Raw genomic sequence first — 144,179 nt, forward strand, 5'->3', positions numbered from 1 at the left:
GCACCAGACTTGAATTCAGGAGGACCTGAGTTCAAATCTGGTTTCAGACACTTAACACTTCCTAGCTGTGTGACCCTGGGCAAGTCACTTAACTCCAGCCTCAGGGAAAAAAAAAAGAAAAAAAGTAAAATTTCCCCTCAATTTTCTGATTTCCTTTTAATCTTGGATACATTAGCTTCATTTGTACAGGAACCTTTTCATTTAATATAATTGAAATCATTCATTTTACACCTCACAGTGCTTTCTTTCTTTTGTTTATTCATAAATTGTTGTCATATTCACGAGTCTAACGGGTAATATGTTCCATGAGCTTTTAATTTTGTTGTGATATTTACCTTTATGTCTAGCTCATGTGTCCATTTTAACTTTATAAATGTAGTTTATAATATTAGTCTATGACTAATCTCTGCCAGACTACAGATGTAATTTCTATTTCTTACCCAGTACCAGATAGTTTTGATATTTACCATCTTATACTTTGAAGTCTGGTCCTGTTGAATCTCCTTTCTTTACTTTTTTTCATTAGTTTCTTTGAAATTTTTGACCTTTTCTCCTTACAGACTGTATATTGATATTGAATAAATAGATTAGTTAGGTAAAATTGTTATTTTTATCATATTGACTTTGCTTACTCATGAACATCTAATATTTCTTTAATTATTTAAAGAAATGTTACTTTATTTGTATAAAGCATGTTTAATAATTATATATAGTCTTTTAAAATGGAATTTCTCTTTCTATCTCTTCCTGATGGAGTTTCTTGAATTTTTTTTGGGGGGTGGGAATGAGATATAGAAATGCTGATGATTTATGTGAGTTATATCCTGCAACTTTGCCAAAGTCATTAATTATTTCAATTAGTTTTTAGTTGATGTTCTAGGCTTTTCTAAGTAGGTAGGAAACATTTTGATACTTTTCCTCCTGACTCCAATTTGTATTCTCAGACCTAGTTTTCCAGCTCCCACCAAGGGCTTTTGATTAATGAGAGTTCTCCCTTTCAAGTTCAGACTAAAACCAACAACTATGGTTCAATTTTTCCATCACTTTCATGCCATTCCAATGGTAGATCTTTACTTCTGGTCCTCCCTCCATCCTCCCCCCATCCACGTATGTCATCTACCATTACCAATTACCATATCATTTCTTGAAAGGACAAGTCAATTAATTTTCCTGTTGTTCTTAACATTGATCCTATGACTTTTGTTGTCTTTCCATTTTTTTTTTAAAACAAGCTCTTTGAAGGCAAGGAATGTCTTGCTTTTTGTGTTTGTACCCTCAGTGATGAATACCTTTCCAAGTACATTTTGTTGAGTTATCGATGACTTTTTGTGGTCCTAATTGGGACTCTCTTGGTAAATATGTTGAAGTAGTCTGCTATTTCCTTCTGTAGCTAATTTTACAGATGAGAAAACTGAAGCAAACAGGGTTAAGTGACTTGCCCAGAGTCACACAGCTAGTAAGTGGCTACATTTAAATCCAGGTCTTCTGAACTCCAAGCATAGAGCTCTATCCACTAAGTCATCTAGTTGCCCTTCATAGCATATAGCAATTACTGAGTAATTTTTTTCTTTCATTAATTCATATCTAAAACATAAACACCCCTTCCCTTCAAGGAGTAAATTCTTTTAGGGGAAACTAAGGATACTTAAAGTAGTAAATACAAAAAGAGTGTTAAGTAATTTTGGGATGGAGGATATTAATAATAACTGGAGAAAATCTGGAGATATCTATACAGGAAATAACATTGAGCTTAGCTTTGAAAAAAAGTAGTGACTCTTAAGAGACTGAGGTAAAAAGGGAGAATATTATAATAATGGGAGAAAGTGCCAAAGGAATAGGGCTAGACAATGGATTGTGGTATCTGAGGAACAGCAAGCAATCCCATTTGGTTAGGAGAGAGTGTGAAGAAAAGGAATGTTTATAAACCTGGAAGGCCAGACTGGAGACAGATGGTCTCCATTTTTAAAAATCCAAACCATAGTTTTTGTTAACTTATTGAGCTGCAAATATAGCAATTTTCTCTGATAAAATTGACCAGCAACTCTTGACTTAGGGTCTTCAAGAATAGTCTCTGGGCCACTGAGTGGTTAGATTTGCTCACAGTCATATAATTATAAGTCAGTGGGTAAATCAGTAGGTGAATTAGAACCCTTGCTGACTTCTAGATCAGTTTTTCATCCATGGTGCCATTTTGTATATCACTTTGGATGATATTAGTCTTATTTTAGAGATGAAGAAACTGAGGCTCAGGGAGTAAAATGTTTTGCCTGAAGTAGACTCAAACAAGTATAAAAGAAGATAGGGAGTGAAGAGTGGAAAAGGAGAACCAAGAAAACAATCTAGACATGTCTTTTTTTCATTCTCATATATCACATTTCATTTAATCACATATCAAAATATGTATGAGTCAAAGATCTTTGCAGAGAAACTTTAAGCTCTGGACCAAAGCTTTTTTTAAACTCCTCTATGGAATTGCATAACTAAATGTGAAGGTCATGAAATTATGGTTTATTTTTAGTAGATATTTTGTTTGTGTGTGTGTGTATATATATATATATATATATATATATATATATATATATATATATATATATATATATATATATATATATACATATAATATACCTGGGTCACTTAAAAAGGAGTTGCCAGTGGAAAAAGTTTAAGAAGCCCTGCTATAGACCTATTTACTAAACCTGCTTAATTATTTCTGGGAGGAAGGACTCAGATAAAGGAGGGAAAATGTTTTCTGATTTTTTTTGCCTGAAAGTTTCACATATTCCTAAGCCTAGACTAAGAAAAGGGATCAATTGTCTAGTGTAGTTGAGGCAGAGATAACTGGACCTATTATTGAATGCATGCCTACTCTAGAAGGAGCTGGCACAGAAAGGCCAGTTCTGCTTGCCTTCTTTCCTTCATATTATCTTTCAGCCTTGAGCTGATCTTCCATTGGCTTGCAGCCAAATTTTACTTTTCTCTTTCATTGCAGTTATTTATGCTAAAACTCTCTCCCAATAGGGATAATGGAAGAAAGGTTATATATAGATATATTATACATGTGTTCATGGATATGGAGAGGAAGCTCAATAAAGATACACACACATATCCTTTGCATGTCTGTATTTATTAACTTTAAATTTATGCTGTATATATCTATATATCTCTGTGGTATCTCCCAGAGCATATTGGAGCCAGCTCAAGTAAGCTTAAAAGATGATTGTTAAGTTTTCAATGTGAGCATTTATAACTCAGAAATCAACAAATGCTAAAAATCATAGCTTGATTTATTGTTTTGAATATTTTCTAGACTTAAGAAAGTCAAGATAAAATATTAATAATGAAGATTAAATTTAAAAGGTCATGAGTATTTATTTAAACTTTTTTTTGAGAACCATTTAAACATTTGACAGCATAACCCATTATAATGTAAGCTTAGTGGGAGTAAGAATTATTTAATTCTTTGTACTCTTATCTACAATATCTGGCACATAGCAGGGACTTCATAAATGCTCCTTGGTGTACTAATTGATTAATTTAGCTATATTACAGATGCATATTATGTATATATACATATATAGAAATATATATAATGCTTATATAACTGCTACTGCCCTCCTTATATCTCCAATCCCATTGTATATATTTGATAAGTACTTTTATATGTAAATATTCAATCTGGTAGAATATAAACTTCTTGAGAGCACAGACTGTTTTGTTTGTATGTTTCTAGCACTTAGCTCAGTGCCTGGCCTGTTGTAAGCATCCAATAAATGCTTGTTGATTGATTCATTGATATGTGTCAAGGAAATAAAGTGCTGAAATATAGCATAAAAGATGTCTGCTATTTCCAATATGATTGGACAGAGAGCCAAATCAGTTGGAAACCACCAGAGGGACAGGAGGTGCCAAGAATGTGTTGAGTTAGGTAGAAGAGAAGCTGAATAATTCAGATCAATTCCAGGTGCTCAGACCCAGCTCCTGATGCTGGTGGTCATTGGGAGAAAAGTTGCAAAATGGAGAAAGAGGAATTACAAAGAGATTTAGACATCTTAAAGAAGTTAGAATAGTAATAATTGGGAGATTGGTTAACAGATTAGATATTGCTACAAAAAACAGCATAAGGAATGGTTACTCACAATGAAAAGAAATGGATAGGGAATGGAATAGGAAACAGACATTGGCATATTCGGCTGTGTATCCCTTCTTCTGCCATTTTCTGATTATCTCACTTTAGCTTGATGACTTTACCTCCTGTAGATTTAGAGCCAGAAGTTTCCTTAAAGGTCATGTAGCATCTCTTCTAATTGCATACTCTCAGCTCTTACTCCCATAGACTATGTTCCCAGAGAGTAGCTGATTTCTTCCATTAGGATTGTAGGTATCACCAAGGATGAGGAATTCTTGCTTCTAATGCTACTGTTCAGTAGTCTCAATTTAATGGCTTACCTATAGTGACCAACCAGCTGATACTAATTAGCTTTTACAAGAGATTATTTCCTGAGAACATTTAGCAGGAACAGAATTTCCAAAATATCCTCCAAACCAGAGATGCACTCTTCTCTAGGTATATATATATATATGTGTGTGTGTGTGTGTGTGTGTGTGTGTGTGTGTGTGTGTATGCATATATATATATATATGTATGATCCTTAGGTAAGTACTTCTATACTTCTAGAACATAAGTAGTCAGACATACATGTAGGGAACATGTGGGGTCCAGAAGTACTTAGCTATCCTTGGGAGCTCTTTTCTTCCTTTATGAAATCCCATCCAAATTCAATTCTGTGAGAGACCTGACTGAAGTCTTTCCTCAGTGAGGCTGGCTTCTTGTAAGTCATAGTATCTCATCTAAAGAGACAGTTCATTTCTGAGATATGAGAAAGAGAGAAGTCAGACTTAAATTTTGAAAAAATTAAGGACATTTTTTTAAAAACATAGAAATATCTTTATAAAAGTGTATGGGAACTCTTTCAGTCTTTGAGTGTCTTTTATTTATTTATTTAATTTTTTTGCAAAAGTGAGTCAGAAAGGTAGCTAAATTGAATGTAGAGTGAATGCCCTTCACCTTTGGGTTTTCCCTGCCTTTGAGATCATACCTTGCCATATTTGTTTATTCTTTTGCAAGTTTTTCTTCTATATTAGCTCTAGTAGAGAAAGTAAATCATCTCCCTCTTTTACTGTTGTCTCCTTTTATCCTTTCTTTCATTTACCCCTCGTTCATTTCTTTGGACACTGACCAAAGTGTGATCCTGTGTAGTGTTCAGGAGAAAGGCTCCTTCTCTCCTCACCCTTATTGACTAGTGCCTCAAGTGCAACTCTCTGAAATTCTTTCCTTTACTTTTAGGACTAATCCCTGCGCATATAAAAATCTGACAGCTAAGTGGCACAGTGGATAGAATACTGGGTCTGGAGTCAGGAAGATGCCTCTTACTAGCCGTGTGACCCTAAACAAGTCATTTAAACTTGTTTGCCTCAGTCTCCTCAAATGATCTGGAAAAGAAAATGGCAAACCATTCCAGCATCTTTGCTACAAATACCCCAAATAAATTGATGAAGAGTTGGACAAAACTGAAACTATACAACAATAGCAAAAGCATGAATACCCTTGACTGGGGACTCACTGATTCATTTATCTTTCCTTCAGGAAATTGGTTGAATTCTGATACTCAGAATTGATCAAATTTGATTAGGTTATTACAGATAGATAGATAGATAGATAGATATAGATAGATAGAGATAAACAGATAGATGATAGATAGATAGATGGATGGATAGATGATAGATAGAAAGATAGATATGGATGTAGGTAGGTAGATATAGGTTCTGACCAATTAAAGAGTATACACATATCTGTAAAGAAACAAATATTGAATATTTTCACCATTTTTATTTTTGTTTGCTGGCTTGTTTTTTTCTTTCTTGTTTTTTCCCCATTTTGATCTGATTTTCTTGCACAGCATGACAAAAATGGAAATATGGTTCGAAGAACTGCACATGCTTAATGTATACTGAACTGCTTTCTGTCTAGGAGAGGGAAAAGGAATGGAGAAAGGAAAGGAGAAAAATTTAAAACAAGATTTTTCCATGATGAATGTTGAAAATTATCTTTGCATGTATTTGGGAAAATAAAAAGCTATTAAAATAAAAAAGATACACATTTGGAAAGATATGATCATGTGCTCTCCCTTACAAACTACCTTGAATGATAACCATAATCATAAATATTCATTCACTTTATATTTTTGCTGTATGTGTAGTATGTAAGCTAAAGCATGTGTAGTGTCCATATCTTAATAAGGTGACTTGGCAGGGGGTCTGAACCAGGTGGAAGGTAACTGACAGACCTCAAACCTGTTGAGTTAGAGGTATGTTTACCCCAGCTGTGAAAACTTTCCCCAGTGGAATGTGCAGATGAGAACAATTTATTCCACTGGTCATAAAGGCAGATGAAACAGGTGCTATGGGGCATTTAGAGCTTGATCAGTCATCAAAAATGCCAAGCTCATCCACTGCATCTGGAGCCTTCACCAGTCATCTTGATTTGACTTTTGTCTTGCCACTGGACTCAGGAAGAGAGAATAAAATGTTGTGCAACTTTGTCTCATTTAAATCTAATTCATACACACAAGTCAAGACATCACCGGTGTTACACATTGGTCCTTTTAAAAATGTTCAAACAAAATTGTATATATGTATAAACACACACATTTATATGTGTGTACAGACACATTTATGCAAATGCAAATTGGAGATAATCTCAGAAGGAAAACATCAACATTAAATGCTACTGGGAGAGGCATCTTTCAAAAGAAGGGGTTTTGGCTAAAACTTGAAGAAAGTCAGAGGGGCTAAGGGTTGGAGATAAGGAAGTATACAATTTCAGGCATGAGGAATAGCCAATAAAAATGTCCAGAGTTGGGAGACGGACCAGCAAGGAAGAGAGTATTTATGGATTGCCAAGTATTTGGATGGAGGGAAAAATAAGGTATGAGATTAGAAAGGTAGAAGGGCCTAATTTGTGAAGAGATTTGAATGCCAAATAGAAGAATTTAGATTTGTTCCTTAGAGGTGAAAAGAAGTCAGTGACGGAGGGGATGCCATAGTCAGACATGCACTTTAGAAAGATTAATTTGACAGCTGAGAAAATAAAATATTGGAGTGAGTAGCAACCTGAAAAAAAGATGAGGAAATAGCAGGTTTTTGCAATAGTTTTGCATGAAATGATGAGGGCCTGGACCAAGTTAAGAGCAGTGTCAGAGGACACTAAGGGACATATGAGAGATATTGTGAAGGTATGATAAACAGGACTTGGAAAGGAATGGTAACCAGGGAGGTCAAAGTACAGAATTAAGATTGATACTAGATTGAGAACCTGGGTAATTGATAAGGTGGTGGTACCAATAAATAGCTCTAGAGAACTTAGAAAGAAGGGCAGGTTTGGGAGGGAAGTATATTTGGACTCAATGAAGACTGTGAACATGCATTAGCCAATCACAGATGCAATTTTGTAAGAGGGTAACCTGAGTTGCTATTGTGCATATTGCTGTCTTGTCTGTTGAGATTGGAGGAGGCAGAGCAATTTGTGTTTTCTAAGAAAGATGTTCCATTGATTAAGCCCCAGCTATACCTGCTTGGCTGATTGATATATTCACTCACAGTCATTACTCTAGTTTAAGGACTGATCACCTCCTATCTGCATAGGGAGGATTCAAATGGGTGGTAAGAAGAGTAGGAAAGGGTGTTGAAGAAATCTTAAATATCTGCTCTCACATTCTTTCTCTCTCTCTTTCCATCCTTCTCCCCCCTTATTTCTCACATGCATATTCAGGGTATTCTGGGGGGCCACATATATTTTCCTCCAAAATCCTCCCTTCTTTCTAACTTCTTTCTTAATGATAGCACCACCATCCTTCCAATCACCAAGGTTTCCAACTTAGATATCAACCTTTATTCTATACTTTGACCCACCCAGTTACTGTCCTTGCCAAGGCCTGTTTATTCTACTTTTATGGTATCTCTCATAGGTTCTTTAGTCTCCTCTGACAGTAATCTCAATTTGTTCCAGGCCCTCATTACCTCATACCTATCAGACATCTATAGGACCTAAAGCATTGCTAAATTCTCTACATATGGTTCAAATGAGAAAACAGTGTTGTAGATCAAGACATTGTTGGAACTGGAGTAGTCTGGGCTAACTCCTTTTACTCTCACATTACCAGCTGACTATTTTGAGCTAGAAAGGTGAGGTGCAGGCCTAGAGCAGCTGGGTTAACTTTGTCCTCAGGTTCATAGATGTGGGATTTAACTGTGGTCTTTTGAACAAGATTATAAAAGTGCCAAGGAGTCTCCATTATGATTAATCTACTTGCCCATAGCTTTCATATATTCATCTTCCTGAACTGCTTTTAATTACACTGGGAATTGCTTTTACCTGGGAATGTTGGAATGAGTTCTTGGTAAAAGGAAGGTCAGTTTGCTCCTTAGATTCTGTGGGATCTAGGACACAGGGTTTTTCAGTTGTGTCTAACTCTTTGTGATGACTTTTGGGGTTTTCTTGGCAAAGATACTGAAGTAGTGTACCATTCCCTTCTCCATCTTATTTCATAGCTGAGGAACTAAGGCAAACAAGATTACTGTATCAATAAGAGTCAGAAGTTGGATTTGAATTTAAGATTTTCTGACTCCAGGCCTAGTACTCTATCCACTGTGCCACCTAACTGCCCATGGAATATAAACTTGGATATAATCCCAAGGGGATGAATGACTTGCTCAGACAAACATTTTAAATAGGAAAAAGAAACATTGGAACCCAGGTATCCTGATCCCAAGTTTTATGTACTTTCTATTATGCTACCTATCTTTATGTAGCAAAGTTGTTACTGTTAGAGATTATATGACTCTGATGGGGCTGACATTTTATGAAAGTATGTTCATAGAATCACAGAATATAGGACATGGAATGTCATCTTATATAATTCCCTTCATTTTCCATCTGAGGCAATTGAGTTAACCAAGAGCCATAAACATCAAACAATTCTCACAATGCTCCAGTGTTTCTGTATGTTTCTATCTGTGTCCTGACACTTTCTAATTACCGATTGTTTTAAGTTTTAGGCCCAGTGACTGGAAGTGGATGTAAGATGTAAGTTGGTAAAAGTCAACAGCTCATTATTGGCCAGTAATCTCCTCTTTAAAATGAATTTGGTTGAGTGTAAACTGTTATTTTTACCTTCTGAATCCAATTCTTCCTGTGCAACAAGAAATTCGGTTCTACACACATATATTGTATCTAGAATACATTATAATATACTTAACATGTATAAGACTGCCTGCCATCTGGGGGAGGGGGTTAGGGGAGAAAGGGAAAAAATCTGAACAGAAGTAAGTGCAAGGGATAATGTTGTAAAAAAATTACCCATGCATATGTACTGTCAAAAAAAAGTTATAATTATAAAATAAAATAAAATAAATAAAATAAAATGAATTTGGGATAGTTAGCTCCCAGGACTTTTCTGATGGTTGAATACAGTGCTCTCTTTAAATTTGTTTTGGTTCAACATGAAAACCAAAAATCTATTATAAATTGATCAATCAATTAGCATTTATTAAGTATCTACTATGTGTCAGGCTTTATACTAAGTAATGAGGATACAAAAAAAGGCAAAAGGCAGTCTCTGCCTTTAAAGAACTCACACCTTAATAGAGGAAATAACATACAAATATTCACAAAGCAAGATACAAATACAGGATAAATAAAAATAATTAGCAGAAGAAAGACTACCAGCAAAGAGGTAAAATTTGAACGGAGGCTGGAATATTCTGACTGGGACCTGACTGCATCTGAGGGCACTGCTGCCTCGACAGGATATCTGATATTCTTGTAAACATTCTTTCCCCCCATATATCAGGTTCCTAACAAAAACATGTTTCCATATTCCCCAATTGTCCTTGTGTGTTTCCCTTTTCCATCCTAATGATGACTTCCTTTCTCTATGTCTCTTAATAGTTCTTCCAAATGGAAATGGGAGGGGAAATGGGGGAAAATCCTGAACTCAGTCTCAAGTGGTTGGAAGAACCATTCCCTGAGCTTGAACTGGTTGATTCAACATGTAATGTGTAAAATAGCTTAGAAATATCTGGCACATGAGAAACTGGAAACTGAATGGATGCTCATCAATTGGAAAATGGCTGAATAAATTATGATATATGAATGTTATGGAATATTATTGTTCTGTAAGAAATGATCAGCAAGATGATTTCAGAGAGGTTCAGAGAGACTTACATGAACTGATGCTAAATGAATGAGCAGAATCAGATCATTATACATGGCAAAAGTAAGACTATACAATGATCAGTTCTAATAGACATAGCTCTCTTCAACGATGAGATGATTCAAACCAGTTCCACTTGTTCAGTGATGAAGCGAACCCTCTATACCCAGAAAGAGGACCATGGGAACTGAGTATGGACTACAACATAGCATTCTCACTCTCTCTGTTGTTGTTTGTTTGCCTTTTGTTTTCTTTCTTAGTTTTTTTCTTCCTTCTTGATCTGATTTTTCTTGTGCAGCCTTAAATATGTATCAATATATTGGATTTAACATATATTTTAACATATTTAACATATTGGACTACCTGCCAGCTAGAAGGGGAAGGATGGGGAGAAGAAGGGGAAAATTTGGAACAAAAGTTTTGCAAGGGTCAATGTTGAAAAATTTCCCATTCATCTATTTTGTAAATAAAAAGCTTTAATTAATAATAATAAAAAAAGAAATATCCAGCACATGAACATTTGGAAAATACAAACAAGATTTTTCTTGTGCAGCCTTAAATATGTATTAATATATTGGATTTAACATATATTTTAACATATTTAATAACATATATTGGACTACCTGCCAGCTAGAAGGGGAAGGATGGGAAGAAGAAGGGGAATTTTAGAACAAAAGTTTTGCAAGGGTCAATGTTGAAAAGTTACCCATTCATCTATTTTGTAAATAAAAAGCTTTAATTAATAAAAAAAGAAATATCCAGCACATGAACATTTGGAAAATACAAACATTTCCAAATCCAGTATCCATGCCATCTGACATGCATAAAACCAATTTATCTAGGGGAAGAGCCCCACCAATCATTCCTAGGAAGTACAAAAACAAAACAAAACAAAAACCAAACTCCAAACACTCTTGCATTTCTTCCAGGATGTACAACACAAACATGATGAAAGCCAGGGCCCTTGCCACAAACCTTGGAAAGGAGAATGAACTGTGAATTACTATCAAGATCTTGTAAGTCATTCATCTACCTGACAGGGCCACCTGCTAATCAACAGCCACATGGCCCTGTTTTAGCCAGCAATGAATCACACTTCATGGAAAAAATAGTTTATGGCCAAAAACTCCAAAGATTCCTATCATTGTCATCATCATTATTTACCAGCAAATATGCCAGAAAAAGGCACAAAAAAGCTGTTGTGTTTCCTTAAAGGGATGATCATGTTCATATGCCTTTGGGGAACATTGATTTTTTTCAGTTTGGAGATTCTTTGGTAATCACCATGTCACAGAGTCAGCCCTCTGGAGTGATTTATTCTGATCCCTGTTATCATAGCCATCATGGGCAAAGTCCAGTTTTTCCTGGAATCTTGGAAAGTCAATGCTATGTACCATCTTTTGCAGTAATCAGTTTGATCTTACTGATGACTCAATCATCAAGAATTTATTGAGCATCTACAAAGCAGACGAAGGAGTTATTGAAGTTGATAATGGTAAGACCTGATTATAATTGGCCTTTTAAATATCAGCCTCACAAGCATCTGAGGAGAAGGTCTCATGGTATAGCCTGATGCAAAATTTCATATCCCAGGACTCTGGTCACTAGAGAAAAGAATTGACTTCATTTAAGATTTTTTAAACTTGAAAGGCCCACTCTTTCCACATGGAAAAAACTAGTTCTCAAGACATGAAATGATTAGCTGTGGATCACATAGGTAATACGTACCAGAACCGAGATTACAAAAGCAGGTCTTCTAAACCTTAATCCAAGACTCTGGGAATTCAACCTGGATTCGGATACAAATATATCACTTTGATACTTGTATGATTTTGCCTAAGTCATTTCCTTTCTCTGCACATCAGTTTTCTTAATTGTAAAATCAGATTGTACTAGATCATCTCTAACCTATCTTCCAGTTTGCAATCTCTCATCACAGAAGATTTTTCTGGTTCACAGAACAGATTTCTGTCCTTTATCCTATTTTTGTAGGACTTTGTTCTGTGAAAGTCAGGCCTCATATTCTCCTCCTTGGATGGAGGATGACTGTCTATTGCTGTGACTAGTAACAAGCAGATTGCTTTGAACCAAGGCCTCTTTGGGCACCCAACAATTCTGAGCCTTGGAGAGGAATTGGGTGGAGTAAAACATTTGATTTCCAAAAATCTTTTAAAAATCCTTAATCCCATCATGGATTTGTCATCTCTGAATTTATCTAAAGCCATCTTGAACCTGTTTATATATTTTTGGCTTTTACTACCAGGAGAGGTAACTAGTTCCATATGTTTTTTCCCCTATTGTATAAAGAAGCCCTGGCTTTCACTTTTAAATTTTATTTGTCCTCAAACTAATGGCAGCCCTTCCTGAGGGATACCCTGGGTGTGATTGGCCCAAAGAACTCTCTGCTAGGTAGCCTTGGGGGGGGGTGCAGTTCTGAGGTGGAGAAAGTCTCCAGACTACCACACAAATACTTATAGCATTCCTTTACCCCATATTATCCCCTCTCTTCAGTCCATTATGCAGATTACTTTAGTGAGCATGAGACTGCCTAACACAAATGCCCTTCTCTCTGTGTCTCTGTGTCTCTGTGTCTCTGTTTCTCGGTCTCTCTATCTCTCACCTCTATCTCTTTCACTCCCCTTTTTTTCTCCTCCCTCTCATTCCCCTCCCCCCTTCTCTCCTCCTCTAATTTTCCTTCCAGGAATACAAGAAGTCTCATCTTGGTGAGAACCCTGGGAATATTAAGTGTGATGAACACCAAGGACAATTTATCTGAACCGTGTAGGGCATGAAGGAGAGTAGGTCTGTAAAGTTATAATGGAGCCAGGTTGTAAAAAAAACTTTAAATGCCAAACAGAAGAGTTTATATTTTATCCTAGAGGGAGATGGCAGTCACTGGAGTTTGTTGAATAGTGAAATGATATAATCAGACCTGTGTGTTAGGGATATTCCTAGTCACATAGGTAATGGACTGGAGGGAGAGATTTGGAAAGAGATTGGAGAAGGGAGAGATTTAGACAATGAGATCGATTGGAGATTTCTGTAATCATTCAAGTGAGATGCTGTGAGGGCTTAAACATAGTAAGTGCTTAATAAACACTTGATGACTAAACTAAACATGTTGCTATGTGAATAAAGAGAACAGAGATAGATGTTAGAGATATTGCAGAGAAGGTATCACTAAGACTTGGCAACTGATTCTATATGAGAGATGAAAGAAAAAGAATTAAAGATGCCTCTCATCTTACAAACCTGGATTATTAGAGAGATGAACTAGCCTCCAAAGAACTGGCTTTGGAGTTTAGAACATGTCTAATGTGGGGAAAGGGGAGGTGTTGGGTTTTGTTTTGGACATGTTCAATCAGAACTCCAGGGATCAACTAGTCCAACACATGCCTGAAGGAATCTCCACTATTACATGAATAAGTATGTTTGAGTTTGAGAAGAAGCACAGTTAGAAACATTTAATAAGCAGCTGCTTATGTGGGACTAATTAGAGCCTGGGATTGGATATTTTGATCTAATAGTCACAATTATTTGAAAAGATCATTGAACCTATAAGAGTAGATGTCATACAAAGAAAGAATGTATTAGAATTAAGTTTTTTTTTGGACTCCTCATAATTTATATCATTTGTATCTTTCTATTTACTCTGAACTGATTTTACCCACAAAACTTGAATCTAGGAAATCTCCTCATCCTTTCATCAAAAACCTTTAACTACTCTCCTAAAATGTAGCTTTCATTCAGGATAGACTTTTCTGTCTTTATTTAGCCTGAATTCTAAGATGGAATAATTTTAGCTTCAGCAAGGAGTTTAACCTGTTCAGAAATGGGAAATGAAATGGCATAGATTAGAAATAGCACATCAGGGAAGAGGAAAGGAACAAGCATTTTAAAATACCTGCCATATGTATTAGAAGGGCTAGTAGGTGATACAGTGAGTTTGGAGTCATGAAGACTCACACACTTATTAGCTCTGTGACCTCAGAAAGTTACTTAACCCCATTTGCCTCAGTTTCCTCATCTATGAAATGAGATGGAGAATGAAAAAATAAACCACTCCAGTATCTCTGCTGAGAAAACCCCAAATGGGGTCACAAAGAGGTTTACACAAGTGAAACAACTGAACAATTACAATGTGTACTATATACCAGACACTGTGCCAAGTGTTTTACAGATATGGTCATTTAATCTTCCCAACAACTGTAAACTAGTTGATATCATTATCCCCATTTTGCAGTTGAAGAAACTAGGGTTGATTTGATTGGATGTAGCATCCAGGATCAGGAGAAATGTGTTCTAAATCTGGAAAGACACATTAGAGCCTGATTGCAAAGGATTTTAAATGTCACCCTTGTCTTTCTTTTTGATGCTAGAGGCAAATTATTTCAGTTTTTCAACCATGGTTCACAAATCTAAATCCTGTTCATAAAGAGGGTTACTTTCTCAATACTTCTTGTCTGAAGCCCTTATTTTAAAATTGGCAGCAATGAGGGTGCCCCCACCTATGGTTCCAGTTGTGATTTTTTTTTAAGTTCCAGACAATAGTAATGCTTTCTCTGTTTCTTCCTGAAAGATCCTTTGTGTCTACATGGATTGGAAAAAGTGAATAGCTGTTATCCAGATTGACAAGGCTTGAGAGGTCCTTTGTCGTGTCCAGGACGCAAACCTTGGAAAAGCTCTCTTATTAAAAAGGGATGATTGCCCTCTTGTTGTTAGATCTATAGATTATTGCTTCAATATCTCTTGAAAAAAAAATCACCAACCTTTACCACTCAGCTCTTCTTTCTTTGACTTATCACCTGAAAACATCAGAAAAATTAGATTCTTTTATGCAAAATCCATGTGAACAGTAGTGAGAAACTCATCTTGCCTTATAATGAAATCCAAGGATAGAAGAAAAATGTTGGCCTCCTGAAATTTTTGCCTCAAGAATGTTACCTGAAAAGTTGCTTTTTGTGCTCATTGAGGATAGCAGTGATCTCTTGACCTCACTCATTCATTGATGGGGTCCTGCCTACCTCTGGTTGTTAGAGAATATTAATTGAGTGCAACTCCATAGAACAGAGCACTGAGGGGCCCCAGATTTGTTTGCTTTCAACAACAGGACTCTGGCCAGAGAGCTTAATGAGCAATTTCTGGTAAGATATGCCATGTAAACTTTTTGTCAGTCTTAGGCTTTGATGTCATTCTCCAGTCAGAATAGAGTTACTACAAAAGGTGAGCAGTAAGATTAATTCAGATTCATCATGAAACAGTATATCAAAAGAGCCTTTCCTTGCTACCCAAATAATAACTTTCAAGGCAATTAACAAAAATTTCCTCATTTATTTTCTTAAAATTTCACAGACTACAGTAAAATGACAGCATTAAGGATTGCTTATCTCTTTTTTCCTTCTTCCAACAATTCTGTACTTTGCCAAAAATATGCTAGATTAACAATGTGAACTCTTCCCCTTTAACAGGGACAGGAGAAGGGAAATTCCAATGTGAAAGAGATATTCTGCCTTTTCCTGTCTGAGCGAAGAGAATTGTACAAAGCTTTCCTGCATATTCTGGGGGATGAGGGTGAAGCTAAGGGGAAAGGTTGGGGAGCCAGAGCCTTCTTATTTTCTAGATTTTAGAGAATTTATGGCAATATTTTTGTGATACTATCATGCTTCTGCCTTTAGTAGTGCAGGGTTCACTTTAAACAGCCTTTGACTGTATATCAGCAGCTGTGAGTAGCAGAACTAGTTTATTTTATGGTTATGTCTCTCTCTTCACCAGAAGTAACACTAGTCTTTTCATTCTGTTGTTGTCCAGTACATAAAACTCCAGGTTTCTAACCACTTTTTCCTCCTCTAAATCTTTCCTTCCTTGAGATGTGATATATCTCCTTAGGAAGAGGTTATTCTAAGAGCCAGGAGATCTGGATTCTAATCCTATTTCATACACATACTGATTGTGTGACTTAGGATAATATATATAACCTTTCTGAGCCTCAGCAGTCTCAGCTGCAATTTGAAGATGATAATGCTTGAACTTTGTAAGTCTGTTGGAAGGAAATGTCTTACAAACATAGAAACATTATTTAAATACAGCTTGTTATTTTGTTCTTATTTCAATGTTCAATGAGCAATGGAGCTCACATGGTCTGGAGAAGTTACTATCCTACTATTCAATCAATCAATACAATTTAATAAGAATCTGTTACAGTTTGCTTTGGACTGGAAATACTATGGATGGGGGAGAGAAATGAATTGTACCTATTCTCAAGAGCTTGAATTCTAACAGAGGGGAAAAGGAAAGGGAAAGGAGAGAAATGGACAGAGAGAGGGATGTGTGTATGTGTGCATGTGCAAGAAAGAGGGAAAAGAGAGACACTGAGACATAGGGAGATAGAAAAAGGGAGACAAGGAGATGCAGAAATGGAGAATTTACTGGTATAAATAATTGATATCATTTAATATTTTAGTAATATAAGAACAATCTATGAATATGGAACTGAGTCAAAAACTTTGTGATACCCAGTGAAAGAACTCTGGGAGTTGACTATGAACCATTACATAGAATTCCCAATCCCTATATTTTTGTCTGCCTACATTTTTGACTTCCTTCACAGGCTAATTGTACACTGTTTCAAAGTCTGTTTCTTTTTGTACAGCAAAATAACTGTTTGGGCATGTATACATATATTGTATTTAACTTATTCTTTCACATATTTAACATGTATTGGTTAACCTGCCATCTGGGGGAAGAGGTGGGGGGAAGGAGGGGAAAAGTTGAAACAGAAGGTTTTGCAATTGTCAATGTTGGAAAATTACCTATGCATAAATTTTTTTGTAAAAAGAAAAAAAAAGGAAAAGCTTTGTGATAATCACTAAATATGGTACAAACACTTTGGGTTGATTTAGTCAATGGGTAAATGAATTGATAATTAATTGGTCTTTATGATGTCAAGCCTTCCTGACACTTACATCAACTGATGCTGAATGAAAGGAGCAGAACTAGGAGATCATTATACACTTCAACAATGATACTGTACGAGGATGTATTCTGATGGAAGTGGATATCTTCACCATAGAGAAGAGCTAATCCAATTCCAATTGATCAATGATGGACAGAATCAGCTACACCCAGAAAAGGGACACTGGCAAAAGAGTATAAACTGTGAGCATTTTTTTTCTTCCCAGATTATTTTTACCTTCTGAATACAATTCTTCCTTTGCAACAATAACAACAACAAAATTCAGTTCTGCACATATATATTGTACCTAGGATATACTATAAGATATTTAATATGCATGGGAATGCCTGCCATCTAGGTGAGGGGGTGGAGGGAAGGAGGGGAAAAATTTGGAACAGAAGGGAGTACAAGGGATAATGTTGTTTAAAAAAAATTACCTATGCATATGTACTGTCAAAAAAAGTTATAATTATAAAATTAATTAAAAAAAGACTTCCTGACACAATATTAGATAGTGTAGCAGGGAAACTGGGCACACATCTCTCTTCCCTCCATGAGCAATGGAACCCTATTGCAGAACCTCATGGCTACAGGAGACATGTACTTGCACACAGAAAGGAATATAAGGTTATTGTTCCCTCAATTTCAAACTTTTGTGTAGAGTTGGTTGAGAGAGAACTTGAGTATTGGAAGGAAAGCATTTCTGAGACTCCAAGGCAACAGAATAATATCAACAATATGGTAAAAAATTTTTATTGATGTTAAACTTTATTTTGATCATTATGTTACTTTGATTCCTTGCTTTCGATTATGGTAAATTCTTCTTACAAGCTTCCTTCCGTGTACTTTTTTGTTGCCATAAATGAATGATCTGGTGTATGAAGTGTTCAAGCTTCCAAATGTTAGTTATAACCTGATATTTATATGTTTTCTAATGTCTTCCAAATGATTTCAGACAAATTCTTTAGGAATATTCCTTGAAAACTTCACCTTTTCTCCTATGGTGCTTACCATGACACCAGAGACAGCATATATTGTGTATAAATTCTGAATTGTTTTGCATCTTCTGCCAAGTATAGAAGAATACATTTGTTCATAATAGCTACAATCAATAACAGCATCAAAAAACTTCATGTGTGTGCATGCATGCTTGTGTTTATGTATGTGTGTGTGTGTGTATGTGTATTCTGTAACTTTAAAAATTCCAGTCTTCAATTGGAGAATGGCTGAATAAATTGTGGTATATGAATGTTATGGAATATTATTGTTCTGTAAGAAATGACCAGCAGGATGATTTCAGAAATGCCTGGAGAGACTTACATGAACTGATGCTAAGCAAAATGAGCAGAACCAGGAGATCATGGTACACTTCAACAACAATACTATATGAGAATCAATTCTGATGGACTTGGCTCTCTTCAACAATGAGAGGATCCAAACCAGTTCTAATTGTTCAATAACGAAGAGAATCAGCTATACCCAAAGAGAGAACTTTAGGAAATAAGTGTGGACCACAACATAGCATTTCTACTTTCTCTTATTGTTTGCTTGCATTTTGTTTTCCTTCTCAGTTTTTTTTCTTTCTAGATCCAATTTTTCTTGTCCAACAAGATAACTATATAAATATGTATACAATATATTGGATTTAACATATACTTTAACATATTTAACACATATTGGACTACCTGCCATCTAGGGGAGGGGGTGGGGAGAAGGAAGTGAAAATTGGAACAGAAGGTTTTGCAAGGGTCAATGTTGAAAAACTGCCCATGCATATGTTTTAAATAAAAAAGCTATAATTAAAAAATTTCAATCTAAGTGTGCCCACTTGTTGGAACCATTGACATATCAGCATTATTTTTTTTGCCATATATATTGTTATTTGAGTAAATGTTTTCAATTTAGATTCTTCAGCTTTTCATCTTAAGATTTAAATAATAATTTAGTTTCTACTTCTATTTTTATAATCTTAATTAGAAGATAAAATTATTTCTTACCAGTGTCCTGCATTGATTTGTAATGTGTTGATATATTATTTGGTGCTAAAGGTATTATTGGTAAGAAGTGATATGAGACCATCGCCTAAGCTAGAAAGAGCTATTTTCCAATTTATTGAGTAATAATTGTACTGTGGTTATTTAGTCATTTTCAGTTATGATTAATTTTTCATGACCTTTTGGGAACCTTTTGGAGGTTTTCTTGGCAAAGATACTATAACAGCTTGCCATTTCCTTCTCTCACTCATTTTACAGATGAGGAAATTGAGGCAATCAGATTAGGCGACTTGTCCAAGGTTACATAGCTGGTAAATATCTGAGGCCATATTTGAATTCAGGAAGATGAATCAAACTATTAATTTAGCACTCCATCCACTGAGCCACCTACATGCAATAAGAAATAACACTGATACAGACAAACTGACATTCCTATATTCATTCCATTTCATGGATAATTATGGTTTGTCTACTTTCAGTGTTTTCTATGCCAAAGTGTTTCTAGCATTAGGTTTTTGGTGTTTCTAATTTGTTTGGGGTTTTATCTTAACTTTGAGTTACTGCAACATGGAAACCATTCATGCTGCTGTCTTCTCTGTCCAGAGTTGGAACTGCACACATCTGTAGATTATTTAGTTGATTCTTTCTAGCAATTACATTATACTGATTTATGATGCTATGCTTTTTCAGCTTTCTCAGAGCATAGCTTGCCAAGATTTCAGAGCTTCAGTCAGGTCTTCACACCTTCTGCAGTGACTGTAGGTCACATGGAAACTCCCTCTATATTGTTCTAACCAGCAATTCCTGGTTTTTCCATTACTTCCAATTGCTTCATAATAGGGATGATATCTTGGGTTTTCATGAGGTCAATGATATTATTAAGTTGTTGTTGATGTTGTTATTTCACTCATATCTGACTCTTTGTCATCCCATTTGGGATTTTCTTGGCAGAGATACTAGAGTGGTTTGCTATTTTCTTCTCCAGTTCATTTTACAGACGAGGAAACTGAGGCAACAGGGTTGTGACTTGACTGGGGGTCACACAGCTAATAAGTACATGAAACCAGATTTGAATTGAGAAAGATGAGTTTTCCAGATTCCAAAATTAATGTTGTATGCATTCTACCATTTACTGCCTATTATTATTTTTTAGTTCATCCTCTTCATTTCTGATAAGAGTTCTTATAGACATAGTGAAAGGACAAGTTACTTTCCTGGTATAATTTCATTCTCTTCTATTTAATGTTCTGCAAACTGTGATTAAGTAGATAGCATGAATGCATTCTCTCTTTTGAATTTAAGTATTGGGATATAAGCTGATCTTCTGCTTAAAGATGCTTCTGTATAACTTAAAGATGCTTCTGTATACAAAAAAGAAGAAAAAGAGTCTTTGCCTTCCAAGAATTTACTATGTAGAAAAATATATTCAAAGCAAATTACAAATAGGATAAAAATAAGAAATAACATGCAAAGCAGTAGATGGATGATGAATATATATGTGCCTTTACTTATTTTTTTTTTACATGATCTTAATGTCATCTCCCAAGTGTCGATAGAGTGAATGCTCTTCATTCCATACAGGTTGGATTTGTGACTGTCTGATATTGCTGACATGCAGGAGTGCAATGGAACTCCTGGGACTGGCCTTTAAGAGGCTATTGTTAAATTTCCAATGTGAGCATTTAAACCTTAGAAGTCTGCGAATGTTACAAATCAGGGCTTCATTTATTGTTTTGTTGATTGTCCAGATTTATAAAAGAAATGGAGAAAATGTTACTGATGCAGCTATCATTTTAAAATGTGTTGTGTGTACATTTCACACATCCCCTCTCACTGATCTGGTTGTTAAACATTTACCACATAGGTCCAGTGACATATATTAAAATGTTTTTCTTGAATTTTTATGGTTTAATGTTGTTTCAGGTAGTTTTCTGTGTGATGTTATGTTTTTTCCAGTATAAGTTTATTTGTTGACTTGTCAGGACTATTTGGGAACTTCTATTTTAAATTGGGTTCTGTTATCTATTAGTTTACAAAAACTAGTAAAATTGTGATGTATAATTCTAGCCACCTGAGCCTGTCTTTCAAGGCATCTGGTAGGAGCAAATTTTTCCAAACTGCCACGAGATATTGGACAGATTGTAGAATTTTATTATATAACCATGGTTTAGTAACAAATTTGAGACTCCTTATGTAAAACTTTTCTACATCAACTCCCTCCCAAACTTTATTACTATTATTTGTTTTTCTTTTCTTTTTAAGTTGAGTTCAGATAGAATTGGTCCTGGGACAAATGATTGTGCTATTCATTCATTCATATTCAAGGTTCTGCACACCACTACAAAAATGAACAAAGGAAATTAATTTTTTAACTGAATGGGAATGTTGGGGTATAAATCCATATTCCATAGGATCTTGTTGTTCAGTCATTTCAGATTTTTCAATGACCCCCATTTGGGGTTTTATTGGCAAAGATGTTGGAGTGATTTGCCTTTTCCTTCTCCAACTCATTTTGCAAGTGAGGAAACTGAAGCAAACCTGGTTACATGACTTTTTCAGGTTTGCACAGCTAGGACGTATCTGAGGTCAGATTTAAATGTGAGAAGATGAGTTATTCTGATTGCAATGCCAGCATTCTATCTACTGTACTATCTAGCTGCCCCAGTGATCTGTAGGATCACTAATCCTACAGTGATTAAAATCACTAATTTTTTAGTGGAGATTTTCTTGGCAAAATAAAATATATTTGGGATTATATATATATACATATATATACGTATGTATATATTTAGTCCAATAGTCCAACTCAATAGCAGACAGGATAATGGTTATAGCATATATGTCACACTGTAACAACATGATTTTGAATTCTTTCAATTACAATTTTGAAAGTTTTTCATTCCACGTATTATAGAGGTTATGAGTAAAGAATAAGGTCCTTTTATTAAAATATTGTTCTTAAATTTTTGTAGTTCAGTGTTGTTTTCATGTAACTGTGGGTACCATTATTATTTATAATAATGTGTTATTTCTGATATAGTTTATTTATTGAATTTTTTCCTGAGGTCTGTATTTTCAGTTCAGGGATTTATCATCTGTCAGCCTATGAAAGGTGGTGATCTTCTCATGTATAATTCAGACACCAGGTCATGCATTGCTAGGTGTTTAGTAGGTGCTAAGTTTTTTTCAACCTGCTGTGATATTTTGCAGTTTCTGTCATTTCTTTGTAAAATTTTCATTGATCAATAAAAATGGGTCCCTTAAGGATAATTCTGCAATTTCTGGTGGAAATTACCTGGTCCCAAATGGCCACAACAAACCTCACCATTTCTACAAATTCATCTATTAAATAGGCCATTTGGTCGATATATTATTAGTTAACTTCACAGGATATATTGCTCTTCCTTTTTGATAAGTATCTTTCTATTGCTGCTTTCTGGTGATTGTCCCTATGTTTCTTTAATTTTCTGCAGGATTTTGTTAGACTGTTTACCAAATCTGATAGGTTTATTTCATAGTTTCACAAGTGTATATATCAAAGATTGATATTACATCTTAAGTGCTTTAGACTTATTCTTTCCATCCATCTATGATTTCAGGATGGCAGCAAGTCTTTTAGCAAACTTACTCTCAGCTTTCTTCTTAATAGTTTTTTGTTTGATGTAATTTGCCTGAATGAAACAAAGTATCTATTAGTTTAAAAAAATTTAAGACACACTTATATCTGAAGTGAAGTACCTTTCTAGTACTTCTTGCATCTCTGTAAACATTTAAGCCAATAATTCTGTATCTTATCTAGCCTCACCTTTTCCAAGTTTTGCAAAGAATTTAGTTTAATTAATTTCCTGTGAATGTAATTATTCCTTTGTTATAATTATATTAATGGCATACATGCTTCCTTGAGACTATGTACATGTTCACAAATTTTCTACATTCTCCTTTGTTAATTCTAACATTTAACTTATTGAATTTTAAATCTTTGTAGGAAAGTTCAATTTGTGTTAAATGATTTATATTGTTGCTAGAATTCTGGGAAGATAGCAGAGTTGTTTGGTAAATTCCAAGCTCTCCAGATTTCCCCCATAAATAAAACAAATTTGTCCCTTAGGGTGACCATAGATTGGGGAAAAATCAAGAACAAGAGTCCTCCTGGTACAACTCAAGAAGATCTGAAGAAAGACCCATACCTCTGGGCAAGCTCTGCAGAAACAACAAGTAGAGAGCCTTGGGTGAGCTGGATGTGGCTGAAGCCTTAGCAAAAACTACAGAACTCTCACATCCTGGACAGTTTGAGGAGTTGGCGGGTTTGAGTCCAGGAAGACTAACTGAATCTCAGCTGATTAGGAATGCCAGACTCAGCAGTGCTGCTGAGACACAGCTCTGGCTGAGAAGGAACCAGCTCCTTGTGAGTCCAGAATCAGTGGGGCAGGGGCACTGCTTTCTGTGGGTATTTGCAGGAGGATGGAGTCTTGGTTTGGGGTTCTTGGTCAGAGTTAAAAGCTGAAGTGAAGCTAGAGGCACTATCTCTCCACTTCATGGTTAGAGGTATTTACCTCTTATATTAAAAAATGAACTGGCAAAGAACTCAATGGAACAGGGAAGACTGAGGTTCATCTTCAGAGGAAGACACTGAAGCAAAAAAAAAGCTTCTACTTTAAAGAGTAACATGAAATGGCTCCCTGCCCAGAACTCAAAAAAGAATTTAAAAATCAAATGAGAGATGTTGAAGAAAAACTAAAAAAAAACAAAAAAAAACAAAAAAAAACCTATCCAAAAAAACAAGATTATGAAAAAAAGATAACCAACTAAAAAAAAGAAATACAGAGTCTCAAAGACGAAATTAATCCTTTGAAAATCAGCATTGAGGAATGGAAAGCCAGTGAAGCTAAAAAAGACCAAGACATAATAAAACAGAATATAAAGAATGAAAAAAATAGAACTGAATGTGAAACATCTTATAAAACAACAGATCTAGAGAACAAATCAAGAAGAGAATATAGAATAATAATTGGACTACCTGAAAGCTGTGACCATAAAAAGAAGCTTCATATAATAAAGCAAGACATAATCCAAGAAAACTGTCCTGGAGTGATAGAACATGGTGGCAGTGGTGGTGGTACTGGCAGGGTGAAGAAGACAGCAGAACAACAAGAAACTCCATCACAATCTAAACTGTTATCCATTAAATGTAATGAGGTCCTGGGGCCCAGCATTGGTGAAATATTGGAATAGCAAGCAGAGTGATATGCAATAGGATCTTTGCATGCTTTATAACTCCCATTCCCAAAATGTTTTGAGGTTTACAAGGTCATTTCCTTATGTTTTACAGAAGACATTTATCATGTCCATGGGAATGACAAAATGAGAATGGTAATGATAGAATCAGAAAAAAAATCAGGAAAAGTGAACAGAACCAGGAAAAGATTGTACATAGTAACAACTAAGAATGAATTAGCTATTTTGATCAATATATAATGATCCAAGACAACTCCAAAGGACTTTGATGAAAAATGTTATCTACCGCCAGAAAAAGAACTAATGGAATCTGAGTACAAATTGAAGCATACAATTTTTTTTTTTACTTTCTTTACTTTTCTTGCTTTTTTTTTTTTTTTTTTTTTTTTTTTTGCACCATGGTTAATATAGAAATATGTTTTACATTATATCACATATATAACAAATATCACATTTCTTGCCTTTACAATGAATGGGGAAGGAGGAGGAAGAAGGGAGAAAATTTAAAACTGAAAAAATTTTAAAATTAATGTTAAAAATAAATAATGCATTTTCTTAAGAAAGAGAAAATCATATTATGTAAAGATTATTGATGAGATTCTGTGATAAACACCAAGGTAGGACTCCATTTCAAAGAGTTTACAATTTCACAGGGGAAAAAATGACATATATCTTGGGAAGGGGGTGGATCTATGATTTCATTACTATAAGAACTCCTAGGTAAGAAAAATTCCTCTATCAATACAGATGAACATCTTATTGTCAACTTACAATCTTAGAGCATTATCTAGACAGTTATGTCTCAAAATATGGCCCTTAGGTTCATGGGGATCTTCAAGATTCCCCAACATCAATATTTTCATACTAACACCAGGACTTTATTTTTCCATTAAAATATTCTTTCCTTTTTTCCAAGTACTATCTATATGAGGCCAGATTTTCTTCATATATGTTAACTAAAAGAATCTATCACAACAGATACAGAAGCTTATATAACATATATGAAGATCCAGTTACCTTTTCTTAAGTCAGACTTTGAAAAGATGAGAAAAAATATGTAAAACAATACCACTCTTCTTACTGTTTTTATTTCTGAAAATATCGTTATATTTCATAAAATATATGATTTATGTTAACATGCAATAAGCTGATTATTGTCACTTTAAAATGAGTTAATATATTTAAAATATTACACAAAAATTAAAATTAATTTCAAAATCCCCATTCTTATCATTATTACTTATGTAATGATGCAAGCTGTTTACTCTATCTAGGTCTCAGTTTCCTCATCTGTAAAAGGAAGGTAGGCACTTAAGTGGCACCATGGATATTACACTGGTCTTGGAGTCAAGAAAACTGATCTTCCTGAGTCCAAAGATGATTTCAGACACTTACTAACTTATATAACCTTGGACAAATCACTTAACCCTGGTTGCCTCAATTTCCTTATTTATAAAATGAATTGGAGAAGAAAATAAAAAATTACTCCAGTATTATTGCCAAGAAAACCCCAAATGGGGTCCCAAAGAATTAATCATGACTCAACATCACCACCATCACCACCACCAAAAACAACAAAAAAGATATGATTTTCATGTTCCCTTCTAATTCTAAATCTATGACCCCAGAGTAACTGCATCTGGCATTGCCAGCTACAGCCACAAAGATGAAAACAAAAGTATTTTAATATGAAACCTTTATGTATGAATTATTATGCTACTTAATAGTTTATATGAATGAAAAAATTGTTAAGCACTGGCTATGTGCTAAACACTGTACTAAACACTAGAAATACAAATGCAAAATAAAGATATTTCCTACTTTCAAAGATCTTATATTCTAGCAAAGGAAAAAAATCCAAAGGGGAATGGTGATTAGATAATATCACTTTGGTCTTGAAAGTTATTGAGCTATAAACCAGCAGACTGACACAATCTATTCAGGACACAGTTAATTTGATGATAGTTTTTGGTTCCGGCATTGATTGGAGGGAAGTAAAAGGTGGTGAGGTAGAGACAATCAAAACTTAGAGAATGAAATGAGACATGATGACTGAGTCTTTCCTGAAATAGGAGTTGGGGAGAAGCAATAATCCTAGTACATGTAAGTAAAATCATTAAAGAAGATTTAATTCTTTAATAATTATTATTTCAGATGAAAATAATAATCATCCCATCAGTGTTGAATATTAATGATGATGGAGAAGGGAAGGTGTCATTTTATAAAAATGAAGTCACCAGAATAAAAGAAGACCCATAGATTATGAATGATTTTTTTTTTGATGGGGAGATAGGTAGTCAGCAGGTCCAGATCTGTAATTTCTTTTTTTCCACAGAACAAAATTTATGTTGGCTTGTGGCTCATTCTCTCCCTCCCTCCCTCCCTCTCTCTCCCTCCTTCCCTCCCCCCTCTCTTTTCCCTCCCTCCCTCCCTCTTTCCTTCCCTCCCTTCCTCCCTCCTTGCTCTCCCCCCTCTCTCTCTCACAAAAAGAGGGGTGTAGGGAAAAACAGAGAAAATTGACTGCCAGCTTTTTTTTTTTTTTTTTTTTTTTTTTCTAGGAGCTCAAGCCAATTCTTATGAACACCATTCCCAGGGTGGGAAGCTGCCATAGGCTATGTGTATACACAGTTTTAGCTTTATTGGATAGAGAAAGAAACGATACATGCATGAGATGTAGCAGGAGAGCTGATACTTATGAAAAGCTTCAGCTTTCAGCTTCCTTACTCTGGTATTCCTCCAAGCTTTTCTATGGGGGAAATCACCTCCTCCAGTGAATATCCACTTTTCTAAAGTGGGAGATGACAGTGAAATAAATTTGAGCTCTGGAGGAAGCTGGGGAATGGGAAAAGGCAGTTAGTGTGCATGGGTTTTTTGGGGTTGCAGGGTCTAAAAGAGCTGAGCTGGCCAGACCTTGAAGAAAGCTGCCCTGGAGGATATGAAAATATGAAGTCCATTGCAACCTTTTTGGACAGAGTTGTAATTTCATTGCTGTTAGGAACTTCTATAATCAATATATGTTGTTAAGTTTGTAATATGTTCTTAAAGAGTTGCCTGGGGGCACTGTCAGGTTCAGCAATTTCTCCTACATTACATTTCCTTCAATTTTCCTTTCTCTCTAAGCATACACATGTGTATACATACATATAGACACAAATACATATATGGACACACACACAATTTAACATTCATTTATTTATTTATTAGATTCTTTCTTTTAAAATTGAGTTCTAAATTCTTTTTTTCCTTCCATCTTTACCCACTCATTGAGAAGGCAAGAGATGCTACATCAAATATACACGTGAAATCATATAAACATATTTCCATAATAGCCATGTTGCAAAAAATGTCAGAAAAATAAAGAACATGAAAAATTATGTTTCAATCTGCACAATCTCCAACAGTTTTTTCTCTGAAGGCGAATAGTATTTTTCATCATAAGTCCTTCAGAATTGTGTTGGATCATTATATTGATCAGAATTGCTAAGTCATTCACAATTACAGTATTGTTGTTATTGTGTACAATCTTCTCTTGGCTATGCTTACTTTATTTTGCATCAGTTAATAAGACTTCTCATGTTTTTATGAAACTATCCTGCTCATAAATTCATATAGCATTGTATACCATCACAATCATATACTACAAGTTGTTCAACCATTCCCCAGTTGATGACCATCTTCTTTTCTTTGTCCCTGCAAAAAGAGCCGCTATAAATATTTCCTATGCTTCTTTACATATAAGATATATTTCCTAAATAGACTTGAATCTTTTATATTTTCAGCAACTAACAGAGTATCTCACACATATAAAGTATTTGTTGAATGATATTTTTGAAGAACAGATTTTTAAAATCATGTTTTCTTTCGTTAACTTTATTTTTAGGTGATCAGGCTAGATGAGGACTAAAAGGGAGGGGATTTTTCTGAAGAAATGGTGAGGTCTCTCACAAGCAGACTAAGAGTCATTAATGGCTTGGGGCAACATTTTGCACTAGACCAAAAGAATACTAGGACTATATTCCCATTTTAGACTTTTAAAAAATTACATTCTTATTTATTTTTTTCTTGCCTTTTCTCTCAATGGTAGGATCACACACACTACATGTGAAAATAATTTTATGAGACTTCAAATGAATGTCAGCAGTATTACTTGGGAAAGGGTAATGAATTTAATACTTACTTGATCTTTGCTTCTCTTAACTTTCTCAAAGCTTCTCTCAAAAAAACCCAACAAATCAATAAACATTAAGTTGTTAGTTGGGGAGAACTAGGGAGCTGTAAATGAAAACAAAACCAAAACAATCTTTACCTTCTAGGAACTTACATCCTTTATTGTGGTTTGTAATCTCTTCCCAGGTAGGAAATGCTGCTGCAATCCTGTTTCATTGGGTTCCTCCATTTTCAGATGTGACATCTCATGTTATATTCTCTCTAGTTCCACCCAATAAGGCTTTAAAGAAATAATAACTATAACAACAACAATTATGACAATGAGTTTCTCAAAGTTTTTGGCTATCAAATGGATCATTTAGAAACAATATTTTTAAAGACTTAAAATGTAAATGAATCAAAAACATGTGGATTAAATTTCCTTAGGAATACCCTTGGGCTTCAAGCTTGAGGAGGAAAGTGCTTGCAAAATGAGTTAAATCAAGTTTTGCCAAAAATGAAACATTTGAAAAATTATTTGAAATGTTTTGCTGATCCCCAGGTGCTTATGGGGTCTCCTCTCTTTATGTGAAAAGTACTTAAGGCTGGAAATTCAACTTAGGTTATTTTTAAAGTACATTCATTCGAAGTCCAATTGTCTCATTCAATCTACTAGACCAAATGAATACCAGGAATGAATTCCCTTTTTAAGCTTTAAAAAATGACATCCTTCCTTCCTTTTTCTTGCCTTTTTTTCTATGGTAGAGATCACACATGATATGTGAGGAGAAAATTTCATGAAACCTCAAGACTATCCTGGACAAAGCCTCAATAATTTAGCTTTTTGGACAAGTGAGTAAAAACTTACTAGTAATTCCAATTTGCTCCCCATATCAAGTCAAGTTGACAAGCACTGATTGAACACCAACCCATCCCTGCAATTTTACTAATCACTAGCAGGAAGTAAAAGGAAACTCTGCCCTCAAGGAATTCACAATATAATGGGAGGGATGGCATGTAAAAAGCTATGTCCAAACAAGATTCAGATAGGATAAATCAGGAATGATTACAAGGGGAAGGCTCTAGTGTTAAGGGAGATCAGGAAAGGATTTTAGTAGAAAGTGAGATTTATTTAAAATAAAGGAAGCTAGAGAAGTCAGGTAATGAAGATGAGGAGGAAAAAATTCAAAGCATGGTGGATAGCCAATGAAAATGCACAGGGTTGGAGATGAAGTATCCAGCAAGGAGACCAGTATCACCTCTCTCATGTGGTCCTAGGCAAATCACTTAACTTACATTTGCCTCAGTTTCCCCATGTAGAAAATGGGTTAATAACACCTGCCTCCCGGGCTATTATGAGGATCAAATAAGAGAATATTTTTAAAAGTACTTAACAAACTTTAGGATGCTATATAAATACTATTATAATTATTATTTTCATAGAGATAATAACTGAATTCATGGAAGATGATGAGATCACCAAAAGAAAAGAAAACATGGAGGAAGAAGAGAAAGAGTATAGATTTTTGAAGTAATTCATGGTTAACAGAAATGTTACCAAGATTCAGTAAGGAGACTAAAAAGGAATGATCAGAAGGTAAAACAAATACCAGAAGAGACCAGTGTCACACAACAAGAAGAAGGTAAGCAGTAGCAAAAGAGATTGAAGAAAAAGCAAGAGGATGTGGTTTGTCAATTAATAGATTATCATTAACTTTGGAGAAATGAGTGTCAATTGAAAGAAAGCTAGCTAACAAGCATTTGTATAGTGGTTTAAGGTTTTCTAACCACTTTAGAAATATTGTGTCATTCCACTAATACATTGTTGGTGGAACTGTGAATGGATATAACCATTCTGGAGAGCAATTTGGAACTGTGCTCAAAAAATTATCAAACTGTGCATACCCTTTGATCTAGCAGTGTTTCTACTAGGCTTATATCCCAAAAAGATCTTAAAGGAAGGAAAGGGAGCCACATGTGCAAAAATGTTTGTGGTAGTCCTTTTTGTAGTGGCAAGAAACTGGAGATTGAATCAATTGGAGAATGGCTGAATAAGTTATGGTATATGAATGTTATGGAATATTATTGTTCTGTTAGAAATGATCAGCAGGATGATTTCAGAGAGGCTTGGGGAAACTTACATGAACTGATGCTAAGTGAAATGAGCAGAACCAGGAGAGCATTATATATGGCCACAACAAGATTCTATGATGATCAATTCTGATAGATGTGGCTTTCTTCAACAATGAGATGATTCAATCCAGTTCCAATTGTTTAGTTATAAGAGAGCCATCTATCCCCAGAGAGAGGACTGTGGGAACTGAGTGTTGTTCAAAACATAGCTTTTTCACTTTTTTTTATTGTTGTTTGCTTGCATTTTATTTTGTTCTCTTTTTTCTGGTTTGATTTTTTTAATGTGGCAAGATATTTGTATAAATATGTATGCACATATTGTTTTTAACATATATTTCTACCATGCTTAAAACTTTACCAAGTTTTGGACTACTCGCCATCTAGGGGAGGACATGGGGGAAGAAAAGGAAAATTAGAACACAAGGTTTTGCAAGGGCTAATGTTGAAGAATTATCTATTCTATGTTTTGAAAAATAAAAAAGTTTTAATAAAGGGAAAATTTTAAAAAACTAAAATTAATTTTTTAAAAAAAGAAATATTATGTCATTTTATCTTCACAACAACCTTGGAAGTAGATACAATTATTATCGTCATTCTACAGATGAGGAAACTGAGGCATATGGAGGTTAACTGATTTGACCAGGGTCATATAGCTAGTAGGTATCTGAGATAAGATTTGAACTCAGGTCTTGCTGATTTCAAGTCCTACCCTTCTTTTCTTTCAGTCCCCAATTATTTCATTCCATTTTTATTTATGTATGTTCAGCTATTCAACAACTGAGAAAACTTCACTTAGCTTGTACCTCTAAAACAGTTGCTATAAATACTGTTAATATATTCTTACTTCTCCTCTTTTGGTCCTAGGTCTAGTAGAAGTAATGTTGGGGGAAAGGGAATAGTAATTTTGAGGATATCGTTTCAAATCACTTTCTAGAATGTCTGGACCAATTCAGAGTTCCACTGATGGTGTTTCTGAGTTTAGTCCTAGACTTGATACTGATGATTTTTGGATTGGACTTTTGCCCATTTTTATGTGATTGATTCAATCCAGCAGTGACCCAAAATTTTTGACTCCTCATTCTCCTTAGTCCTTCAGATCCACTTAGTAAGTAACCAGATTTAATCAAGTATTCTTCTAATTTGTTCTGCGAATTTGTTCCATTGCACCATGCTCATTATTAAAGTTTGACATAGATTTAAAATGAGAAAGGGTAGGGAATAAATATTTATATAGAACCTAATATGTATCTAGCATTGTGCTTTACAAATATTATCTCATTCGATCCTCATAACAACCTTGACAGGCAAATGCTGTTTCCTCATTTTACAATTGAGGAAAATGAAGTTAAGGAACCTGCCTAGGGTTACACAGTTAGAAATTATGTGAAAACAGATTTGAATGGTCTTTCTGACTCCAAGGTCTATTGGACCTTGGACTCCAAGTATTATTGAACGGCCTCATAGACAGCTCTTAGGGTTCTTAGTTTTCAAATCTTCAGAGACTCATTGATCTATAACTGGATAAGCCCTCTAAGACCATCTAGGCCACCCTCCTCATATTTTAGTTGAGAGAACTGAGGTGGTGAGAGATGAATCACAAACAAGGAGTAAGTAGTAAGCAGCAGAGCTAGTAATCAAGCTCAAGAATGACTGGGTTGATTGACTCCAGAGCCATTTACTCCACCATGCTTCCAAGGTGTTGATCCTGGCACTCATCACCTAGGCTTGGATTTCTGGGGGAGACTCTAACTAAAATGATGACTCCCAGGCTCATCCCCTGTGACCAACCAATCCAGAAGCTTTCATTAGATGTCTATAATGTACTAAGCATTGAAGAGTCACAGCTAGCAATGATATAATCTTGCTCCCAAGGAGCTCTCCTTCCAAAAGCCTAACTTCGATTTCATCAGTCCGATGATGACAAGTTGACATGGTCCCTTTCCTATGTCCAAACACCTCAGGCATTAACATGCCATCATCTGGCTCCTCTGGGTCAACTTAACATTCCTGAATGCCAACATCAAAACCTCTACTTAGTCAGACTGTTCTCTTTACTGTTTTGAGACACTCAAGTTGCTCTTTCCTACTTGTTTTTACTTATATTATTTCCTTCCTACGCTTACATTTAAATCTAAAGCCTTTAAGGTCTTGTTTTGGCCATGAACCCTTTACTGAGTAACAACAATAGGAAGTCACTGTCTATGATACTATTTTTGTAACCATGGACAAGTCAAATAATCCCATCAGTTTCAGTTTATTGGTGAGCAAAAAAGAAGAAATTCATACCTATATGAACTCAACAGGGTTGTTATGAAACTCAAATGAGATAATGTATTTAAGTGGTCAGGGAAAAATACAAGGATTTTTAAAGTGTCTACTATGTGCCAAGTGAGAAGTGCTTTATAAATATTAACTTATTTGAGTCTCACAACAACCCAAGGAAATAGATGTTATTATTATATTTGTTTTATAGTTGAGGAAACTGAGATAAGTTCAATATCAACAACTAGTTAAATGCCTGAGGCCACATTTGAACTCACTTCTTCTTGCCTCTGTATCTAGTACTTTATCTACTATGCCATCAACTACCATAAAGGACTTTGATTATTTTAAAATGCTATATAAATGTAAGTTATTCACTTTAAAAAAATTTCTGTAGTTCCTTAATTAGTAACATTTGATCTAACACTCTTTTTTTCTATATTCTAGATTTTGCTACTTTTATATTCATTTCTTACTCAATTTGGTTCTTCTGTAAAAAGTAAAGACAATGTTTATGGGAGTTATTAAATAATTTTTGGACTTCTTCAATTGATCCTTGATAACCCACATTTTACATGCAAACAGAACTTTGTGAGTATGGACAAAGCCTTTTACTTCTGGCATCTCTATTTGGTTTTCAGACTCATAAAATGCTTGACCAGAAAGAGAGCTGAAAAATCATCACATTCAATGCTACCCAATGCTATCAGCTGGTTCTTAGAAGACTAAAATTGTCTGAATGATTAGTATAGGGTCATCTTACTATACAAAGAGGGAAGAATCAAGCTTTTATCAAATGTTTATTATATGCCAGCAACTGTGCTAAGTTCTGGGGATGCAAATATAAGCAAAAAGAAAGATAATGTTTATCTTCAAGGAGCTTGCCTTCTGTTAGGGGAAGAAAACACATAAAAGGGAGTTAGAAGTGGGCTGGTGGAGAGGAAGTTATCTAACATAGGATCATGGTTCCAGAGACTGGGAAGGGATTAAAAGCTTCCCTTGGTACCTGTGCAAGATGGAAGCTCTAGGAAAAACTGACCAATGGAAGAAAGAGGTGGTCATTAGAGAAAATTATTCACAATCGAGAAGGCCACAAGGATAGTTGGATGTACAAGGTAAGAAAGTCCCAGATGCCCAGGGAAGTTCCAGGATAAGACAGTTGCAGGACATGATTTTGAAGACAAGAGACCAAGAATAGGGGCAAGTACATAGAAGGTACTTAAATTATTGTTGACTGAGTATGTTAAGTAAATTATTCCTTTTTTACTGAAAGTATGAAATAATAAAAATTTTAAATTCGGTAAAATTCAATTCATCTAAATTCTAGGCAAAAACTCTGGAAGTTTTAATTTAAAGATAGAGAAAATTCTGAAGTTTCAATTGTTCTTGTTAGATAGCATTTGCAAATATATAGATTTAATTTTTATCTGATAAAGCATTTATTAAATGCTTAGCATGTGCAAGGAATGTGCTAATCACTGGGAGACAAATAGAAGCAAAAAAAAAAAAAAAATCCTCTTCCCCCAGAGCTTATTTTCTACTACGGGAAGCAACACATAAAAAAGAGCCAATGGCAGCGACACAGCCAAAATCATATCTTGAACAAACATTTCCATAATATAATCCCCCACATATTCTTTTAATCCTTTCTCTTCCCTGGCCTCATACATTATCAATCAACTCTTGTTGGTTCTATCTTTTGGAAATCTGTCACATCTATGAATTCCTTGCCTTTTGGTATTTCTACCAAGATACTAGTTCATGCTCTACTTACCTCTTGTCTAGATTTTTAATTCCTATCTGACTTCTATGCTTTCAATTTCTCTCCCTATCCACATTTCTTCTACTTCTGCCAGAAAATCTTCCTAATGCACAAGTCTGACTTTATCTTTAATTTTTTTATTCTATTTTTATTTCATGGAATAACATAAGCATTTCCATTTTTAAAAAAAGATTTAAAAAGATGATTACACATGTAACTCCAAGTCTATTATGTATAACTTATCATTGCTTTTAAATATATAATATTGTTATCACACAATTCTTTTCCTTTTTGAAAAAATCCTCCACATTCCCTAGCCAATAAATTGTAGGCTTCATTGCTTGGAATTCAATGTCCTTTATAAGCTGACTCCAAAGGATATGGACTCCAACTTTTATTTCACACTAGTCTCTTCCCTATTTCTATGGATTCAATATAATCTGTTCTGAATTATATAACTTGCTCTTCCCCACACATGTCCCACACTTTGCCTAAACGCTTTAGCTCACATTATTTCCTATCTCTAGAATTCCCACCTTAAGTTTATAAAAGCTGAAACCCCATCACCCTTCAAGAACCAACCCAAATGGCATCTTCTTTATGAAATCTTCCTAATCCCCACAGTGATGAATAGTATTGCTTTCTACCTTCTGAACTCTTCTGTACTTATCAAAATAACATGCATGTTATTTGTGTGGATGTCATTTCTTACTAGATTCTAAGGTCCTTGTGGGTAAAATCTGCATATTATTAGTCTTTAAATCCCCTGCTCTGAATGCTCTGCAAATATTAGGCACTTTACATTGATTACATTATTTGTACATATGACAGACATTTTACAGAGTAAGCTTCTGGAGGGCAGAGATAGTTTTCATTTTACCTTTAAATTCAATAAGTATTTATTAAATCAGGTATTGTGCCATCAGTTGGACTACAAATATAGCATCATCCTTGTCTTCAAGAAATTTACATTCTAAAAGGGAGCTGAAAAAGAGATAGAGAAATAGCCAATAGGGGATATAGTAGAGACAGTTCTGGCATATTGTAGATGCCAATTGATGTTTCTTCTTATTATTCCATTAATTAGAATTCAACACACATTTATTAAGCGAATACTTTGTATTAGCAGTTTCTTCCCTAGTGGTGATATGAAGACAAAACAAAACAATCCTTGCCCTTGAGCTGCTTAAATTCATCTAGGAAGGGCCAGAAAGGATGAAGTAACCTCTCCACCCCCACCCCACCCCCTGCGCAAAAAAAAAAAAAAAAAAAAAAAAAAAAAAGCCTAAATATTAAGTAGTTTCAGAATCAGGAGAGGAACAAAAAATTGTAATAATATTCTTCAAGAACTGATAAAGGAAAACATAAGCCACAAATTCCTCAGGAACGGATAAAGGAAAACGTAAGTCCAATGATGATGGGTTGTTCTCATATAATAAGTCTATCAACTAGAATTTATTAAGGGCCTATTAGAGCCTAGAGAATGGTACTATGGAAACAATGAGCATGAACTTAGACTTCCAGTGTTGGTGGAGGATAGAAGTTACTGGTCTATTGTGTTCCACAGGCTCATGAAGCATCAGATGCAATATAACAATAAAAAAGATCTGGAGAAGAACCTAATATAAAATTGAGCAAGATCACCAAAGGATCAAAATTGAAAGCTTAGACAGTGTGTGGGCTTCTGATCATTTTACATTTATATATATTAAGCAACTTTATTTCTTTAGGAGAATAAGATGTAAAGCAGATTCAGAGCCCCTAGAAAGGGCTTTTAGAAAAGGATACATCCTAGTGCCTCAGTGGCCTTGGTCTCTGGTCTCAAGAAGACACAATTTCCCAAAGAACTCCTGTATAATATAGGAGATCTAGCTCTTCCTGCCTTTTAATGCTTTTTATTACACTACACAGTAGAAAGACATGGGAATTAGAATTGGCAAGCTTCCTAGAAAGGTCAAAGAGGCAAACTAAAAAATTACAGCCCACTGTTCAAATGGAAGTGTTTGAGGAAGGTGTCTTAGAAAACACTCCAATAGTTTATGAAGAGAGAACAGAAATGAACCTACTCAGATAGTCCAAAGAGTAAATCTAATTTTTAGCATGAAGTCAGGAAATTCCCACTTTTTTTCTGGCTTTATTTTCAGTTCTTCAGAGGCTGCTGAATTCTATGTTTTGACATTATACAACAACATGGACAGAATATTGATATTTCAAGAGAGGGCTTTTTTTCCCAAGGGAAAACTGATAATTATTGAAGGATTTTTTAAAAAATGGCACGATTTGAGACTTAGAAGAAACCTCTTTGTCTGTTTAGACTACAGATTCTTAACTGGCATGTGTGAAACTTCTTTTAAAAAACTTTTGATAACTGTATTTCAACATAATTTATTCCCTTTATAATGCTATCCTTTTAAAAAACATGATTTTGAGAAGTGCTCCCCAGGCTTCACATTGGTACATCCATGACACAAGAAAGCTTAAGAAACCTTCATTTAAGTGAACCCACCTATAATTGGAATCCCCACTTTAACATATCCTACAACAGGTAATCTAACCTCTGCTTGATGTCCTCCAAGAAAGGGGAGTTCACTGCCTCATGAGGCAGCCCATTCCATTTTGTGATAGTTCATGTTGTTAATTTTTTCCCTGACATCAGCCATAAGTCAGTCTCTTTGAAACTATATCCCCATTGCTACTGGTTCTGCCCTCTGAACCCAAACAGAACAAATCTAATTGGTCTTCTATATCATGGCCTTGAACACTTGAAGACAATTCTCATGTCTACCCTGAGTCTTCTTTTCTCTAGAATAACCATCCCCAGTTCCTTTGATCAATTTTGATAAATCATAGATTCAAGGTCCTTCTGAGTATCCTTCTCCCGCTATGGATACATTCCAGTTTGTCAACTTTCTTTAATAATGGTACCTATAGTTAGCCATGAAATTCTGATTTAAGGTCTAACAAGAGCAGAGCACAGAGGGCCCCTCTCTTCTCTGCTGGAAGCTTATTTTTATTGTTTGGTCATTCAGTTGTGTTTGATTCTTTATAACCCTGTGTCAATACTACTATCCATGGTACTTTATTGGCAAAGATATTGGAGTGATGTGCTATTTTCTTTGCTAATTTCTTGCAGAAATTACATGATTTGCTCTGGGTCACAGAATCAGTAAATAACTGGGTGCTCAATCCACTCAGCCAGCTCACTACTTCTCTTCTTTTGGATGTTGCATCACATTGACTCATATGTTGACTCATATTGAGCTAGCATTACTCTAAATAATCACTTAGTCAATAAACATTTCTTAATCACTTAGTCAATAAACATTTCTTAAACACATACTGTGTTCCTAGATTTTTAAAAAGAATAACTGCCATTTGGGGCAACTAGATGGATAGAAGCTTGGAGCCAGGAGGATCTGAAATAAATTCCGGCCTTGACACTTAACACTTCCTAACTGTATGTCTCTGGGTAAGTCATTTAACCCTGATGATCAGAATAGCTGTCATTTAAGCATACCTCTCCTATATTATAAATGCAAAACTGATTTTTTTTGGTGCCCAAGAGACAGATTTTACATTTGTTCATAATGAATTTTATCTTATTATGTTCAGACCAATGATCTATGCTTTTAAGATCTTTTGTATTCTGCTGTCACCCAATGTGTTAGTTATTCCTTCCAACTTCAAGTCATCTACAAATTTCCTAAACATACCACCTATGACTTTATCTAAGGGCATGGGGTCAAGAATAAAGTAAACTCCAAGCATTCTTGAAGTGTTGGACTGGAATTGTCCTACTATATCAACATTGAAGCATTAACAAATACTCTTTAAATCCATTCCAATAGCTCTGAATCTATACATGTACGAATATACACATATGTATATTTAGACATATATACACACCTTTGTAAGAAACAAAGAATATGATGAATACAGGGAAACATGAGAACATTTACATGAATGCTTATAAAGTGAAACAATCTCAACCAGGAAAATAATATACAGAATAACAATGTAAAAACAACAATAACAGAGTAATAATAAAGGAAAGGAACAATAACAAAAGCAACAATAATGTGAATGAAAAGAACAACAAAAATAAACTGAACATTCTGTAATGATAATAAACTTTGCTGTAAGGGAGGTAATAGAGTACCTCAAAAGGTGGAGGGCTCTTTGTATGGAGTATTACATGTATAACATGTATCTCATGACTTACTTTCTCAGAGCTGGGCTAGGCAACTTTGCTCCTCATGATTCTCCTCTGGATATTGTCTGAGATTGATTTGAAAAGATCATTCCAAAAGTTACTTCTTCATTTTTGTAGCATCGATACTGCCTTGTCTACACATTCAAACCCTGAGCTCTGGAATGCTCAGGCACTCTCCAGAACTTTCAAACTCACTAGTTAGAAGATTCAATCATCTCAACTACAATTGAAAAGACCAAACACAAAAACCAATAACTAAGACCCTTCTCAAATACATGTGATCTTATTGGAAAGGTCAAAAGTTCCCTCCTCTTACTACAACATCAGCTCCCACCAGATGTCATGCTAATAAAATATCCATTCTAATTGAGGCAAAAGGAACCTAGAGGAAGCTAATTAAAGCACCTGAATTCCTCTTCAGCCCATTAAAAAGTCCCACATTTCTCTTGTCTCATTGTGGTTAACAAACTGGAAGCAATTATATAATGTGTCTTTACTACGTTATCTGGAGTAGCAGTAGCTGGCCTCTGACTTGGGAAATGCCAGTATTTTTCTCCTTCTACTTCCTCATTCTTCCTCCTCCTTTTCCTTTTTCTGTCCCCCAAACTGGGATAATTCACTTTTGCCCTACAACCCTTAGGGCAATATACTGTTATTGTTGTTTTTACATTGTTATTCTGTATATTATTTTCCTGGTTGATTTCTTGAAATACAGCTCTGAAATACTGGCTTTAAAGAAAAGTCCATTGTGTTTTAAATGGAGCTACTATGCCTTTAAACCCCAATCATTCTGCCTTTTATTGAATGACCAGTAATAAACCTAGCCCCAAGCTCCTATGGCTCATTGTTAAGGTCTAACAGTGGTCCTCAAACTTTTTAAATAGGGGGCCAGTTCACTGTCCCAGACTGTGGGAAGGCCGGACCATAGTAAAAACAAAAGCTCACACTCTGTGTCCACCACTTAGCCCATTTGCCATAACCTGGCAGCCGCATAAACATCCTCAGCAGGCCGCATTTGGCCAGCAGGCTGTAGTTTGAGAACCCCTGGTAGAATAAGTAAAAATAGCAGTTGTTCTTCTATTGTAGAAATAAACAGAAAAGTTTTTCATTGGGAGGGGATTGGTGATGGAGTATAAATCTTTTATGTTAGAAATTCCCTCTGTAAAATCTAGCAGTAAACAGTAGCATATTTTCTTAGATGTCTTGTGGCACTGAAACATTAAGATCTGTATATACTCATGTACTCAGTAAGCACCAGGTTTAAGACCTGTACCCAGGATTTATAAGAAATAAAAGACATCCTGTCCTAATACTGGCAGAGCACAAGTTGTATCTAGTTGACATGTGATACTCTAGGAGAAGAAGTTGTCTATGTAGTGAGCCAGTGGCTATTCTATTGATAGAGTCTATGCAATGTGTTCTCAATATGTAAACCTTGCTTGTAATATGCTGTATTTATATTCTGTATTTGGGTTACAATGTGTATTCTACAATAACTTTTGTACTCTTACTATTCTTTATTCCATCCCACACCATTCAGCCCATTCAAAATTTTATAGCCCAAAGCTTCTAATGTCTATAAGTGCTGCACACATGAGTTTTATAAATGGTAGCAAAATTGAATTGAATTATATATCTAAGTAACCATATTAAGCCAGGCAAAACTGGGAGCTAGGAATAGTTCTGATCCTTGTATTGAACATCTTGATTGAAATTAGTTTTACTACCTTAATGAAGAATCAGAAACAAATAAATTTGATAACCCAATGTTTGATCAATCTGTGACTATAAATAAATACTCAGGGAAAGAGTTCCATACTCTGTACTTAAGAATTTCTGGGAAATATGGCAAGACATTTGGGGAAAAATGTATTTAGGCCAATGTCTTGCTTAATTTAATCAATGAGGTTAAAATGGATTTATGAATTTAATATTAAATGTTATGCTACTTTTAAAAATGGAGAAAACCAGGAGAAAACCAGGTAGGTAACCTTTACTAGCACAGATAGAGCAGACAACTTCAGTTAAGACTAGGGAAGACTTCTTAAAGATAAAACAGAAAGTATTGATAACATGAAATTATTTATACAAACATAATGAATGAGGTCTGTATCAAACTAGAATCTGTTAGGGCAAGATATTTGTGTGAACTATCTCAGATAAGGCCCAACCATTCAAGATATAAAGGTAATGTAGAACTGAGGCAGTTAATGACTTTTATTAGCTAGTTATATTTGGTTGATCTCTCTTACTATCTAGAGAAAGCCAGACTAACCTTGAAATCAGAATCAGCCAAGCAGGAGGCAAACTGAGCATCCTTTAAATTGGAGAAATCAGAAATCCTTTGCAGTTTCACTTGCTGAGCCCAAAACCCCCTCTACCACATCAGCAATTACAGAACTACCTCAGACTGGCTCATGTCAGCCCCCAAGGGACTAAAGCACCTCTGGAGACTTTCTACTCTGACCCACTTCCCTATATTTAGAGGATATCTTGCAATCTCTAGGAGCAGCCCAATCTAGTGGCTATGCCTGATTAGATCATAATATAACTTCTGAAAAACAGCCCAGCCCAGGGGACCAATGGGCACTATGTGATTACATTCCATCCCCTGACTTGTGGGTTTTGTCTTTATAGCCCGTGCTGCCTCAGCCCATCCTTAGCTCGGTTCTAACTGAAGCTCCCCTGCATGCTTACCTTCTTAGATGGAACAACTCTATTTTTCATAGGCCAAACTCTAGATAAAAGTTGCCAGTATCTAACATAAATATAGAATACTGTGCCATTCTTCAGTGAATAAGTGGTCAATTGATAGGAATAAATAGTTCCTAAAGAAACTGCAAATTTTAATAGATATAGGAATACCATTGGCAGACCTATGATTATTCTTGTGCAATGGTATCAAATTCCAAAAGAAATAGGACCCTGAAAGTATACATGAGTCCCTGAATACTGCATATTGACCTAGAAAGTTGCATTTAAACATTATCTATATTCTATTGTATTTTTATTTCATTTGCTAAATTTTTTCCAATATATTTGGGAAATGGGGAATATGTTTGAAATCTTTTGTCTGGTAGATTTGTGATGAGTTCAACAGATTTCAAAAGAAACATGGTATTATATTACAAAAATGACTAAAATAAGCATAACCATTAACACAGACATCTTATAGTCAAGGAATAGCCCCCAAAGAGAGAAAAAAGACCCTACCTATATAGGTTTAAATATTCATAGCAGCTTTTTTGGGTAATAAAGGACTGTAATCAAAAGAGGTTCCTATAAATGAGATAATATCTAAAAAAACTACAATGATATATGAAATAAATGGAATATTACTATATTTTAAGAAATGATACATATAAAAATAAGCATTTTATTAATAGTAATAATGCCAGTGGACATGCTTGTATTACCCCAATCATATTGAAAAGGCCTCTTGTTTATTCCCATTATTATAGTCAGTTTTTATAAAAATGCTATTTATTAGATAAAAAAGATCTATTTATTTTCATGCATTATTATTTAAAACTGTATTAACATAATTTTATGATTTCTATGATTCTAAATGTGATCTATTTTGTCTACAATATTCTTGATACTGAACCAGCCATCCTTTACTAGCATAAATTCAATCTGGTTTATATATATATATATATATATATATATATATATATATATATATATATGTATATGTATATATATTTTATATGTATATTTAATTATTGTTTGTATTTTCATTATTTTGAATGTTATAATTTTAAAAGTCTTTATATAAAGATTCTTATTATTTGTCCTTTAAATGTTTGATAGAACTCACTTGTAAACACATCTGGTTCTGATTTTGTTTTTTCCCCCTTTGAAAGTTTTTTATATGTAGTTTAATTTACTTTTCTGGAGGTGGGTTTATTTAAATTCTCTATTTTTTGTTGTGATAGTTCAGGCATTTTATATCTTTGTAACTTCACCTATTTAATTTAGGTTTCAAATTTTATTCACATAAAATTGGATAAAATAGTTCTTATAATTGAAAAAAGTCTTTATTGAGTGGGAATACATAGTTTTCATTTTTGATACTGGTAATTTTGGCTTCTCTCTTTAAAAATATGATTAGTTGATATCTTAGCTATTTTTCTAAAAAAACACCTAGTTTCAATTATTAATGCTTATTTTTTCCTATCAATTTTGTTACTTCCTTGATTTTTAGATTTTCTTTCGAGGCATTTGACTGACAATTTGTCTGCACAAATTAAAAACCACCAGTCAAAACTCTGAATTCTAGTTTCTTTGCTTTATTACATGCTAAATTTCCTCTAAGGACTGCTTCTGTTGTATCTCAAAAAGTTTGGTAGGTTGTATCATTGTTGACATTATATTTCATGAAATAATCTATTTATTTCTATGATTTGTTCTTTGGCTCACTCATTCTTTATGGTTAAATTATTTAGTCTCCAATGAAATTTTGATGATTTATTCAATTATCCTTTATTGAATGAAATCATCCTTACATTGTGGTCCATAAAAGTTATATGTATATTTCTGTTTTTTACATTTGAGGTTTTTATGTTCTAACATATTTTTGTAAAAGTGCCATGAACAACTAAGATAAATTCATACTTCTGATTCTCATTCAGAAACCTATAGAGATTTATCATATTTAATTTTTCTAAAATTCTATTCTGTTTAAATAACCTTTTACTTCTTTTATAATTGATTTTTATGCATATGTGTCAAATTTGAAAGGAGTAAATTGAAATCCTTCACTATTATAGTTTTAACATATCTCCCTCTAACTCTTTAATTGTTCCTCTAAGTATTCAAATGCTCTCTCATTTACTACATATATGCTAATATTCATATTAATATTTATGTATCATTTCAACAAAATATAGTTCTCCTGTTTGCCTTATTTGTCTATTTTTTGCTGTTGCTTTGACTGAGATCATAATTGTTTCATATGTCTTTTTTAAGCTTCAGCTGAAACCTAATAATTTTTCTTCAGATTTTCATTTTTATTCAATTTGTATCTCCTTGTTTCAAGGGTGTTTCTTATAAACAGCATATTGCTGGAGTCTGTTTTCTTATTCATTATGCTATCCTCTTCTATTTTTGGGGTGAGTTCATCCCTTCCACATTCATAGTTACATTATTTTTGGTATATTTTCATTCATAATTTCCTCTTACACTTTTCCTGTTCTTTCAGCCCTTGTGTCCTAGGTGTAAAGCGATCTGTTTCTGCTCCCTTGCCCTTCTTCTCTTTCTCCCACCTACAGATTAAAAAGTTTCTTTTATTTCCTTTCTTTCAAACTCCTCTTCAAAATCCATCTTCCTTACTTAGAATTTGCTTAACCTTAATCTTTCCTTTATCTACATTATGTGTTATGCTCCTGACTTTCAAATGTTTGAACTTTTATATTTATGCCTTGTCTTAGAGATCTCTGAACCAATCAAGAGATTTATGAATGCATCTCAGGGTGACATGAGGCTGTCCTTCAAGAAATTTACTCAGACTTGACTGGGTTGAGACTAGGGCTATTATGCATGTAAATATGCACATGTTTATATATGTGTTTGTATTTTATCACTCATACATACCTTCAATCAATACCCCAAGGGAGATCTAGGGGAGCATATATATAAATGTAAACATACAATCATGGATATCACACACACACACACATATATATATATATATATATGTACACACACACACACATATATATATATATATGTTATAAATTTATAAATACAATAAGTACTTGCAATAAGTAACCTGCAAATCTTACAGTTTGAGGAAGTTAAATTACTAACTAGATTCTCCTTTATTTCCTCCCCTTCTCAGCCACTTGAAGAAACTGAACCTACTAGTTGAGCCTAACCAAACATAAATTATAACCAAAGCTGAAATTAGGCAGTGTGGCTTAGTTGAAAGAGAGGTTGGCTTTGGGGTCAGAAGGTCTGAGTTCAAATTCCAGATGTTATTTCTGCCAGGTGTTGTCTTCGGTGGATCACTTCATCTTTTTCTGACTCTAATTTCCTCATCTGTAAAATAAGGGCTCTCTCAGCTCTCATTCTAGGACCCTGGGAAACAAGAAATGCCAACTGTACTGAGATTTGATAGCTGTGTCAGAATGTGTTGATATGCCTAGAGAGAAAAGAACATAGTCAGTCACACTTTACAGGATGAGGAAAAGAAAATTTTCCAGTGCCTGTTTTTTATTGAGCAGTGAACTTGACCAATGAATGTAGTCATTCCTACTCCACATCGTGCAATCATCCAAATCAGCCTGGCAGGGACAATGTGACAAGAGACCTAGTGGAGGATTAGATTTCATAAGGACTCTGTAGTCCTTCAGATTTCTGGTGAAAATGCTTCTGGTATGCCTTCTGCCTCTTGGCAGAAAGTAGTAGAGGAGAGATTCAGAATGAGAAATACATTTTCATATGTTTCCAATATGTTGATTTTTTTCATTTGACTGTACTTTATATGTAGGGGTGCAGGTGTGGGGAGTTGGTAGGAAATAAAAGTAAAAGAAGTGATTATCAACAAGATAAGAATGAAAGGGAAAGAATAAAAGAAGGAGAGAGGGAGAGAAGGAAGAAAGAAGGAAGGAAGGAAGGAAGGAAGGAAGGAAGGAAGGAAGGAAGGAAGGAAGGAAGGAAGGAAGGAAGGAAGGAAGGAAGGAAGGAAGGAAGGAAGGAAGGAAGGAAGGAAAGAGTATGAAACAGATAAGAGAGAAGGGAGGGAGGAAGGAAGGAAAAGAGAAGAGGGAAGGAATGAGGAAGAAAGGAATATAGAAAGACAAAGAAAACAAATAAGCAAAAGAGAAATAAAGAAAATCTGGATCTTTAGATCTTAAATCTGGCACATTGTATCTGTTTAATTTTGGGCAGGTATCCCACTTGAGCCTCAGTTTCTCCATCTGAAAAATTAGGGGGTTACATTAGATAGTTCCCTTATCTTATGACTTCTATAGATCCACATTTCTCCAAGGAAAAAAAATTGGTGAAGCAATCAGGAGTTAAGTGACTTGCCCAGGATCACATAGTTTCGAGGTGTCATGTCTGAAACCAAATTTGAACTCATTTCCTCCTGATTCCAGGGCCTTTGTGCTATCCGCTATGCAAGGCCAGTCTCCCATTGCAACCAGAGCCATCTCTAGCCATCCCAATCTATATCTGGCCACTGTATCCAAGGGTTCTAGAGGAGAAAGTGAGGACTTTGTACAACTCTTCCTTATTTAAATCCAACTCACTTGCACGTCATAATATCACCTCTCTGATGTCATGGTCGTCTTTGAGGACAAGTGAGTCCAGTGGTAAAATGTAGATCATGATGAATAACAATATTCTTCAAAGACTATTATTGCCTTTAATCTGTATCTCTGAATTTTCTGTGATATTCGTGAGAAAGCAAAGAGTAATTTCAAATCCCTTCTCTTAGCAGTTTGCTTGCCTCCCCTGCCCCCCACTCTGTACAGTCTGCACTGGCTGTCTTCACTACACAAATGAATGGCTGGCTACCAGGCATTCCGTTCCTGATTTAGAGTTCTCTTTGATCTGAGTCCCATTTAAAAAAAAAAAAGGTGATAGTTTAAAATGATTGAGACCTGGATGTTACAGGCTTTTCAATTTTTTTTTCCCTCCCAAGCAAGCTGTTTCTTTAGATCTTATTGAAATTTATGACCCTTTTCTATTCCAATTGGCTGACTTGTGCTGCTGTCATGATTTCCAGACTGCTCTTCTTCATACTTGAAATACATTTAAAAAGCTAAAATATGGCTCCCAGAGCTGTAGTGAGAGTGCTTAGATTTGAAGGGAATTCTCCAAGACTACAACCACAGAATTCTACATGTTCATAGGGACTAAAAACCAATTACAGCAAGACAAATAAGGGACTACTGGGAAAAAATCAGCATCTTGTTTCCCTGAGAAGGAGCAATTTTGGTAGCCTTCCCATATAATAGGAAATTAAAGAATGATCAGTAGCTCCCTACTGTCCCTAAGATAAGGTATCAATCTTTATGTTCAGTATTTACTGAACATATTATTATTATTATTATTATTTTACAATTAGGCTCCAGCTACCTTTCTAGATTGATTATACATTACTCCCTTCTCCTTCTTTCCCTGCCTCCCATATATTCCATATATTTTTCTTCCAGTCAAAGCAGGACTACATGAAATTCTGTCTGCTGTCTCTATACTGGTTCACCTTACACAGTCATTCTTCCCCCTTTTTCCTCTGCTCTTGGAACTTACAAGTTTCTTTAAATCTTAACTCAAATATCACCACCTAGATCTGGCTTTTCCTTCCTTTCTCCCACCTGTAATTATCAGTGTTTTCCTAAAGCATTAATAAAGCAGTATATTTTGTATTTATTTATCTGTATGCATGTTATGCTTGATTGTAGAATGCAAGCTTCCTGAGGGGAAAAATTCAACCATTTTCTTTTTATCTTTGCATCCCAACTAAATCTGCCTGTTATGGCATGTAGAGTTAGAGAACACAGAGAAATAGGCTCTAGATAGATGAAAGGCCCTTCCCATTCAGCTGGATTGAATCTGTTCCAATGTGCTTCAGAATTAGATGAATGACTTTTAGTCCAATGGTCTGAATTTAAGAAGCATTTTTCTTATAATAGTCTATGAAGTAGGAAGATATCATTACCTCTATTTTATAGTTGAGAAAACTCATAAAGACTCATAAAGCAGGAGGAACTTGTGTAGGGATTTCTAGTAAGTAGAAAAACAGAAAAAGTTTAGATTCCTGGAAGTCACATCTGCTCTTGACACTACCTTCATACTGTCTCCCTCATGAAATGGACATTTTATTTCAATTACAAATATATTCACCCCTAAATTAGATGAGTTTAGAAGCTATCAGGCGATAGTCTCAAAAAAGAACCTGAGTAGGGATAGCTACTTGATGTAGTGGATAGAGCACCAGCCCTGAAATCAGGAGAATCTGAGTTTAATCTAGCCTTAAACATTTAATAATTCTTGGCTGCCTGACCCTGGGCAAGTTAATCCCAATTGCTTCAGCAAAATAGTTAATTAAATAAATGATTTTTTTTAAAGAAAGAGCCTAAGTGACAATCTTTTCAAATATTTCATTTTCATTGCTTCTGTATGTCCTTTTGTGAACATGGGAATTGAAGCTGACAATTGTAAGTCCTGGGAGTCAGATATCTAGATTTTATTCCTATTCAGGGAATTACAAAATGCCAGATTTGCATGGGCCCCCAGAAGCCATTAAGTGCAACCTACTAGAACAAAAATCAGTGCTACAACATCCCAGGCAAGTGATTATTCAACCTAACAAAGGCAGTTATGAAATTTGTACAACCAAACTCATAACTTTATTATTATTTGGGAAGGTCACAAATGGGGGCAAAATATTCCTTTTTGCTGTGATGTCCCAACTCCAAGTGCTTTATTCTTATTTCATACATTTCTTAATTAAAGAAATAACACTTAAAAACTCCATTTCAACAAAATGAGTAATTCATGGGGATAGTCTCTGATATTTTCCCATAGTTTTCAAAAATCTGATTATCCAAGGACTGATATTCATACTTCCTACATTTGAACCTCTACTTTGGGTTATACTTGTAACCTCTGAAAATTTTCATTTTCAGCAAATTTATGTCCCCTTTTCCACTTTCAGACTCAGGTCTGTGGTCCTTTAAGAAAGGCTTAAAACAAATTAAACATGGACACACACACACACACACACACACACACACACACACACATACACACACAAACCCAGAATTTTCCTATAATGCCATGACTTAGAGACAGAAAGCTAGACTTGCAGTTGAGAAGATCTGAGTTCAAATCCTGATTTTAACAAATATTAACTATTAGACCAAGGATATCACTTAATTTTTATTCTTCTAGGAAATTCTCTCAAACTATATGCAATAGAAGAGCTGCTTATACACCTTGGTTGAGGGAGTATCAGTGTTGGGCACTACACAGATGACATCAAAGGACCAGATCTCTCTCTTACCACCCTCCCCCCTCAAATTAAATAACCCTCTTCAAAAGTGTATCCCATATAATGAAGATAGTCATCTGCATCCAAAAAGAGGATTATGGGGATGAAATGTGAATCATAACATCTTTTTTATTTACTTGCTTTTTGTTTTCTTTCTCATCATTTTCCTTTTTGATCTGATTTTTCTTGTGCAGCATGATAAATGTGGAAATGTATTTAGAGGAATATATTTAACCTAAATTGGATAACTTGCTCTCTGGGGGAGGGGTGCAGGGAAGAGAGGGAGAAAAATTTGGAGCACAAGGTTTTGTAAGGGTGAATATTGAAAACTATCTTTGCATGTATTTGGAAAATAAAAAGATTTTTTTTCAAAAAGTATACCACATATAAGTTTGGATTGGTTGTGACTCTAAGCCACATGCCTCATTGAATTTTTATTTGTTTATTTTGGTTGCAGAGGAGAGGACCTGAAGAGAACAGAAATTATGCAAAGATGTGTTTTTCCACGTCACTTATTTATCTGTCTAAATGTTGTGTCTGCCTGTAGAATGCAAGCTTCTTGAAGGGGAAAAAGTCACTTTCAAAGCTGATAGGCTCCCTGTAATCTATAAATAGATTGCTAAATGGGGAGGTCCCTTGACTTTGTAGAAGATCATAGTATCAGAAATTTTGAGATCATTGAATCCAATACCCTAATTTTACAAAGGGAGAAACTGAAGCCCAGAGAGATTAAGTGTTTTGACCTGTTAGGATACAGTTAGGAAATATTTTAAGGGGATTATAACTCAGGTCTTTCTGGTTCCAAGCACAATACTCTATCCATTTTAGCATGAAGGTACTCTGAGACTTTTAGAATCCATCAAGGGAGAGTCTATGACATAATTTGAGATTCAAAAGCCCTTTGCACTAATTAAAATAATTTTCTTCAATTGATCCCCTGATATTCTTCTATATTTAGTTATTCCTTTGAAAAAAAAAGTGACAGGTCATCCACCATGTGTGGCATTTCAATAAATATGATATCCCCTTAAATGGAATGTCTATTTAAAACCCCTAAATGCAGAGTGTAGATGAAAACAACAAAAGATGTTCCAGTTTGTCATGGCCCCATGCCAGAAGCTTGTGGTGATTCCAGGCTAATCAGGTTCCAGCCTACAACATGCTATTGTAAGGAGTTTTCAGAGATGTATCTCAATAGACATTATCTTGGGAGAAGAATGCACTCATGAAAATCTGCCCAAGCTCAGGTTTCCTGGTGACCTCTCCCAATTTGTTCTTCAAACCAGACCTCACAGGATCTTGGAGTAAGGCAATATTTACTGGCAGGTTCAAGGGATAAGGCATGGACAAGCAGCCTCAGTAAATACAGAAGGACTACAGGACTCCTTAGGTTATATCCTTGTGCTTTCTAATTCTTCTTACCACTTTTTAAGGCCTCTTGCTAGTTTGAAACAAAACATAGATCACTGATGAAGCACATACAATGGGCAGAGGGAGGGGATAAAACTATTGATTCAAGATTGGTGTGTGTGTGTATTATATTTGACCCCATGCATGGGTTTACCACATTTTTCTCTGTCTTAAATGGCAGCAAGAACAGGTTAATTTTGCTTTTCCTCTCCTGAAAGTGACCATCATCTAAATATGAAGCACATTGGAATGGATTCAATCCAGTTAAATGGGAAGGGTCTTTCATCCACATAGGGCTGATTCTCTTAAGTTCTCCAATTCTGCATGCTTTACAAGCGCACTTACTAGATGTGTGTCTCTGCTTAAATTGAATCCACTGCTAATCACAGCAGGAGTAGGTGAAGGGGCAAACGTTGCAGGCACTGAAAATAGAATGAAGGATTGTCCAACCAGGTTGTCCAACCCTTCTCCTAAGCAGATGATGGCCCCCATCTTCATAGAGGAAACCTGTAGCACATTGACAGGGGTGGGGGTGGGGGAAGCAAATCGAGGTTCAGAAAGTCACCCAGCAGATCACCCTGACAGGGGATGACTTGAGACTGTCCCAGATTGGTTGTGGCAGTGGTGCCGACAGAATTCTCTCCAGCATCAGTGCTCCCATAATGAAATGGGAGCATTTCCTCAGCTATAAAATATAATGTACTGGTAAACTTAAGCTAATAATGATAAACACAAAAATTACCTTGCCTGAAATATGCCATTTACTAATATATTCTTTACACACGCACAGATGCTGGAAGAGACCTCCACTGCATATTTAAATGGCACTGGGCCACAAAGCAACCCAAGATAGGACCATCCATCCTCCTACTAAAGATTTATAGAACAGCCTGGCTGGTTATTGGTTTCATAAGATCTGGAGCTAAAGAGGCTAAGATCATTTTAGAGTTGAGGAAATCAAGTCTAAGAAAGGTAGAGCAAGGTCAGAAGCAGAAATTAATTCATAATAGTTAAATGTGGGGTGAGAAAGTGGAGATCTGTATAAAAGTAACCTCATCAGTTTGGGGAATATTCTCTAGGGATTCAGATAATCATTTTTCTGTGACATAGTCATCCGTCAGTAATGAAAATTTTACAAAGAGATTATTATGTGCTAGACACTGTGCTCAGCTTTGGAGGCACAAAAAGAAATCACCACCATTGAAGAGTTCAATTCTACTGGGGGAGACAAATATGAAAATAATTTAAGAACATACAAGATATATACAGAGTAGGTGGGAAGTTTTAGCTTGGGTGCAGAGGAGAACAGATACAAAGCCAGAGAAAGGCTTTCCATGGAAGATTTGAACCTAGAGTTGAAGGTAGCCAGGAAAACTAAGAATCTGAATCCTGGAAAGAAGGCATTCCAGAGTTAGGGTGGGGATGGTTGACCAGTTGTCTAGGACATTAAGTGACTCTCATTTCTCACTATCTGGACATCCAGATAGAATACGTCTGAGCCAGAGTTTGAACCTTCAGCTTCTAGCTTCCATGATCAGCCCTCTAGCTACATAGCATATGGCTTTTCAAAAATACGTTGGAAGACTTCCAGCCAAGATGGTGGAGAAAACATACATATCTACTTAAATTCTGTCTTTGCTTTCAGAACTTACTTTATGACAAGGCTTCAGAATTAGTGCTTGACTTAAAAAAACCCACAAATAATTACCAACAGAAGATATCCTCAAAATTCACCAGAAAAGATCTCTTTTACTTGCAAGTGGGGATGGTCATATTGGGCACAGACTGAGGGCAGACAGTGAATAAAGAAGGCAGCTTACACTACTCAGAACTTCAGAACTGGGTTGGGGGAGGGCTGTGATCTCAGCCATTTCTCCAGAACAAATTTTACCACAGTGTGGCTACTTTGCTTTGGCAGCAAGCCAGTAGACTAGCAGAGAAGCTGTAAACACAGCGGGTAAAGACTATAATCCCGAAAATCTAGGATTTCTATGGACCTGGCCACACCCACCTGGAGTGTCTCAGCACACTCTCAGAGTCTCAGAGCACAGATGCAGCACAGCCATTGTTGTCCTGCTAGTGCCTCACTGCTGTCCCCTGCAGTCTGTAGAGGAAGCTTGGTAATACCATCTAGCCCCCCCCCCCCAAAAAAAAAAAAAGCAGACTGCATTTTTTTTTGTTTTTTTGTTAGTTTGTTTTCTTTGACTCTTCTTTGACAAAGTGAGCAAAAAATTAAAATGGCCTCGTTAAAATAGATTCTACACTGATAGAGAGCAGACTTTAAACTCTGAGGAGACTAAAAACAGACTGTCTTCAGATGAATTCCCAAAAGGGGATATGATCTGGTCCTCAACACACAAGACTCTCATAGAAGAAATTAAAAAGGCTCTCACAAGAGAGCTAGAAGAAAAATGGGAAAAGGAAAGGGAAGCTTGACAAGAGTCTGGATAAGTCATCCCACTCATTTAAAGATAGAGTGGACAAAGAAAGCAAATCCTTAAAAAACAGAATTAATGAATTGGAAAAAGAAAATAGCTCTCTAAAAAAAAATGGCTAAATGGAAAAAAATTCCATAGAACAAAACAACTCACTTAAAAACTCAATTGGATAATTAGAAAAAGATTTTTTTAAAAGTGAGTGAGGAAAATAATTAATTAAAAATCAGAACTGAACAAATGGAATTGAATGATTCAAGGAGACACCAAGAATCAGTCAAGCAAAACCAAAAAAAAAAAAAAAATGAAACAATGGAAAAAATGTCAAATATCTTCTTGGGAAAACAACGGACCTGGAAAACAGATCTAGGAGAGATAATCTGAGAATTATTGGACTCCCTGAAAAATATGGTGAAAAAAAAAATCCTGGACACTATTTCCAGGAAATTATCTAAGAGAACTGCCCAGATGTTATATAAACAGAGGGTAAAATAGACATTGAAAGAATTCATTGATCACCTACTGAAAGGCACCCTAAAATCAAAACTCCAAGAAATATAGTGGCCAAATTCTAGAACTATCAGATGAAGGAAAAAATACTGCAAACTGCTAGAAAAAAAATCAATTCAAAAATAGAGTAGCCACAATAAGGATAACTTAGAATCTAGCAATATCCACATTAAAGGATTGAAGGGCCTGGAAAATGATATTCCAAAAGGCTAAGGAACTTGGTATGCAGCCAAAAATAACTTACCCAGCCAAAAATAGCATTTTTATTTCCCAGAGAAGAAGATGGACATTCAATGAAATAAGTGAATTTCATCTATTTTTGATGAAAAAAAAAAAGGATCTAAACAAAAAGTTTGATCTCCAAGTATAAAACTCAAGAGATTCATTAAAAAGTAAAAAGAAATCTTGGGAACTATATTTCTACTATAAAGATATATAAAAAACACATGTATACTTTGTTCTAGAAACTAGAGGTGGAAAGGAAATTGTACCAGAAAAAGAGTAAAGTCAGGGGTAATACATCTCACAAAAAGGCAAGGGAAACCTATATATCAGAGAGAAAGAATGGAGGGGGATGAACATAGTGTGTATCTTATCCTCATTAGAATTGGCTTAAAGAGAAAAATATTAGACATATTCGATTTATGGTGAAACTTCTTCCACCTCATTGAAAAGTGAGAGAGGAAAAGTGAAAAGGGAAGGAGTAAAGTAAACAGAAGGGAATACAAAAATTGTGAGGAGAAGGGGTAAGAAAGGGAGAGGAATTCTAAGGTGGGGAAGGGATACTAAAAGGGGAAATCTGTGAGAAGCAAGTGGTGCTCACAAGTTTAATGCTGGGGAGGGAAGTAAGTGGGAAGGAAAGGAGAAAAGCATAAGCAGGGGTTAACAAGATTGCAAGTAATAAAGAATTGGTAATTTTAACCATAAATGTGAATGGGGTAAGCTCCCCCATAAAGAGGAAGTGGTTAGTAGACTGGATTAAAAGCCAGAATCCTACCATATGTTGTTTATAGGAAACACTCTAGAAGCAGGGCTATACATACAGAATAAAAGTAAAAGGCTGGAGCAGAATCTACTATGCTTCAGGTGAAGTAAAAAAAGCAGGGATAGCCATCCTGATCTCAGATCACTTAAAAGCAAAAATTGATTTAATTAAAAGAGATAAGGAAGGGTACTATATCTTGTTAAAAAGTAGCATAGATAATGAAGCAATATCAATATTAAACATATATGTACCAAATGGTGTAGCATCTCAATTCTTAAAGAGAAATTAGAAGAGCTGCAAGAAGAAATAGGCAGCAAAACTATAATAGTGGGAGATCTCAATCTTGCACTCTAAGAATTAGATAAATCAAATCACAAAATAAATAAGAAAGAAGTCAAAGAGGTAAATAGAATACTACAAAAGTTAGATATGATAGATGATAGATAGATAGATAGATAGATAGATAGATAGATAGATAGATAGATATGAAAACTAAATGGAGAGAGAAAGGAGTACACTTTCTTCTCAGCAGTTCATGGAACCTATACAAAAATTGACCATATAAACATAAAAACACAAAAACCTCAAACTCAAATGTAATAAGGCAGAAATAGTAAAAGCATCCTTTTCAGAACACAACGCAATGAAAATTACATTCAGTAAAAAGCCAGGGGAAATAGACAAAAAATAATTGGAAACTAAATAATCTCATACTAAAGAATGATTGGGTGAAACAGCAAATCATAGACATAATAACTTCAGCAAGAAAATATCAATAATGAGACGTCATATCAAAATGGGTGGGATGCAGCCAAAGTGGTAATAAGGGAAAATTTCATATCTCTAGAGGTCTACTTGCATAAAATAGAGAAAGAAAAGGCCAATGAATTGGGCTTGCAACTAAAAAGGCTAGAAAAGGAACAAATTTAAAAAACTCAAGTCAAACACTAAACTTGAAATTCTAAAAATAAAAGGAGAGATTAATAAAATTGAAATTTAAAAAACCATTGAATTAATAAAACTAAGAGTTGGTTCCATGAAAAAATCAACAAAATAGATAAACCCTTAGTAAATCTGATTACAAAAAAGGAAAGAGGAAAATCAAATTGTTAGTCTTAAAAATGAAAAGGGAGAACTTGCCACCAATGAAGAGGAAATTAGAGCAATAATTAGGAGTTACTTTGCCCAGCTTTATGCCAATAAATTTGATAACTTAAATGAAATGGAAGGATATCTTCAAAAATATAGTTTGCCCAGATTAACAGAGGAAGAAGTAAATTGCCCATCTTAGAAAAAGAAATAGAACAAGCTATTAATCAACTCCCTAAGAAAAAATCCCAGGACCAGATGGATTTACATGTGAATTCTACCAAACATTTAAAGAACAATCAACTCAAATACTATGTAAACTATTTGAAAAAATAGGGATTGAAGGAGTCCTACAAAATTCATTTAATGACATAGACATGGTACTGATACCTAAACCAGGTAGGATGAAAACAGAGAAACAAATTATACACCAATCTCCCTAATGAATATGATACTAAAATCTTAAATAAAATATTAGCCAATAGATTGCAGAAAATAATCCTCAGGATAATACACCATGACCAAGTAGGATTTATACCAGGAAGGCAGGGCTGGTTCAATATTAGGAAAACTATTAGCATAATTGATTTTATCAATAACCAAATTAATAAAAACCACAGGATCAGATGATCACATAGATCATATAGATCAATAGATGCACAAAAAGCTTGTGATAAAATCCAACATCCATTCCTAATAAAAAACACTTGAGAGTATACAAATAAATGGACTTTTCCTTAAAATAGAGAGGGGCATACATTGAAAACTGTCAGTAAGCATCATATCTAATGGAGATAAACTGGAACCTTTCCCAGTAAGATCAGGAGTGAAACACTATTACCATTATTATTCAATATTGTATTAGAAATGCTAGCTTTGGCAATAAGAGTAGAGAAAGAGATTAAAGGAATTAGAATAGGTAATGAAGAAACTAAAGTATCACTCTTTGCAGATGATGATGGTATAGTTAGAGAACCTAAGAGATTCTACAAAAAGCTATTAGAAATAGTTCATAACTTTAGCAAAGTTGCAGGATACAAAATAAATCTACATAATCCTCAGCATTTTTATACATCACCAACAAAATCCAACAGCAAGAGATACAAAGAGAAATTCCATTCAAAAAAACTGTCTATAGCATAAAATATTTGGGAATTTATCTACCAAAAGAAAGTCAGGAATTATGTGAGCAAAATTACAAAACACTTTCCACACAAATAAAGTCAGATTTAAACAACTGGGAAAATATTAAGAGCTCTTGGATAGACTGAGAGAATATAGTAAAGATGAAAATACTTCCTAAATTAATCTATTTATTTAATGCTATGCCAGACTCCCAAGAAACTATTTTAATGACCTACAAAAAATAACAAGAAAATTTATATGGAAGAACAAAAGGTCGAGAATTTCAAGGGAATTAATGAAAAAAATCAAATGAAGGTGGCCTAGCTGTACCTGATCAAAAACTATATTATAAAGCAGTGGTCACCAAAACCATTTGGTATTAGCTAAGAAATGGATTAATTGGTCAATGGAATAGGTTATGATCACAGAACAAACCTGTCAATAACTATAGCAATCTAGTGTTTGACAAACCCAAAGATCCCAACTTTTGGGATAAGAATTCATTATTTGACAAAAACTGTTGGGAAAACTGGAAATTAGTATGGTAGAAATTAGGCATGGACCTACACTTCACACCATACACCAAGATAAGATTAACATGGGTCCATGATTTAGGCATAAAGAATGAGATTATAAATAAATTAGAGGAAGATAGGATAGTTTACCTCTCAGACTTGTGGAGGAGGAAGGAATTTGTGATCAAAGAAGAACTAGAGATCATTATTGATTGCAAAATAGAAAATTTTGATTATGTCAAGTTAAAAAGCCTTTGTATAAACAAAACAAATGCAAACAAGATTAGAAGGGAAGCAACAAACTGGGAAAACAGGTTTACATTTAAAAGTTCTGATAAAGTCCTCCTTTCCAAAATAGATTTATAAGAAATTAAGCCACTCTCCAATTGATAAATGGTCAAAGGATATGAACAGACAATTTTAAGATAATGAAATTGAAACTATTTCCACTCATATGAAATGGTGTTCCAAATCACTACTGATCAGAGAAATGCAACAACTCTGAGATACCACTACACACCTGTCAGATTGGCTAAGATGACAGGAAAAAATAATGATGAATATTGGAAGGGATGCGGGAAAACTGGGACAGTGATGCATTGCTGGTAAAGTTGTGAACAAATCCAACCATTCTAGAGAGCAATCTGGAATTATGCCCAAAAAGTTATCAAACTCTGCATACCCTTTGATCCAGCAGTGCTACTACTGGGCTTATATCCCAAAGAAATACTAAAGAAGGGAAAGGGACCTGTGTGTGCCAAAATGTTTGTGGCAGCCCTCTTTGTAATGGCTAGAAACTGGAAAATGAATGGATGTCCATCAATTGGAGAATGGTTGGGTAAATTGTGGTATATGAATGTTATGGAATATTATTGTTCTGTAAGAAATGACCAGCAAGATGAATACAGAGAGGCCTGGAGAGACTTACATGAACTGATACTGAGTGAAATGAGCAGAACCAGGAGATCATTAGTACTCTTCCCACTTCATGTCATTTGCTTACTAGTTTAGAATCAAGAGTTTGTTGTGGTGATGGTAGTTGGGCTATTTTAGCTGTGTCCAACTGACTCTATTTGGGATTTTTCTTTGCAAAGATAATGGAATCATGTACCATTTTCTTTTGTAAAATTTTTATTTATTTATTTTTAATAGTTTTTATTTACCAGATATATAAATGGGTAATTTTACAACATTGACAATTGCCAAACCTTTTGTTCTAATTTTTCCCTTCCTTCCCCCCTCCCCCAGATGGCAGGTTGACCAATATGTCAATATGTTAAACTATACATATGTATACAATATATGTATACATTTCCAAACAGTTGTTTTGCTGTACAAAAAGAATCAGTCTTTGAAATAGTGTACAATTACCCTGTGAAGGAAATCCAAAATGCAGGCAGACAAAATTAGAGGGATTGGGAATTTTATGTAGTGGTTCATAGTCATCTCCCAGAATTCTTTTGCTTGGTGTAGCTGGCTCAGTTCATTACTGCTCTATTGGAACTGATTTGGTTCATCTCATTATTGAAAATGGTCACATCCATCAGAATTGATCATCATACAGTATTTTTGTTGAAGTATACAATGATCTCCTGGTCCTACCCATTTCACTCAGCATCAGTTCATGTAAGTCTCTCCAGGCCTTTCTGAAATCATCCTGTTGGTCATTTCTTACAGAACAATAATATTCCATAATATTCATATGCCACAATTTATTCAGCCATTCTCCAATTGATGGGCATCCACATAGTTTCCAGTTTCTGGCCACTACAAAGAGGGCCACATACAGGTCTCTTTCCCTTCTTTAAGATCTCTTTGGGATATAAGCCCAGTAGCAACACTGCAGGGTCAAAGGGTATGCACAATTTGATAATTTTTTGAGCATAGAATGGCTGGATATATTCACAATTCCACCAACAATGTATCAGTGTCCCTGTTTTCCCACTTCTCCTCCAACATTCTGCATTATCTTTCTCTGTCATTTTAGCCAATCTGACAGGTGTGTAGTGGTATCTCAGAGTTGTCTTAATTTTCAATTCTCTGATTAATAATGACTTGGAGCATCTTTTCATATGACTAGAAATAGTTTCAATTTCTCCATCTGAGAATTGTCTGTTCATAGCCTTTGACCATTTATACATTGGAGATTGCCTTGATTTCTTATCAATTAGAGTCAATTCTCTATATATTTTGGAAATGAGGCCTTGGAACCTTTGACTATAAAAATGTTTTCCCAGTTTATTGTTTCCCTTCTAATCTTATCTGCATTAGTTTTGTTTGTACAAAACCTTTTCAATTTGATATAATCAAAGTTTTCTACTTTGTGATCAATAATGATCTCTAGTTCTTCTTTGGACACAAATGCATTCCTCTTCCACAGATCTGAGAGATAAACTATTCTATGTTCCTCTAAGTTATTTATAATCTCATTCTTTATGCCTAGGTCATGAATCCATTTTGACCTGATTTTGGTGTACAGTGTTAAGTGTGGGTCAATGCCTAGTTTCTGCCATATTAATTTCCAATTTTCCCTGAAATTTTTGTCAAACATTGAGTTCTTATCCCAAAGGCTGGGGTCCTTGGGTTTGTCAAACACTAGATTATTAAAGTTATTGATTATTTTGTCCCTTGGACCTAACCTATTCCACTGATCAACTAGTCTATTTCTTAGCCAATACCAAATTGTTTTGGTAACTGATGCTTTATAATATAATTTTAGATCTGGTACATCTAGGCTCCCTTCATTTGATTTTTTTTTCATTAATTCCCTTGAAATTCTTGATCTTTTGTTTTTCCATATGAACTTTGTTATTTTTTCTAGATCATTAAAAAGTTTTTTGGGAGTCTGACTGGTATAGCGTGAAATAAATAGATTACTTTAGGTAGTATTGTCATCTTTATTATATTTGCTCGCTTTATCCAAGAACATTTAATGTTTTTTCCAATTGGTTAGATCAGATTTCATTTGTATGGAAAGTGTTTTGTAATTTTGCTCATATAGTTTCTGATTTTCTCTTGGCAGATAGATTCCTAAATATTTTATACTATCGGTAGTAACTTTAAATGGAATTTCTCTTTGTAACTCTATCTGTTGGATTTTGTTAGTGACATCTAAGAATGCTGATGATTTATGTGGGTTTATTTTGTATCCTACAACTTTGCTAAAGGTGTGGATTATTTCTAATACCTTTTTAGTAGGATCTTTGGGGTTCTCTAAGTATACCATCTTATCATCAGCAAAGAGTGATAATTTGGTTTCCTCATTACCTACTCTAATTCCTTTAATCTCTTTCTTCACTCTTATTGCCAAAGCTAGCATTTCTAATACAATATTGAATAGTAATGGTGATAGTGGGCAATCTTGTTTCACCCCTGATCTTAATGGGAAAGGTTCTAGTTTTTCCCCATTACATGTAATGCTTACTGATGGTTTTAAATATATGCTGCTGACTATTTTAAGGAAAAGTCCATTTATTCCTATACTCTCAAGTGTTTTTTAATAGAAATGGATGTTGATTTTATCAAATGCTTTTTTTTGCATCTATTGAGATGATCATATGGCTTTTGTTAATTTGGTTATTAATAAGGCCAATTATACTGATAGTTTTCCTAATATTGGAAACCTGCATTCCTGGTATAAATCCTACTTGATCATGATGTATTATCCTATGGATGATTTTCTGCAGTCTTTTTGCTAATATCTTATTTAAGATTTTAGCATTAATATTCATTAGGGAGAGTGGTCTATAATTTTCTTTCTTCATTTTCAACCTACCTGGTTTGGGTATCATTACCATGTCTGTGTCATAAAAGGGATTTGGTAGGACTCTTTCATTCCCTATTTTTTCAAATAGTTTATATAACATTGGGGCTAATTGTTCTTTGAATGTTTGGTAGAATTCACATGTAAATCCATGGTCCTGGAGATTTTTTCTTAGGGAGTTGATTAATAGCTTGTTCTTTTTCTGAAATGGGATTATTTAAGCAATTTACTTCCTCTATTAATCTGGGAAGCCTATATTTTTGGAGGTAGTCATCCATTTCACTTAGGTTATCAAATTTATTCACATAAAGTTGGGCAAAGTAACTCCTTATTATTTCTCTAATTTCCTCTTCACTGGTGGAAAGTTCCCTCTTCATTTTTAAGACTAACAATTTTATTTTCCTCTCTCCTTTTACTAATCAGATTTACCAAAGGTTTATCTATTTTTGTTGTTTTTTTCATAAAACCAACTCTTAGTTTTATTTATTAGTTCAATAGTTTTTTTTTTACTTTCAATATAATTAATTTCTCCTTTTAATTTTAGAATTTCAAGTTTTGTTTTTGATTGGGGTGTTTTAATTTGGTCTTTTTCTAGCTTTTTAAGATGCAATCTCAATTCATTGATCTTCTCTTTCTCTATTTTCTTCGAGTAAGCTTCTAAAGATATAAAATTTCCCTTTATTACCGTTTTAGCTGCTTCCCACAAATTTTGGTATGATGTCTCATTGTTGTCATTATCCTGAGTGAAATTATTGTGTCTATAATTTGCTGTTTCACCCAATCATTCTTTAAGATGAGATTATTTATTTTCCAATTACTTTTTGCTCTATTTACCCCTATTTTTTTGTTGAATATAATTTTTATCGGATCATGATCTGAAAAGGGAGCCTTTTCTATTTCTGCCTTCCTGCATTTAATTTTGAGATCCTTATGTCCTAATATATGGTCAATTTTTGTACAGGTTTCATGAACTGCTAAGAAGAAAGTATACTTCTTTCTGTCACCATTAAGTTTTCTCCAAAGGTCTATCATACCTAATTTTCCTAATATTCTATTTACATCTTTAATTTCTTTTTTATTTGTTTTGTGGTTTGATTTATCTAATTCTGAGAGTGCAAGGTTGAGTTTTGTTGTCTATTTCTTCTTGCAACTTTCTTAATTTCCACTTTAGGAAGTTAGATGCTATACCACTTGGTGCATATATATTTAGTATTGATATAGCTTCATTGTCTATGCTACCCTTTAGCAGGATATAGTTTCCTTCCTAATCTCTTTTGATTAGATCAATTTTTGCTTTTGATTGATCTGAGATAAGGATGGCTACCCCTGCTTTTTTGGGTTCACTTGAAGCATAATAGGTTCTGCTCCAGCCTTTTACCTTTACTCTGTATGTATCTCCCTGCTTTAAATGTGTTTCCTGTAAACAACATATTGTAGGGTTCTGACTTTTGATCCAGTCTGCTATCTGACTCTGCTCAATGGGAGAGTTCATCCCATTCATTTATAGTTACACATTTATAGTTAAAATTATTGATTCTGTATTTCCTGCCATCATATTATCCCCAGATTATGCTTTTTTCCCTTGCCCCCTGAACCCCTTCCAGAGTATTAAACTTATGATCCCCACTTGCATCACACAGCCCTCCCACTTTAGTATTCCTCCCTTCTCCATTTAAATCCCTTTCCCTTTCTTGTACCCTTTCCTTACTACTCTTTTCCTTTTCCTCTCCCCCTTTTTAATGAGGTGAGAGAGAATTTTCCATAAAACCAATATGTCAATTATTTTCTCTTTGAGCCAATTCTGATGAGAGTAAGGTTCACACAATGTTCCTCCTCCTCTCTAACTTCCCTCAGATATGATAGGTTTTCTTTGCCTCTTTGTGGAATGTAGTTTCCCTCTTTTTATCTCACCTTTTCCCTTTTTCTGATACTATCCCCTTTCCATTTCTAGTTCTTTTTTTTTTGTTATATCAATAAAATCAAATTATACACGTAGTCTTAGTATATATCCACAACAGAAATACAGTTCTCAAGAGTTCCTTTTACCTTTGTCTGTTTTTCTTGAGTCCTATGATTGGAAATAAAATTTTTTATTTAGATGAGGTATTTTCCTTAGAAACAAATTGAATTCACCTGTTCCATTCTTCCATGGAAGAAAATGCTAAACTTATCTGGGTACTTTATTCTTGGCTGCATTCCAAATTCTTTTGCCTTTTGGAATATCAAATTCCAGGCCCTTCTATCCTTTAATGTAGAGGCAGCCAGATCTTGAGTGACCCTTATTGTGGCACTTTGGTATTTGAATTGTTTTTTCCTGGATGCTTGTAATATTCCTTAGTCTGATAGTTCTGAAATTTGGGCACAATGTTCCGTGGAGTTTGTTTTTGTTTTTGTTTTGTTTTTTAGGGTCTTTTTTAGAAGGTGTTCAATGAATTCTTTCAATGTCTATTTTATCTTCTGCTTCTATTACCTCTGGGCAGTTCTGTTTGATGACTAAAATAACATCTGGGCTCTTTTTTTTTTCATCATAATTTTCAGGAAGTCCAATACTCCTCAGATTATCTCTCCTAGCTCTATTTCCAGGTCTGTTGTTTTGCCAAGTAAGATATTTGACATTTTTCTCCAGATTTTCATTATTTTAGTTTTGCTTAACTGATTCTTGGTGTCTCAATGAATTATTCATTTCTATTTGTTCAGTTCTGGTTTTTAATGAGTTATTTTTTTCATTAGCTTTTTTTTTTACTTCTTTTTGTATATGTCCAATTGAGTTTTTAAATGAGTTGTTTTGCTCTATGGAATTTTTTTTCCATTTCACTAATTTTGTTTTTTAGTGAGTTATTTTATTTTTCTAATTCACAAATCCTACTTTCTTGGGAATTCTTTATCTTTTCCAATTCACAAATCCTACTTTCCTGTGATTTCTTTACCTTTTCCAATTCCCTAATTCTGTTTCCCTGCACTTCCTGTGAATTCTTTACCTTTTCCAATTCATATTTCAGGAAATTGGTTACCTTTTCCAATTCACATTTCACAAGGTTGTTACTCTCTTGCATAGCTTCTCTTTCCTTTCCCCATTTTTCTTCTAACTCTCTTTTGAGATTTTTAATAGTCTCTTCTAGGAGACCATTATTTGGGGTATTGTCTGGAGGTTGTTTGCTATTAGCCTCCTTGGGGTTGGAAACCCGCTCTCTTTCTGTATAGAAGCTATCAATCATTTTTTTTCCATTTTTTTAAACTCATTTTTTTGAAAGCCTTTAGGGTCTGCCTTCAGGGCAAGGAGGTTACCAGCTTCCTCTGCAGAGCAATGATGGGTATATGGACAGTAACTGTCCTCTCAATGGGCTGTAAGGAACAGCCGAGCTGCAGGAGGGCTCTGGGAAGAACTCCACAGGGAAGTGCCTAAGCCTGGGTATCAAGGGCTGTGCTGTGTAAGTGCCCTGCCAGGAGCCCCACTGTGAGGAGTAGTGACTGCTTTGGGGCTAGAGGTTAAGCAGCAAAAATATCACTGCCCCCCCCAAACCTCCACTTTGAGTATTAGTAGTTGCCCTATCTCTCACTGCACCAGAAGTGTCTCTGTCTAGGCAGTGTAGTCAAGCTGGGGAAATTCCACTACCCCAGGCCGAGCCCCTCCCTGTGCAGATGAGAGGCTGCCCTGGGCTGTGCTCCTGCTATGTGTGACTGCCCCCCCAACAAGAGCCCCTAGCTGCAGAATGCCATGAAGAGCTGTGTTATGGTCTGTACTGAGTCACTTTCGGTCCTGGGTGGATGCAGTCAGATCCTCTCAGGCTCTGGCATCCCTCAGTGTATCCTCTACCCTAGGCTCCAACTTCTCTGTTGGTCCACTACTCCAAAGCAAAGCAGTCAGGTTTTGGCAGAGAACTCTATGTAAACCTGCTAACTGCAGAGGCCACCTCTCTCCTGATTCTATCCCTGCCCTGCACATCTACTCCCACCACTCAGGACAAATCTTTTCTGGCGATATTCCAGATTATCTTCGGCTGGTGAGTTGTTATACTTCCAATCTTTGTGAACCTTACCAGTCTAGCATTATTTTTGAGGCTGATTTTAAAAATTGATAATGAGGGTAATGCCTTCTCTGCCATCTTGGCTCCGCCCCCCCATTTACCTTTTTTTTTTTTTTTTTTTTCTAGCTCATATAACAAATGAAGAAATGGAGATGAACAGGGTTATGTGACTCTCCCAGGGCCACACAACTAATTGTTTAAGGCTAGATTTGAACTTACAAAGATGAGTCTTCCTGACTCCAGGCCAGGCACTTTGTGTGCACTATGGTGGCACCTAGCTGTCCAAAAAGTCAGAGGACCTTGCTTCATATCCTATGTCTGATAATATATTTATTGATGTGAAAAAGAAATGCTGAATAACATAAGGGATAAAACTTTGGTCTTGGGTTCAGAATAGCTTGTATTCAAATCTTACCTTAGACAATCTTATTGTGTGACTGACTTCTACCTGGTAGTTCGACCTCAGGAAGAACCATTTTCCTCACCTATGAAATGAGCACTCTCTGCCAGCAGAGCATTCCAAGATCACATTTGTTGGATGAGCCACACTATAACTGGACTTTAACATAGTGATGTCATTTTAGTCCTCTTCAAAAATGAAGGACTATCATTTGCAAATTTTAGGTGCTATACAAAGCTATTATTATGCTTAGAAATCCATCCAGATCATATTCCCTGTTTGCCTCAGTTTCCTCATTTGTAAATTGATCTGGAAAAGTAAATGACAAACCACTCCATTATCTTTGCCAAGAAAACCCTAAATGGGGACAGAGAGTCAGCCACAATTGAAATGACTTAAAAACTAATTAGCAACTGTCCATAGCATGTAGTTCCCACACTCTCCAGTTTTCTTGAGCAGCCAGTCCCCAGATGAGCTTTGGAGAAGTGCTCTCTACTCTCTTTTCTGTTAGGTGGGCACAGAAGGAAGCTTCAAGAAGCAAAACTCAATTTGGGGGTAGGGTAGATTCTAGATCTGTCTGGTAAGCCTCCTGGTCCCTTATCAGCTCTATTTTATTGCATCAGACTATCTGCCATTGAATTTTTTCAGCCAAGTGTCCTTGCTGATACCAAAGAACTTGTCTTTTCTGATCTCCCATCCCAAGCTCTGCAGAAAGGACATAGTATCTCTACTTCTGGATTTCAGCATTCAGTTTACCCCAGTCTCACATCTGTAAACTTGCCTATCTCTTCTCACTTTTTGACTTCCATATGAGATAACCACATTCCCAGTTTCCTTCTTTCTGAAGATAACATTCCTTAGTCTCTCCTGCCTCTGACCTCTGGTCTCTTTTCATTTATTTACAGAGAATTAGGTGGCATTTTTTTGTTCCTCCTTTTGTAATGGTGCTGCAGCCCCTTTCTCTCTTCCCCCTCCTCTGATCCTTTCCCATCCCATTCTGATAATCTTGTGAAAAGTAATACTGAAATCTGGGTAGGATGAGAAACCTATTTGTGAGATTTGTAGCTGGATAGACAAATGCCTAAAGAAAACTGATTAAGAACTTTGTGTCCCAGTTGCTGGCACTGCCTTCTTCAAATCACTTTGGATTTTGTTAGGCTAGGTACTGCTCCATTTGTATGGGAATATTTTGGTTGTTGAAAGGCTGGGGGAAAGGCTGTGTAAGAAAAATAGATGAATTCTATTTGAGAAGGAATAACTTTCCAGAGAAAATATTGAATAGAGAAGACTGTTGTATGAAATAGAGAATAGCACTTCAGATTAATATTTAGAGAGGACATGTTTGAAGGTGGGGCAATGACTAAGGTAATCCAGGATACAAGATATTGTGGTCTATTAATTTAAACATGGCTGGTTATTTTTTTTGGAGGGTAGTACATTACAATTGTGAAATTATGCATCAAATAACTGTTTAAGGACATTGAGAAAATTTTATTAACTGTTTGAGTTACATGTAATAGAAAAATAAAATTATTGAGTTTCATATCATATTAAGAATGCTAATGGGAAAACACTGATTTGAGGAATTGAAAGTTAGAGAAGAAACAAAACCAGCTCAAGAGGGAGATAAGAAAAGAAAAGAAAGCTGAGTACAGAAAGTATCAGGGATAAGAAGCAGAGGAGACTAGGAGAAAAGCTATTTAATCAGAGCTTCTAAACTTTTTCCACTCATGACCCCTTTTCACCCAAGAAATTTTAATTTGATTATGTCTTGAATATAAGTCGAGTTGTTTTTGGTAGCTTCATGTATGCATAGTGCAAAGTGTGCATATTGTGTGTTCATAACCAAGGCAGCAGTGAAATAGTGCAATGCAAGATGGACAAGCACTGCCAGAAACACCTCGTTTTCATTATGTATTTGATTTTAAATTAACTTTTGATCATTGCATTCAGAAACTTTTTACTGTTGCCAGTTTTTTTTCTTACCCCCTACATTCAATTACATGATCCCATATGGGGTTTCGACCCAGAGTTTAAGAAACTTTGGTTTGAACTGAGCTAGGTTTTGAGCTTGGTAAGATCTGAACTAGGTTTTGGAGCTGTTTATTGGAAACTGCTCAGTTTAAGGGAACTGATTTTTCTTGAACAAGAAGAACACTTTGTCAGAATCCTGTCAAGAGTGTTGTTATGCTACTGCAGTAGTGCCTTTGTCCAATAGTAGAGCTATGAGTACTAGAAGAGCAAATTATTTTGCTATGAAAAACAGCTATTTCATATTGCTCTTTATAGAAACCCATGAACTCAAATTCTGCCATCTGACTGATGTTTTGCCCTGGCAAATTGTGAAATTATGCATCAAATTCTTCTTATATGTCTCCCTGATAAGTTCCTATTAAATGTGTGCTCATTCTTTTCAGATAATCTATGTGTTAGAGGGAGTGGTTTATGCTTGAGCTATTATATTTTTATTTTTACCAAATAATCTGTGGCCTTCTGTTAAATAAATGTTATTTTTCCTTTTGTCTTCTACTAAGCAAATATTAGTTTCTTCCTTTTGCCTTATCATTAGGTGATTATTTCATGCATAAGAGTAAATGGTATCATGGTGACTGACGTTGGTTAAATGTGAAGCACAATATTCAGAGTTAGTGGCTATAATTATTATTAGTAGAAATGTTGTATCCTCCTCAGCCTCCCCAAAAAATCAAGATGACTCTTAAGACCATGAGAGAGAGAGTAAATTTGAAGTGTAACTACATGATTGTGGTCATACTGATCGCTGCTTCTAATCTGGGAAAATCTTCATACCAAGAGCATGTTGGGTATGTGTGAGTCAGCCCATAGAGAGAAATAAACTTGAAAGATGTTGGGAGGAGGAGGAGGAAAACAATAGTATTTCTCCTATGCATCTGAAAGACTGTTCTGGGAATGATATAGAGGAGGGATGACTCAGGAAATGCAGGCTTGAATGAGCAGTATGGTGGATGAAGATGAATGAGAATACCCCTGCCTAAAGAGTGAGCAGAGTATTAAATATGTTGATGTTATAAATGTTTGTTTCAATTTTCTCCACAAAAGAGACTTTCACTTTTATAGTTAAGATAATCATCAGAAAATGCAATCCAAATAATGAGAAGTCCTAGAGAAGTTAAGAGACCTAGATTCAATTCCTAGTTCTTCTGTGTGATCATGGGCAAATCACTTGCCCTCTGTTTCACCATTTTTAATATATGGGTTCTCAAAGATGCCCTCAAGCTACCAAATTCTAAAATTTCACCTTTAATCCTTTAACTTTTCCAATTTTTTTTCTTTAGTGTCCTCTATACCTCTCCAATAAGCCCATCCAAAACCATAATGTTAGAGTGCTGCCTCTATTCTATTTGATGGTAAAAATGAGTTTGATACAAATATCTTAGGGTATTTCCCATTTCCCATCCCCTTATTCCTCAACCTCTTTCTTCTGCAAAATACAAATATTGCTTCACATCCTCATATAACATCTACCTCAACCCTTCCCATATTGTGTCCTTTCTGCCTGAATCATTCTTCTATCATTAATAAATGACCCTTCATTTTAAACCTCTTCTTCCTTCCTTCCATTTCTTGGCACTTTTGTAGATATAGTTCTATCCTCAAAGGATTCCTGATCCTTTTGAATACTAGATGCATCTTCTCTCATACCTCCTGACAAACTAATCTTAGAGGAGGATTTTTAATTCATCCCTGCCAATGCCATCTGAAGACCTTTTCTTGGCTGTCACCTACTGGTGTTGTATCTTAGAATACAGATTTACTCTATCTAGATCCTAAAGCTAGAGACCCCCAGTTGCTTTTGCCTCCATTATCAAGGGTTCACATATCTGGCTCACAGTTTCCTCTCCACCCCACTCCTTGCTAGTGAATTTGATGTACATGTTTATGATCCCTTGATATACTTTGGATTCCCAATTGATTAATCAACTGTCATAACCTTTTTCTTCATTTCACCTTGACTATACACAAGAAATGCCACACCATACTCCATAAATGTTCCACATCCATGATCAGAATCCTAAAATTCCCTCTCTCTCTCTCTCTCTCTCTCTCTCTCTCTCTCTCTCTCTCTCTCTCTCTCTCTCTCTCTCTCTCTCTCTATATATATATATATATATATATATATATATATATATATATATAATGTATCATTTCATCTCTTCCTGTATCTTCTTCTAAACTTATTCTTTATCTTCACTGTGACATAACTCTCTCTATCCCTCAGTTTCCTCCTATTGTTGCTACTTATGTCTAACTTCCTCATAGTAAGAGGGATGGGTTGTCTTAGCAGGGCATGGGTTCTATCCCCCAAAAGGGTTTCTAGTGAATACAAGATAATCAGTTATAAGCAATGCTTTAGAGGGGATTATAATTCAGAAAACAGTTGGTCTATAAGATACTATCTAACTCTGAAATTATCTAATTCTTTGATGCTTTGGAAAATTATATCATTTTGGACCTTGGATAAAGAACTGTACCTCAGCATGAGTAACTAGGAAGAATTTGCATTATTCTCCACATGGTGACCCTAGGGTTAGGTACTATCTGGCTTTCTTGACATTTGCCAACTATTTAACATAGAAATATGCCTAGTGGCACTCAGCAGTTTGAGTATTTACTTAGTCTAACTGTTATTTTATAACTTGCAGCTAAAACTGAGATCTTTTGGTTCTTCTATTAGATGGTGAGCTCCTAGAGAGTTGGAACTGTCTCCATTTTTCTGCTTGCATTCTCATGACTTAGCACAGTGTTTTGCACATAAGCATTTCAATGTGTTTATTATATTCTTTCATTCTAAAATTTAAATGAAGTTCTCTAATATCTAGAACATTCACAGCATAACTAATCATTATTCCATTTGAAAGTTTGTGAATCTCTCATCTTCTATTTGTCTCATTGAATGTGAGGAACATTTTTTCCTATTGTCTTGGTTCGTTAAGAATTCTGTGTAGAAGATGGGTATATGTGCTAGGAAACAAGATAATCCTCAGAACTCTTTTGTCTTCTTATTAAAATGTGTTCTTATTGGGACAGCTACATGGCACAGTGAGTGAATAGAGCACCAGCTCTATTGGAGAGAAGAGAACTGATTTCAAATCTGACCTCAAACACTTGACATTTACTTGCTTTATGACCCAGGGCAAATTACTTAATCCTAATTACTTCATCAAAAGCAAACAAAAAAATCCGTGTAACAACCAAAACACTGTTTTTTTGTTATTGATGTCTGTTGTTTTTCCATCATCATCCTGCTTTTTATTGTGATCATGAAATTTATTATAAGATTTCAGGTTTTGGAACTGGAAATAACTATTGTATACAATTCCCTCATTAAATCAAATGGTTCAAGGAAGGAGAAATCACTTCCTAAGTAGTAAGAGCCAGAGACCAGCAACTTTTTAGCTTCATCTTCAATGATTCCTCTTCACTTACATTATACTCTTTTTAAAAAATTCATTTTAAACTTAAATACATAGTAGGAAAAAAAATTTCCTTGTACGTAGCAGAACATAGAGAGAATTCAATATAAAACCATGAATTTCCATTTCAAATTATTTACTTAAAAAAAAAAAACTCAAAACAACTATGTAATAAATACTACACATTGTTTGCAAAGCTATCCAGCTTTTCTGGCCTTCCTTCTAAGTTTTCTTTTGTTCTCTGCTATACATTTAAACTTTTTTTCTCCCTTCCTGGTTACCCTGCCCTGGAGAAGGCCATACCTAAATATGAAATTATGTGTGTGTGTGTATGTGTGTGTATGTGTGCATGCACACTTACATACCATACTATACAATACATACTTCTACTTATGAGTTCTTTCTCTGGAGGTAGACAGCATCTTCAAGTCCAACTCTTTCCAAGTTTTTGTAACATCAACCAACTCATTATTTCCTATATTTCAGAACTCTTGCCAAACTGTATTTACTGTTCTTCTCCTCAATCATTCCATTCCCCAAATACCCACTATTTCTTGAGTACTATTACCTTAGCATTTTTATTGGAGTCATTCTATTATTCAATCAACAAGCATTTTTTCTCTCATTTATTACTAAAGAATAGGTATATTTTATTCACTTCCCTTTTCATCCATCAAGCTCCTCTTCATTTTTTAAAGCCCAACTCAAATTCTATCTATTCCATAAATTGTGCTCTGTAGAGCTTCAAAGCTTGCAAAGCACTTTAAAATAGTTCTATAGAAGTCATCCCATAATTGGCAAAGAATTATCATTTTATACCTAGGGAAACTGAGAGTCTGAGCTTAAGTAATTTTCTTGTGCTCACACAATTTGTTAGTGTCTGAGGCAAATTTGCATTCCTGATTATAAAATGAGCTTTTTCCCACCTCGTCATTCTGTCTCTCCTGACCAGAATGCTAGGGATGTAGGCAATCTCAAGCCCTTTGTACTGCTCTCATGTATCAATCTCTGCTTCATTATTTATTATCATTTTATTTATTATCCTTTATAATCCCGTGATAAAAAAAATCCATAAGGAGATGGACAGTCTTCTCTTGTCTTTGTATTCCCAGTACCCAGTACAGGGTTTTGTATATTGCAGGTGCTTAATGCTAGTTCTTGAGAGACATTCTAACTCACACAAATTAACAGTAGGAGGCAACAGTACACTATTGAAATTATAATCTAATGATGTATATTAAGAGGCCTGTGGATCAAAATACTATAATCATCTCTATTGATGGATATAGTAATCTTGTCATGCCAAAGGCCCTTTCCCCTAGAATTGGGAATCACAGTCTTTACACTGTTATTGATTTACTTAGCTCTCTGGTGAGACCTATGGACCCCTTCTCAGAATAATATTTTTAGCTAAGATAAAATATAGGGTGTTACAAAGGAAACCAATTCTACTGAGATAAAGTTGTAATTGTTTCTGTCCAGCTTCAAAAAAGGTCCTGAAATCTCTACATAGACTTCTTGGGGGAGGGTCCCTGAACTCCAGTGTAAGAACTCCTGACCTAAAGGAAGGATAAGGCATAGTAAGTCTAATAACAGCTAGAATGACTGATAAATGCATGGTCCTGGCCCACCCATGTTTATCCTTTTCTTTCATGATGAGTTTGGTGTTTTCAAGCATGGATTGGTGCATTTGTAAAAGGTTTTAGTTCCCTTTGTTTCTGTCCCCATAAAATTACATAGATTCTAACATCCATTTGTATTCTGGAAGAAGTAAATTCTGAGAGCTCTTCCTTTTCCACAGCCAAAATTGGACAGAGACCCTTCAATAGTGATATGACAGAAGTGTGTCTGCTTGTATCCTTTAGGTATATTTAAGTAATCCACCAATGATTTGTCTGCTGTCAATAAACCCAATCATACAAAACATACTATTTCCCCTTTTTTGTTGTTGTTTTTCCCCCATGTTTTTTTTTTCTTTTTTGTTTCTTTTGTTGTTTTTTGTTTGGCTAATGTGGAAATTTACATAATTGCACATGTATATATATGTATGGGGAGTGAGTGAGAAAAATTTGGCAATCAAAATTTTTCAAAAAATAAATAGTCTTCACAGGTAATTGCCAAAAAATACTATTAAGAAAAAACAAAACTAAAAATCCCCATAACAATCCCATTCTTACATTATATGCAAATGTGGGTATGTCTCTTTCTTTAAATCAATTACCTGAATCTTCAGCACCTACTGGTTTGTTTTGGATTAGACCTGGGGTTTCAGTGACACAGATCTCCTGATGAAGAATTTCTTCTACCATCAGACTGTTATCTGCTCTACTTAGGGAGTTCAAAGGGAATACTGAGAGTTTATGTGACTTCCAAAGTCCACACTGTCAGAATGTATCAGGGTTGGGACTCAATTTCAAGCCAATCTTCCTGACTTTGGGAACAGATATTCCTGATTACTTTAGTGGTATTGAATACTACTAATCTGTCCCTGTATTATTATTCATATTGAGAGTAGTATAGTAATATTGTTTCATATTGGTATAAGGTTTCATATTTCTCAAAACCTTTTCAAATATACTATCTCCTATGATTTTTACCATTTATTTGATCTGCATATATTTGATAAACAAATGGAGGTCTGCAGAAGTTGTTATTCATCAGCAAATTAACATTAATCCTGGGACTATAATTTAAGTTTTTGTACTCTTCATCCCATGTTCCTTACACCCACCAAGAATACAACAATCTTACAAGTTTAAAGAACCTGCTTCCTGTTCCATTAAAAAGTACCTCTCTCTACCTCTCTCCACTGAGGCTAACTGGATAATAATACTTGATTCTCCCTTGTCATTGTTGAAATATCAGATACTTATATATTACCAATTTGAATGTATAATTTCTTATATTAACATATCATATTAATCAATAAGTTATATATTAACATCTAATATATAATTTGAATATATAGTCAAATGCCTAATGCCATTCTAATGCTGTGAACAAATTGGAGTGGAACTCATGATTTTGCTGAAAGTTGCAGAATGATGCAATATGACTCAAACCATAGATTTAGCTAGCTGCTTATATGACTACCTGAAGAGGGAGTGCTAAGCTTCACTAGTCACTTTGTCCCTAGATCTGACTGATTGTAACCACAAAAAATAGTGAATATAAACCTTGAAATGTTATATAAATGACACCATCATCTTCTTCATCATCACAATCACCACCATTACCACCACCATTATCATCATCATTATTATCCTACAATCATAAGCCTTCCCATATAATGCTGGCTTCAATGCATGAACTTTCTACTGCATTTCTATTTAACTTAGTCAATGTTTATTTTTTAAATAATATTTTGTTTTCAACTTCCGGCCAAGATGGCAGAGAGGATGCACACATCTGCTCCTCATTTTCTCTCAGAATAATTTATCTCATGACAAGCCTCAGAATTAGTGTTTGACTGAAAAAAAAATAATTACCAAGAGAAGATATCCTCTGAAAGTCACTAGAAAAGATCTTTTTTTGCTCAAAGGTGGGGATGGTTTTAGATTGGGCATAAACTGAAGGCAGGCAGCTGCAACACAGCAGAGTAAGGCAGACAGCTCACAGCTGAGAAGACCCAAGGGGGGTGGGGTGTGATCTCAGCCATTTCTGTGGAGAGAGCTTTAACACAGAGTTGGGTACTTTGCCCTGGCAGCAAGCCAGTAGACAAGCAGAGAAGCTAAAAAGACAGGGGGTGAAGACTATAACCCAGAAAAGCTAGAGTTTCTCTGGACCTGGCCACACCTACCCATAATGACTCAGCAAGCTCTCAGAGTCTCAGAGCGCAGATGCAGCACAGCCATTGCTGATCTGCTAGTGCCTCACTGCTGCCCCCTACAGTCTATAGAGGAAGCTTGGTAATACCATCCAGTACCCTTTCCCCAAAAAAAGCAGACCATTTGTTTTCCTTGTTAGTTTGTTTTCTTTGATTCTTCTTTGACAAAATGAGCAAAAAACCAAAGTACACTATAACTATTGATAGCTTCTATATGGATAGAGAGCATACTTTAAACCCTGAGGAGACAAAAAACTGACTGTCTTCAGATGAATCCCCAAAGGGCGATACCATCTGGTCCTCAACACACAAGACTCTCATAGAAGAAATTAAAAAGGCTCTTGTAAAGGTCCTGTCATCTCTAAATTATCCTTCCAGACTGTCATTTCAACTCAATCTCCCAGCCAGACTAACCCCTTGCCCTACTGCCCTCCTCTTTTATCCTAGCAGAGAATGGGCTAGTGAGAATTCAGGTGCCTGTGGGAAACACTTCAACCAATGAACTTGCTTTGTCTACAGGTGCAAACTCCTTTAAACGTGTAAACTCTACCTCAGAAGTCCAAAGGTATAAACTCCCTTCAAAGGCCTGAAACAAAGGTGTGAATTATGAGCCAGAGAATTGTTTAGACAACCTGAGTTATCACCTTGTAATCCTAAGAGGCTCTCACAAGAGAACTAGAAGAAAAATGGGAAAAGGAAAGGGAAGCTTGGCAAGAGAGTCTGGATAAGTCATCCCACTCATTTAAAGATAGAGTGGATAAAGAAATGAAATCCTTGAAAAACAGAATTAGTGAGTTGGAAAAAGAAAATAGCTCTCTAAAAAATAAAATTGGTGAAATGGAAAAAAAAACTCCATAGTACAAAACAAATCACTTAAAAACTCAACTGGACAATTAGAAAAAATATATTTAAAAAGTGAGTGAAGAAAATACTTCATTGAAAATCAGAATGAAACATGGAATTGAATGACTTGAGGAGACACCAAGAATCAGTCAAGCAAAACCAAAAAAATGAAACAATGGGAAAAAATGTCAAATACCTTTTTGGGAAAACAACAGACCTGGAAAATAGATCCAGGAGGGACAATCTGAGAATTATTGGACTCAATATGATGAAAAATATGATGAAAAAAGAGCCTGGACACTATTTTCCAGGAATTTATTAAAGAGAACTGCCCAGATGTTTTAGAAACAGAGGGTAAAATAGAAATTGAAAGAATTTATCGAATACCTACTGATGGGGATCCTAAAATCAAAACACCAAGAAATATAGTGGCCAAATTCTAGAATTATCAGACAAAGGAAAAAATACTGCAAGCTGCTAGAAAAAAATTCAAATATAGAGGAGCCACAATAAGGATTACCCAGGATCTAGAAGCATCCATATTAAAGAATCGAAAGACCTGGAATATGATATTCCAAAAGGCTAAGGAACTTGGTATGCAGCCAAAAATATCTTACCCACCAAAAATGAGCATCTTTTTCCAGGGAAGAAGATGAACATTCAACAAAATAAATGAATTTCACCTATTTTTGATGAAAAAACTGGATCTAAACAAAAAGTTTGATCTACAAATATAGAACTCAAGAGAAATCTAAAAAGGTAAAAAGAAATCTTGGGAACTATATTTCTGCTATAAAGATATATAAAGAACACATGTATACATTGTTCTAGAAACTAGAGGTAGAAAGGAAATTGTACCAAAAAAGGGTAAAGTGGGGGTACTACATCTCACAAAGAAGCAAAGGAAACCTATTATATCTGAGAGAAAGAATGGAGGGGGATGAACATAGTGTGTATTATATTCTCATTAGAATTGGCTTAAAGAGAAAAATATAAGAAATATTTGATTTATGGTGAAACTTCTCCCACCTCATTGAAAAGTGGTAGGTGGAAAGTGAAAAGGGAAGGAGTAAGCTAAGCAGAAGGGAATACAGAAATTGTGAGGAAAAGAGGTACAAAAGGAGGAACTCTAAGGTGGAGGAGGGAAACTGAAAAGGGACGACTGTGAGAAGCAAGTGGTATTCATAAGTTTAATACTGGGAAGGGGGATAAGGGAGAAGGAAAGGAGAAAAACATAAGCAGGGTTTCCCATAAAGTGGAAGTGGTTAGCAGACTGGATTAAAAGCTAGAATCCTACAATATGTTGTTTGCAGGAAACACACCTAAAGCAGGGAGACACATACAGAGTAAAGGTAAAAGATTGGAGCAGAATCTACTATGCTTCAGGTGAAGTTAAAAAAAAAAAAAAACAGGGGTAACCATCCTGATCTCAGATCAAGCAAAAGTAAAAGTTGATCTAATTAAAAGAGATAAGGAAGAGCACCATATCTTGCTAAAGGGTAGCATAGATAATGAAGCAATATCAATATTAAACATATATGTACCAAGTGGTATAGCATCTCAATTCTTAAAAGAGAAATTAAGAGAGCTGCAAGAAGAAATAGACAGCAAAACTATAATAGTGGGAGATCTCAACCTTGCACTCTCAGAATTTGATAAATCAAAATACAAAATAAAAGAGAAAGAAGTCAAAGACGTAAATAGAATACTAGAAAATTAGATATGATAGATCTTTGGAGAAAACTAAATAGAGACAGGAGTATACTTTCTTTTTTTCCCCCAGTTTCTCTTTTATTTATTTTATTTTTTATATATATTTTTTAATTTTATAATTATAAAAATTTTTGACAGTATATATGCATGAGTAATTTTTTTATAATATTATCCCTTGTATTCATTTTTCCAAATTTTCCCCTCCCTTCCTCTGCTCCCTGCCCTAGATGACAGGCAATCCCATACATTTTACATGTGTTACAGTATAACCTAGATACAATATATGTGTGTAAATCCAATTTTCTTCTTGCACATTAAGTATTAGATTCCGAAAGTATAAGTAACCTGGGTATATAGACGGTAGTGCTAACAATTTACATTCACTTCCCAGTGTTCCTTCTCTGGGTGTAGTTGTCTCTGTCCATCATTGATCAACTGGAAGTGAGATGGATCTTCTTTATGTTGAAGATATCCACTTCCATCAGAATACATCTTCATACAGCATTGTTGTTGAAGTGTACAGCAATCTTCTTGTTCTGTTCATTTCACTCAGCATCAGTTCATGTAAGTCTCTCCAAACTTTTCTGAATCCATCCTGCTGGTCATTTCTTAAAGAGCAATAATATTCCATAACTTTCATATACCATAATTTACCCAACCATTCTCCAATTGATGGACATCCATTCATCTTCCAGTTTCTAGCCACTACAAAAAGGGCTGCCACAAACATTTTGGCACATAAGGTCCCTTTTCCCTCTTTAGTATTTCTTTGGGATATAAGCCCAATAGCAACACTGCTAGATCAAAGGGTATGCACAGTTTGGTAACTTTTTGGACAAAGTTCCAAATTGCTAGGAGTATACTTTCTTCTCAGCAGTTTATGAAACCTATACAAAAATTGACCATATATTAGGACATAAAAACCTCAAACTCAAATGCAATAAGGTAGAAATAGTAAAAGCATCCTTTTCAGATCATGACACAATGAAAATCACGTTCAATAAAAAAGCCAGGGGAAATAGACAAAAATTAATTGGAAACTAAATAATCTCATAGTAAAGAATGATTGGGTGAAACAGCAAATCATAGACATAATTAATAACTTCACCCAAGAAAATGACAACAATGAGATGTCATACCAAAATGTGTGGAATGCAGCCAAAGTGGTAATAAGGGGAAATTTCATATCTGTAGAGGCCTACTTGCATAAAATAGAGAAAGAAAAGATTAATGAATTGGGCTTGCAACTAAAAAGGCTAGAAAAAGAACAAATTAAAATCCCCCCAGTCAAACACTAAACTTGAAATTCTAAAAATTAAAGGAGAGATCAATAAAATTGAAAGTAAAATATCTATTGAATTAATTAATAAAACTAAGAGTTGGTTCTATGAAAAAACCAACAAAATAGACAAACCCTTAGTAAATCTGATTAAAAAAAGAAAAGAGGAAAATCAAATTGTTAGTCTTAAAAATCAAAAGGGAGAACTTGCCACTAATGAAGAGGAAATTAGAGCAATAATTAGGAGTTACTTTGCCCAACTTTATGCCAATAAATTCGATAACTTAAATGAAATGGAAGGATACCTTCAAAAATATAGCTTGCCCAGATTAACATAGGAAGAAGTAAATAGTCTAAACCAGTGGTCCTCAAACTTTTAAAATAGGGGGCCAGTTCACTGTCCTGGAGGGCCGGACTATAGTAAAAACAAAAACTATGAACAAATTTCTATGCACGCTGCATATATCTTATTTTGAAGTGAAGAAACAAAACGGGAACAAATACAATATTTCAAATGAAGTAAAGTTAAATCAACAAACTTACCAATATTTCAATGGGAACTATGGTCCTGCTTTTGGCTAATGAGATGGTCAATATCTGGTTCCATATTTGTCACTGCTAGTTGTAATAAGTGATGCAAGTGTGCATCCGTTAGTCTTGATCTGGTTGGAGATTTCAAATGTTTCATTCTAGAAAAAGTCTGTTCACAGACATAAGTGCTGCCAAAGATAGTTGCCATTTTGAGTGCATGGTTCCTGAGATGAGGATATGTCTCAGAGGGGAGAGATGCATAGAAATTATAAAGACTGCTTGACTTGAATGTGTCTTTCAGAGAGTTACAATTCTGCAGTTCAATCAGTTCCATTTGGTAAATTGTATCCACATTTTCAATGTCAATAGAAAATGGGTTATGGAAAAGCTGTATGTCCTGTTCATGGAGATGAAGCTCTTTAAATCGAAATTGGAACTCCTTTGGCAATTTTTTTCCAATGAATCCATACATATTTTGTTTGGGAATGCAATCAGAGGTTTTTCTGCTAACAGATTTTGAATTGTGGGGGGATGGCAGAAGTTTTCCTCCTTCACTTGTTGGATGAGGAGGCCTAATTTTATTTCAAATGCTTTGACATGTGATTGCATATCACAGATGAGCTTCCCCTTTCCTTGAAGTTGCATATTGAAATTATTGAGTAGCTCTGTTACATCTGTCAGAAAGGCAAGGTGCCATTTCCATTCTGCATCATTGAGCTTTGGTACTTCTTTGTTTTTTGAAAGCAAAAAGTTGTAATCTGTGGAAGTAAGTCATAGAAATATTTCAAAACTATCCCTCAACTCAGCCAATGGACTTCTGTGTGATATAGAACATTATCACACTCAACATTTAGCTCAGACAGAAATTCCTGAAATTAATTTATTGCATTAGCTCTAATGTAATTAACACAAGATACCACAATTTTCATAACAGAGTCCCACTTCAGTGATTTACTATACAGTGTTTGTTGGTGGATGAAGCAGTGTATGGCTATTGGATGAGAATGGTTATGTTTATCCATCTCTTGCTTAATGCAAGCAATTACTCCTTTCTTAGACTCCACCATGCTAGGGGCACCATTTGTTATCATGCTAGCTAGTTTAGCACGCTCCAGCTCCATAATTCATAGTTTGGCAAACCTTTTCATAGATATCCTCTCCTGTAGCTATTCCTTTGATGTTTTGCAGTGCAGCAAGTGCTTCTATGGCTTCAATATAATCATTCATCCCATGAATAAAAATTAGAAGTTGTGCAGAATCACAAACATCATTGCTTTCGTCGAGTGCCAAGGAAAAAATATGAAATTTTTTTTTTTTTGTGATAAAGAAAGCTTTATTGATTAGGAAAGAACACCAAGATGTCTTGGCAGGCAATATCAGCTTCAAGAGAGAAACCATATTGCAAGAAAACATAACTGGAAAACTTTATTTTATACAAAACAGAATAATAGAACAGGATTTGTATCTGAAAAGACTTTTCTGCTTCCAGAGGATATGGAGAAGTTTGTATAACAAAAGAGTTTCTCTAGATAATGTGTTTTTTTTTTTGTTTTTTTTTTTAAATTTTTAATTTTATTTTATAATTATAACATTTTTTGACAGTACATATGCATGGGTAATTTTTTACAACATTATCCCTTGCACTTACTTCTATTCAGATTTTTTCCCTTCCTCCCCCAACCCCCTCCCCCAGATGGCAAGCAGTCTTACATATGTTAAATATATTACAGTATAATTTAGATACAATATATGTGTGTAGAACCGAATTTTTTGTTGCACAGGAAGAATTGGATTCAGAAGGTAAAAATAACAGTTTACATTCATTTCCCAGTGTTCCTTTTCTGGATGTAGCTGTTTCTGTCCATCATTAATCAATTGGAATTGGATTAGCTCTTCTCTATGTTGAAGAAATCCACTTCCATCAGTATACATCTTCGTACAGTATCATTGTTGAAGTGTATAATGATCTTCTGGTTCTGCTCGTTTCACTCAGCATCAGTTGATGTAAGTCTCTCCAAGCCTCTCTGTAGTTCTCCTGTTGGTCATTTCTTATAGAACAATAATATTCCATAACATTCATATACCATAGTTTACCCAACCATTCTCCAATTGATGGACATCCATTCATCTTCCAGCTTCTAGCCACTATGAAAAGGGCTGCCACAAACATTTTGGCACATACAGGACCCTTTCCCTTCTCTAGTAGTTCCTTGGGGTATAAGCCCAGTAGTAGTATGGCTGGGTCAAAAGGTATGCACATTTTGATAACTTTTTGGGCATAATTCCAGATTGCTCTCCAGAATGGTTGGATTCTTTCACAACTCCACCAACAATGCATCAGTGTCCCAGTTTTCCCACAGCCCCTCCAACATTCATCGTTATTTGTTCCTGTCATCTTAGCCAATCTGACAGGTGTGTAATGATACCTCAGAGTTGTCTTAATTTGCATTTCTCTGATCAATAGTGATTTGGAACACTCTTTCATATGAGTGGAAATAGTTTTAATTTCATCATCTGAAAATTGTCTGTTCATATCCTTTGACCATTTATCAATTGGAGAATGGCTTGATTTCTTATAAATTAAAGCCAATTCTCTGTATATTTTGGAGATGAGGCCTTTATCAGAACCTTTAACTGTAAAAATTTTTTCCCAATTTGTTACTTCCCTTCTAATCTTGTTTGCATTAGTTTTGTTTGTGCAGAAACTTTTTAATTTGGTGTAATCAAAATGTTCTATTTTGTGATCAATAATGGTCTCTAGTTCTCCCTTGGACACAAACTCCTTCCTCCTCCACAAGTCTGAGAGGTAAACCATCCCATGTTCCTCCAATTTATTTATGATTTCGTTCTTTATGCCTAAATCTTGGACCCATTTTGATCTAATCTTAGTATGTGGTGTTAAATGTGGGTCCATGCCTAGTTTCTGCCATACTAATTTCCAGTTTTCCCAGCAGTTTTTGTCAAATAATGAATTCTTATCCCAAAATTTGGGATCTTTGGGTTTGTCAAACACTAGATTGCTATTTTTATTCACTATCTTGCCCTGTAAACCTAACCTATGCCACTGATCAACTAGTCTATTTCTTAGCCAATACCAAATGGTTTTGGTGACTGTTGCTTTATAATATAGCTTTAAATCAGGTACACTTAGACCACCTTCCTCTGACTTTTTTTTCATTAGTTCCCTTGCAATTCTCGACCTTTTATTCTTCCATATGAATTTTGTTGTTATTTTTTCTAGGTCATTAAAATAGTTTCTTGGGAGTCTGATTGGTATAGCACTAAATAAATAGATTAGTTTGGGGAGTATTGTCATCTTTATTATATTCGCTCGGCCTATCCAAGAACACTGAATGTCTTTCCAATTATTTAAATCTGACTTTATTTTTGTGGCAAGTGTTTTGTAATTTTGCTCATATAATTCCTGACTCTCCTTTGGTAGATATATTCCCAAATATTTGATACTATCGACTGTTATTTTGAATGGAATTTCTCTTTGTATCTCTTGCTGTTGGATTGTGTTGGTAATGTATAAAAATCCTGAGGATTTATGTGGATTTATTTTGTATCCTGCGACTTTGCTAAAATTCTGAATTATTTCTAATAGCTTTTTAGCAGAGTCTTTGGGGTTCTCTAAGTATACCATCATGTCATCTGCGAAAAGTGACAATTTGATTTCTTCATTTCCTACTCTAATTCCTTGGATCTCTTTCTCGGCTCTTATTGCCAAGGCTAGAGTGAAATTTTTTTTTGTGGAGTTTTGCAAATGATGATGCAGATTGTCTCCCATTTCTTCAATCCTCCATGTAATTGTAGGTCCTGAAAGACTCACTGTACTAAATAAATTGGCCTTCTCTGGACACATCTCTTTGGCAACAGAAAGAAGGCATTCTTTAACAAATTCCACCTCCATGAATGATCTGCCAGTGCATGCTATTAGCTTGGCAACTTGAAAACTTGCTCACAGTGATGAAATATTTAGCTGCTTCTGCTTCACAAAATATTTTGCTGAGTTGTCAATGTATTTTTCAGTTTTAATATTTTATCTTTTCTCACTTCTCCAACCAAACAATCATTTATTTTAAGTTGAGTTTCATAGTGTCGATGCAAATTATATTCTTTGAACACAGACACTATATTCTGGCATATCAGATATACAGCTCTTTCCTTGTACTGCATGAAAAAGTAATCATAAGTCCACTGTTCTTTGAATATCCTACACTCCAAGTCAATTTTTCTTTTTCTTGACATCATTATTTCTAAAGGATTCCAAATTGCTATTAGTAAAATACCAATATATATGTATATACATATATACAGTGCTACAAAACAATATACCAGCAATAACTTTGCCCACACAGAGACATACAGACTGCCATGCCCAACTTCCTTCAAGCTGCCTCTGCACTGTGATGCCTCTGTACTGTGATGCCTCCGTTTCCCACACTCTCTCTCCCACTTCAGACTTTCATTGTACACAAGTCACTGCTCAGGTGGCCCTCCCAAATGCCCTGGGTTCCTCTGAATCCTGGGATCAATTCTCATGATCCAGCGCCACATGATTGTACGTCCTGCACTCATAATTTATCATAATCACAGGCAAGACTGTGCTTATATGTATATAACTGCACAATGTATTATATGTGCAGAATGAGCTTCAGTGACAAATTGTACATTGGAGCTTCCAGGGGACATCATCATGTGACTTGAAGCTGCACAAGTGTATGGGGACCTTAAGAATTTGGAGGGGGATGAAGCAGTACATCAGCTCTGCACCCCCTCATACTCAGGATAAGTGGGAGGGCACTAAGGTCAGGCCCCCCATGATTATAAGGTGATGACATATGTTAGCAATATTCCATCTCTTTATGAAACTACAGAACATACACACAATGATAAAACTGATGATCACAACAGCCAGATATGAGGTCACTATGGATACAGGGCCATGGCCTGGTACCAGGAGCCTCACTCTGGGTGACAATAGCAGTCAGTACCACAACATGCTTTAGAGAGGAAATTGTTACATTGTCATTACAGCATAATGACAATGATAGAGTCAAGCTGGGACATGTAGTACTAACAGTTTCTATACCCGCACACCAGACACAGCCCATATATTTCCCCTGCAGCAGCCGTGACATGTGCAGCATGCACTGTACATTGTAATGCCTTCCATTACTTTACAAGGCTGTGGGCTGTCAGTTCTCCATCTTCTGCATCCCTCTCCCTTCCCCACATCATACACCCTGGCCTGGGAACTCACCTCATCTTGGTATCGCCTCACACTCTGTCTCTGCTGCCTCAGCCCAGTGCCAGAAGTGTGCGTTGCTTACACGAGTTTAGGTCGAATGTCACTTCTGGTCTGATTTTGCCATAACCTGGCAGGCTGCATAAATGTCCTCAGTAGGCTGCATCTGGCCTATGGGTCGTAGTTAGAGGATCCCTGGTCTAAACAATCCCATTTTAGAAAAATAAATAGAACAAGCTATTAACCAACTCCCTAAGACAAAATCCCCAGCACCAGATGTATTTACATGTGAATTCTACCAAACACTTAAAGAAAAATTAACTCCAAACTATTTGAAAAAATAGGGATTGAAGAAGTCCTACCAAATTCCTTTTGTGACACAGACATGGTACTGATACCCAAGCCAGGTAGGTTGAAAACAGAGAAAGAAAATTATAGACCAATCTCCCTAATGAATATTGATGCTAAAATCTTAAATAAGATATTAGTAAAAAGATTACAGAAAATTATCCCCAGTATAATACATCATGGCCAAGTAGGATTTATACCAGGAATGCAGGGCTGGTTCAATATTAGGAAAACTATTAGCATAATTGATTTTATCATTAATCAAATTAATAAAAACCACATGATCAGATGATCACATAGATCATATAGATCAATAGGTGCACAAAAAGCTTGTGATAAAATCCAACATCCATTCCTAATAAAATCATTAGAGAGGATAGGAATAAATGGACTTTTCCTTAAAATAGTCAGCAGCATATATTTAAAATCATCAGTAAGCATCACATGTAATGGGGAAAAACTAGAACCTTTCCCAGTAAGATCAGGAGTGAAACAAGGTTGCCCACTATCACCATTACTATTCAATATTGTACTAGAAATACTAGCTTTGGCAATAAGAGTAGCTAAAGAGATTAAAGGAATTAGAGTAGGTAATGAAGAAACCAAAGTATCACTCTTTGCAGATGATGATGATATACTTAAAGAACCTAAGAGATTCTACAAAAAGCTATTAGAAAATAATTCATAACTTTAGTAAAGTTGCAGGATACAAAATAAATCCACATAAATCCTCAGCATTTTTATACGTCACCAACAAAATCCAACAGCAAGAGATACAAAGAAAAATTCCATTCAAAATAACTGTCAATAGCATAAAATATTTTGGAATCTATCAACCAAAGGAAAGTCAGGAATTATATGAGCAAAATTATAAAACACTTTCTACACAAATAAAGTCAAATTTAAATAATTGGAAAAATATTAAGTGCTCTTGGATAGGCCGAGCGAATATAATAAAGATGACAATACTCCCTAAACTAATCTATTCATTTAGTGCCATACCAATCAGACTCCCAACAAACTATTTTAATGACCTAGAAAAAATAACAACAAAATTCATATGAAGAACAAAAGGTTGAGAATTTCAAGGGAATTAATTTTTAAAAAAATCAAATGATGGCCTAGGTGTACTTGATCTAAAACTGTACTATAAAGCAGCAGTTACCAAAACCATTTGATATTGGCTAAGAAATAGATTAGTTGATCAATGGAATAGGTTAGGTTCATAAGACATAATAGTCAATAACTATAGCAATCTAGTGTTTAACAAACCCAAAGATCCTAACTTTTGGGATAAGAATTCACTATTTGACAAAAACTGCTGGGAAAACTGGGAATTAATATGGCACACATATACCAAGATAAGATCAAAATGGGTCCATTATTTAGGTATAAAGAATGAGATAATAAATAAATTAGAGGAACATAGGATAGTTTACCTCTCAGACTTGTGGAGGAGGAAGGAATTTGTGATCAAAGAAGAACTAGAGGTCATTATTAATCACAAAATAGAAAATTTTGATTACACCAAATTAAAAAGCTTTTGTACAAACAAAACTAATGTAAACAAAATTAAAAGGGAAGCAACAAACTGGGAAAACATTTTTACAGTTAAAGGTACAGATAAAGGCCTCATTTCCAAAATATATACAGAATTGGCTCTAATTTATAAGAAATCAAGCCATTCTCCAGTTGATAAATGGTCAAAGGATATGAACAGACAATTTTCAGATGATGAAATTGAAACTATTTCCACTCATATGAAAGAGTGTTCCAAATCACTGTTGATCAGAGAAAGGCAAATTAAGACAACTCTGAGATACCACTACTACACACCTGTCAAATTGGCTAAGATGACAGGAAAAAATAATGATGAATGTTGGAAGGGATGAGGGAAAACTCATACATTGATGCATTGTTGATGGAGTTGTGAATGAAATCCAACCATCCTGGAGAGCAATCTGGAATTATGCCCAAAAAGTTATCAAACTCTGCATACCCTTTGATCCAGCAGTGTTACTACTGGGCTTATATCACAAAGAAATACTAAAGAAGGGAAAGGGACCTTTATGTGTCAAAATGTTTGTGGCAGCCCTTTCTGTAGTGGCTAGAAACTGGAAAACGAATGGATGCCCATCAATTGAAGAATGGTTGGGTAAATTGTGATATATGAATGTTATGGAATATTATTGTTCTGTAAGAAATGACCAGCAGGATAAATACAGAGAGGCTTGGAGAGACTTACATGAACTGATGCTAAGTGAAATGAGCAGAACCAGAAGCTCATTATAAACTTCAACAATAATATTGTATGAGGATGTATTCTGATGGAAGTGGATATCTTCGACAAAGAGAAGATCTAATTCAGTTCCAATTAATCAGTGATGGACAGAATCAGCCACACCCATAAAAGGAACACTGGGAAATGAGTATAAACTGTTTGCACTTTTGTTTTTCCTTCAAGGTTATTTTTACCTTCTAAATCCAATTCTCCCTGTGCAACAAGAGAACTGTTTGGTTCTGCACACATACATTGTATCTAGGATATACTATGACATAACAAACATGTACATGACTGCTTGCCATCTAGGGGAGGGTATGGAGGGAGGGAAATAAAAAGTCAGAACAGAAGTGAGTGCAAGGGATAATGTTATAAAAAATTACCCAGGCATATGTTCTGTCAATAAAAAGTTATAATAAAAAAAGAAAAAATAATATTATGTTTTCTCAAATGTACATACAATTTTCAACATACATATTTGTAAAAATGTATTTTACAACTTTTTCTTCCTCCCTCCTTTACCCCCCTTTTCCAAGACAGCAAGCAATCTGATATAGTTTAAATATATGTAATTCTTTTAAATGTATTTCCATATTTGCCATGTTGTAGAAGAAAGATCAGACCAAAAGGAAAAAAAAAACATGAGAAAAAAAGAAAGGAGGAAGGAAGGAAGGAAAGAAGGAAGGAAGGAAGGAAGGAAGGAAGGAAGGAAGGAAGGAAGGAAGGAAAGAAGGAAAGAAGGAAGGAAGGAAGGAAGGAAGGAAGAAGGTAAAAATAACATACTTTGATCTACATTCAGTCTTCATGGTTTTCTCTCTAGATGTGATCAGCAGTTTTCATTCCAAGTCTATGGGAATTGTTAGGCAATAATTGTAGAGCAATGAAAGTGTATGCTGATAAATGTTTAACTTACAATTGTGGGTGCATAATTCCCCACCCCCAGACAACCAAGCTCTCTAGGGGGAAATTATATACCCACATTTGTAAGTTTAAATTGCGTTAACAACAAGTCTTTGAGTCTGAACATTTAACACAATAATAAATCAAGCCTTGATTTGCAGCAATTGCCAATTTCTTTGATATAAGTGATTATGCTGGAAAATTAACTATTGGCAAATCCCCTTGGATCTGCTTCCGCCACATCTTTGCTGATAATACTCACTGACAAGGCTATAAAGGAGTCTTCTTTTGTTGACCTACCCGTTATTGATTAATATAAGAACATGTTCTTACCACATTCACAGGAATCATAGAATTAAAGCTGGAAGGGACCTTAGATGTCATCCACTCCAAACACCTCATTTTATAGATAAAGAAATTGGGAGGTTTAAGAAACTTGCCCAGGGCCACACATATATTAGCTATTTGAAACAAATTTTGAACTGAGGTCTTTCTATGTCCAAGACCACTAAATCCCATCTTCACCATCAGTGAATGTGAATTCCTTCCTTGCTTCAACCCAAAACTTGCATAAAAGTTTTACTGGATGATTAGTCTGATTCATTGACATTGTTTACTGATCTTCAGATTTCTGATTTGTTAGCCATCTCCTCCAGTCAACCTTACCCTGCCATGCCTCCTGGAGATCAGCACTCTCCTTTGCTTTGCCTAGTTATCTGGTTAATATATTATTTCTGACATTATGCTGAAAGATTACAGATAAGACATTTGGGGCCAATTGTTTGTCTGTAGATCATAGACACATCTGATTATCATTATTCATCCCATTGATCTGCTACAGACGGTGTGATTTGCAGAGAGGAACAATTATGAAAGTCAATAGAAATTAGATTTTGCAAAACCCAATAGTTAGCCAGGAAAATGATGACTGAATAAGATCTCATTCTGCTTGCTCTGGGAATTCTCTGTATCAGTCATTGACTTACCAGCTGTTCAGTCCTGTGCACTAGGCTTCTTCCTCCTTCCCAGAAGCATGTTTTCAGTTCCTGGAAGTCACTCCTGCTTCTAGCCTCCAGTTCACAATGCACGCTAATGAGGTCTGAGATGACAGAATCCCTAATTCTCTGATCAGAGTGATCAACAGGTCTTGATATTTAAGAAAGAATACAACAGCATACTCCAGAAGACTTTCCAACTGGCATCATTGGAAAGTAAAAGCTAGTTATAAGAAGTCTCTTCTAGTGTGTGGATTACAGTGATATGCAGAATGAATCATTTCAAAACAAGATACTTGTTACAAAGAATGGAAATTATCTGGGGTATGCAGAATCTGTGATATCTAGAATAGTGGGCCCAGATTATTTGATGTACAAATAGATTCAACAAACAGAATGTTGAGAAAGATATACTTCTTCCCTACTTTCTTGCCATGACCCTTTGAGCAGAGAGTTTGTGAAAGAGAATTTGTGGGGCTTTTGTCTGAATAAAAATCTACAATTACTATAGTTATATTAAAAAAAAAACCTCCTTTTTAAAATGAAAATCTTTTTTTCTGCTGTTCTTTTTTCTTATTTTTAAAACCACTTTTATTTTTAAATTTTGAGTTCCAAATTCTCTTTCACTCTCCCTCCCACCTCTTCCCTCATTTACTGAGAAGGCAACCAACATGTTAATTGTACATGTGAAGTCAAGCAAAACTTATTTCTATATTAGCCACAATGTAAAACAAAATAAGAAAAAGAAAGAAATAAGGGAGAAAAAAATAAAAGAGGAAGAAAGGAAAAAGGAACGGAGGGAGGGAAAGAAGAAGAAAGGAATGAAAGAAGGAAAGAAGGAAGAAAAGGAGGAAGAAAATTTTCTCTCTGGAGGTAAGTAGTAAAAATGATTTCTTTTAGATGTTCATGATATGGTTGGTTTTGAGCAAAGCCTTGACTTATTAGATTACATTTTCAATTACTTCCATTGGGGACTTGGACCCATTCAGTAGAACTCTCCCCAGAGTTCAATCTTCAGGATGAAGCTCATTTTCTGGTTCTTCTTCTTATGTTCCATGACACTTTGAACAAATTCCTTCCACTCTCTGGGCTCTAGTTTCTTCCCTTGTAAAATGAGGGAACTGGATTAGATGGACTCTGAAGTCCTTTCTGGATCTAAATCTGCCATCTTGAGTGACAAGGTGTTAGGATTCTTGCAGATGTTATGGGTCAGAACTTGAGACAAGGTAATGTGCTTAATTCACACCTTTAAATGGAGTTCACACCTTTAAAGGAGTTTACACCTTTAAAGGAGCTTTCTCATTGGTTCTTTAAGGAGTTACCACAAGCCCATGGAGTACCCACAAGCTCATTCTCTGGGAGGATATAAGGAGTCAACATTGAGATGTAGGGAAGTCAGTCTGGATTGAGTCAAGGAGAAGACTTCCCAGGAGAATTTCAGGGAAACGTTAAGAGATTCAGAGTCAAGAATTCATTCCCACATCTACTTTCATGCTGGCTGGAGGCTTCGGATTCGGAGGGAGCTAGAGACTGAATCTGGCTGGGGACATTCTGACAGGAACTGAAACCAAGGCTGCCTCCAGAAGCTTCCCAAGAAACCTGCCCCAAGAGAACAATTACAACTTAGAAAAACAGAATATCATATTTTGGTGCCCAATGTGGGGTGAGGACTTTTGCTTATCCTGAGTTTGGATGATTCTGAGCCCTTCAGGGAGCTAGCTCAGACTTCACAACAAGGTTTTTAAGATGCCTTCTATATTGAAATCTGAGACTAAAAGTAAATAGATTTTTGTTTGCCTTCTCTGATAACTTGATGGAGGGCTGTGCTCAGTTTTCAGGGGAGAGAGAGACCTAGAAGAAAAGAAAATGAACCCAGAATTAGGATTTGTGAAGCCAAAAGTCAACTAACTTCTACTATTGTATGTCTTGAAATCAGGAAATCCTAGGCCAAATATTTTTTATCTCTTAGAGCTTAATCTTCAGGATTCCCATAACATAAATTCTAGTAATCAGGATGGTGATTCCCCCACCTCTGTCCTATTATCTCCTGTCCTATTACTTCCTCAGTTGCTCCAAAGGATTCTCCTTTGTTCCAGATACTACATAGAGAAAGAGGATTCACAAAGTTCAAGGAAAATGATTCGAGCAAAAGGGATTTTATGAAATAATCAACAAATATCAATTATTTTGCATATTCTTATTTTTTTACTTAATATGATATTTCTCCCCTATTACATGGAAAAACAATATTGAACATTTGTTGTGTTTTTTTAAGTTTGAATTCCAAATCTTTTACCATTTTCCTTCCTGCTCTCTCAATAAGAAGTGAAACAATTTGATATAGGTTATACATGTGTAGTCAAAGAAAACATATTTACATATTAGTCATTGTGAAAGAAAACATAGATCCTCCCAAACCATAAGAAAAATAAAGTTTAAAACAGTATGTTTAAATGTGCATTCAGACTCCATCAGTTCTTCCTCTAGAAGCAAACAATATTTTTTCATCATAAGTCCTTGTGAACTGTCTTGGATTACTGTATTGCTGAGGACAGTTAAGTCATTCACGATTGATCATCATCCAATAAAGCTGCACAATGTTCTTCTGGTTATTCTCTTTCTTTTATGTATTCTTATGAAAAGAATCCATGCTATGAAGGACCCTTTCATGTAGAGATTGGCATGGATGGCTGCCAAGGTCCTCTCTTACAAATTCCATAATGTTAAATTTCTCTAATACAGCTCAACCCATGTTTGGGTACTAGATTGTGATTTTTTTTGGTCAAAGAAATAGCTAGGTGTTGCAATGGATAGAGTGATGACATTGAAATCAAAAGGAATGGAGTTCACATGTGATTTTGGATAAGGTCATGTTTAAATATGGCCAATGTGGAAATTTGACTATGCTTATTTGTTACATGAAATTTGTTCTTTTTTGAAAGGGGTGGGTGGTTATGGGAGTGGGAAAATACAAACTGAAAGAAACAAAATTTAACTTAAAAGAGAAAAGCTTCATGTAGGAGATGGGACTAGATCTGTTGGCAAAATTTGCTTTTGATTTGATATAGGTAGAGAATAGCTAGAATGCACAGTGAATGTGACCGAACATCAGGAAGACTCACCTTCCTCATTTCAATCTGGCCTCAAACACTTATTAGTTGTGTGACACTGGGCAATTCACTTATCCCTATTTGCCTCAGTTTTCTTATATATAAAAGTGAGCTGGAGAAGGAAATGGCAAACCACTTCAGCATTTTTGCCAAGAAAACTTAAAATGAGTTCACAAAGAGTCAGTGATAACTGAAATGATTGAAAAACAACAACAATAACATCTACTGAATTATAGCATGATTGAAATCTCATCAATAGAGACAAACATGGATGTTGAAATCACAGCTACTGAAAGAATTGAAGTGTGTGGTATTCTGGACTTGGGTGAAATAAAGAGAAGGAAGTTTTGTTCCCCTCCTCCAGGCCATACCCAAGATCATCAAGGAATCAACTGATTTTTTTGCTTCCACTTCATTTTCAGACTGGTTTGTTCCTTTGAAAATTCAAAAAGTCAGAATTGGCAGTCAGGCTGTTGGCACCTTGCTAAGTCTCATTATATTTCACAATTTGTTCATCTCATTAGGTGTTTGTAACATCAGTGTTAAGGTATAGAAAATGGCAAACTGATGCTAACTTACTGAAATCAGGAATCACTTCCTTCTCTCCTTCCCAGCTAGATTCATCCTAATCTCCCATTCCTATGTTTCTAGGTTTGAGAAAATACAAATGGTAGGTAAGTATCAGTAGTCTCTTTTCTCACTACATTTCAGTTTGATGTAGCTTTCACAGAACATGGAAATAATAATGGGAAATTGAGTCTAATACCCTATCAGATAACAACAGCAGCCACAAAAACAAAACTAACAACAATTTTAAAATGATAATTAGCAATTATATAGCATTTTAAGGTTTATAAAGTCCTCTCATTAGAGCCTCAAATGAACCCTTTGAGGTGAATGTGTTTTTTAATGGATTTTACAGATAAGGAAACTGAGGCTAAAAGTCTAAGTAATTTGCTCAATATTAACCAGTTAAGACATAACTTAGCATGTCTTAGGACACACTAAGATAGAATATTTCTTCCAAAGTCTATTGCTTTATCTACCATCCCACCTCAATGAGGATTTCATAGGATCATAGGAATCAGACCTGAAAAAAACAAAATCAATCCTAGAATATCACAGAAAGAACAAGATCTCAGAATTAGAAGAGACTTTAGCTACCAATGAGTCAGACCTGTCTTTAAGCAAGTACCCCTTCTACAAAATGTCTATTCAGTTTCTACTTGAAGACCTTCAGTGAAGGAGATCCCATTATCTCCTAAGATAGCTTGAAAAGATATACATGAACTGATACTAAGTGAAGTGAGCAGGACCAGGAAAATATTATACACAGTAACAGCACTGTGAAATGATCAATTATGACATACTTAGCTCTTCTCAGCAATACTTTGGTCCAAGACAATTCCAGAAAATGCCATCTGCATCCAGAAAGAGAACTGTGGAGACTGAATGCAGATCAAAACATACTATTTTCACCTTTTAAAAAATGTGTTTGCCTTTTCTTTCTTAGATTTTTCCCTTTTGTTGTGATTTTTCTTTCACAACACAACTAATATGGAAATATGTTTAAAATAATTGCACATGTATATCACATCAGATTGCTTGCTATTTTGGGAAGGAAGGAAGGAAAGGAGGGAGAAAAAATGGAATTCAGAATCTTACAAAAATAAATGTTGAAAACTTTCTTTACAAGTAATTAAAAAGGGGGCAGCTAGGTGGAGCAGTGGATAGAGCACCAGTCTTGAATTCAGAAGGACCTGAGTTCAAATGTGGTCTCAGACACTTAACACTTCCTATCTGTGTGACCCTGGGCAAGTCACTTAACCCCAGCCTCAGGGGGGAAAAATGTAATTAGACAAAAATACTATTAAGTGCTTTCTAGAAAGTTTGTACCATTTTCTAGCTCCACCAACAGCACATTAGTGTGCTTTTCCTCCCACATCCCTTGAAATACTTGTTTTGTAACTTTTTACTTTTTTCATCTTTGCCAGTCAGAAAAGCATGAGGTGGAAACTTAGAGTTGTTTAGATAGGCATCTCTCTTATTATTAATGATTTAAAACATTATTTCATAAGCTTTTGATCATCTGTCTTGGGAAGAAAGATGTTAACCCCTGAGAATTACTCATATTTCTTTGACTATTTACGGGAAATGATTCTTTAAGGGCACATAGGTAGAAGGTGAAAATCAGAATTTGAAACCAGGCCATGTATCTAGACCTCCTTTCAAGATACTAAGTAATCATTCCATGATGTATTTCCTACTTTGGTTCAAAAATTAGAATATAGGAAGAAATTGAAACTTCATAAGCTATTGACCAAGACTCTGGACATTAATGGGAAGTATTGCTGATAAGGGTATGTGTGGGGGCGGGGGGGGAGGAGAGTGTGCTTTGTATGGCAGAATAGAGTCACAGCTGAAGTTCTCTGCAGTGAAATATGAACCCCAGGAAATCCCAACAATCATCACTGCAGGAGAGAGACACTTCAGATTTGTTGAATTAAGAAATCTCCTTTGACATTGAGTTCTCCTTCCTCAATGTACAAGCTGCTGATTTAACTCAAATGTTCACTAATTGGGGTTTAGTTTGGCTCCAAATTATAGGCTCTTACAAAATGAAGGCACAAATGTCCATATATTACCCACTATCACTAATTATAAAATAGCTATGACAGCCCAGATTTGGCTCAGGTTCCTGTTCCTGATATTGTACGTGGTGTTAAATGCAATAGATGTGAAATGAACCAAAGGTAGTGGGAATAATAAAATACTAGCATTTGTCAAGTCTGCTTGCTTTTTTTTTCATGTTGAGTTGCTTATCATATTTATAGTAGGAAATGAAGCCAACTTCACCCTTATCATACATATCCAGGATGCTGATCCTCTACTCAGCATAGAGGGGCCCCTCTAGCTCAGGGACTAGGGAAACTATGGCATTGTCTGGAAACATTTTCTTTTTATGTGTGACTTTTTTTCTAAAGGAATTCTCTAACTCCTTGACCAAACCCAGGGTTTCCGATCTCAACTCCACAATCGGCAATGACCAATAAGTATTATTTTTGTCAGTGGGCCAGATTTGAAATAATGGCTCTTTAAGAAGACATCCATTGTACTCCTGATATTAGGTTGTCAAGGTATACAGCCTTCAGAGTTCTGAGATGCAAAACCAGCCCTTCAAATCTTTATTGATCAAGATAATCTGTGATCTTATAATATATGGAACATCCTGGTTAATTGACAGAGATTTTTTTTTTTTTAGAAAAAACAGAATAGAATGAAGGAAGAAAAGAAGGATTTAGAAATGAGGAGATTAGGATTTTGAATCAGGCTTTGCCACCAAATAGTTGCCAAGTCCCTTGTCTCATTCCTTGAATAGACTAACATTCTTAGAATAAACCACTAAATCTGGGAGGTCCATTCCAAGAGCTGTTCCAAGATCTCTTGTTCTCTTCCCCATCAACTTTTGTCTTCAGTGAGCATCTTAGACATACATATTTCCACTATCCAAAGATCCAATTTGCCACTGCTATAGAGATGAGAGAATTTAGAATAATTAGAAAGGTCTGGAACATGCAATCGCTTCTTTTCCTTCCCTGTCTTGTTATCAGTTAACAATGATCACTTATTTAACTTGGGCTCACATAGTTTAGTTTACCCATTTTGCACCCAAAAGTAACTGCTGCTATATTCATACTTGAAGCACATTCATTACTTGAAGCACCAATTTGATTGAATTGAACCAACATATTAGAAACTTGATACCAATCCAAAGGAGAAGGTAAGATGCAGCTATGTGAGGGAAGGATAGATAGAAAGCAGCTAACAGAAAGAGACATGTAACAATTTAGCAGATTGTTAGCTCATAGTGGTGAATAAAATTGGAATATGTTTTTAATCTTATGTGATATTAGAATCTTAATTTTATGTTAGAACATAAGTTCCTGGAGCATAGTGACTATTTTCACTTTTTCTTTGTATTCCTAGCACTTGACACAGAGCTTAGCACACAGCAAGTGCTTCATAAATGTTTATTGATCAATTGAATAAGCTAAGTAAGATGGAGTAGCCAGAATTTTGGCTGAGTTCCATGGGGATATGTTCTGGTCATTTGGTGTCCTGCATTTAGTTTGGTTACTGCATTATGAAGGACATTGAGAAATCTCAAAGGACAAAAAGGAACCTGATCAAGTGATCAAACATATTATCTTTAATGTCAAAAGATTCCTAAAAGAAGATGGAATTTTCCCCCTTCCTACATTTGGCTTTGTGTGACCCCTTGCTAAAGGAAACAGGGGACTGATACGCTAAGATATTCTACTTTGTGAAGGGACAACACTAGGGTTGGAAGACTTTTTTGAGATCATCTTTTTCAACCCTTCCATTTCATGTAGGAACACACTGAAGTCCATGGAGGTTAAATGGAGTGAGTTAACTCTTGTAACAGAGGTAGTAAGAGAATTATATAATACAAAGTCAAGTCTTCTCCCTCTAAACCCAAGGCTTTATTTCTTCTGTCAATCTCCTAACTCTATTAATATGATGCATCTTTTTCTTGACAAAGTGGATTGTCAGAAAAGTGAAGCACAAAAAAATGAGCTGAAGGAATTAGAAATTTTAATTTGCTTGTATGCACAGGAATGGAATGGGGTGGGGCAGTGAGAGGGGGCTTTCAACTAGAAGAAATATTGAACTTCTGGGAAGGGATAATAAGTCAGAAGTTTCAGAGAGTCAAATTTAGACTTAATGCAAAGAATAATTTACTATACATCAATACTGTACAAATATAAAATAAATTTCCACTGTAGTGGCAAATTGGGTTAGTTCATGACTTCAGTTGTTTTTCAGTCATGGAAAAAGGTATTCTTGACACCTTAGCTCCATAGTTGTTTGTCATCCTCAGGCAGCAATGTTATATTGTTGTGTTAATTCATATTGAGCCAGAAGATCTTCAGTGAAATCCTAGTTCTATCCCATGTATATCTATGTGGCTCTGGGTAAATCATTTTGGTTCCTCTGGGCCTTTTCTCAACTATGAAATCAAGGTATTAATCTAGATAAGAAATATGACACATATGACCTATGAACCCAGAACACTGAGTATTGTGAACCAGATAAAAATATAATTGGGAAAAATGGAACAAAATAAACAAAAATACAATAAAACTTAGGTAATGTTAGCATGTTCTTTTTTAAGTCAGCATGTAACCTTCAGAATTCCTATGTATGGCTAATGGGAGTTTGACACCACTGGTGTAGATAAACTATACAATCCTTGGCTCAATCTAGAACTGTATTAGAATCATTTCATATAACTTCTCTCAGACAATTGATTTTCTATCATCCCAGAACAAATCCTAGCACAGATCAAAGCATCCTTAGAAAATATAACCTCTGCTTACAGAATGAACACTGGATATATGGGTGAAAGATGAAGTTCTAGTATTAGTTCTGCCACTAACTTTCTGTATGACCCAAGCAATCAGTTCCACTGCTGGTCTTCATTTTTCTTATTTGCAAAATGAGAGGATTAGACCAGATGATTTTTATATTTCTCCTTGCTTTGCTACTCTTGCTCAATGATCCTAAAAGCTGGGACCTCTGTAAGTTTTTGACCCACCTGGTAATTGTAAAAACTTTTGGATATTTGGGGCAGGATTTACAACCACCAAACATTTTAAAATGTACCAAAATTTGTGAATGACCTAAAGCACTAATAAAAGCAAGTTTTAGCTAATGTCCTTCCTTCTGAATCACAGAATTGCAGAACATCCAAGTTGGAAGGGACTTCAGGAACCATCTGGTCTAAATCTTACCTGAAGAAGAACCCCTTCTTCAACAGAATTGACAAATTCTGTTTGGCCTTTGTACAAAAAGTACCAGAGAGAAGAAACCTCTGATCTCTGAGACACTCCCTTCTGCTTGTGGTCAGCTCTAGTAATTTTAAGGAAGCTTTTCTTGACATCAAACTTTAATCTGCATCTCTAATTTCCACCCATTGCTAATAGTTCTGCCCTCTGGAGCCAAGCAGAAAAAAAATCTAATCCATCTTTTAACAGACTGTCCAATAGTTATCCCAGGTTCCTGGAATTTTCCATTATGCAAGTCTGCAAGTCCATGAAATTCACAATCAGTAATTACTAAGCAGCTGTCTAAATGGTGTGACAATCTATTCCATCAGTCTGCTGTGGTGTAGCAGAAAGAATTCTGATATTAGAGCCACAAGTCCTGAGTTTGAAAATGAGAGCCATTCAATTTTATGTGACTTTAGATAAGTCACTCTGAGACTGGGCTTTAGATTCCTGATCTGAAAAATGAATGACTTGTCCAAAATAATCTAGCAGACCTCTTCCAGATCTGTGAGTATGCAAGCTTGTTATTTGGATATTGCCCAAAGCCTCACATCTTGATATGAATTGAGCACCTCAATTAGCCAGCATGGGGTTGGTTGGTTGTTGTCCTTTGTTCTCAAAGAGGACTAAAATGACATCCCCATGTTAGAGTCGAGTTACGATGTGTCTGACTGTGGCTGAGCAGACCAATATGAGCTCAGGATGTTCTGCTGTCAGAAACAAATAGTCTCTATGAACATTTGGAATGGCTTCTCTAACTTTGCACATCTTGTGCTTCTGTGTTAATTCAATTCTGTTTTCCTCATAGAACACAGCACTTTCTCTGATGAGGATATACTATGCTGAGCAATCCTGTGCCAGTGTCTACACTGGGAATGAAGTAAGAGAAGAGTAAACTTTGATAGAGGGCAAGAGGATGATCCAGGATTGGGAAAAGTCAGTTCAATAAAAAATTACTTCCATTGACTTTCACCCATATCTTCTTCATCAGGCTTCCCCTCTCTGGTCCATGAATTTCCTCCCATGGTAACAAGCATTTGTTAAGGTAATTAAGTGTTACTTAGCTCATATTATGTGCCAACACTGTACTAAGTAAGTATTGGTAATTCAAATATAAATAAAAAGAAAGAAAAACTTTTCAGTACTAATAAGTTCCAAGTTTTCCCTCCCAGACATTTTTAGTATCTTCTCTTCTTCCAGAGATCTTGTCAATGGATTCCTTAAAGAACTTGTATTTGAATAATACTGAATTATTTGAATTCTATTTGAAAACAACTCACAAAAAGGGTGGAAAGAGGGTGTATTGGTGGTAGAGTTTTAATAGAGGAGCATGGTGCTCGCATCCAGAGTCACCAGTAGAGCCAGAAAGGAAATAAAAGCAGGCCTTCTGGGCATTCCCTTAAAATGTAGGCCCCAGAAATATTTCAGCAATGGTAGAAGTGGGGTGGCATGGTGGAAGGATGTTCCAAGGTATTGAGGCACCAGACACTAAAGCAGATTCCAGGATGAGATATGAGGGAAAAGTCTGGAAAAGGAGAAGCACAGCCAAGCAAAAAAATGAGGATTTTTAAACAAACAAATGAATGAATGAATGAATAAATGGATATACGAATATACATACATATATATATATATATATATATATATATATATATATATATATATATATATATATATGTATATAAAATGTACCATATTCAAAAGAAAAAAAATGTAGGTAAATGGTAGGAGTTGGTGGGATGGGACAGTTTATATATATATATATATATATATAACACACATGTGCACATGCATATGCACATACGCACACACATACATGCACATACACACATACATGCACACATGCACGTGTGTATAAGCACACATATACACGCACATGCATATGCGCATGCACAGACACATAAAGACGCACACACATATGCACATACACACATATATACACGCACACACATATGTGCATACGCACATCTACATTCGTGTACATGTATAAAATGTGTTTTTCGTATACCTTATTTTATATATATATATATATATATATATATATATATATATATATATATATATATATATATAAACTGTCCCATCCCACCAACTCCTACCATTTACCTACATTTTTTTTCTTTTGAATATGGTACATTATACATATAGATCCAAAGCCCAATTATGGATTTCATATGTGCAAGTACTAATGATATTTATGGAGTTAAAGCTGCCTCTTTACATTAGGACCATTCCTTTTGTGTGCTCCCTAAACACTGGCTATTTATATATAGACAGCAAGTCTATGGCTTCTTTATAGCCATGAGTATAGCTATTTACTCTTTCCTTGGGTTTTGTAGCTTGTCACCTTGGAAGTATCTCAGTTATTAGTATTCTTCCTTATCTGTGCCTAGTCTTTATAGAAGCCTGAGCTCTGATCATTCTCCTCATCATCCCATTGGAATTTAGGTTGTTTCTGGGCCTATGGCTCTGGTAGGTAAACTTTTTTTTTTTTTTTTTTTTTTTTATCTTGTGTAGGACTAGGACATCAGGCCATTTCTCAATTATCTCCAAATCACAGCACTTCACACTAACCATCATCCCTCATTGCCCTTCCAGCAGAATTTGGACTTCTCTCCTGGAGTCCTGGCCTTTCCTGCGTGAGTCTTCACCTTTTCTAGCCAGAGCCAATTGCCATATCACTATCATTAAATCATGCCATGAAATGTCCCCTTTTCTAGGTGCCTTTTGTATGCTATAGTCCTCTGGGAGAATGTAAGCTCCTTTAAAATGTGGGGAATCTAGATTATTTGTATTTTTATCCTGGCTATTCATCATAGTGCTCATTCATGGTAAATACTTAATGAGTGTTTTTAATCATTCATTCATTCACTTGTTCATTCACATATGTAGTTTTTCCCTTTCCTATCCATTATAGTTTAAAATCATTTTGATTAAATTTGCAAGACACCAGACAAGTACATTCTTACCAGTCTTTGGAAGATATACTCTTTTTCTGAGCGATCTGTTACTACTATATCATAAAAGAACTTTGCAATATGCTAACAGCAATCCAACCCACTCCCCTCCTTCTCATTAATTTTGGATCTTACATATTGTCCATTTTTACTGGCTGTCACACACATACATACACACAGAGATTTATATAAAGACTGCAAATGCATGACATAATCTCGGTAAAACATATCTTTTGTCCATATGATCTTTGCTATAAGAATGATCATGGTAAACCCTTCTAAGTAGTTGGAAACCTATCTCTGGAGGTTCTTCGATATTCAGAGGCTTGCTGTATCCAACACAAAGTTACTAGCAAGCAAAAGTATGTGACGGACCTCATCATCCAGATTGAACTCTGTGCTGGGTGTCCTCTACCATGGTGATGAACACATGCCTTTAAGGAATATACATCTTTTTATGCCTCCTCTGATGTTTATAATTAAAAAATCATTGAACTAGGTTATTTCTTTTATATCTTGCAAGGAATCTGGAATAGTTTTGATGTGTGGATGAAAGATAACTTGTTGAGAGTCCTTAAGGAAGTGTTTTGTCTTACTAAAATCAAAAGCTTTTTTAAAATAATTGATAAATAATAAACAGATGGATAAGGATCCCATATTCTCTACAATTTTCATTTATTTGAAAGATGGTAAAGATGTGGTCTATTGGTTGAGACCTCTGCAAGCTGTGTGAGCCCTGCTGATATCTTCTTTGAGGATGCCCTTGATTTATGTGTAGAAAAATCTTATTAAAATGTTGTATAGTTGGGAAAGTAGTCGTTGCTGGTTTTATGGGTGTTTTTTCAGCATTAATAAGATCCAAGTTTTTTCCCCTCACATTTTTAGTATCTTCCCCTCCACCAGAGACTTTGTGAATTGGTCACTTAATGCTCTGACAATTACGTTAACTATACGACAGATTTCTTATGTAAATTCTGTCCAATTTGGCTCCTTTTTCTATGTTATTTGATTAGAAATAAGTCTAGGGCTAAAAGCTAAAGCTCTTTTTAAGCTCTTTTGGTCTCACTAGTTATACTTCTCCACAATTATTGTCAGTGTCATTTCTAGTGTCCATTGCCATGTTTCATTATCAATTGTTTAAATAGCTCAGACCGAATTGTTTTAATGACCTCCTCTATATTTTTCTCATTGTTCTTATTTCTTCTAGCTATCCATAAATTCCAATGTATTCTGTAATAGTCAGTGGTCTTGCTGTAGCAGATATAAAACTATATTATAAAGTGACAACAAAACCATTTAGTACTGGCTAAGAAATAGTGGTGGATCAGTGGAATAGATTAGGTACATAAAACAGAATAGTCAATGACTATAATAATCTATTGTTTGGTAAAACCAAAGATTCCAGTTCTGGGAAAAGAATTCACTATTTGACAAAAATTGCTGAGTAAACTAAAAAATAGTACGGAAGAGACTAGACACTAACCAATGTTTTACACTATATACCAGGTTAAGATCAAAATGAGTTTATGATTTAGACACAAAAGGTGATTCTATAAGCAAATTAGGAGAGAAAGGGATAATCTACCTCCCATACCTGTGGAGAAGAAAGGAATTTTTGGTCAAAGAATAACTAGAGGACATTATGAAATGTAAGATGGATAATTTTAATTAGATTAAATTGAAAAAGGTTCGCACAAACAAAATCAATGCAGCCAAGATTAGGAGAGAAGCAATAAGCTGGGAAACAATTTTTACAATCAGTGTTTCTGATAAAGACCTCATTTCTAAAATATATAGAGAATTGAGTCAAATTTATAAGAATGCAAGTCATTCTCCAAAATTGATAAATGGTCAAATGATATGAATAAACAATTTTCAGATGAAGAAATTAAATACATTTATAGGCATATTTTAAAATGTTCTAAACAAGTTATGGTATGTGAATGAAATGGAATATTATTATTCTGTAAGAAATGATGAGCAGGTAGATTTCAGAAAGACCTGGAAAGATTTAGATGAACTAATATTGAGTGAAATGAGCAGAATTAAAAGACAGTGATGGCTCCTACATAATCAATAGTCTTTTTCTCCCAATTAAAATAGAATAATTTCCTTCTAATTCTTTTCTCAAAGAAAGCACTTATGATGTAAATGCTTGAGGCTTTTAACTCATATGCAGGCTGTGGCCTCTTTCATTCTTCTTTCCCATCTCCAGAATTCTCATACATTGCTCCCAGATTCCTATCTTCTACCTTAAATTTTCTTATAAATTTTCCTACTTCTTTATCTTCTGCATTTTATATCAGCAAATGAAATGTAATTATTTACATGATGACATTATTATCATTATCATTATTGTTATTATTTTGATAAATACTTCATATAAGCACTTTACTTTGAGCATGTGATAAAATGAACTCCATGTTCATTTTATCCCTTTTCTAGCTCTCCTAGGAGTACCTGTGAGCTATCCCATGATGTAGCTGAGCTTCCTTTGACTTCACTGATAAGACTGTTATTGTTGTTGTTGTCATTCTGTCCTGTTAGAGTCTGTGACCCCATTTAGGATTTTCTTGGCAAAAATACTGGAGTGATTTGTTGTTTTCTTCTCCAGCTCATTTTATAAATGAGTTCCTCTTCTGAGGCAAATAGGATCACACTTCTAGTAAATGTCTTGACTTTAGGTTCAACACTCTATCTCCTACACCACCCAGCTGCTCCATTGATAATAATACCATCATGACAAAGATTTCTCAGTGTAAGTCTACTTTTTGGACAAAATATGCAACCACCCAGAGAGGTTATTTTTAAATAGATGGTCCAACAATTGTATGATTCTTAGCAACCCAATATAGTTGCTGAATTCAACTGGACCAGACTGAATGGAATAGACTGGGAGTAAAGTTAATATACTTTTGAAAAAAGACAATCTTTTTTTATTTTTGTCCATAAGAACTTCAGCCAACTGGGTCAATGGGGTTGAGGTTTATACCTCAAGTGTGACTTTTTTGCAGGGATTAGTTGCTGTACATGTCCAAAAAAACAATTAGAAAATAGTAATATCATATAGAGAGAGGTGCAAAAGGAGAGTGGCTTTTGAGTCATGCTCAATAGGAATGTGATACTCTTGACACTTTTCCCATATCCTGCCCTCCATGCGGACTCTTAAATTGAGATGAGAATTTTTCTACTCCTTTAAATAATTCCTGTCTTGCTTTTAAGATCCACCAGGAAATAAAGTGAAACCCCATAAAACTAAGCCTCAGTATTGTGAAAACACATGGAGCAGCAGGCATTCATGGAAAGAGCCAGGTAAGACCAAAGAGAAAAGACCTCCAGAAAGTACAAAGCTCCCAAGAAGCACACTATGAAAACAGAGTGGTGCAGGGGTGGGAAGGCTATCCTTCTTGTCCATGGGGATCTTGCTAGATAGTTCCAGATGGCCAAGATGATCTTTGAGATTTGTTCTAGTTCTGAGAGTTAAGGTTTCTGGGAAAACCAGACTGTATTCCTGCTTCTGGTAATATCTAGTTGTTAGACCAATGAAAGAAATATTTGATTTTAAGTCATAAGTATCCTATCCATAAAATAATCAGTCTAGACTAATTAATGATAGCCAGTCATTCTACATTATTTAAAGATTTTCAAATCTCTCTGCATTCTTTTGTTTAAACCTTCCCACAACCTAGAGAAGGAGGGATTATAGGTGCTTTCATCATTCTCATGGTACAGATGAAGAAACCAAAGCACAGCAATGCTAAAAGACAGGTTGGAAATACCAAAGGCAAGATTTGCCTTAGGTGTCTCTTGGTTGTATGGACTGCTCTTCACACTGCATCATTACCATAAATGTCTTTCTCAGGCTCCCTCCTTTTTTTTTTCCTCCTTCCCTTTTTAACCCTTCTTCCCTCCTTCCTTTCCTTTCCTCCTTCCTTCCCTCCTTTCCTTCCCCTCCCACCCTGCCTTTTTTTCTTTCTTTCTTTTTCTCATCTTCCCTCCCTTCTTCCCTCCCTCCCTCCTTTCATTCCTTCCTTCCCTCTCTTGGTTCCTCCCTCCCTCCCTCCCTTCTTCCTTCTTCCCTATATCCCTCTCTTTCTCCCTTCCTCCCTCCCTGTCTCCCTAGCTCCATTCCTTTCCTCTTTTCCTCCTTTCCTTCCTTCCTCTCTCCCTCCCTCCTTTCCTTCCTTCCTCCCTCCCTCCTTTTCCTTCCTTCCTTCCTTTGTTCCTTCATTCCTTCCTTCATTCCTTCCTTCCTTCCTTCGTTCCTTCCTTCTTCCTTCCTTCATTCATTCCCTCTTTCCTTCTTTCCTTTCTTCTTTCCTTCTTTTCTTCCTTCTTTCCTTTTCTCTTTTCTTTATAAAATGAGTGATTGGACCATTTGATCTCTAATATCCTTTTTATCTGGAAGCATATGCTCATAGGATTTCAGGACAATAAATTTCTCTACCTATTTTATCTTTTTTCATGCCACAGACATCTCTAACAATCTAGTGAAGCCCCTGGATCCCTTCTTTGAAAAACAATTTTAATGTATGAAATAGCCAACAAATATTTGTTAATTTTCTACTATGTACAGACATTGTGCTAAGGGCTTTGCCCTTATTCTTTAGGAGCATGGATATAGTAGGAGAGACAGCATGCAGACCATGCCATACATACAAGATAAATACAAATATAAATGAGGGAGCAATAACAGAGAGAAAACACTAGCAAATAGTTTGCTGGTATCCTCAGGAAGTCAAAGAAGTTGGGAAACAAAGGTGACATGGGGAACAGCTAGGGAAAAAGTAAAGAATCAGAAGATGGAGTATCCTGTGCACTGAACAGTAGATAGGTCCATTGTCACAATATAATGGAGTATTTGGAGGGGAATTAAAATTGGAAAGATAAGGAGGGGACAGATTGTGAAGACCTTTACAAGCTGAAGAGAGGATTTAACATCTGATCCGGAGGGTAACAGAGAACCACTGACATTTATTGAGGGGACCAACACAGTCAGATATGCTCCAGAAAGATCATTTTGGTAGTTGAATGGAAATCGAAATGGAGTAGGGAAAGGTTTGAGGCAGGGAGACCAACAAGCAAACCATTGTAATAGTCAAGGAAGTATGAATTGTGGTGTTTGAAAATTCAGGAGATGTAATTTCTGGGTAATATAATCATTTTATTCATAATATTAGCATTTTAGTAAAATAAAGTCAGTAGAACTCTTGAATGCCAAAGACTCATAGCAGCAGGTTTGTGGCTTATATGTCATTGGAAGAGGAGTGCTCCTGGGGATGGCAATCAACTTTTGTTAACAATTAATGAAATATGGATTTTACAAAGAGAACTGAGTTCATTCCAATGAGGGGCTAAGAGTGACATCTTGTCACTTTTGGACAAAGTAACTATTCTTATACCTAGACCACCCTCAGCCTTGGACAATCTAGACAAAATGATCTATCTCTACTCATGCTTGATTGAGTGGAATTCTTCTTAAGATAACTTGTAAAGTTGAGTGGGGTCTGATCAGGCTTGTGGAGAGGTTATTCAGTATCCTTCAAGAGAATGAATTTTGAACTGAAGATTATAAAAAAGGAGAGAACTCTGGATCTCCCCAAATTATTGGTTGCTAATAACCATTTTTCTCAGAACCAGGATGGTATCTCTGTGAGTGGAAGGAAATAGACATAAAAGAGAAGAATGTTGTGAAGATAATAGAAACCTTGGTAGCAGATTAGATGAAAGGGATAATATAATTGAAAAGTCAAGGAACAGATTTAAATTGAGAACCTTGTGACTGGTATTCTTGACTCTGACAAGAGAGGAGGGGGTGTAAAGAAAGAAAATGAGCTTTGTTTTGGACATTTTTGAGTTTAAGATGAATGTCTGCTAGGAATTTGGTGACTGGAGGCTACAGGTCAAGAGAGCTGTTAGAATCGGATATGTAGATCTAAGAACCATCTATATAGATATAATAATTTAATTAGGGGTGGCAAATGATATCTCCAAGTGAGGCAGTCTAGAGAGGGAAGCAAAGAAACCCAGGAGAGAGCTTTGTGGGCAACGGAATTCTGGGAAAGGTTTAACAACTATTTTTGCTTAACACATTTTTACATTTAATCTGCATTATTAACATTTTCCCCATATTTTACATCTAGACAATGGAAAAAAGTGGTATGAAGACAATGATAAAATAGTATTATGAAAGCCCATAGAGATAAGAGTAATCTGAAGAGGAGAATGACTGTCAGAACCCTAAGTGGCCGTCAGGATGAGGACTGAGACAATAAGGATGAGAAATAAGCAAAGGACACTGGATTTAACCATCAAGATCACTGGAAACTATTTGGAGAACTAAATGAGGACTGAGACAATAAGGATGAGAAATAAGCAAAGGACACTGGATTTAACCATCGATATCACTGGAAACTATGAGAAGAACTAAAGTGGTGAGTATGGGAGCCAGATTGTGTGAGAAGTGAGTAGGAGGTGAGAAAGTAGAAATCATGAATGTAGACAGTTGTTATTGTTGTTTTCCCCTAGGAATCTGGCTATGAAAGGAGAGAAGATACAGGACAATAATTTGAGGGGGTGGTAGAGTTAAATGAAGCTATCACTCCATGTTATTGTTTGAACATGTTTTGAGGGAACTAGAAAGTAGTCAGCAGTTTAGAAGAGAATGAAAATTAAGGAAAAATAAGAGATGATCAAAGGACAATCTGGAGGAGACCAAAGGAAATGAGGTAAAGGACACTAGAATGCATTGGCAAAATGTCACCTTATCAAAAAAGACAAGAGAACAGTTGATGCTGAGTTAGAGAGGAAAGATAACTGAGGCTTTCAATTAGTTTTCTTTCCAGTGAAGTATGAGGTGAAGTCCTCTGCTGAGAGGAAGGGGGTGGTACTGCTACACATGGCTTGAGAAGAGAAAGTTTAGAGTAGTTTCTATGGTGAGTGTGATAGAAAAGTGATCTGGGAAAAGAAAAAAAAAAAGAATTGGCAAGTCACAGCAAGATTCTAGATGATACTGGAAAACATTAATTTGGTATGCCAGTATAGGCTGATGGGGCAAATAGACATATATTCTCATATTTTGCAGTACCATCATTTCAAGGCTAGAACATTCTGAATATTGTTGAGTACAGAAAGTCCTTTCTCTCAGCTTAATCCTCCCAATTAAATCAGTGGTGACACCAGTGGCCTTTACTTACATTGTATTCCATGTACCCCAACAATTGATGTGAAATTCAAGGATCTAGAAGGACTTTTTTTTTCATATTCCAGCTCTCTCCATGGCTGGCAGCATTGTGGTATTTTCACTCTTTCCTAATGACCCTTAGCTGCTACCCAAGCCCTATCTCCTTGACCAAGCTTTCCCCTTCATTTTTGGGCTTGGGTCCATAACCTTTGAGCTGGGAGTAGATCCATGTGTTGTCTCTGGCTGCATTCCCAAAGTTAAAGAAAATTGGAAACTACATGTATAAACAAATAAAATTAAACAACACATTCCCCTCCTTACTACCCCACTCATGACTCCAGGCTATAGCAAGATGTTTCTTTGAAAACTCATTATGATCAAACTTTATTATTTTTTTAAAAACCAGAACTGTGATTTCATTGATATATAAGAAACTCCTCGTGAGGAAATTTTCTCTATCAGTCTAGATCAACATGTACTCTGAAATGTAGCTTTAGCTCAGGGTTTCTTAGTCTATATTATATCACAGACTTCTTTGGCAGCAGTCTGCTGAAATCTATAGAACCCTTTTCAGAAAAAAGGTTTTTAAATACATGATTATAAGTATATTGACATAGAGTTATCAAAATATATTTTTAAAATGTTTGTAGCCTATAGGTTAAGGACCCTTATAATTCTTCCAGTGGCCTGGGAGCATTGAGAGAGTAAGAGATTGGCCCAATGTAACATGGACAGGATATTGACAGGCAAGATTTGAAGGCAAGTCTTCTAAAATGAGAAATCAAGTCTCTCCCCTCCCTTCCACAAAGCTTCAGAGATAGCCCCTCATTCTGTGAACATTCCATCCAAAAGTCCCAAGAAGAACCTTTCCAAACAAGTGCAATGACAATTAGGCATCTGCACATATGGACCACTGACCAGGAAAGTGAAAGAAGGAGTCCTGGGGACCAAGAGTCCACCTTAGGAGGTAAAATTCACTCATCATTATTGGCCTCCAAAAGGGGAGCACTGGGAACCAAAGAGTGAAGCTTCTTGTGTCCTATCATTGTTGCCAAACAATGGATAGTTCTCTACTCATCAGGTAGGTTAGGGACCTATTTGTATTGATCAGAGATTCTGTTTCACAATCTGTAAAATAGGGAGGAATGATGAGAATCTTAGACCAAATGAATTGTGAGGTCTTTCCCAGAGAGCTCTGGGCCTGCAGTCTAGAGGACCTGAGTTCAAATTTGAGCTTACACACTTATGACTGTATGACCCTGGGCAAATTACTTATCCCTGTTTGCCTCAGTTTCTTCATCTGTAAAATGAGCTGGAGAAGGAAATGGCAAATAACTCTAGTATTGTTTCCAAAAAAAAATCCCAAATGGGGTCATGATTGAACAACCACTGTGACCTAGTTTAAACAACTCCCCTCATATTTGTAATAAAAACCTTAAGTTTTTTTAATGCGAGCTTCCCTTGGGCTAAAAGAAGTGTCCCAAGCCTATGTTTCCTAAAATGTTTCTGATGAAGTTAAAAGGATCAATTCTCATTTCCATGATGCCATATATTTGAAAAAGTGGTCTCTTCACAAGGAAGGTAGTGAAAATATAACTTTTCCATTGTACATTTGAAGCAATTGAGATTTGGAGAGATTAAATGACTAGCCCAAGATCACACAGTGATTCTATTGCACAGCTGGGGTTTGAACCCAGATTTTCTGCCTCTGAGTCTGCAGAAATCTTGTATTCTTGTATTCATCTGCTTCATCTTGTATTGTTATTCTTGTTTGAGTCTACAAATTATTTAACAAATTAATACATTATATTCTCAGTAATTCAGATTCCAAGATGCAATACTGCTGGGGAGAGAGCCCAATCAATGTTTCTATTAGTATCATTTACAAGACTGGGATGAGGACATTACATCACAGACTCCTGAAAAATTAGCCTTCCCCCGAAGTAGATTATTTGACCATCTCCCAGAGATTTTGGGAACTTGAGGAAAGCCAGACCAAGAGACCATAGCTTGTTGCCACAGAAAGGACCCTGGAATTGGTAGGCAGGCAACCTGGGTTGATCCCTTTGCATTGCTGCTACCCACATGTAGATAATTACCTTTCCTGGGTCTTAGTTTCCTTTTTGGTAAAATTATGGGGTTTAGTGATTTCTATGGATCCTTCTAGTTATAAAGTTCTAAAGCCTAAGACTTCTTTACTTCTAAAGTCCTTTCAAGTCTAAGTTTCTATGATATGCAGGATGGAGTCTATGATGCTATAAGTTTAGTAAATTACCAGGTGAGGAAATTCACTTTATTGATTCAGGTCACCACTTTCTCTGCAATTTAAAGTCTTAGAGAATTGACTGGAACTTGACAGACTGAGGTGACATGCTCCATATCACAGAAATGTTCACTGAGCCCAACTGCAGGAGTGAGATCTCTCTTTACTATACCATATTGCCTTTCAGGACATTCATATGATAAATAGAAACTTCTAAATAGACAATTTTCTGGGCTCCTACAAGAAACTGAGAAAGAAACTGCAGACAGACAGAATAGCATTACTAAACACTTCCCAAAACCTGTATGTATTTAACGCCATAAAAAGTGGCCTCAAGTTTTGGAACTTCTCCCTGAAGATCTTGCTTAAGTGGGAGGTCTCTCTCCTTTAGCCTGATCTCTTTCCCACCTCCTATATGGTCCTTTAAAATGCCTCATGTAGAAAAGTTCACACCTATTAAGAGTCACCATTTGGACTAAAGTATTTATTTGCATCTATGTCAATGTAAACCCACTGAGATAGCCAGGTCTTTCTTGATGTTAGAGATAGAAATATCAATTAACATTTCTAATTTTTTTATGCTCAGATCTCCAGAGAGATTTTTATTTTCTCTTATAAAAATAGGCATATTTTGGTGGAGAAGATTATAAGTGAGAAATTTCCATGAGTATAAGCCTATCATTTGAAGACCTCAGCTCCAGCTCCTATCTAGGTCTCCAAACTTATTTCCTCCTTCCCAACTGCTCCCATACAGAACCCTAATGTGATTTCTGGACCATGGATATATATCCTATACATGTGATCTCCTTGAACTCTGGCCCATTCTTTCCTCCCCTTTTTACCTCTGGAAAAACCTCTCTTCTGTTTTGTTTTGTTTTGTTTTGCTTTTTTTGTCAGTCATCTTTCAGTCATGGGGTTTTCTTGGCAGAGTAATGGAATGGTTTGCCATTTCCTTCTCTAGCTCATTTAACAAATGAGGAAACTGAGGCAAACAGGTTAAATGACTTGCTCAGAGTAACACAGCTAGTTAGTGTCTGAGGCCATATTTGAATTCAGGAAGATGAGTCTTCCTGACTCTAGTCCCAGCACTCTATTCATTGTGCCACTCTACTATCCAAATCAAAGTCAAACTTCATTAATAGATCAATGAAGCATGTCCTATATGAAGCATCTTTCTTTTAAATTTAACTTTCTTTCATTTAATGTCTTTCTTTCCTCCCTAAGCTCCCTGCCTCAAGAAAGAAGCCATATAACAATAAGCAGAGTCAAATTTCTACCATGGCTATATGTAAAGTTGTGTGTCAGATTCTGTACACTGAATCCATCATCTCCCTATCAGGTCATGGATACTGTTTTTCATTATCCATCCCCCAGTATCATAGTTAGTTTTGGTGCCAATATTTACCTGAAGTGTTGCCTACACACTTCTCCTAAGCTTGACTCATACTCATTCACTCTACCTCATATACAACACAAGAATGAATGAAAAAAGGCATTTATTAAATTTCCTATGTTGCAATCACTTTACTAAGCACTGGAGATTCAAATGTGAACACCAAGAAGAACTCTGATCTCAAGAGAAGTTCTATTCCAGTAGGGTGTGCCAAAATGTAAAGGAAATACAGGTTTATTTTGGTTTGGAAAATAAGGGGGCTTTGAAGGAATTTCCCAGGCTCTTTCCTCTTTCTGACCTTGAAGTCAACTCAATTCAACAAGTATACCCATGCACTCAAATTGGATGATGCTTGAGGGATAAAAGCTTACACTCTATAGTAGAGAGACAACAAATAAGTAAATTTATAATAAATACGAACCAATATTGTTGCTTATATTCATGTTCAGGTGGCTCCCAACTTTGAAAGATTTTTACTTGAACCTACCATATTCTCCAGCTGTCCAAGATTCCTCCCACCTTTCAGCATTCAAGGAGGGGAAGGAAACATCAATTGTTTACACTAGCTGACTTTGCCACCTAACTTTTTACTCCTCAGCTATATATCTCTGGCTTCTGTTCCACTGTTTAAATGAAATCTTCTTCTCTAAGAATATCAAGGGTTCCTAAATGGCTACATCCAATGACTTTCTTTCACATGGCTCTTTATTAACCTTTGCAATTTTTAGTTCCAGTGATCATTCTTGCTTTCTGTATATTCTTTCCTCTGGATTTTAATGACACTTATCTATTGCCATCCTCTTCTTCCCTTTTGGATAATTCCTTTCAGGTCTTCTTTGGAGGTTCATTCTACCTTCACAGAAAGGGCTCTTTCTTGAATCCTTCCCTCCTCTTAAGCAATTATTACTACTTCTATATAGATAACTTTTAGATCTACACTTCCATTCTTAACTCTTCAAATTACCAAACAGCTCTCGGAGTTCAGGTTCACTAGTTTTTCAAGCCCAGGTTCTTGGAATTGCTAATTCTAAAAGTTTTTATGGTCAAATCCATTTGTCTTCTATTTTTTTATCATTCCATGGCTTTATTCTTTTGGAGAGTTTTCTTCAAAATTTTTAATACTTTTAATGAGTATTTTTTAAAAAGTACTTATTTTAAAGTATTTTTGTTTTTCTTTATGATAGTTGTCTTTGATATCCTTCTTTCTTCTTCTTCTACATCTTTCTTTTGTTCTCTTACCTTATTTATGCTTGAGTGATAAAGGAAAAAGATCTCAGCTTAGTCATGACCACTTGCTCAGTTAGTTTGCCACAACTATTCTAAGAACTGTGTGTGTGTGTGTGTGTGTGTGTGTGCGCGCGTGCATGCACATGTGTGCGCGTGCATGCACATGTGTGCATGGGTATATTGTCTACTGTGTGTGTCTACTGGAGTGTAAATATATAGTAACTGTTTATAGTTTATAATTCACATGGACTTGGTCCATATAGTCCATCACCTGAGACTCAAAGTAGCTATGCTCAGAGTGTCTCATCGTCAGTAGGTTGGCAAGCAGGTAGTGAAATTTCTTTGTGACCACAAGAACTCATGAAACTATCTCCTAAGGCTTAAAGGGTTTGTGATCAGCATCAGTGAAGCTAATTATCCACACAGATGAAATCATGGCTTTTGGAGAAGTATATCGTAATTGAAAAAGAATGTTGTCAAGGAATGGTTTAAAGGAAATTTTGAGTGTAAGTTTTCCAGGGGAGTAAAATAAAATCAGCTTGGCTTGGCATATTTTCCTTAGATAATTTGTTCAGTTTTTGTTTTATTTGAACCTCAAAATGTTTTACTTTATATAAGTATTTTGGAGCCCTTGAGAGATCCATCATTTATCAACTCTTCTTTATTCTATAACCTTGTGCCAGAGGCTTTACCATGACTTGAAGAGTTCAGGTATGCTTTGGAGATTTTCTCACTCTTGTCTCATAGTACCTACTTAGGAAATTGGAGAAACTATATTGAATACCACCTCCCCAGGATACAGCAACTTCTCCCTTCACTTGCAAGCTTATTTTTTATGTTTAGCCTTTATAAAGTCTGGGCAATTTATAACAATTCCTCTTCTCAGTTGCAAGTCAAATTACCAGAGGTCACATTAATTATAGACTCTGGATATCTTTGTCTCAATTCCCATTCTTCCTGGTAAGTTGGGTCCCAAGAGAAAGGCTATCTCTCCCCTTCAGGGGTTTATAGGTTCTCCTGAATTATGTGAGTTATTTTTCCCCATTTCAATCATCACAAACCCCCATTCTGTTACGTAACCACATATCAATTACCAGTTATTTCTTTGATATCACTTGCCTAATGCCAGTATCATTACAACATTGATTAGCACCTCAGTAATATTCAACTAATTACCATCAATTAGTTTCAGAAAAAAAAAGATATTTAGTGAGAACATATGGCATGAGTAGAAGTAAATTTTTCCCCACTTAATCTGGAATATAGATTTCAGAAAATCCTAGATAGACTTACATTAACTGATGCTGAGTGAAATGAGCAGAACCAAGAGAACTTTGTACAGAGTTACAAAATTATAGGATGATCAACCTTGCTGGATTTGACTCTTCTCAGTAATTCAAGACAGAGAGCTAACTATGGAAACTGAATGTGAATCAAAACACAGTTTTGATGATCAGCTTTTTGTTTATTTTTTTCTTTCTCATAGTTTTCCCACTATTGATCTGATTTTTGTACAATATGATAAATATGGAAATATGCTTAAGAGGATTGTACATGTTTAACCTATATCACAATACTTGTTGTCTTGGGGAAGAAAGTGGTAAAAGAGGGAGGGAGAAAATTTTGGAATAAAATATCTTACAAAAAGAATATTGGAAAGGATATTTATGTGTATTTGGAAAAATAAGTTCCTATTGAGAAAAAATCTGGAGCATATTTTTCTTTAGACTATTTGATACTTAAGGATTGTGGTATTGCATTAGGTCAGCTGCTACAAAGCAATCACCCTACCAAGATCACTTTCAAATGTGTCATGACTCATGGATAGATTTGATTCCTTCATGCACTAAGACAACATTTTGGAGTCAATACTCTATTAGGCTGGGTTAGGTGTCCTTCAAGCTTCACTGGGATTTCTCCTGACTCAGCTATAGACTCTAATTTCTGGAATTCTGGTGGTTTTCTAAACTTTCAAAGGTCACAAAGTTTCAGTCTAGTCCATTCTGCCTTCAGTATCCCTTTTGTCTAAGAGAAGAAATGAGCAAATGCAACAGAAATGTCATTATTTATCACTTTGTGTTGAGAGGTGGGGGAAGATAGCTGATGTTATTATTTCTCTTCCAGTGAGAAAGCTTTATCAGTCCTTGCCTCACTCAACATCAGGAAATAAAGAGCCTGAGTTGTTCCTGGGAGAAACTTTTGTATGTAGTCCTTAGATGCATGTGCCCAATTCTCTCTCTGCTGATGCAATCCCTGTTTGGGGTATTGAGCACATATAGATATTTTGTAACAAGTTCCAATCTGTAATCCAGGTGGTAAAGTTGAGACATTTTGAATGACTACCTAGCCAGAACATAGGGTAACTTCACAAGAAACTATTTATCCAATGCCTCTTTCCTCTCTGAAGCTATCTCCTTGTCTGGCACTGATGCAAGAAGAACAAAGAGATGATGCTGAAAAGGAAGTTCCTTGGATCCTCATCATCCATGTGGTCCTTGCTTTTTTTTTTTTTCTCAGCATCACTCAGAGTGAGTCTCACTTTATTTTAGAAGATTAGGGGATTATATTTGACTTCATCACTTTCAAAAAATCAGAGAAACAAGCCATGAAAGGATCTGAAGAGTAAAGGCAATGCCAAAGTTTGCAGCCAGCTAGTCCAAATTTGAGGGGTAGCTGAGAGATGGGCTCATCCAGAAATAATGGTATATTTGGGCATGTACTTGATGTGGGCAAGTGTCTCTTTATTCTATATAACTTTTAATGTAGAAACTAAATTAAATATAAGCCCACTTTCACCAAGATCTCAGATTGTGTAAGGGAGAGTGAGCTCTTGAATGATTAGGGATTAAATGCTTGTAACTTCCATTTTAGCTGTGTTATAGAAGCAAAATACTTTTGTAAAAACTAATTAATGTTTAAAATGCAACTGGATTGCTAATTATTACCAGCTTTCTGTTTCTCTCTGTGTGTCTCTGTCTCTGTCTCTGTCTGGATGAGTGGGAGGGATAAAGGGGGCTAAAACCAAGGATTAAGTTAGAGATATCTATAGGTTTCCCTGTGAGTGTATCAACAAAAGAGAGAGATGCAAGGATCCCAGTGGCAGTAGTTAATAACCCACACCATAGTGTACTGACCAAGGGCATGTTACAATCTCAACTCTCTTCTCCTTCCTAGCATCACATCTAATATATATTTTTTCTTTTTCTCTGACTAGTCATCAACTTGCTACATATCAAAAAGAATTGTATAGAATAGAGTTATTATCCAATAGTCATATCTCAGGATATGAGGGACTTGGTCCACATTTTACCACTCTCTTGTATCATATTCCTTACCAAGAAAACCCCTAAAAATGTAGTCAAGGAACTCCTCAATTATATGTTGATACTACTCCCCATTCGTATGATCAAAGTCATAATATCGTATATGAACATTTTCTTAAGAGAAGAAAAACAAAAGAGACTCTTGGAGATCAGAACAATCATTAAAGTCAATGTGTACTCTCAGTTCCATGCTTTTCAATTGTCCCATTCAAGGCCACTCTCAGATTTAATCATTCCTCACCCTGGAGATGCTTGTGCCCCAGGACCGTCTTTCCACATATTCTTTTCCACTCTGAAGATCATTGGGATGTCCGTTTTCTATGTCCATCTTCCAAAGCTTTGCATAGTGAAGTCTGCAAAATGACCAATCAGTATCTCTTTATGGACATTGACATTAAGATTCAGTACCCCCTAAAATCTCATGATTTGGATAAAGGTTGTGGGAACTTGGCATTTGCATTTCCTCCCTTCTAAATATCCTGTACTTCCTAAATAGAAGTTTTATCCCAGCAACAAACTCAAACTCTCAAGGAATTTGCCACCCCCCCCACAAGGTTTCAAAATAATTTCTCAAATCACCTGAGGAATGACAATGAAACAGCTCCCAGCTGCCCCAACTTAGGTCGCCTCCTTTGTACATAGTAACACAAACCACAGGATAATAAATAGAATCATGGGGTACAGTTGATTTAGAGTTTAGAAGATCTGAGTTTGAATTCTATCTTAAGCATTTATGAATGTGTCACCTTGATCAAGACACTTAACATGTTGGTCCCAGTTTCTTCATCTGTAAAATAGATGTAATAATGTCTACTTCATGGACTGTTTATGAGGATCAAAAGAGATAGCATATGTAACAGTATTTATTCAATCCTGAAGTGCCACATATACATGCTTTCTCTTATAAAAGACAATCTGCAGTATATATGTATAGAAGCACCAGCCCTAGAGTCAGAAGGACCTGAGTTCAAATTTGATCTCAGACCTTTATTAGTTGTGTGATCCTAGGCAAGTCATTTAACTCTATTTGACTCAGTTTCTTTATCTGTAAAATCATAAAGAAGGAAATGGTAAACCATTCCAGGATCTTTACCAAAAATGCCAAATGGGATCATGAAGCTTCAGACATGACTAATTGACTAAAAAAAAAAAAAAAAACAACTATAAGCTGAGTATGAATCTCTAGAATTCTCCAATTTGCTAAGACATCTCCATGAAAGATGAGGGTAAAAACTGCAGACATTCAGTTTTTCCTGGGGTCTATTCCTGCCTTCTCTCCACATTTTTCCTTTGTTTTCTTCTACTCTCCTCAAAAGGTACCAACCTCCCTCATAACCAAACATGTCTACTGGTTTATCACTATTTATTCTCCCTCTTCACTGGACTGTAAGGAGAGGAAGATTTCAACATTTACTACATTTATTATCCACATTTATTCTTTCTTATTTGGATCCCATTGCACTGATTATTGGTATTTGCCTCATAAAAATGATACTGGCTCCAACTCTGTTTCATTCTTGATTATCCTCTCTGTCCCGACTGGTTTGTTCAATCTAGAGTTGCTGGTTGGGTGAAATAATTGGCACTATCCTGATTGTTGACAGTCATATTTTGTTTGTCCAACACCTGAACTTCTCATATCCCATGTACTTCTAGAACCAAATGGTAAAAAAAAAAAATAACAATAACAATAAATAATCCTACAATCATTTAAAATAAAGTGGTCTTATTAAAGTAATAATAGCAATGATTAATCAGAACATCTCATATTTATATATTAGGAATATTTTGTAAAGTACAATTAGTCTTCCATAACAACCCTAGAAATTAAACATTGTCAAGTATTTTTTAGCCCCACTCATTGAATGTAGACACTAAGGCTCCGAAAGATGAAATTGCTGGTTTATGACAAATATAGCCCATGTAGGAAATTGAATTCAAATCCAAAGCCCTGGAATCCCTGTTCCTCAGCGTGTTTACCACTTCATTCTGGGTAGTGAAAGAGCGAGAGGGGTTACAACAAAGATAAGAACTCTTGACAAGAAGCTTGTCCCAAGTGGAAAAGAGCTGGCTAGAAGCCCACCTGCTTATCTTCATTAGCCTAGATTTCTACACCCCTTCCTCATTCTCTTCCAACCTAACACCTCCACAGACCTTCTCATTTGGCTTGTGCTATGAAATGATTATTGCTACTGGAAAGAGAAGCTGATTCTTTCTCTAACCCTTTCCACATCATTTCCTCCTTGCCTCATATCAGAACATTACATCCATTCCTAAAGCTTGCCAGCAGACAGTTTACATTCCCTGAAAGGAACCACTTCAGATCCCAGAAATGTCTCCAACTTCCTCCTTGCTGATTGCCTCAGTGCTGTGTGCAGTGCCTTGGATTTAGAGCATGAAGAATTTGAGACCAGATCCCAAAAGATGGTGGTGATTCTCTTCCAGGCCAATGTTTTCAGCCAAAGGACACTTCATAGGCTCGATTAAACCCTGGCAAATCTTTGTTTCCCCAGAGGAAAATAAATGAGTAAAACTGCTATTCTAAATGTTTTCTCTTGTTGGAGAATTTGCAGAGTTGGAGGGAAGACAGTGAAAGGAAGCTAGATAATTTTATGGAGAAAGTTGCATCAAAGATGAAGAGTATCACAAAGATGACATTAAAAAGTTTCATGAATTGCATTAGTTTTTTTTTTTGCTAAGAAGAAGAAGGAGAGGGAAGAGACTCTGTGGTGTATGCAGATATATATTTTAATAATCAGAAGTAATGTACATTCATTTCTTGTAATATTGTGAGATTTGTAACACTCAATTGTCCACATGGCCTTATTATCAAAAATGTCACCACGTAAGTCAACTTCCAATGATCCAGATCTGCTGTGGCACAATCTCATGCTACCACTTTCACTATATAATATCCAAGATGAGAGTTGAACTCATATTTGTTGCCTCTGATTCTAGTTTTCTTTGCAATAAATCATGTTTTCCCTTCTTTCAGGGAAGCTAGGTGGTGTAATTGATAGAGACAGGGATAGAGAAAGACAAAGAGACAGAGAGAGACAAAGAGAGACAGGCACCGTAACACACATACACACAGAGAGAAAGTGAGAGAGAAAAAGAGACAGAGACAGATAAATACAGACTTATATTTTTTTTATTTATTAAAGCTTTTTATTTACAAAACATGTGCATGGGTAATTTTTCAACATTGACCCTTGCAAACACTTCTGATCCAGTTTTTCCCTTCTTCCCTCCACCCCTCCCCTAGATGGCAGGTAATACTTACATTTGTATCTTTCTATGATCTATCATCATTGTCTCAACTGCTTTATTGTACATTACCTCTTTTCACATGTTTTATGTTCATTTGGACATGAGATCAAGGATTGAGAACTAGAGGGTGTGATAGAAATAAGCAAATCCAAATCCAAGTCCTTCATTATGCCACTGAGGAAAATGTGGTGCAGAAAGGCTTATCTGAGGATACCCAAGTAGTAAGTGATTTATAAGATATTGGAATGCAAGTCATCTGATCTCAAATCCAGTGTTCTTTCTGTTTTTCCAGTCTGCCTCTTTATCAGTCAGATAGGAAGCATTTAAGTGCCTACTATGGGCCAAGAACTGTGCTAAGTGCTTTTAATGAATATTATTTCATTTGATTCTCAAAACAACCTGAGAAATAGATATCATTCCTGTTTTACATTTAAGAAAACTGAGGCAGACAGTAAGATGACGTGACTTGCTCAGGATCACACAGCTAATAAGTGTCTGAGGCTGGATTTAGATTCTGGTCTTCTTGATTTTAGTTGAAGAATTCTATCCACTTTCCATCAGCTACCAGGCACAAGGAAAGGAAAGTGGAAACAGATCTAAGTGAGAAAAATTGAACCATATTTATTGGGCTTTACGGACCTTTCCTTGCTTCCAAGGAACTCACAATCTAACAAGTATAAAAACTATTTACCAACAAACTATGTACAGGATAAATAGAAAATTCTAAAATAGAATGAAAAGCAGGAGGGAAGACATTAAGAATGAATAAAAAAATGAAGAACTGGGAAAGGCTTGATGTAAAAGGTGAGATTTTAATTGGGAAGTCAGGAAGTGGAGATTGACAGGGAGAATTCCAGGCATTTCACACAACCAGGACAAAGACATGGATCTGAGAGATAGCATGTCTCTGTCCTACCTAGTTAAATTTTTGACTATTTCTTGACATATAATTTTCTACCTTTGTATTTCAGAACAGGTCACAGTCCTACCTAAGAATCATCCTTTACCTGTATCTAACTGATGCTTATATCTCTTCAAAGTTCAGCTCCAGTGCCCCTAGGTTCCTGAAGTCTTCTATGATTGCTCCCAATTGAAAGTGATCTTTCTCTTCAATATTCCATCCCCAAAGGATCTCATTTATGTCCTCACTGCAGTTTATTTTGTATTATACTTATTGTTCTCATTATTATTGACAAAAATAATGACTAACACTTTAAAAATATCTTAAGGTTTATAAAACTCTTTATACATATTATCTCATCTGATTCTCACAACAATTCTGGGAGACAGATACTTTTACTATTTCCATTTACAATTCAGGAAATGGAGGCAGAGGTGAAATTGAGTTGCCCAAAGATATATAGCTAATAAGTGTCTGAAACCATATTGAATCCAGTCTCTAGACAAAATTATCTATAACCCTATGACACAATGTCAATATTTTGTCAACTCTTCAGTGTATTCCGTGCCTAGTAGCTGGCACTGTGCCACCTGGTTAATCAGATTCCCCAAATCTGTACTTTCCTTCTCTGAAAGTGGTCCCACCAGGCTTTCTTATGTTCCTTTTGGCCACACAACAGTCTCTATATATGGGGCTCAGGAACCAGGGTGACCTTTGCCTTTTTAAGCTTGATAAATTCAGTCTGAGAGGTGGGATGTTAATGGCTCCATTGGAGTTCTCTCAATAGCTGCCACATTCTTGCTGCCTACATTAATTGTCCTTTCTCTCTAATTGTTATAACATTGAGGAGGCAAGACTTTCTAACATGAAGTAAAGGTAAATAATGGCAAACAACAAAGGAAAGAATGTGCTGGAAAGAAACAACTGGGGGAGTTAAGATGATTCTAAGCTAGCTATTGACCAGTAACTTGGGTAAAGAATAATAGGACTTCAACCCCAGCAGAGTTTTTGTGTAGCAAGACCAGGTTGTTTTTGTTGTTTAATATGTCTGACATTTTGTGACCCCTTTTGGAGTTTTCTTGACCAGGATATTGGAGTAGTTTACCATTTCCTTCCCCCCCCCCTCATTTTGTGGATTTAAAAAATGACACAAACAGGGTAAAGTAACTTGCTCAGGATCATAAAGCTAGCAAGATTGTCTGAGGCTCAATTGGAACTCAGGAAGATGAATCTTTCTGACTCCAGGCTTGGTACTCTATGCATTGTGCTATCTAGCTGCTCAGGCCAGGTAACAAACGTTTAATGACTGCTTATTGAATGCTAGTTACTATGCTGAGAACTGGAGATACAAATGTAAATGAAAGCAAAGGCCATGCTTTCAAAGACCTAACATCCTAATTGATGAAGACAACACACACAAGAAAACTGAAGGATAGCATAGGGTGGTACTCACACCAGGGCATAGAGCAAAATGTGGAAATTCAGAAGTAGAGTCGGGAGGGGCATGATGACCAGTCATCAAAGAACCCTCTACACACAAAAAAAAAGAACCCAAGGAGAAACCAACCAATGAAAAAGAGGAACAAGCATGACAGAAAGGTGTTTCGGAATAAAAAATCTCCAGGGGAGGATACATGTTCCAGAATGAGAGTATATCCAGTTTCAGAGCCCGGAAAGTAGAAACAGATCCAATGAGAAAAACTGAACCATATTTATTGGGCTTTACTGATCATGTAAAATTCATAAAACCACAGGACCTATAGAAATATTCTTAGAAATTATCATCATAAGGTCCCTAGGCAAATCAGTAAATAGAGTGCTAACTTTGGAGTTAAGAAGATCTGAGTCTGAATCCTCTCTTAGAAAATTTCTAGTTTTGTGGTCCTCAACAAGACACTTATTCTGTGCCAGCCTCAATTACCTCATCTATAAAATGGGAATATTCATAGCACCTGTCTCACAGAGTGTTTGTGAGGATCAATGGAGATAATAGGTGTAAATAACTGCAAAATTTAAGCACTATATAAATTATCTCATTTTACAGACAAGAAAACTGAGGTCACAAGAAACTTTTCATGTTAACAGAAGTAAGTATCCAAGCTGAGATTTGAACCCAGATTTGTTGTCTCTGATTCTAGGTTTTTGTTTTTTTGTTTTGTTCTGTTTATTTTTTGCAATTAATCATGCTTTCCCTTTTTTCAGGGAAGCTAGGTGGTACAATGGATAGAGAGAGACAGAGAAAGAGAAAGGCAAAGAGACAGAGAGACAAACACAGAAACACACACACACACATACACACACACAGACAGAGGCATACAGTCAGAGACAGGCAGACACAGAAACACAGAAAAATAGGGAAAGAAAGAGTGGGCAGAGATGGAGAAAGACAGAAGCAGAGAGATGGAGACAGAGACAGAAACTCAGAGACAGACAGGAAGGAAGGTATTCCTGTACTCCAAAGCATCTGATTTCAAATCCAACTTAAGACACTTACTAGCTGTGTGACACAGGGCAAGTCACTTGACCTTATTTCCCTCAGTTCCTTATATGTAAAATGATTAAAAAAAAAAAAAAAAAAAAAAAAAGAAATCGCAAGTCAATTCCAAATCTTTGCCAAGAAAATCTCAAATGGGTCACAGAAAGTCATACAAAACTGAAATGACTCAACAATATTCTTCTTTTTTTAATTTTATCTATGCTATTCATGCATCTCTTGATCCTATCTACAGATGTTTGGAAATGATGGAAGTCCATCCCTAGACTCTTAAAATATTGTCTTTTGTCTTTTAAAGACCTGTAGCAATGGACATCTTTCAGCTTCATTTCCCTGAGTTAGGGTCTTAATAATAGCATTAATTAAGTAATGTTTCTCCATTATTGTCTTAAATTTCTTTGTCCTTTCTCAAGCATTGTCTCTTTGAAATCCCATCAGTCATTGCGGTCTTGTTTCTGGGCAATGGAAGAAATCTAGCCAGAGAACCTCAATCACATATCCCCTGAAGAGACAAGTCTCTTCATTTTCCAAGTTAGTTATTTTTGTGGTACTCTGCTTCTTTAGATCCAAGAAATCCCATGGTATAATGATATGATATTAATAGGATTTAGAGTGAAATGGGTCCCCAGAAATAATGTAGTCTAAGCCCCTTATTTTCTAGGTAAGGAAACTGAAGTGCAAATGTACTTTCCCAAGATCATACACAAAGTAACCAGCAGAGTCAGGATGCAAAACAAGGTATCAGTTCCAAATTCGCAGCTCTGTCCATGACACCAAACTTTGTAGCATTTCTTTACTACTGAAAATGTGCTTTCTCACTCAAGGGAAAGACTGCCAGCAGCCTTCCCTGCCTCTCTAGTGAGGAAAAGCAGCAACAAGGTGTCAGATGCTGGTACCTTTTCCTTTCATAGTTCATTCTGTAATTGTTTCAGAGGCTAAAGAAGCTGTCAGGAAATCTCTCAAGATGGAAGGAGCCTTGTAAACCTGACATATTCTTTTATACCTGAAAGCAATAAACATCTGTTTTGTTGACAAAGTACCAAATTTCTGAGTGTGGAGAAGGAGCTTTTCAAGTGGTTTCCACTGCCTAATTCTTATGGAGAAATACCTTGGGGGTTCTTTCAGCAGACACACTGAACATAATTTTTTTTTCTGCACTCCTCCATACAATCTTCTTGGATATGCGTCAAGTGGCCCAGTTCCTATTCAATGAGGCACTGTTTCTTTATATAAAATTCTTGTAGTTGTAATGCAAAAAAATGAGGTTGTACTTTGTCAGAGAAACCTACATCTCAGAAAGTTCTCTCTGTTTCTCTGCTTCTCTCTGTCTCTGTATATTTCACTTTCTATTTCTTTGCCTCTGTCTCTTCTTCCTGCCCTCCCTCTCTTTGGCTCTACCTCAGTGTCTCTTGTTTCTGTCTGTCTCTCATTTTCCCTCTTTCTCATTCTCTTCTTCCATTTCTCTCTCCCTCTGACCCTGTCTCTATCTCTGTCTCTCCCTCTTTGTGTGTTCTTAATGCCTTATAAATATTATCTCACTTGATCTTTATTATAACCCAGGGAAGTAGGTGCTACTATTAGCTTCCTCATAGATGAGGAAACTGGGGTAGGCACAGTTTAAGTGACTTGACTAGGATCACATAGCCAATAAGTGTCTGATATTACAAGAGTAATCACAGGTCTCCCTGACTACAATTCTGGCCGTTATTTACTATGCTAGAAGGCATCTGAAGATGAAATTGAATAAGGATTAATATACACATACACACACATATCTGAATTGTAAAAGCAGTTTACAAGGACAAGATTGAAGAGATATGACCAAACAGCACTTCTTGTGAAAAATGGCTTCAAGGATCTTTGCAGATTGCAAACTCATTATAAGTCAACCATATCATGTGGCAAATACAAAAGCTTATGTTATCCTAAATTGAAGGGAGAACAGTATAGTTCCTGGAAAGATGGAGGACTCTACTGTGTTCTAGTTAGGCTTCATCTGAAGTATTTCATTTATTTATGAGGGCATATTTAAGGAAGCAAATTGCCAAGATAGAATGTGTCCTGAGTGGGGTCATTTGGACTGTCAAAAGAACTGGGTATGATTAGCTTAGAGACAAGATTTAGTGGGGGACATAATGCTGTCTTCAAGCATTTAAAGATTTTCATGTATGAGTGGGGTTCAATTTGGTCTGTTTGCTTTTAAAGGACTGAACCGGAACAATAGGTGGCAGTTACAGTGGAATCAATTTTAGCTTCCTCACAATGATTGCTGTCCAAAAGTGGAATGGACCAACTTGGGTGGTAGTAGACTCATTTTCTTCAAAAACTTCAAGGCACAGTTAGACATCCACTTGTCTATAGCTAGATAGATATATACAATAGTGAATATTGCTGTTGTTGTTTTGTTATAACAAACATTGTAGTTGCTGTTGTTCTTGAGTCATTTCCGTTGTACACAACTGTCTGTGATTTCATTTGGGATTTTCTTGTCAAAGATACTAGAGTTTTTTTTTATTTTTAAACTTTTTTATTAAAGCTTTTAAACTTTCAAAAGATATGCATGGACAATTTTTTAATATTAATGCTTGCAAAACCTCGTATTCCAATTTTCCTCTTCTCCTCATCCTCTCTCCTAGATAGCAAGTAATCCAATATATGTTAATCATGGTAAAGATATATGTTAAATCCAATATATGCATACATATTTATAAAATTATCTTGCTGCACAAGAAAAATCAAATCAAAAAGGAAAAAATGAGAAAGAAAATAAAATGCAAGCAAACAACAAAAAAAGTAAAAATACTACGTTGTGATCCACACTCAGTTCCCACAGTCCTCTCCTTTAGTGTACATGGTTCTCTTTATCACAAGATCATTGGAACTGGTCTGAATCATCTCATTGTTGAAAAGAGCCACGTCCATCAGAATTGATCATTGTATAATCTTGTTGTTAGCATGTACAATGATCTCCTGGCTGATACTAGAGTGTGTTGCCATTTTCTTCCCCAGCTCATTTTACAGATGAAGAAACTGAGGCAAAGTGAAATGCCTTGCATGGGGTCACATAGCAAGTCACTTAGATACTTGTCAGAGGCTATTTGAACTCAAGAGGATGAGTCTTCCTGACTCCAGCTCCAGCCCTGGATCCATTACAGCACTACCTAGCTTCTCCTATAGAGGATACACAATCATAAAGATAATTATTTTTATTTGTCAAGCTAAGGAAAGTAAAGCTTAATTTATTAAAAACTAAATTTTAAAGATATGACTTGAAACACAGAATACCAAAACCATTTTGGGACATGTGAAGGTGCTTGGACACATGTGATCTCTATGCACATTTATGTTGAGTAGTGTTTAAGTTAGATCGGTTCTTATTGAATGACTCTCAAAACTTACAAATTTGAGACTGTGTTTTTATGGGATTTTATGAAGAGTTAAAGTTTGAGGAAGGTGGTATTTCACACAACTTGTAATTCTCTATGTTGCTACATGACAAGTTCTTCCCATACCCCAGGTACCCCCATTTATCTATGGCCAAATCCTCTCAAGAGAGGAAAGTATGGATCTATGGTGTCAATCATGAATAAAGGTCCAGCCATAATTATACAGCATTTATGGATCCTTCTTCAGTCTGGCTGCTGAGCTCTGTGGGGCATAGACTCACTCATTTTAGATACTGGAGAAGATGGCTTGTCAGTTCAAAAAGTCAGCTGAAAATGCAGAGAAACATGTCTGGCTAGCTTCATCTTATTTGTAAGAAATCATCACTCCTGCATAAACAAAGGGCTGAGGAGTATGTTTTTCCCCAGACGTTTTATTGTTATCAAAGGAAATGTCCTCAGAGTCCGAACTCAAGATGTTTTTGTGTTTTATCTGTAAAGAAACCTCCATGAAGAGAAAGGCAATTCCATAGCTGGTAAGTCAACATTCCTAAAGCATGACTGTGGCCTCCTCTGGGCACATCCACCAAGTACTCAGGCATAAACTGGAGAAGTGGAAACCTTTGGCTCTCATTGGCAGGGAAGACACTGGCCAGTTCCCTCTGTTGAAGGGATGATATGTCTTGAATATGTTGGTCCTTGAGTTTTGTCCAAGAGCCAGTGTCTTACTGATGGAAACTATAGCTTATGAGGGTCTCTTGGCTGCTGTTGATGGTGGCAGATGGGGAAAATGCAAAGCAAGAACAGATGTTGATACAGAGCTTGGCAACTTTTCTACTTCCTCATCCTGCTGGAAGAAGATAAGCAGCCTTCTTAGCTTCTGCTGAAGGTCCTTCCTGGTCCCCTCAGCTTTCAGTGCTGTCCCCTACCTCCACATTTTGAAGTGGCTTTGCATTTGACCATCTGGATACATGTGCTCCTTGTAAAATATAGACTACTTGAGGGAATGAATCACCTTTTGTTTCTAAATGCCCAGTTTTCACAATGGGGCCTGGCACAGAGGAAGTGCTTAGCAAATGCTGGTTGAAAATGTTAAATGGAAAAGGCAAAATGTTTAAATGTCAAAAATATGGACCTTAAAGACAATTTCTATTTACTTTCTATCCTTGTTTTAGAAGCAGCTAAGGGCTGCACTGGAGAAGCTAGTGAGCATAGAATCAAGAACACTTGAGTTCATGTCCAGTCTCAGACATTACTAGTTGTGTGACTCTATGTAAGGCACTGAGCCTCTCTTTGTTTCAGTTTCTCATCTGTAAAATGGGGATAATAATAGCACCTATATTGCAGAATGGTTCTGAGGGTCAAATGAGATAAAATATAAGTTAAATGCTAATTATTGCTATTGTTGTTATCCTTTATCTTCTAAATCTATTGTAAGCTCACTAAGTGCAGAGGCTGCTGTGGTTCTGGTATTGCTTTCTTAGCACCCAAGATAAGACCTTTTGATAGCAGATGCCTAGTAAGTATTTTGTTAGAATAGGCTAAATTGACAAAATGATAATGGCCACAGCCAAACTCCTCTGGTTTATCTTCCCACCTGGGATGAATTTAAGAGTTTCTTTTCCTTAGCAACTTTTTGGGACTGCTGCAAGACCATCTCCAAATGACAATCAGAAGACCTCAAAATCTACAGCAAGAAGGAAGAACAGAAAAAGATTAGTTGAGATCAGGAAGGTGAGTGGTTCCCCAGAGAGGGCTCTATTATATGGAGACAGGCTCAGCCTTCAAGATGGGGCTGTTTCACACGATGCAAAAATCCCTTTTTTTTTTTTTTTTTTTTTTTTTAATAGCAGCCTAAGTCTCTTTCAACTTATTCCAGGTCTTCAGGAATCCTTGCTTTATTATTATCTATTCTCAAGTTTGACCAATTTATCCAAAGTTTTATTTCCCACCAAAGCTGTCATACATCTGTTGTTTTCTTAATAGGATACTGAAATTTGGATTTCAAACCGAGAAATGACACATACACTTGCTTCCTTCCAAGTGGGTTTCAATCTCTTATAGAAAAGACGTCACGCTAAAGGGGCCAAGGTAAGAGGAGAGCAGCTGTAGCCATTCAACATGCAAATTAAAACCCTAGCTGTGAGTGTTGAGAAATTAAATGAGCTTAGCGGAGTTAATTGGCTCCCTAGCTCATTACTGATCCCTCACAACCTCGGGTATATTTCTGGCACTTGCATGCCCAAAGGTGTGGATTTCAAGTGCCTGCTGGGGCCAGATTGCATGTGTCAGTCCTTGTAAAACATGATTTGCAAAATCATAGGTGGTCTTTAGCCATCTGTCCTAAGAGGTGGTACCTGGGTTGACCTCATTATGCCAATCTAACAAGTATCTATCAAGTACATACTATGTGAATAACATCGCACTAAGCCTTAGGGATAAAAAGACATCAGATGAAAAATTGTCCTTGCCTTCCAGGAAACTATATTCAACTGCAGGCAGTGGCATATGCCGGGTGTTTCAACTCTTCAGTTTGCTTTGACATTTAAATAACTCTCCCATCACTGGAGGTCTTTTAGTGGAGGCTGGAAAACTAGGTATCTATGAGTGATGCTATATTGAGCATTTCCTGTCAGGTTAAAGAAGGTGACCTCTGACTTCTAGATCTGAACTTATTCATTGAAGAAGAGAAGGAGGAATGGAGAGAATGGCATTGAAATGCTACAGCTTATCACTTAGGAATTGAAGAATATGGGTCTGTAAGGATTGGAATGAGTATAGAGGAATGTTATAGTGGAAAGAGCACTGACTCTGGAGACAGAGGATGCTTTTTTTTATGCTTACTACCTATGATGAAGAAAATCAAATTTTCCTGAGCCTCAGTTTACACATCTGTAAAATGATGAGGGAGGGAGAGGGGACCAGATTTGAAGTCTTTTCCACTTTTTTTACTTATGATCCTATGAATTCAAATAAGGGAGAGATTAGGTCTTTACTGTTTTCCATCCTGGAATGACTTTAGCCTTTCTGTCTGCATGACCCCACACATTTAGTTAAAAGAAAGTGACTACTCTTACTTCCTAGTTCCAAAAGAATCATGGTGACCCTAAGACTTCTTGGTACATATCATTTTACTATCCTCACTATTATCATACCAGCCACAAGTGAAAGTATTGTGAGAAGGCATCTTGGTAGAGTGAAAAGAGTACTAATTCTGAACCTAGAGGACCTAGGTTCAAATCCTCCCATTGCTTCCTGTGTAACATTAGACAAGCCTTCTACCTTCCTTGGGCTCAGATCTCTCATGAGTAAAAGGAGATTTGAGTCTGGGGACCCTCCTCATTTTAGGAGCCTTTGATTCAAGGAAGCATTTGCATTGAACTAGACAGGTTAGGATAGTTCTCAATCTTTTGTGATCTGACTTCCCATCTCATCACTTTCTTGAAAGACAAGAAATCAAGCATTTTACCGCATGCCAAGCATTGGGCTCAATTTTGGAGAAATTTGTTACTTACTTTGGTAAGTAAAAAGACAATGTCTGCCCTCAAAGAGCTTACATGTTAATAGGGGAGGACAATGCATCAAGGAAACTACAAATAAGAGGGATGGGTACCAATGCAAGAGGTGGAGTCAGAAGAAGAGCTAGGAGGGGAAGAAAGGAATAGAAGTTTTTATTCCTCCTTAAGACTGAGGGTCTGAGAACCTGCCCCCTGAAGACATTGGGCAGCATGGCAGAGGGATGTTCTAGAGTGAGAAGGTCCCAGGAACTGAGGAAAGAAAGAAAAATTGAGACAGAGGAGAGAGATTGGCCAATGAATGTCTTTAAAATGAAAAAAAGGTTTTAGCTCAATAGCTAATCAAAAATCCATTTTTAGAAAAATAGGCAATCAATGGGCCAGGAACATCCACAATCACAGCATACTCAGAAATGAAAAGTAGGCCCTTCCTGAGACCAAACCCTTATTGTCCAATCTCCCATTCCTTCAGCTCTGTGCTTTAGCAGCCTATGAGTCTGGTGATCCTGTGTCTAAAGTCTCTGTTGCCTTGACCTTAAAGGCCCTGCTTTTCATTTCTAGGCATGCTGTAACTATGAATGTTCCTGGCCCACTGATTGCTTTTTTATGGACTTTTGATTGGTTACTGAGCCAGAACATGGTGTTCATTAATAAACCTGGCCAATCTCTCTCTTCTGTCTCAATCTTCCTTTCTGTCACATCTCTCTGTCTGTCTTCCTATATCTTTCTGTGTCTTTCTGAAGGTCTTTGTCTCTGTCTCTGTGTGTCTCCATCTCTTTATCTCTCTCTCATTCTTTGTATCTTTGTGTCTTTGTGCCTCCATCTCTTTGTCTCTTATATCTCTATGTTTCTATTTGTCACTGTTTCTATATTTCTGTGTCTCTTTTCTGCTTGGCTGCATTTTAGTGAGCAGAAAAGACTACTGTAAGGAACATTAACCATCAATTGCTTGCCATATCCAAAAACCTTTCTGCAATTTTCATCATTTTTACTACCCTCTCCTCCTAAAAACTCTCTTCATTGGTTTTTGTGTCACAGCTCATTCATCATTCTTTTCATCCCTGTTTCTGGTAATCATTTTCAATTGATACTAGGTCATCACCAAGGTTCCCAACCTTTAATGTATACTTCCAAAGATCCTTCTTGAGCTCTCTTCTGTCTTTAGCTCCAATTTTGGAAGTCTCCTATAAGTTCAAGTATCTTTTCTATGGTAATAATGATTAAGTCTATATATCCAAGTGTAATCTCAAACCTGAACAATAGTCATGCAAAATCAGCCACTTGGTGGAAAGCTCCTTCTAAAGATCTTTTCAAATTAAAAAAATAAAAAGAATGAAAAGATGTAACACTAATAATAAAAGTAAAAATAAAAGTAGATAAAATAATAATAGCTATAATAAAATAATTATATTTAACAGAATATGTATATATGTGTATATACATACATATAATAAATAAATATATATAGTAAAATAATTAAATTTGACAGTCTTAGTACAGTTTTAAACTTGACTAAAGCTGTTAAAGTTATTGTTACAACAGATTTTGCCTGATTTTGATTCAGTATTATTTTATTAGGAATCTGTATGTATTAATGATACAATGAGCTGTTAGATGCATTTACTTAAATACCACAGTACTCTGACTTAGAGCCTTGGTCTATGTAATGCACCTAGGCTCCAGGTTCTGGGCATTTTGAAGTCACTTTCTGTTTCTCCTCTTTATCCTTCTCCCCCTTCCTCATAAACTCATAGGTTTAGAACTGGAAGGGATTTTAAGACCATCTAGTTCAGAGACTTTTTGTCTGAAGTACCTGGATTATTATTATTATTATTTTAATATTTTGATAACTATATTTCAATAAAATTGATTTCCTTTGTATTATGCCATTTTTATTTATGCTTTTAAAACATTATTCAAAGGAGGAGTCTATAGGCTTTGCCAGACTGCCAAAGAAATCCAGAACACAAAAGTTAAGATCTTCTGTCTGGTAAAGAATTGGAAATTGAGGGTATGCCCTTTACTTGAAGAATAGCTGGACAAGATATGTTATAAGATTGTGATGGATTACTATTATTGTGCCAAAGAAAAGATGAGGGAAAATGGCTTTAGAAATACCTGGAAAGCCTCACATGAACTGATGTAAAGTTAAATGAACAAAACCAGGAGAACACTGTACACAACAATAGCGATATTATAATAATAATCAATTGTGAAAGATTTGTAATTCTTATTGACATAGCTGGACAAATTGTGGTACATTATTGTGATGGCCCACTACTGTATGATAAGAAGTGATGGGCTCAATGATGTTAGAAAAATGTGGAAAGACTTGCACAAAATAATGAAGTTAGATGAGTAGAACCAAGACAATATTGCATATAGTAACAGTACTACTGTTTTAAGAATAACATTAAGCAAGTAAGTTATTTTGACTATCATAAACGTCCCAATTAATATAAAAGACTATTTTGACTATCATAAACATCCCAATTAATATAAAAGACATATGAAGAGAGATGCTATTTGCTTCTAAAGAACTGATAAATAGAAGTAATATAAAATGATTTTACATATATGTATATGTTTTAAAATCTAATGGTAGCCATCTTAAGGAAGGGGAGGGGAGGAAAGAAAAAAAATCACATAAAAATTTTGTTGTATATTTGAAAGGTATGGCAAATTGTACATAGATTTATAGTGTTATGTGTTATATTTTTTATTGTATTATGTTATAGAAATGCCTGTTTTATTTCATAAATTGAAAATAAAATAAATAAAAGAAGTATTTATTTGGAGAGAAAAATCATTGGAATTGACAGCAATCTTTCTTTTAAAAGAACCAATAAGGGGTGGCTAGGTGGCACAGTGAATAGAGCACCAGTCCTGAAGTCAGGAGGACCTGACTTCAAATTTCGCCTCAGACACTTAACACTTCCTAGCTGTGTGACCCTCGGCAAGTCATTTGTCCAGGGTCAAACAGCTAGGAATTGCCTCAGTTAAAAAAAAAAAAAAAAAGTCACACAGCTAGGAATCACCTTAGTTTTAAAAAAAGTAACAATTAAATATTTTAATGGATTTTTTAAAAGAAGCTCTAATCCAATGCTCTAACTGAAACTGAGGCAAAGAGATGTAAAGTATGTTTTTTAAGCTCACATAGGAAGTAATTGGCAAAGACAAAATTCAAGCTCAATTCCTCCCAATCTAGCACTAAGTCTATAGTTCCACATTGTCCCTGGCCTAGCATTTTCCCCATGGGAAGTTTGCACTAACTTTTGTTGAATTGAATGATCTGCTTAATGAAGAGGGGTAAAATAGTTTAATAGTTTAATAGTTTTGCAATGATTTTAAATCTTCACTTCTTGGATATTGACTATATCTAGATTACTGTGTCAGGACCTAAATGAGATCTGAAGATAAACCAAAAAAAAAAAAATTTAAAAAGCACTTCCCCTGAGGACATCACATCAATTTTACATTCCCTAGTTACATACTTATATCAGATAAACATTCATGTTTGTTGAGATATTCTGAGGGACTTACATGCTTCATGCTTGTGGTGTCCTGTCTTGGGTGATTATTGATTTTACCCTTGCACAAATGCCCCATAGACTATCTACTCCTGACCCTGGAAGCTCTTCTCTCCTTATTTTACCATGTTGTGCTTACCAGTGTAACAATGGGACAATTTCTCTGTCATATACCACTTGCCACTTGACCAGCCCAGCCATTTCCTTTTCTAATCCTACATGTCCTCAATGAGCACAATGTCAGCACATCTGACAGATATTTATTGAGTGCTCGAATAATATGCAGAGTTGAGAACACTATGACAACACTTAAACAGCCTCTGAGACCAAGTGGGTTAAGTCCAGTTGCATTGTGTATCATTTCTCATGGGCAGGTTATCACAGGGAATATGGAATCTCATTACTCTTGCTATATAGTCTTCCATTTTCTATAGGTCACCTGCCACTGTGGTTCTGTGAAGATAATGCCAGAGCATTATTTTAAGCTATCCACTCTCACTAGGAGCATATGGTGAAAACAAGAGAATTAATGTGTCTGATTGCAATTTGGTGGTCATAGATGCAAAAGCAATGGGCCCTGCTCTCTCCCGCATATTTATTCTTTCTGCATGCAGTAATTGGTCCTTTTTAAAATTGGTGTGAGACAACTATATGACTGAACTAAATCAATGGGTTGCCATCTGACCAACAGGCAGTTTTGGTCTATGAGGTAGATGCTAAGAGTTACAAATAATCCATCACTCTCCCCATAACTGTTTATACATGGTTTATTCTTTCCTTGCATAGTCTACAGCATGGCCAAATGGTCCTGCTGTGACCTAATTTCAGAACAAAGATAAACTTCTCATTAGTAATTTTTAAAAAAAGGTTCCTTGGAAGGAAGTAATATTTTAGAGAAAAAATTGATTAAAGAATCTCACCCAAAGGCTAACAAGCAAACACATTTTGGGCAGTAATGTAGGCTCCTTGGAGCCAAATTTTAGCACACTGTTTCCAGTGTGAGGAATCATATTAACTGCCGGAGGCTCAGTTTGTGTGTTGTGTTGTGTTGTGTTGTGTGTTGTGTTGTAATAGTCCCTAGCTTGCTATACAGTTGTGAAGCTTAAATGAAATAATAAATGGAGAGTGCTTTGTAAACCATAAGTGCTCTACAGGGTGTTTCAAAAGGCTTAATACAGCTTGGAGCTTTAATAGCTTAAATCTATTGAACAAATATGTCCTCTTTCCTTTTTCTTCTTTGGAATGTAAGTTGAAAAAATCCATAACTTCATCTTCTTCACTTACTTTTATCCATATTCATTTTCTTTAGTTTGCCAACCAAGAGAGGATATCTGGAGCAAAGTAGACTTCTTGTGCTCAGCCTTAATTTACTTAGCTCTTATAGGCTTCTTTGGTAGTCACCAAAATGAAATGTGTGGGGAAAGATGAATGCTAAATAGAGAGACTGAGCATTTATTAAGTGTTTATTTTGTGTCCAGCTTGGTGCTAAGAGCTGAGAATACAAATATAAGAAAGGGAGACAGTCCCTGCCCTCAAGCTTATATTCTCATTGAAGAAGACAATGGGAGTTAGTGGCAACAAGAAAAAGTACCTAACAAGAAGGGTAAGGTTCTGGCAAACAGAAGGAAAGCAGCTCAGAGCACAGAATTTGAAGTGAAGGAGAGCATTTCTGAAATGTCTCCTGAAAAATCACAATATCAAAAAAAAAACTGATAGGAAGAGATTCCTTCCTGAAAATAGAGGTAATTAACTTTCCAGGAGCGTATCATTAGGGAAGCTAGAAGGTACAGTGGATAGAGTGCCAGTATTGGAATTAGGAAGACTCATCTTCCAAAATTCAAATCTGGTGTCACTCATAGATTAACTGTGTGACCTTTTGCAAGTCACTTAACATTGTTTCCCTTAATTTCCTCATCTATAAAATGAGCTGGAAAAGGAAATGGCAAATCATTTTAGTATTTTTGCCAAGAAAATCCCAAGTGAAGTCATGTAGAGGGAGACAGGACTGAACAATGACCAGTTTATCATACAATACATGAAAAATGATACATGCTCAGAGTACATGTTTGACCAGTGAACCTATACAGATTATATACATATAGGAACCCTGGGTGATAAAAGAGATTCACTTCAGAGACCTTTCTGACACAAGGCAAAGACAGCTTTGACTTCTAACATCAGAGAGCTAATGATGTTCTTAAACTGTTTGCAATTATTCTCTATTGAGCACTGGGTCTTTATACTATACTGGTGTGTTATCTCTGCATTAGGTGTGAGATCTCTGTTACCATTGAGCACATTACCTGATATGTATGATCCAGTCTCTGGTCTTCACCTCTCCAGAGCCATCACCTGCCTATTTTGACTCATAATAGCTGAGACATAGTGATTTGTAAATGTCTCTCTGACAAGAGCAGTCCTTTAGTACACATCCAAGGCAAGTAACCAAAAGGTCTGAGTATCTTCAAGATATCTATTCTTTTGTTAGTTTTGTCATTGTTAAGTCATTTCAATCTTCTCTGACTCTTTTTGTCCCCATTTGGAGTTTTCTTGGCAAAGATACTTAAGTTATTTGTTGTGTCCTCCAAATCCATTCTTTTAACGGTCTATTATTTGAAATACATTCTAGACAACTATTTGATGTAGAATTAGGCATTCTGTGTAACTTTCAACCACAATGTAGATCCTATGACCTTTAAATCTCATTTTGGGATCTCTGTCAAAGAAAATCCACAAGAGTTTTGTAAATGCTTCTTCTAAGAAGTCAACTTTGCTCCAGAGATCCCCTCTGGATTGGTAAGCTAATGAAGTGAATATGGACAAAGAAAAATAAGGAAGGCAAAATTATGATCTGCCATATTTCTGGCCCACATTCTTGCTTTTATTAAGTCTTTCTGTCAGCAGCATAGAAAATCTGTGCTGTGCTCTGTCCAAGGCAAAAACTTACTCTTTTTCTACACCTGTTATTAATGAAATCACGTTGCTAAGTGAGTGTGCTTACCTTTCTAAATGTTGGCAAATCAACCCTTTAAAAGTGTCTTCTAGATTTTGTCAGAAATAGAAGGTATCACTGCTCTATAGTTGGAAAGTCCATCTTTCTCTATTCATTTTTAAATGTAGCTCAACATCTATATGTCTCCACTCTTATATCACCTTTCCCAATCCCCTGTGATCTTCCAAAGATGACTGAAAATGGCTCAATATGGTCACTTATTTCAGTGAACTATAAATGTAGCTCACCTGGGAACAGTGGTTTAAACTCAAGGGCAGCTAGATGTTCTCTTGACATCTTTTCAATTTCTTGTGTTTCAACCTAATAGCTTATCTTTATTCTAGCCTTCCTGGGCCAAAGATTATTCAAGAAGTCTGGGAAAAAGAAGTAAAATAAAACTGGGAGGTTAAGATGTCTCTACTGTATGCAGTATTATCATGCCATCATCTCCAATCAGCAGTTTTATCTGCTTTTCCTTTACAATGTCAAAACAAAGCAATGTAAGACATTTTATTGTCTTTAGCTATCCTTTCCATCCTCAGTTTATTCTGAAACTTAATAATATAGCATCATTCCTAAAGGCACCTTGCTATACTGTTGTATTCATCCCTAGTTGTGCCCTTAAATCTGTTTTCTCTACGTGTTTCTTTAACCTTTAACTTGAAAGATGCTGTTTTTCTTGTACCTCCATATTGTTCTCTTTAGATATCTTTATTTTCTCCCTCCTGTAATATGTTCTTATCTGTATCTTTAGAATTTTATTTGTGAGATCTCTAGCCTCTGGGGCTTACTTCTATAGAATCCTGGTTTGGGAATAGTCTTTCTCTGAATTTTTTGAAATCCATTTTCCCCAAACTTAGGATTGATATTTAGATACATTACAAACTGTAAGTGGAAACAATAACTTCTCATTGCATTTCTATTCATTTCTACTTTTGCAAACAAGTCATTATTTTAAGGGGCCAGGAGCTCTGGACCTGGAATCAAGAAGATATGAATTCAAATCTAACCTCAGACACATACTAGTTATGTAACCCTGGGCAAGTCATCAAACCTCTATTTCCCTCATATATTTCCTCTGAAAGATAGAGATAATTAATAGCACTTACCTCTCATGGTTATGGTAGGAATCAAATGAAATATTTATAAAGCACTTCACAAACTTTAAAGTTTTATATAAATGCTAGTAGCAGTAGTTTTGGTCATAATAGTGGTTGTTAGTAGCAGTGATGGTGGTGGTGGTAGTGGTGGTAGTAGTAATAATAGTAGTAGTATTAAAAAATAGAAATAGTATTGATGGCAGTAATAGTAGTAGTGGTCATGGTAGTAGTAGTAGTAATGGTGGTAGTGGTGGTAGTGGTTATCAGGATCATACAGAGAATAGCATTTTTCATATTTTATGCCTTTTGAAGAATTAAATTATCTTTGTGGCAAATCGAGAAATTGTTAGTCTCATGCTGCACAAAGTATTTAGTTGCATGTAATAAAATTATCTATTTAATCTCTTATGATTCATCGTCTCTTTATTGGTTGTGAACTCTTCATCTAACAAAAAATTAAATTTAGATCTATTCTTGGTCTTCTAGCTTGTTTCTATCATAATCATGCATCCATGTGAATATCGACATGATACAAGGTCAGATCTTTATTTAGCCAAAATTCTGCTAGATAACTTTCAAGTGTGCCAAAAGATCATGTTGTTATGTTGTTGTGTTATCATTTCTTGAATACTATGTCCTTATCCCAAGTCCCGTGAGAGGATACACTTGGCTTTGACACACCCAGAGCCCATCATGCTTCTGATTGCAATAATTTATGGGCAGATAGCTGGTACAGAAGATAAAATATCTTGTCTAGAGTCAGAAGGACCTGACTTAACCCCTACCTGTCTCAGTTCCTCATCTGTGAAATGAGGAAACACTAGAAAAGGAAATGGCAAACCCCTCAATTATCTTTGCCAAGAAAACCATATAGACAAAATCCATGGGGTGAAGTAGAATCAGGCATGACTACACAATTGAACAATAACAACAACAGTGCTGGGCATAAAGTATAAGGACATAAAAGGCTGAAAAGGCCAATGGTTGAGTTGGGTAAGGGGAAGAAGATTAGAATGGGATTTAATAAAAACAGAGCTTTGTTTCCTATTCTGCAAGTAATGCACTATTACACCTTGGACAATTCACTCCTTTCTTTGAGTCTTACACATTTGTTAAAATGAGTGAATTAGACAAGGTAATCTGTGAGCTCTTTTCAGATTATATACTTATTCTTATTTAAAGAAATTGATTTCATTTCTCTCAAATTTTAGCATGCCCTATAAGTTTAAAAAAAGAATGAGGGCTTGTATGTCTATTTTTAAAATAGTCATACTAAGATTTATCTATCCAAATAACTTTCATCCTTTCCAGTGCCATTTCAATGGAATAAAAAAGTAAGAATTCAAATTATAGCTCACTATTTAAAAAATGTTTGGGGGAGGACTTCTCTTCCATAACTTTTTTAAAGAAACAGACTATGGGACACACATGCAATCACAACATTACAGGGTCTCAGAACCAAAAGAGACCTCAGGAATCATCTAGTTCAAACCAAAACTGTTTGAGAATATACTATAAATCTCCAACAAGTGATCTTTTACTTTCTGAGGTGAGGAACTAGCAGTACATTCTTTTTCTTGATAATTCATTTTAAGAAGTTTTTTTATATATATATAATGAACTTGAACCTTCTTCCTTGTTACTGTCCTCCACTCTATCCTATTTAACTCTCTGAGTCTGAACTAGACAGTATTACCAGCTATAAGGAGAGATGATATGAGGTGATCTTAAATTTTTATTGTTTTTGAGGGTAACAAAAAGACAAAGTCTATTCTAGTCCTTCTTTCCTATTGCAGAACCTTTCTTGACTTTAAACATCTTATTTTTACCTTCCAAGCACTATGGATTGCCCCCTTTCTTTGCTGAGTCTAACCTATAAATGCAAATATCTCAGAGAACTCAAGAAACCAACCAGGTAAGTCATACCTGAACCAGAAATCTTTCTACAAAATACATAATAATTGGTCTTTCAGTCTTGGATTATACTCATTTAATGAATCAGACTCTATGGTCTCTTAAGAGAGTCTATTCCACTTGTAACTTAGAACTATTTCACAAAATCAAAGCCAATCTCAGTAGAGGAATATTCATGGCCACCTAGGTAAAAGAGTGCATCTACATTTAGAAGATGCTGCTCAAATCAGAACACATCTTGAGTTGTGATGACATGTTTGGATAAATCTATCTAGACCTGTGACTTTCTTTTTTTGAAAAGACAGTATTCACTGTGATGAATCGTAGTTGGAATGTGGCATTGCAATCGTACTTTGTAGACAATTTGGTAGAATTAACCCATATGTTCTTCTGGATCCAGGTTATCCCCTTTTCTTTTATCTATCTTTTCTATTTTCTTTTGCATATTGTCTTTACTCATTGATTGTAAGATCTTTGAGGGTAAGTTTAAAAAGCAATGAATTATTTTGCTATAGAAATTGTTTCCCCCAAAATGAAAAAAATAAAATAAAATAAAATAAAACATTATACCAAACTTCTTTCAAGGAAAAAAAAAACCGAAACAAAGTCTCAATGTCTAATTGGGAGGGATAAAGCAAAAAAGAAAAAGAAAAAAGGATAACAATAGCTAAAAATCAATAAATAATATGATCATTTTAATGGAATTCTATCAAAAGAACCTAATATTATAACTTACTCCCATATTATTCATTTTGACCAAGTTGGATTTTTTTATACCAAGTATGGTTTATAATTATTAAAATGATCAACAAATTTATCCTATTTTAAAATCACTCCAAACCACATGCTAGAAAAGTGTTTTAAGCAGATTAAATATAATTTTTAAATAGCTTCATATAAAGCAAAATAATCATAGAAGTACTTTGTGGTAGCAAAGAACTGGAAGTGAGACTTCAAATGCTTATTTATTGGGGATGGTTAAACATATGGTATATGCAAAGTGATGACTATAATGATTTCAGGAATTAATTGAAAAATTATATGAACAGAGTGAATCAAACATATCCAAGAAAAGAGTGTGCATACTGATTATAACAATGTAAATGGAAGAAAACAATCAATTAAATACCAAGGTGGATATTAAATAATTATAATGGCCAAATATGACCAAAGAAATGAGATGAGGAAATGCTACTTATTTGCAGAGGTATGGAACTATGGATGTGGAATATTTCCCATGAAATCAACAATAGAAATAGAAATTTATTGTTTCATATTTTGAATCTTCTGTTTTGTTCTGCTGTGTACATGACAAGGTTTTTCTTTTTCTGCTTTTTTATTTTTTATTTCATATCAAAGCATTTTTTTTAAAAAACCATCTATCTCATATTTCTCTATCTTAATTACCAGACTTGAATAAGTGACTTTATGAACCACTTTCAGCTATATCTACAGTTGTGTCTAATAGAAGTCTAGTATTAAATGAGAAAGACAGATTAAAGCACAGGATTTGTTCTTTATGAAACTATATTGATTTTGTGTTAATGTTATTGTTGTGGTGGTGATGGTTGTGTGTGTGGGTGTGTATGTGTAATTACTCTTTGTAGATCCTTAAGATCTTTAAATTACAAAAACATATCTCCTTAGAGTTTATTATAAAGACATAGATAACAGACCCTATCAGCATAAAAGTACTCCCCCCCACACACACACACACTACACACATTTGTGCCTTAGATTCATAGAAGAAGAGCAGAGCACAAAGAATAGTGTCTGGGAGTATAAGTTTTCTGTGTGTTTATTCTGGAGGCAGAGGAACTGATTTTGAGAATAAATTGGAATGTAACAATTGTCCAGCCACCCCAACTGGACATAGTATTTTTGCTCTGCAAATTGAGCATTTTGTATGTGATGACTTCTAAGGTTACTTCTAATTCTTTTTTTTTTCTTTCTGACAGTAGGTTGCAGGTTGAAAATACTGGAACTCTTCAAAGACCTGATCCCACCTCTGATTAGCATGGAAGCTTTGACCTGCTCCATTTTCTATCTGTGCTTATTTGCCCTTTTTTTGGGGCACGACACACAGCTAGGGTCACTTTATTGATACTGGACTTAACATGAACATGTGGTTCATTGGTTTAGTGCACTGCAATCCAGCACTCTCTGCTGAAGAAATCCATCCAGCTCAGCCTTCCTAATAGCAGGTATTACAGGCATATGTGAGCATGTCTAGCTACTCCTAACTCTTCTGTTCTTAGATTAATTGACTCCCTCCAAATTCACACAGCTAGTAAGTAACTGAATGGAGATTTAAAACCATTTCTTCTGTGCTCTAGAATTTATTCTACCCCTGCTGCAGTCTTTGGTTCAGAGGCTTAGCCCTAGACTGAAATATGCAATATTTGTCTTCAGTTCTCATTCCACCTCCTTGCAATTCTCCTTTTTTTTTTTAAGTTTCTTTCCTCTTACCTGCTGGGTATGCAGTATTTTCCCTTTGAAATATCCCTATTTTTCACTCCTCCACTCCATGAAATATTCACTAACCATCCATTTTGGTGTCTGGCAGTGTGCCAGGGGCTATTACAGGATTCCACCAGACTCACCACTTACCTATATTTCCTGCTCAACAAAATCATTCATCTGCTCTATCAGGGAATAGAGTGACTACTCCAATTTAATGATGATAATGACTTTCCTTCATTTTTTAAAGTATTCAGTAAAAACCTACTATGCACTAAGCACTATGCTAGGTACTTCAAATATAGAGACCAAAATGAAAGAATTTCACTCAAGGAGTTCCTATTGTCTTGGAAATTAGATTTTATTGTTTCTTATATGTATGTATAAGCCATAATAATATTTTAATTGATTTAAAATTGTTATCCAAGGAAGTAGAAAAAGGTCAAAATGTAATCCTACAGTAACAACAATCTCCTCTGTTTTGCATAAATTCTGGAACTAAGTATGTATATAATATCACAGAATTTGGAGTTGGAAAGGACTTTACAAATAATTTCATCCAACTTCCTCATTTTGAGAATGAAGAAATGAATCTCCAGAGAGGGAAAGTGACTTGCACATAGTTGTTCATGAAACAAAGAATCAGATCTCATTCAAATGCATCTTTTGGAATTCCAAATTCAATAATCTTTTCTAGTACTGAAAAGGGATATAAGAAACAAAGAAATTTTTTCTTTGCCAGAATAGGTTGCTTTATTTCAACCATGTTGAAAATATTGGAACTCTTCAAGGACTTGATCCCACCACTTATTAGTATGGAAGCTTTGGCCTGCTGCATTTCCTGTCTGTGCTCATTTGCCCTTTTTTTAGGCACCATACACAGCTAGGGTCACCTTATTGATACTGGACTTAGTATGGACATGATCCATTGGTTTAGTATACTGCAGTCCAGCACCCTGCTAAAGAGAAAAATTCTCACAAAATTCCTAGAAACTTTTATTTTGGAAGGGAATTGGGGCCTGAATATATGACATATGTCTTTGTCTTTTTCATTACTATCATAATTTCTCCATTATTTTTTAAATCAGTGGTAAAAATGGTGCATTCCAAAAAAAAAAATGATATACAAAATTATGTGAGTTGCCTGTAACTATAGACTGAAATAAAAAATTATTAATTAAATTATTAAGAACACTGTAATTTTAATTCCATCTAATCTTTACTATATATATGTTTATATATACTATATGTATATATTTAATTTTGAATAAATGAAATAATATGTATATATATTTACACATAAGTCTGAATAAATGAAATTTTTCAGATAGCTAGCTAGAGCTTATGGAATTGTGAAATGATGTGCTCATTTTTTAGTTTTTCCACAACCATACACATAATCATTTCTGAACTTTGATAGTACAACATTACAGTTTCATGTGCTATGGAGTCATAACTTTTCAAATTGTAAATATATCATCAATAAACATTTATTTAACTTCTACCATCTGCCAGGCACTATGTAAATAGAGACAACCCTTGCCCTCAAGGAACTTAGAATTGAATGTGGAAAGACAAAACATAACTTGAAGATGAAAAGTGGAAGGAAGAAAATTAGGTCCCTGACTGGGGTTGGATTAAAAGAAGTCTCTAAATAATACAACCAGATGAAAAATTATTTCAGGATCATTTTTGAATAGCTTTTTATGAGTAAAACTGTAATTTGGTATTTAAAAGTATAATTTTATTTTATTATGCAATATGTTTTAGTTACTCTCTCATTACAAAATTTTGAATAGCTGACATATATATTTTATGAAACAATGCAATTTATTTTAAAATTAATTCTAACTGTATTTTCTTGGTTTTCAAATAAGCAAGATCTTAAATCAAATATAAACATTTTTAAAAGTTACCTTCTAGTGAAAAACAAACAAATTGCATTTTGGATTTCATTTTAAATGAAATTAATTTACCAATTTCTTGCAATTTGCATTTTTTAAAAAAAATGTAATTTGTGAGGTTGTGTCTCACTAGTACTTATTGTAATGTGAATGTGATTTCAGGGTTCTTCAAGAATATGTAAATTTATATCAATCACTTTCTAAACCTGACTTGGGGGCAGTGTCATATATTTATAAAATGAGGGCAGCCATACTTAGGAAAACAGAAGAAAAGCTAGAAAAGAAAGTCAATAAGTGGATTTGAACACTGAAGCAAACCTCAGCATCTCTTTATTTTGATTATTTTTTAATAAAGAAAACTACTCAGTTCAGGAATGTATGTAATTGAATGGAATCAAACAAAAGTAATGACTAGTATTTGTAAAGGACAAAATGAAAGGATTTCTGTAGCAGCACTTAGTATGAGGCTAAAGGAAGTACAACAATGTAAAGGCAAGAGACAAAGAAGACTGTTATCCAGAGTAAACATTTCCAAGTGGACATTTTGAAACAGAACAGCATAATTATAAGCAATCTAAGTGAATGCAAAACCCTTGGCTTTGAGGACTTTGCATTTTCTAGATGGGAAGAAATATGACAATCCCAAATAATTAGGCAGTAGAACTAAAGCTCTTGTATTTGATGCAGTTTGTTTTTAAAATGGGGCCTTGTTTTTTCAGCTTCATTTGCAGTTCTATGTGAAGATTGATAAATAAGT

Source organism: Sminthopsis crassicaudata, chromosome 6 (assembly GCF_048593235.1).
Source record: "Sminthopsis crassicaudata isolate SCR6 chromosome 6, ASM4859323v1, whole genome shotgun sequence".
NCBI classification, from domain to species: domain Eukaryota; kingdom Metazoa; phylum Chordata; class Mammalia; order Dasyuromorphia; family Dasyuridae; genus Sminthopsis; species Sminthopsis crassicaudata.